Genomic DNA, 135612 nt, shown 5'->3' on the forward strand with positions numbered 1-135612 from the left:
ACCCTGGCTTCTCCCGCCCTCTCCTTGACCCCCCCCGTGTGAGGAACTCCCATCCACCTTGCGCCTATCTTCCCGCCATCATCTTTCTGACGCGGGAATAAGAAAAAGAAACCTCGTGTTCTCTATAGTTGTCCCACCCCTTGTGGCGCAGCTCCCTCTGCTGCCCCACTCCCATTCCCCATCCCCCGCCTGAGTCTCTTCTTCCCCCCCACCGGCGCCCACATTTCGCAATGTCCCCCCCCTCCCCAATTTAAATTTCTATATACATCAGCATTGTCGTTTCCCCTCCAACATCAGTCCCTCAGTTCTGATCCAGTTTCTCGTTTTTAATGAAGGTCCATGCTTCTTCCGCCGTTTCGAAGTAGTAATGCCTCTCCTGGTGCATGACCCACAGTCGCGCCGGCTGCAACATCCCGAACTTCACCTTCTTCTTGTGTAGCACCTCCTTGGCTCGATTGAAGCTCACCCTCCTTCTCTCCACCTCCGCACTCCAATCCTGATACACTCGTATCACCGCATTCTCCCATCTGCTACTTCGTACCTTCTTGGCCCATCTCAGAACCGCCTCTCTGTCATTGAAGCGATGAAACCGCCTTTGGTCTCCTCGCAGGGACCCGATGGGCCCCTTCCACTTCCAAGTGGCCCGAGGGGGCCTCAGCTCCCATTAGCGAACGTAGCATCGTGCTCGCGTAAGCCCCGCCGTCAGCTCCTTCCACTCCCTCGGGGAGACCCAGGATCCGGAGGTTCTTTCTCCGTGATCTGTTTTCTAGGACTTCAATCCTTTCGATGCACTTCTTATGGAGCGCCTCGTGCGTCTGCATTTTGACCGCCAGGCCCAGGATCTCGTCCTCGTTGTCAGTCACCTTTTGCTCCACCACACGGAGCTCTATCTCCTGGGTCTTTTGTGTCTCCTTAAGCCCCTCAATTGCTAGTAGCATCCGGGGCCAGCACCTCCTTTTTTAGCAGCTCCACACACCGTTTTAAAAATTCATCCTGGTCCGGTCCCCATGTCGCCTGGGCTCCCTCCGACGCTATCTTGCTCCTTTCTTTCTTCTGCCGCTGCCCTCGAGGATTCTTCGAGATCTGGCCACCACCGCTGATATTTTTCTTTTTCGCCATCCACCCCTACTCCGTTTACTTGCCCCCCTTCAAGAGCCCACCCGACAGACCCAACCAAAACAGTGCCCAACCCACCCTAACCACCCACACCGAATCAAAAGGAAACAAGAACAAAGAACCCCCCTCAAAATGTAACACAACAACAGCAATCCCCGACCATCCCCACACCCGACCCCCCTTCCCAACCCTCAGTTTGTGTCCAGCTTCTCGGCCTGAACAAAGGCCCACGCCTCCTCCGGGGACTCAAAATAATGGTGCCGGTCCTTGTAGGTAACCCACAGTCGCGCCAGCTGCAGCATGCCAAACTTCACTCCCTTCCTGTGCAGCACCGCCTTTGCCCAGTTGTAGCCGGCCCTCTTCTTCGCCACCTCCGCTCTCCGGTCCTGGTATATTCGAACCTCTGCGTTCTCCCACCTGCTGCTCCTCTCCTTCTTGGCCCACCTGAGTATGCACTCCTGATCAGCGAACTGATGAAACCGCACCATCACCGCCCGTGGCAGCTCGTTAGCCTTGGGCCGCCTCGCCAGCATTCTACGGGCCCCTTCCAGCTCCAGGGGCCCCTGGAAGGACCCCGCTCCCATAAGCAAGTTTAACATGGTGACCACATAGGCCCCCACGTCCGACCCCTCCAGCCCCTCCGGGCGGCCCAGAATCCGCAGATTCTTCCGCCTCGGTCGATTCTCCATCTCCTCGAACCGTTCCTGCCATTCCTTCTGGAGTGCCTCGTGCGCCTCCACCTTTACCGCTAGGCCCAAGATCTCATCCTCGTTATCTGAGATCTTTTGTCTGACCTCATGGTGTTGCTAACTTTTGCCTTAGTTTAATTGCTGTTTTATTACCTTTGCTCTTGAGTCGCCAGGTATTCATAGAAATTACAGTGCAGAAGGAGGCCATTCAGCCCATCGAGTCTGCACCGGCTCTTGGAAAGAGCACCCCACCCAAGGTCAACACCGCCACCCCATCCCCACAACCCAGTAACCCCACCCAACTCTAAGGGCAATTTTTGGACACTAAGGGCAATTTATCATGGCCAATCCACCTAACCCGCACATCTTTATGATACCGCCACGTGGTTCAAGTCCGAGTAATGATCAATAATCCAATACACCGATTAGTAAGGTTTAAATCAAAGCACATTTATTATACACAGTAATCGCTACTCATGCACAAAATTCTACGTCTAAGCTACTTCTACAACCAACAGGCCTATACTTAACTTCGGACTGGCCCACCAGGTCAGGGAAACAAATGGCCTTTTGTTCGGGTTCTGAGCCTGCGGGATTCGAAGTTGGTACAGACTGGTAGCTAGGAGCGCCTATCTCGTAGCGAGCGTTGAAGTAAGACTTACAGTTTCGACCAGCTGCTGAAGAGTGAAGAGCTGGAGAAGCGGTGGAGAAGAGAGCAACTTGAACTTGGGGCACAATTCTTATAGTCCCCAGGGGCTTCCTGCCTTTTGGGGCGGGCCCTGTACCTGGTCCCAAGTGATTGGACTTTATCCCAATCGCTTGGTTCGATTTTCTCCAATGCTGGAGCGGATCCCTGATCGATGGGCGGTCTTGAGGTGGTCGTTCATCTCATTTGTGTAGGCTTCTGCTGGCGCCGAAGAGTCTGGTTTTGCTTTGTGTGTCTAAATGTCGCTTATTGTTCCTGGGGATTGCTCATTAGTATGCAGATGGCTGTTGTTTTGTTATGCTGATGGTTGCTGGTATCGATAGTGTCTGGCCTTTCCAGAGGTAAATACACAGCCAACCCGCAGCTGCTCGTTTGTGTCTTGTTGGCTGACTTTCCCATCAGCCTTTGCCGTTCGCCATTTTGAATCGGGAGTTGGCCATTTTAAATGGCTACATCGGATCGCCACCCTCCGGGCCGTCTGGATCTCCAGCAGCTTATCAATACAAGCCTTCATCGGCTTCAGCAGGTCCACTTTGAGCTCCCTGAAGTAGCGCTGGATAACCTCCTACTGCTCCTGCGCCCACTGCATGCGTAGGGGCTTTCCAGAATGCGAGAGATCCCGGGTTCATATCCTGGACGAGCTCTGCAAAGTGCTTGACTGGTGATGGTGTAGTAGTATTGTCACTGGATGAGTAATCCTGAGACCCAGCACAATTCTCTGAGAATGCAGGTTCAAACCCCACCACGGCAGATGCTTCATTGTGGCTTGTATTTGAACTTGAATCCAATAAATCAGGGGCAGCACAGTAGTACAGCGGTTAGCACAGTTGCTTCACAGCTCCACTGTCCCAGGTTCAATTCCCGGCCTGGGTCACTGTCTGTGCGGAGTCTGCACATTCTCCTCGTGTCTGCGTGGGCTTAGTCCAGGTGCTCTGGTTTTCTCCCACAGTCCAAAGATGTGCAGGTTTGGTGGAGTGGCCATGTTAAATTGCTCTTAGTGTCCAAAAGGGTTAACTGGGGTTACTGGGTTATGGGGATAGGGTGGAGGTGTGGGCTTGAGAAGGGTGCTCTTTCCAAGGGCCAGTGCAGACTCGATGTGCCGAATGGCCTGTTCTGCGTTGTAAATTCTATGATTGTGGAAGTTGAATGGTGAACAGTTCAGTGAGAATCGGGTTAAAGGAGCGAAGGGTAAGTCTCACAGACAAGATGAGCGCTGAGAGAGCATGATGGGAAACAACAGGAAAAGAGGGGAAAGATGTGAGTTCAGAATTTGGACGAGAAAGGTCTTTGAGGCAGTTTTACTGAGTGGGTTATTGGAAGAGGAGCTGTAGAATCAGCTGATCAGATTGTTTCAATGGGTGGGGTTTTCCAGACCTTCCTGCTGGTTGGATCTTCTAGTCCCACAGCTCTCTCGTTCTGCTGTTCCGGTTCATTGGTTGTCTCATTGGGTTCGCTGTATGCTTCTGGTGTCTGTAGAAGAACTCCCGGAACCTCATTCACCTTATGAATTCCCTGGAGCGGAGAAACTACGACATCTTCGCAGCCTTCAACAAGTCATCGATGAAGACAAACATCTTGCCAAGGCCATCCCCACTACTTTCCTTCAAACAACCGCCCAACCTCAAACAGACCATTGATTGCAGCAAACTACCCAGCGTTCAGAACAGCGACCATGATACCAAACAACACTGCCATGGCAACGTCTGCAAGATCATCAACATGGGTACCACCATTACACGTGAGAACACCATCCAACCAAGTATGCGGGATATTCTTGTGCGACTCGGCCAACGTTATCTACCTCATATGCTGCAGCAAAGGATGTTCCGAGGCGTGGTGCATTGGCGAGGTCTTGCAAACGCTGTGACAACGGACATCGCGCAATAATCGCCAGGCAAGAATGTTCCCTTCCAGTCGGGGAACACTTTAGCAGTCAAGGGCATTCAGCCTCTGCTCTTCGGGTAAGCGTTCTCCAAGGCGGCCTTCAGGACTCGCGACAACGCAGAATCGCTGAGCAGAAACTGATAGCCAGGTTTCGCACACGAGTACGGCCTCAACCGGGACCCTGGATTCATGTCACATTACATGCGCTTGCAAAATCCTACCAACTGTCCTGGATTGAGACAATTCACACCTCTTTAACCTGTGATTATCCCTCTCTCCAGTCGCACCGTATTGACCTGTGAAGACTTAATTACTTGCAAAGACTCGCATTCAAAGTATGATTTTGCATCATTGAATTTTTCGACACATAGAACATGAAAATGAAATGAAAATTGCTTATTGTCACAAGTAGGCTTCAAATGAAGTTACTGTGAAAAGCCCCTAGTCGCCACATTCCAGCGCCTGTTCAGGGAGGCTGGTACGGGAATTGAACCGTGCTGCCGGCCTGCCTTGGTCTGCTTTCAAAGCCAGCGATTTAGCCCTGTGCTAAACAGACAGTGCAGAAAGAGGTCATTTGGTCCATCGAGTCTGATTCGAAATTGGCAGAAGCATTAAATGCTTCTAATTTATGATGTGGAGATGCCGGTGTTGGACTGGGGTGGTCACAGTAAGAAGTCTTACATCACCATGTTAAAGTCCAACAGGTTTGTTTAGAATCACTCGCTTTCGGAGCACCTTTCGCGCGTTAGGTGAATGTGATAATCTCTACGCTACACAAACAGCTGGCAGCACAGTACCCAATGGCCGTGTGCAACATTCAACTGTACAGTCTTGCTGCAGCTTTCAATGGTTCGGCTGGGAGGCCAGGTCACTGATTACATGAAGACAGCTGTTCCTTTAAAACAGATGTCTCAACTCATAAGGCCAGAAGATACAGAACTTATATTGAACTTTAGCATTTGTTCAGTAAATATCTAACGGAACAATGCTCTCTGTTCAATCATTAATGCATCATTCTCAACTTCCTGCAGAAAATTTCCACCAATTTTACTCAATATTTGTTTCATTATTCAATGTTGAACCTCAGTATATTTATTTGTTATATATGACTTCATTTTGAATTGAATAGCTCTCGAGTGTTCACTCTGAAATATACACCATTGAATTGCAAACCTGACTGACCAAGAAAAGAAAGTGTTTCACTGGGTAACAGAAATCCCATGAATCTTTGTTGAGATTGACAAGTCAGCTTTTAAATAAAGTGAAATATAGTTAAATGGAAGAGAATTGAGAATTATGTACTGCTGATATTTGACCCCTCTGTGTTTTGATGTGAAACATTCTGCAGCCTAAATACCGTTCATGTATAAGAAAGGAGGGGTGACAGCAAATCTGCACTGAGCCTGGATTTCCTCATCTCCCTGAGTGGCTTTTCCTGTTTCTCCATCATTAAGGCCGAATCTTTCAAAAATGTGGTTCAGTTAAATCTCTGCTATTTCCTCGAATTCAGTTACAGTATCGTTTGTGTCTGTCTATATGAGCACACGTTACCATTAGATATGCTTTGGATGGTGATTAAAATATTAATCTGCGTCTACAAAGCCATTAAATTCTTTTGTGAACTGAGCAAACTGCCAAGATCCGCACTTTGTTTTTTCATGTATGGAACGATCTGTCTGGACTGTACGCAGAACAATACTTTTCACTGTACTCGGTACACGTGACAATAAATCCAATCCAATCAAAGAGACAGTTTCTTACTCGTCTTCAGATTGAACAATGAGCCTTCTCAAAAATTATTCATTCATGGGAGGTGGGGGTCACTGGCTGGGTCAGCATTTACTGCTCATTCCAATTGCCCTTGAACTGTGTGTCTTGTGAGGCTATTTCAGAGGGCACTTACAAATCAACCACAACATTGCTGTGGATCTGGAGTCATGTATAGGCCAGGCCACATCAGGAGAGCAGATTTCTTGAAGGACATTAGTGAACCAGATGGGTTTTTTCAACAATCAAGAATGTTATCATCAGACTTTTAATTTGATACTGTTATTCAATTTCAACATGTGTCATAGGCAGATTCGATCCCAGATCCCCAGAGCATTAACCTGGGTCTCTGGATTACTCGCACAGTAACAATACCATTCCTCCAATGCCTAGCCCACATGGTCTTGGCAGAATATGTCTAGTGTTGTGTTCTATGGTCTATTCTTGCAATGACTCTACAGAATTGCTGGTGACTTAGCCAGAATGATGATTTATTAATGGACACGTGGTAAGTAAATGATCAGAATGCTATACAGACCAAGTTATCACAGAGTTAGATTCAACACTCTTGGAACTACCCTTATGTGCAACTGGCCTCGTGCACGCTTTACAACCTTCTGCTGGTAGCTGGATGTCACCTGACTGATGCCTGACACCACCTACTGGTGGGAGGTCACACTGCTGAGTACATGTAATATTAATTCCAGGCTTATCACCACATCTCGTAACGTCTCAAAATTATCGAGTAATTTATTTTTTCAAACAAATTCTGATAGCTCTGCAGTTTCTGGAAACATTTTGGTTGATCATGTTATTTTTTAAAATCAAGATCTAGTCTTTACAATATAATTACCTAATACACCAATTCACTAATGATAATCAATGTTCACTACTGAATAATCATGAATATAATCATTGTTTTTTTGCTAGGAAATCAATACATAGTTAATATAGGAAAGGTACAGAAGGTGAAATGGCTGCAGGAAGCCACATGCTTATAAAAGGGCTTCTTGACCTTGTGAATACACTATGAAAATGACAATTTAAAGACTAAATGTGATCACTCATGCGTACTTACAGCTTCCTACATTACAACAGTGAATATGTTTCAAAAGTACTCCACTGGCTTTAAAACACTTTAGGAGGTCCAGTGGTAGTGAGAGGTTTTATAGAAAGGTACATTTATTCTAATTGTTTGCAAACGAGGATATATTACACTTGGTGTCCTCACCAGAATCATTGATGACGACTGAGTCTTAATTTTGTGTAATAACCACGGCGGTGACTTCATTTTGAATACTCTGTGAACCTCCAGACACACCATAAGCACAATTATTTGTTGTAAAACACAGCGCGTTGTTGTGATTTGGAATACACAGTCTGTAAATGGTGGTCGAGCCTCATTGGACTGTCATTTGATATATTCCGAAAAAGAAAACAAAATAGTCGAACTCTAGGATTAAATGGTTCGCTGTACAAAGAGCTGGCACGGGGAAAATGGGCCAAATAGACTCCTCTGTGCTCTAGGAGCCTTATGTACATGTAAAGCGAGTGGTAACGACCTGGAACCTACTGCCTATGTGGGTAGGAGATGCAGAGATGACAGAAGGATTTCAATCGGAAATTGGACAGGCACGGAGAGAAATAAACCTGCACAGATTTGGGGACAGAACGGAGCAATGGACAGACTGGCTTCCTCCACAGGGAGCCGACACGGTCCCAAAGGGCTGAATGGCCCCATTCTCCACCCTCCAGATGCTGTGATCTCAGGAGAGAAGTTCAACTGCTCCAGTCTCTCAAACTGACTGGATGCCAATCTAGCACAATGGTTAGCACTGTTGCTTCACAGCACCAGGGTCCCAGATTTGATTCCTGGTTTGTGTCACTGTGCGGAGTCTGCACGTTCTCCCCGTGTCTGCGTGGGTTTCCTCCGGGTGCTCCGGTTTGCTACCACAAGTCCCAAAAGATGTGCTTGTTAGGTGAATTGGAGATTCTGAATTCTCCCTCAGTGTTACCGAACGGGCGCCGGAGTGCGGCGACTAGGGGATTTTCACAGCAACTTTATCGCAGTGTTAATGTAAGCCCACCTGTGACAATAATAAAGATTATTATTATTGTAAAGGTCCTCTGCACCCTCTCTAAGAACTTCACATGTTTCTTAAAGTGTGGGGCCCATATATAGGGTTCCATTCCAGAGGGATAGATTTGAAAAGCACGGAGGAAATGTCCAACTTGTTTAGAACCAAGGTTAGACTACACTGGGAGCACTGACAACATCGGTGATCTCCATTTAGAAAAAGAAAATAGAGGCACTGGATAAGGTGCAACAAAGATTCATAATAGACAGAACTGAGAGCATTTAACACCCATGATGTGGAGATGCCGACCATCAGGAGCATAGAGACACAGAGAGATCTGGGCGCGCAGGTCCACAGATACTTAAAAGTGGCAGCACAGGTGGAAATGGTGGTGAAGAAAGCACATAGCATGCTTGCTTTCATAGGACGGGGTATCGAGTATAACAGCTCGAAAATTATGTTACAATTACATAGAATGTTGGTTAGGCCACATTTGGAATACTGTGTCCCAATTCTGGTCACTGCACTACCAGAAGGACGTGGAGGCTTTGGAGAGAGTACAGAAAAGGTTTACCAGGATGTTGCCTGGTATGGAGGGTATTAGCTCTGAGGAGAGATTTAATAAACTGGGATTGTTCTCCCGAGAGAGACGGAGGCTGAGGGACGACCTGATAGAAGTTTATAAAATTATTAGGGGTATAGATAGGGTGAACAGTTGGAGGCTTTTTCCCAGGGTGGAAATGACAATTACAAGGGGGCACAAGTTCAAGGTGAGGGGGGAAAGGTTCAGTGGAGATGTGCGGGGGAAGTTTTTTTACCCAGTGAGTGGTGGTGGCCTGGAATGCGCTGCCAAGTGAGGTGGTTGAGGCAGATACGTTAGTGACCTTTAAGACTTATCTGGATGGGCACATGAACAGACGGGGTATAGAAGGATACAGGCGATTGGTCTAGATAGGACATGTGACTGGTACAGGCTTGGCGGGCCGAAGGACCTGTTCCTGTGCTGTGTTGTTATTTGTTCTATGCAGGGCCTTGGCGAGGCCGTACCTGGAATATTGTGTGCAGTTTTGGTCTCCTTATCTGAGGAAGGATGTTCTTGCTCTAGAGGGAGTGCAGAGCAGGTTTGCCGGACTGATTCCTGGGATGGTGGGGCTGACGTATGAGAGATTGAATCAGTTAGGATTGTATTCGCTGGAGTTCAGAAGAATGGGGGATCTCAGAGAAACCTATAATATTCTAACAGGACTTGACAGGGTAGATGCAGGAAAAAAAATTCCCAATGGTGGGAGTGTACAGAACCAAAGGTCGCAGTCTGAGGATACGGGGTAGACCATTTAGGACAGAGATTTCTTCAACCAGAGAGTGGTGAGTCAGTGGAATTTGTTGCTGGAGGAAATAGTTGAGACCAATACATTCTATGTTTTCAAGAAGCAGTTAGATATAGAACTGAGGGCGAAGGGGATCAAAGGATATGGAGGGGAAAGCGGGATTAAGCTATTGAGTTCAATGACAAGTATGATCATAATGAATGGCAGAGTAGGCGGGAAGGGCCAAATGGCCTCTTCCTGCTCCTATTTTCTATGTTTTTTTGTAATCCCTTCCCACACTGAGAGCAGGTGAATGGCCTCTCCCCAGTGTGAACTCGCTGATGTTTCAGCAAGGCGGGTGAATCAATGAATCCCTTTCCGCACTGAGAGAAGATGAATGGCCTCGCCCCAGTGTGAACTCGCTGGTGTTTCAGCAGGGCGGATGAAGCTCTGAATCTGTGCCCACACTGAGGGCAGGTGAATGGCTTCTCCCCAGTGTGAACTCGCTGGTGTGTCTGCAGACTGGATGACTGAGTGAATCCCTGCCCACAGTGAGAGCAGGTGAAAGGGCGCTCACCAGTGTGAACTCGCTGATGCTTCCGCAGGTTGGATAAATCATGGAATCCCTTCCCACACGGAGAGCAGGTGAATGGCTTCTCCCCAGTGTGAATTCGCTGGTGTTTCCGCAGGGCGGATGAAGAAATGAACCCCTTCCCACACTGAGAGCAGATGAACGGCCTCTCCCCAGTGTGAACTCGCTGATGTTTCTGCAGGGCGGATTAATCAATGAATCCCTGCCCACACTGAGGGCAGGTGAATGGTCTCTCCCCAGTGTGACTGCGTTGATGAATCTTCATCTCAGATGGGGATCTGTATCCCTTCCCACAGTCCCCACATTTTCACGGTTTCTCCATGTTTTGGGTCTCCTCGTCTCTCCAGATTGGACAATCAGTGGAAGCTTTGTCTACACACAGAACATGTGCACTGTCTCTCCTCACTGTGAATGGTGTGATGTTCTTTCAGCCTGTGTAACTGGTTTAAGCTCTTTCCACAGTCAGTTCACTGGAACACTTTCATTCGGGTGTGTGTTGTGTGGGTCTCGGTGCTTTTCCAATCACATGCACGTTTAAAATCTTTTGAAGCCGACAGATCGGACAAACATTTCTCCCTCTTGCCAATGATATCCAGAGCCCGATGATATTCAAATCAGAAGGAATCGAGTGAGTTTGTCACATCGAGACGTGATGTTTGAGATTTCTGTCTATAATTTCTCCTCTTCCAATATCCTTCAAAAACAATTTACAAAAGTCATCAGTTCGTACAGGATAGAAATTCAGAACAGACAATTCTATTTCAATGGGACATTATTTACTCTCTGGTTCTCGAAAAGCTGTAAATCTCCATTGTGAGAAATGAACATTTTGTGTTGTTTTTACATGTATAAACTCTGGTTCACAATTAAGATGTCAACAATGCGGCCTGATGGGAAAATTAACATGTCAAGTTCTGAGTAAGCTATAGTGAGCGAGTTGTTGTAACTCTGTACAAGGCTGACCTTCTGGGAAGAACGGGATGTACAATAACAGAAATTGCTAAGCAAGGGGGAAGATAGCAGGTGCAAGCTGGGGGCCTCATTCTTATCTTTAACTGACGGTCCAAGGATATACCAGGAGCTGACAGAAACCACTATGCAAGGGGGAGGCCAAATAAGGGATCACTGATAAGGGAACTGCCCTTTCTATAGTTTGTGGGATGTATTTCTCACGGATTGTTTCCCACGGATTGTATTTTCATGGATTGTATATAACAAAGTGATGCTGTGTGAATTCTTTGTGTCTGCTATTGCCTACTGGTGGCAGCCGCTCTTGCAAGATCGATAATAAATACTTCTTCAGAATTTGACTAAGTGTAAATTATTAAAAGGTGAGCGGTGTTTCTCACATCCATCCCACACAATCTCCCTCCATTCTCACTCTGCTGTATCTAATATTCACCCTCCCAATTCTCCTGAAGGTGCTCATTCATGTTGATTGGCAGATCCAAGTTCAGCTCACTGCTTCCTGTCCCGGACACAGAGATTAGAATAGGAGCAACAGTAGGTCATTCGGCCCACCGAGTCTGCTCAACCATTCAATGAGATCCTTGGCCGATCTACCTCAGCACCATTTTCCCACACGATCCCCATATCCCTCGATATCTTCAATATCTAGAAACCTGTCAATATTTGTCTTGAACATACCTGATGACTGAGGCTCCACATTCCTCTGGGGTAGAGAATTCCAAAGCTTCACCACATCCTCGAGTGAAGAAATCCCTCCTCATCTCAGCTTTCTCTGTATTTTCCTATCTGTTCCCCATAACCCTGAACTCCATTGTCAATAAAACATCTGTCAGACTTGTGCTTCAATATATTCAATGCCTCCCAGGTCCCTGTGGAAGAGAAATCCAAAGACTAACAACCCTCTGAGTGAAGAGATGACTGGAAATCTATAACTTAGCTACAATCTTATATTACAAGACGAGAAATAATAATACATTTACTTTATTACAAACTGTAAATAATATAGCAAATCTGAACCATGCAACAACACTCGACATATCTCTGTCCATTGTTAATTTAATTGCCCTGAAACGTCAGCCATTTCCTGGGGAACCCACTCCTTTAATTGTGAACATTAGGAAAGAGACAATCCTTTGTTGAAATAAATTTAGAGTAACCACTTATTGTTTATTGTAATGAAGGTGAAATTTAGCGTGGCCAATCCACCGACCCTGCACATCTTTGGGTTGTGGAGCTGAGACCCATGCAGACACAGGGAGAATGTGCAAACTCCACACGGACAGTGACCCAGGGCCAGGATCGAACCCAGGTCCTTGGCGCTGTGAGGCAGCAGTGCTAAGCACCATGCTTTTAGTCAGTCAAATAAATGCGTCAACCGGTTAAGGCAATGTTTTTCAAACTTTTTTTCGGAAGACCAATTTTTGTCAACCGGCCAACCTTCGCGACCCACGCCGGCCGACCTTCGCGACCCGCCATTTTCTCTTACCCTGTTTGCTGCTGACAAAATGGAGGATTCGCAATCGTGTCCAAAGCCCTTGATGTCAATGTTCAGGGGGCATGACCTGCTCTCTGCCTCCCTTTTAGAATACATCAAATTTTTTTTAAAACTCTTCTGCGTCTCTGATTGAGAAAATTTGCTGGCAACAGCCGGCTTTTTTTTTCGGGGCGGGGTGGGGGGTTATTTGATAAAGTTTAACAGGAACAAAATGCAGGGACTGAAAAAACTTCCAAATACGACCAGCAGGCACTTTGTTTTGGAATGTTTAAAAATCAGCATTAAAAACGTTGACATTCTTGGTTGAAGTTACAGCTGCGGTGAAACGTCGTTGGATCACCATGGACATCATTATCCCTGAACTTTTTGCAGCCGGCTTCTCACAATGCCGGCTGCGAACGGCCTTCAAAAAGGCTGCGACTAGATTTTTTTAAAATGCGGCCGCACTGCGCCTGCGTACCTCGCTCATCGGTGCGCCTGCGCAAAACTCTGAGCAGGCGCACCGGCGAGCGAGCACGCATGCGCAGTGCGGCTGCATTTTTAAATTGTGTTCGTGGCCATTTTGAAGGCCGCTTGCAACCGGCATTATTAAAATTCGGCTGCTGCGCATGGATTTGCGTGTACGGGAGCGCTTCAGGACGGCCGCGCATGCGCCCTGCTGCACCTGAGAAAGATGGCGGCCGCTGCTCCGGGCTGAGCGCAGCCGCAGTGAGGGTGAGTGCGGCTCCCAGAGGCTGAATGAGAGCCGCCGCGAGCGGGGACAATGGTGAGAACCCAAACCCCCCAATAAGACCCATTGGGTTTATTGTCAGTCTGCAGACAGGAGCTGGAGAACTGAACCCAGACAGAGGAGAGGGAGGGAGAAAACTGGCAGTGGAGGAAAGAAATGGTGCAGATGCTGAGATGGGTTTGCATTTCAGCCCAGGGAGGAGGGAGAGTGTGTGGGACCGGGATTGACAGCTTTGGGGGAACAAGAGAGGAAAAAATGTTCCAGAGAAACTAGAATTGTCCAGAATTTCTATCCTGGACTGACAGTGATGGCTTTTGTAAACTCCTTTTGTATATTGGAAGTGAAGGATCTCGAACCAAACATCGAGATCTGACAGAATCGCTCAATTCACTGAGAGCTCAATATCTTCAGTCTTTGAATTTGGAAGGAGAAGTGTTTGTTCTGTTTCAGCAGTGTGACTGCAAAAGCACCAAGTGTTCCAGTGAACTGACTGTGGAGAGAGTTTTAACCAGTTACACAGCCTCAAAAAAGCATCACACCATTCACGGCAGGGATAAATTAAATGGCTGTCTGTGTGTGGACAAAGCTTCAACCGGGAGGGACATAAAAACCCCTCACCATGGAGAAACTGGAAATGTGCAGACTGTGGGAAGAGATTCAGTTACCCATCACAACTGGAAGTTAATCGGCGCAGTCACACTGGAGAGAGGCTGTTCATCTGCTCCATTTGTGGGAACGGATTCACCCATTCATACAATCTTCTGACACACCAGCGAGTTCACACTGTGGAGATGCCTTCACCTGCCCTGTGTGTGGGAAGGGATTCACTCGGTCATCCCACATTGTGACTCATCAGCTTATTCACACCGATAAGAGACCGTTTATATGTCCTGATTGTGGGAAGAGCTTTAAATGTAAAAAGGATCTGCTGACACATCAACGTATTCACACTGGGGAGAGACCGTTCACCTGCTCCCTGTGTGGGAAAGGATTCATTCAGTCATCACACCTGCAGTCACATCAACTTGTTCACTCTGATAACAAACTTTTTAACTGTCCTGACTGTGAGAAGACCTTTAAAAGCAAAAAGGATTTACTAACACACCAATGTGCTCCCACTGGGGAGAGGCCATTCACTTGCTCTGTGTGTGGGAAAGGACTCAGCCGTCCATCTGCCCTACTGAACCACCAGAGAATTCACACTGGGGAGAGACCATTCACCTGCTCTGACTGTGGGAAGGATTCATTAATTCATCCAACCTTCTGTTGCACCAGCAACTTGATACAGGGGACAGACCATTCACCTGCTCTGAATGTGGGAAGGGATTCACACGTTCATACAAGCTTCTGACACATCAGCAGGTTCACAGTGAGCAGAGACTGTCCACTTGCTCAGTGTGTGGGAAGGGATTTACTTGTTCATCCAACCTATTGAATCATCAGCGAGTTCACACTGGGGAGAGGCCGTTCACCTGCTCTGTGTGTGGGAAGGGATTCAGTCAGTTATCCAACCTGTTCACACACCAGATAGTTCACAGTGGGGAGAGTCCGTTCACCTGCTCTGTGTGTGGGAAGGGATTCAGCCAGTGATCCAACCTGCTGACACGCCAGAGAGTTCACAGTGGGGAGAGGCCGTTTACCTGCTCCAGATGTGGGAAGGAATTTTCTCATTTATCTTACCTTCTGAAACACCATGGCATTCACAGTGGGGAGAGGCCATTTGCCTGTAATGTCTGTGGAAAGGGATTTACTCACTCATCCCATCTGCTAACACATCAGCGAGTTCACAGGCGACTACAAATTTTGGATTCTACCTTTATTGATGCTGTTAATCATGTTGAAATGAAATGAAAAATGAAAATCGCTTATTGTCACAAGCAGGCTTCAAATTAATTTACTGTGAAAAGTCTCTAGTCACCACATTCCAGCGCCTGTTCGGGAAGGCTGGTGCAGGAATTGAACCGTGCTGCTAGCCTGCCTTGGTCTGCTTTAAAAGCCAGCAAATTAGCCCAGTGTGCTAAACCAGCCCCATGTTCAGGAGTGAATCAGTTTCACTGTGACAATCTTAATCTGTTAATGAGGTTTAATATTCTGAATAAATGTGAAATAAATAAGCTTGGTTTGAAATGTTGCAGATTTTTGTCTTTCCCACCTGAGTGTTTAACATCACCTGTCTGGAGCTCAGAAAGGACAATCGGGGGAGGATCACACGGCAGGAACAGAACTTCAGCCTGGACACAGTCCTTCAGGGTCACACTGAGAGGGACAAACAACACTTTGGGCTTTCTCATCTCTCTTCACTGACAGCAAAGTCCCCGTGTGGGTTAACCCTGAGGTGTGTAAGAAATGTGTCCCAGCTGCTCTCTTCCATGGTTCAGAGCTCCTAGGCACAGAACAGAAGCTCCTTTACAACTGTGTTTAGAGTCAGGAAGAACAATGATGAATGCTGGAAATGTGCTGTCAAATCAGAGATTGGTGTAAAACTGTGATGTTCCTGATTGAATGTAAAGCAGCTGGTTTAAGTTTCTAGGCTGCAAATGTGGTTATGTGACAGTCACAATGAATTAATTGAATAGAAACCTACTTAAAATAGATTGTTGAAGTCTGTTAAAATAACAGCTGGAGGACTTCACGGGAGCCTGGTAACTGCCAGGACAATTAGACAACAATTTGATTCCCAAAGAAAGAATAATTGCCCAGCTAAAGAATTCCACAGATTATCTACCCTCTGAGAGAAGATATGTCTCCTCATCTCTGTCCTAAATTTGAGATCCCTTACTCTGAGATTATGCCCTCTTGTCCTAGACTCTGCCACAAGAGGAAACAAGATGATTTTTCAGGCTGTGTAACTGGTTAAAGCTCTTCCCACAGTCAGTTCACTGGAACACTCTCACTCAGGTGTGTGTGTGTCTCGGGGCTTTTCCAGTCACACTGATGTTTGAAATCCCTTCCCACAGTCAGAACAGACAAACACATTGACAGTTTGTGATATTTAGATCCTAATGATTTGAGTGACCGTCAGATCTTGATGTTATATTTGTTTTGAGTTGCCCAGCTGCCAATCCTCTCGTTCTAAAGCCTGAAAAAGAAGTTTACAAAAATGATCACTGTAAGAATAGAATAGAAATTCACAACAGATCATTCTAGCTTCTATCGAACCTTCTTTCCTCTCTTGCTTTCCCCAAGCACGTGGTCCAGTCAAAATAAAAGACCAAAATCAGCTAGAAGTCCCAACAAAAGTGTAGGGAACCTTCCTAACTGAACCAGAATATTGTTCCCACTGGTTGTGGAAGGTGTCAAGCATTCCGGTGGGTACCGCATGCTCCCTCTGCAGGGCCACTGGGAACAGACAAGACCACGGAATAGAAGTCGGCAGCCAGAGTAACCACCCACCCATTAACACTGCCAGTTACTGTGAAAAGCCCCAAGTCAGCACATTCCAGCACCCGTTTGGGTACACAGAGGGAGAATTCAGAATGTCCAATTCACCTAACAGCACGTCTTTCGGGACTTGTGGGAGGAAACTGGAGCGCCCGGAGAAAACCCACAGGGAGAATGTGCAGACTCCGCACAGACAGTGACCCAAGCTGGGAATAGAACCTGGGACCCTGGAGCTGTGAAGCAACAGTGCTACCCACTGTGCTACCATGCCACCCATCCCACCCAGCTACAATGCACTGTTTTAACCAGAGCCAAGAGTAGATTCAAGATGTCATGTTCGGCACAAGGATGCTAGATATTATAGACTGTAAGATCCACAAATTCTGTCAAGATGGCTGCAACTTAACAGGTTATTATGGACATTGAACTGTGGGCAATATCCAATTCTGTGACCAATATTTAGTTTAACGCGGACCTGAATAAGGAAACTTTGCAGCCACCTGTGAAGTTTAAATGTCTCATTGTGTCAGGATGAAACAGCATTTGAGGAAAATAAAATCTCTGGACTGTTGGTCTCCAAGTGCCGTATTGAACACAGGAAAATGAGCTTGAATTGGGACAGAGTGAGTGAGTGAGCATCGTAAACTGCGATTGTATCGGGGTGTTCTGTGTCTCAGAATGGTAACCCTCCAGTTAATTGTCAGGGATGCAGTACAATAAACCCTGAACAAAGCAAATGTGTGTGTGAGAAGCAACTGAAGCACTAGGAACCAGCTGAACCAGCAGAGCTGAATGTCTCCCAGTGCAGCCACAGTACTGAACTTATTCCAGCTTCCAAGGCCACCTGAGAACCAACCTCCTGGCTATTCATCTACAAGAAGCTTCAGAGCCTCATGAGAATTATTTGTTTCTGAAAACGCTTGACTCCAACTAAAGGATCAGCTCAACAAGAAGACAACAGACCTGCAGCGATATAAAGATTGCAGTCTACATTCCATTTTCATCATTACAGCTTCAACTTGATCTGTACCTAATTTCTGTGTATGTGCCAGTGAGTGTGAAAGAGACGAGAGACTGAGATGTTCAAACATCCGGGGAAATAGTGTGATAATAAATAACCTTTCCTTTAAAAATCACCAGTCAGTCTGCTGCTGAAATGTATTTTAAATAAAGAAAAATCACACTGAGGGTAAGGAAATATCACACAAACATCCTGATAATAGACTGGAAAGGACCACGAAATGTAATCGAACGCTGTATAACCCCCTTCAGGCTGCAGCCTCTCACACTGAATGTATCCGTGTGATCCAGAGACACCTCCAGGCCACAAACATCAACTGCAGCCTGGGCGTGGGTGAAAGATATTAAAAACCTTTGCCCATTGAATCCCCGGGCACTAGGACCCGGCTGGGAACAGAAACCTTCAGGCCCCGCCCACAAGCTGTTGCATCACCAAGATGCCAGCGCATGCGCCCTGCTTCCCCAAGATGGCGGCTGTGAACCAGGGCCTGGTCCCGGGAGAGAGCTGACCGGCGGTGATGTGACCTGAGGATCACCGCACCTCAGGCAAGGGGGCAGGTTGGGAAGGCGGTGCCTTCAGGAATAACTGGGAAGGTGATGTTTGGTCAGTTGCTGCAGTCTGTGTAGTGAAGGTGCTGTCACAGTGGTGTGAGGTGAGGAAGTACAGGATTATCACCCAGCAATGATCAATTAAGGGGAATGTAAATCCAGCTCAGGCTGCTTTCAGATTGGAAAGGGAGCTAAGGTGTGTCCTCAGAGCTGGTGAATGTTGTGGCTTTGGCAGTTTCTCTATAAGACATAGAACAACATAGAACATAGAACAATACAGCGCAGTACAGGCCCTTCGGCCCACGATGTTGCACCGAAACAAAAGCCATCTAACCTACACTATGCCATTATCATCCATATGTTTATCCAATAAACTTTTAAATGCCCTCAATGTTGGCGAGTTCACTACTGTAGCAGGTAGGGCATTCCACGGCCTCACTACTCTTTGTGTAAAGAACCTACCTCTGACCTCTGTCCTATATCTATTACCCCTCAGTTTAAAGTTATGTCCCCTCGTGCCAGCCATATCCATCCGCGGGAGAAGGCTCTCACTGTCCACCCTATCCAACCCCCTGATCATTTTGTATGCCTCTATTAAGTCTCCTCTTAACCTTCTTCTCTCCAACGAAAACAACCTCAAGTCCATCAGCCTTTCCTCATAAGATTTTCCCTCCATACCAGGCAACATCCTGGTAAATCTCCTCTGCACCCGCTCCAAAGCCTCCACGTCCTTCCTATAATGCGGTGACCAGAACTGTACGCAATACTCCAAATGCGGCCGGACCAGAGTTCTGTACAGCTGCAACATGACCTCCCGACTCCGGAACTCAATCCCTCTACCAATAAAGGCCAACACTCCATAGGCCTTCTTCACAACCCTATCAACCTGGGTGGCAACTTTCAGGGATCTATGTACATGGACACCTAGATCCCTCTGCTCAGCCACACTTTCAAGAACTTTACCATTAGCCAAATATTCCGCATTCCTGTTATTCCTTCCAAAGTGAATCACCTCACACTTCTCTACATTAAACTCCATTTGCCACCTCTCAGCCCAGCTCTGCAGCTTATCTATATCCCTCTGTAACCTGCTACATCCTTCCACACTATCGACAACACCACCGACTTTAGTATCATCTGCAAATTTACTCACCCACCCTTCTGTGCCTTCCTCTAGGTCATTGATAAAAATGACAAACAGCAACGGCCCCAGAACAGATCCTTGTGGTACTCCACTTGTGACTGTACTCCATTCTGAACATTTCCCATCAACCACCACCCTCTGTCTTCTTTCAGCTAGCCAATTTCTGATCCACATCTCTAAATCACCCTTAATCCCCAGCCTCCGTATTTTTTGCAATAGCCTACCGTGGGGAACCTTATCAAACGCTTTGCTGAAATCCATATACACCACATCAACTGCTCTACCCTCGTCTACCTGTTCAGTCACCTTCTCAAAGAACTCAATAAGGTTTGTGAGGCATGACCTACCCTTCACAAAGCCATGCTGACTATCCCTGATCATATCATTCCTATCTAGATGATTATAAATCTTGTCCCTTATAATCCCCTCCAAGACTTTACCCACTACAGACGTGAGGCTCACCGGTCTATAGTTGCCGGGGTTGTCTCTGCTCCCCTTTTTGAACAAAGGGACCACATTTGCTGTCCTCCAGTCCTCTGGTACTATTCCTGTAGCCAATGATGACATAAAAATCAAAGCCAAAGGTCCAGCAATCTCTTCCCTGGCCTCCCATAGAATCCTAGGATAAATCCCATCAGGTCCCGGGGACTTATCTATTTTCAGCCTGTCCAGAATTGCCAACACCTCTTCCCTACGTACCTCAATGCCATCTATTCTATTAGCCTGGGGCTCAGCATTCTCCTCCACAACATTATCTTTTTCCTGAGTGAATACTGACGAAAAATATTCATTTAGTATCTCGCCTATCTCTTCAGACTCCACACACAATTTCCCATCCCTGTCCTTGACTGGTCCTACTCTTTCCCTAGTCATTCGCTTATTCCTGACATACCTATAGAAAGCTTTTGGGTTTTCCTTGATCCTTCCTGCCAAATACTTCTCATGTCCCCTCCTTGCTCGTCTTAGCTCTCTCTTTAGATCCTTCCTCGCTACCTTGTAACTATCCATCGCCCCAACCGAAACTTCACACTTCATCTTCACATAGGCCTCCTTCTTCCTCTTAACAAGAGATTCCACTTCCCTGGTAAACCACGGTTCCCTCACTCGACGCCTTCCTCCCTGTCTGACCGGTACATACTTATCAAGAACACGCAGTAGCTGATCCTTGAACAAGCCCCACTTATCCAGTGTGCCCAACACTTGCAGCCTACTTCTCCACCTTATGCCCCCCAAGTCACGTCTAATGGCATCATAATTGCCCTTCCCCCAGCTATAACTCTTGCCCTGCGGTGTATACTTATCCCTTTCCATCATTAACGTAAACGTCACCGAATTGTGGTCACTGTCCCCAAAGTGCTCTCCTACCTCCAAATCCAACACCTGGCCTGGTTCATTACCCAAAACCAAATCCAACGTGGCCTCGCCTCTTGTTGGCCTGTCAACATATTGTTTCAGGAAACCCTCCTGCACACACTGTACAAAAAACGACCCATCTATTGTACTCGAACTATATCTTTTCCAGTCAATATTTGGAAAGTTAAAGTCTCCCATAATAACTACCCTGTTACTTTCGCTCATATCCAGAATCATCTTCGCCATCCTTTCCTCTACATCCCTAGAACTATTAGGAGGCCTATAAAAAACTCCCAACAGGGTGACCTCTCCTTTCCTGTTTCTAACTTCAGCCAATACTACCTCGGAAGAAGAGTCCCCATCTAGCATCCTCTCCGCCACCGTAATACTGCTCTTGACTAGCAGCGCCACACCTCCCCCTCTTTTGCCTCCTTCTCTGAGCTTACTAAAACACCTAAACCCCGGAACCTGCAACATCCATTCCTGTCCCTGCTCTATCCATGTCTCCGAAATGGCCACAACATCGAAGTCCCAGGTACCAACCCACGCTGCCAGTTCCCCTACCTTGTTTCGTATACTCCTGGCATTGAAGTAGACACACTTCAAACCACCTACCTGAACGCTGGCCCCCTCCTGCGACGTCAAATCTGTGCTCCTGACCTCTATACTCTCATTCTCCCTTACCCTAAAACTACAATCCAGGTTCCCATGCCCCTGCTGCATTAGTTTAAACCCCCCCCAAAGAGCACTAACAAATCTCCCCCCCAGGATATTTGTGCCCCTCAGGTTCAGATGTAGACCATCCTGTCTGTAGAGGTCCCACCTTCCCCAGAAAGAGCCCCAGTTATCCAAAAATCTGAAACCCTCCCGCCTGCACCATCCCTGTAGCCACGTGTTTAAATGCTCTCTCTCCCTATTCCTCATCTCACTATCACGTGGCACGGGCAACAACCCAGAGATAACAACTCTGTTTGTTCTAGTTCTGAGCTTCCATCCTAGCTCCCTGAAAGCCTGCCTGACATCCTTGTCCCCTTTCCTACCTATGTCGTTGGTGCCAATGTGGACCACGACTTGGGGCTGCTCCCCCTCCCCCCTAAGGACCCGGAAAACACGATCCGAGACATCACGTACCCTTGCACCTGGGAGGCAACATACCAAACGTGAGTCTCTCACGCTCCCACAAAATCTCCTATCTGTGCCCCTGACTATAGAGTCCCCAATTACTAATGCTCTGCTCCTCTCCCCCCTTCCCTTCTGAGCAACAGGGACAGACTCCGTGCCAGAGGCCCGTACCCCATGGCTTACCCCTGGTAAGTCGTCCCCCCCACAAGTATCCAAAGCGGTATACTTGTTTCTCAGGGGAACGACCGCAGGGGATCCCTGCACTGACTGTTTTTTCCCAGTCCCTCTTACAGTTACCCACCTATCTCCAATCTTTGGTGTAACTAATTCCCTGAAGCTGCTATCTATGACCCCTTCTGCCTCCCGAATGATCCGAAGTTCTTCCAACTCCAGCTCCAGTTCCCTAACTCGGTCTTGGAGGAGCTGGAGATGGCAGCACTTCCTGCAGGTAAAATCAGCAGGGACACTAACTGCATCCCTCACCTCAAACATCCTGCAGGAGGAACATTGTACTCCCTTCCCTGCCATTCCTCTAACTTTCTACCAAGATCTAGCTAACAACTAAATTAAATTTTTATAAAAAATAATAATAATATAATAAAAATATGGTACTTACCTCAGACCAATGGGTTTTATTATTAGGTTAGAGGAGGAGGGCGGGTGGGAGACACTACACGTGTAGTGTCTCGGGTTTCCTCTCCACCAGAATTTATTGGTGAGGGTCTTCCCAGACGTCCGCGGGTCGACTTCCTGATCCCGCCTAAAAAACTAATTTAAAGAAAAGAGAAAAAGTCTCAGCTCCTGCTGAAACTGACTCACCACTCACCAGCTGCTCTCACGCCGCCGAAATCGACTGGCCTGCCCCTGCAAAGAGAAGTGCTTTTAAAGGTTGACTTACCTCCCAGCACCCTCCTTCCGCAATGCTCCCGCTGAAACTGACTAACCAGCTGCTCTCACGCCACCGAAATCGACATAGGAGCGGAAGTAAGGCCATTCGGCCCATCGAGTCCACTCCACCATTCAATCATGGCTGATTTCAACTCCATTTACCCGCTCTCTCTCCATAGCCCTTAATTCCTTGAGAAATCAAGAATTTATCAACTTCTGTCTTAAAGACACTCAACGTCCCGGCCTCCACCGCCCTCTGTGGCAATGAATTCCACAGACCCACCACTCTCTGGCTGAAGAAATTTCTCCTCATCTCTGTTCTAAAGTGACTCCCTTTTATTCTAAGGCTGTGCCCCCGGGTCCTAGTCTCCCCTAGTCTATAAATTCATTCCCTCCCTCCCTCAACCACCTCTATCTTTAGAGTCATAGAGTTTTACATCATGGAAAGAGGCTCGTCGGCCCTTTCAGAATCTTTATTGTCACAAGTAGGCTTACATAAACACTGCCAGTTATTGTGAAAATCCCTTAGTCGCCACACTCCGGCACCTGTTCGGGTACACAGAGGGAGAATTCAGAATGTCCAATACACGAACAAGCTCGTCTTTCGGGACTTGTGGGTGGAAACCGTCGCACCCGGAGGAAACCCACGCAGACACGGGGAGAACGTGCAGACTCTGCACACACAGTGACCTAAGCTGGGAATCGAACCAGGTCCTTGCTGCTGTGAAGCAGAAGTGCTAATCACTGTGCTACCGTGCCGCCCATAAGATTATTAGATTACTAGGTCTGGATGAATTGTTTCCCAGGATGCTGTGGGAGGTGAGGGAGGCGATTGCAGGGGCTCTGACCCAAAGTTTTAATTCCTCTCTGGCCACGAGGGGAATTGCCAGGGGACTCGAGAACAGCTAATGTGGTCCCACTGTTTAAGAAGGTTGTAGAGAAAAGCCAGGGAACTGCAGACCAGTGAGTCTCACGTCACTGGTAGGGAAACTATTGGAGAAAATTCTGATGGACTCTATCTCCACTTGGAGAGGTTTGATCAGGATAGTCAGCATGACTTTGTCAGAGGGAGGTCATGCCTAACAAATTTGATTGAATTTTTTGACCATGTGACCAGGTGTGCAGATGGGGGTAGTGCAGTTGATGTAGTTTACATGGATTTCAGCAAAGCCTTTGACAAGATCCCACATGAGAGACTTGAAATTGAGCAGGTGGATTCAAAATTGACTTAGATGTAGGAGACAGAGGGTGACGACTGCTTTAGTGACTGGAAGCCAGTGACCAGTGGCATCCCACAGGGATCTGTGCTGGGTCCCCTATTATTCAGCATTGATACAAACAACATGGACGACTATGTGGGGGGTAGGATCAGTGCTTTGTGGATGACACAAAGATTAGCTGGGTAGATAACAGTGAGGATGAGTATCTTGTGTTACAGGAAGATGTTGATGGGTTGGTCAAATGGGCGGATAAGTGGCAAATGAAATTTAACCCTAAAATGTGTGAGGTGACACATTTTGGAAGGGATAACGTGACAAGGAAGTATTCAATGAACAGCGTGACACTGGGATGTTCTGAGGAACAAAGGGACCTTGATGTGTTTGTCCAAAGATCTGTGAACGTGGAAGGGCAGGTTAATAGGGTGGTGAAAATGACATATGAGACATTACTGTGAGCAGTTCTGGTCACCACATTAGAGGAAGGATATGATTGAACTGGTGGTGCAGACGAGATTCACCAGGATGTTGCCTGGGATGGAACATTTGAGTTATGAAGAGAGGTTGGATAGAACAAACAAAGAACAAATAAATGTACAGCACAGGAACAGGCCCTTCGGCCTTCCCAAGCCTGTGCTGGCCTTGCGGCCCATCTAACTTAAAACCTTCTATTCTTCCGGGGGTCCATATTACTTTATTCCCATCCTATTCATGTATTTATCGAGATGCCCCTTAAACGTCACTATTGTACCTACTTCCCCCACCACCTCCGGCAGCGAGTTCCAGGCACCCAATACCCTCTGTGTCAAAAAGCTTCCCTTGCACATCTCCTCTAAGCTTTGCCCCTCGCAACTTAAACCTCTGCTTCCTAGTAATTGACTCTTCCACCCCTGGGAAAAAGCGTCTGACTATCCACTCTTGTCTATGCCCCTCATAATTTTGTAGACATCTATCAGGTCGCCCCTCAACCTCTTGTCGCTCCAGTGAGAACAAACCGAGTTTATCCAACCCCTCCTCATGGTTAATGCCCTCCATAATAGGCAACATCCTGGTAAACCTCTCTGTACCCTCTCCAAAGCCTCCACATTCTTCTGGAAGTATGTGTGGCGACCAGAATTGAACACTATATTCCAACTGTGGCCTAATTAAGGTTCTGTGCAGCTGCTACATGACTTGGCAATTTTTATACTCAATGCCCCGGCCGATGAAGGCAAGCATGCCGTATGGCTTCTTGACTACCTTCTCCACCTGTGTTGTCACTTTCAATGACCTGTGGACCTGTACACCCAGATCTCTCTGCCTGTCAATACTCAAAAGGGTTCTGCCATTTGTTGTATATTTCCACCTGTATTAGACCTTCCAAAATGCATTACCTCACATTGTCTGGTTTAAACTTAATCTGCCATCTCTCCGCCCAAGTCTCCAACCGATCTATATCCTGCAGTATCCTCTGACAGTCCTCATCGCTATCCGCAATTCCATCAACAATTGTGTGATCCGCAAACTTACTAATCAGACTGGTTCCATTTTGCTCCAAATAAGACCATAAGACATAGGAGCGGAAGTAAGGCCATTCGGCCCATCGAGTCCACTCCACCATTCAATCATGGCTGATTTCAACTCCATTTACCCGCTCTCTCTCCATAGCCCTTAATTCCTCGAGAAATAATTTATATGTACTACAAACAGCAACGGTCCCAGCACTGATCACTGCAGAACACCACAAATCACAACCATCCATTCAGAAAAGCACCCTTCCACTGCTACCCTCTGTCTTCTATGACCGAGCCAGTCCTGTATCCATCTACCCAGCTCACCTCTGAACCTGTACAACTTCACCTTCACTCCCAGTCTGCCATGATGGACCTTGTCAAAGGCCTCACTGAAGTCCATGTAGACAACATCCACTGCCCGATCTTCATCAATCATCTTCGTCACTTCCTCGAAAAACCCGATCAAGTTAGTGACACACGACCTTCCTTTCACAAACCATGCTGCCTCTCGCTAATACATCCACTTGCTTCCAAATGGGAGCAAATCCTGTGTCGAAGAATTATCTCCAATAATTTCCCTACCACTGGCGTAAGGCTCACCGGCTTGTAATTTTCTGTATTATCCTTTCGGCTTGGGTTGTTTCCATTGGAGCGGAGAAGATTGGGGGCGGGGGAAGGGAAATCTGATGGAGGTGTACAAGATTATTAGGGGCTTGGACAGGGTGGATAGGGACCAGCTGTTCCCCTCAGTTGAAGGTCAGTCAGAAGGGGAGATGAGCTCATGGTGAAGGGAAGAAGGTTTTGGGGGGTTTCTGAGTTAAAAGCCTTTTTACCCAGAGGGTGGTGATGGTTTGGAACACACTGCCTGGGAGGGTGGTAGAAGCGGGTTGCCTCACATTTTTTAAAAAGTACCTGGATGAACACCTGGCACGTCAAAACATTCAAGGCTGTGGGCAAATGCCGGCAAATGGGATTAGGTAGGTCAGGTGCTTTTCATGTGTCGGTGGCCATTCAAACTCAATGGGCCGAAGGGCCTCTTCACTGTTGCTGATAATACAAAGTTCGGTGGCATCGCAGACAGACTAGATGATGGAATAAAATTGCAAGAAGATATTGACAGACTCGGTGAATAGGCAAATTTGTGGCAAATGGAATTCAATGTAAGCAAGTGTGAGGTTATACATTTTGGACCAAAAACGAATGGAACAGAGCACCCTCTAAATGGAAAGAGTTTCGGTACAGTGGATGTCGAAGAGACTGGGGGTGGGGGTGGGGGAGGGAGGCGGGGGGGGGGGGGGGGGGGGTCAGATGCATAGATCTGTAGTGGGAAAAATAACCCCCAGAAACTAGACTGTAGACTATTCAGTGAGAGAAATGCTTTATTAAATGAGAGAGCTCTGGGAGAAGCCCTATACCCTCAGACAGGGAGTCGCCGACTTCTCCTCGATTGTGTTTGGGACTTAGCCTTTATACACATGAGTAAACAAAGTTGACACTTGATCATATGATCATGAGTTAGTTCGTTAGGCAGAAGCGTTAGTCATTTTGCAATAAAAAACAGCAAGAAATCGAGGCCAACTTCTGCTAATTTACTTTGCAGATACTATGACAGACACTACGGTTGCAACATCAGGTTCGGGCAGTTGCCTTTTTGCTGAACATCTGCCTTCATCGTGGTTTGTGGTTGGAACTCTTTGTGTGTGAGCAGTTGAACAACGGAGAAGTGTGATAATAGCTTATAACTCAAAGGTCAGTTTGTTGTGCAAATGTCTTGTGCGTAAGTCAGCACATTTAATGTCTTTAAACAGAGTCCATTTTATATCAGGCGGCATCCATTTTGTATCTTCTGAAGTCTGTACGGAATTCTACCTCTTCAGATCCTTAAAATGCCACAAACAAGTGCAGAAATTAATCAAAAAGGCTAATGAAATGCTGGCATTTATATCTAGAGGATTGGAGATTGCACAAGTTATGCTGCAGTTATACAAAACCCTGGGAAGACCCCACTTGGGGGCTGTAAACAGTTCTGGGCACAACACCTTTGGAAGGATATTTTATGCTTGGAGGGAATACAACACAGGTTCAATCAAACAATACCCCACAATACCTGGATTACAGGGGTTAAATTACCTGGAGAGACGACACAAATTAGGCCAGTTTTCACAATAATTTAGAAGGTTAAATATCTCAAGCTATTAACAGGGAAAGACAGGGTTGATGAAGATAAACTATTTTCACTGGTTGGCGATTCTAAAACTCGGGATCATTGTCTAAAAATCAGGGCTAGACCGTTCAGGAGAGATGTTAGGAAGAAGTTCTTCACATACAGGGTGGGAGAGGTTTGGAACTCTCTCCCACAAACAGCAGGTGAAGCTGGATCAGTTGTTAACATAGATTCATAGAAGTTAGGAGCAGGAGGAGGCCTTTTGGCCCTTCAAGCCTGCTCCACCATTCATCACGATCATGGCTGATCATCCAACATAAGTTTAAATCTGAAGTAGAGTTTTGTTCAGCGAAGATATTCAGGGATATGGAGTTAGGTCACAGATCAGTCATGATCTCACTAAATGGCAGGACAGACTCGAGGGGCTGAATGGCCTACTCCTGTCCCTATGTGTATTTTTCTGATTCTGAAATTCAGACAACAGCATCATGGGGAAAGAGTCCGGATTAGAACCTGAGTTAGTCCGAGCTGCAAACCATCCCTCCAGATCCTTGCCCTTCATGGATATAATGAAGACCAAGGCAATAGTTGGATTATTGAAAGACTTGACGGAGTTGTTGGATTCCATTTTTCGGGTTGCAGGATAAAGCCTGACGGAATCCACTCCCCACAGCCTTGAGCTGCCTTTGTACATCATCAAAGCCTTGACGCTTCGTTTGAGTTGCTGCCGAAAAGTCCTGAATCCTCACTCCCTCCTGGAGCCAGACGCCACCTCACCGTAACCGTCTCCAGGACCTTCTGGCGATCTTTCAAGTTGTGGAAGTGAATGATTACAGGCCTGGGATGAAAACTATGCCTCGGCCTCAGAGACAGGATACGATGCACCCTTTCTAATTTGAAACACTCAGGCTTCATATCCAGCTGAGAAAACGTGGCAGCCGGTCCCTGAAGAACCTAACGGGAGCCTTACCCTCCACACCTTCTGACAGGCTGACCACTCGAATGTTCTTTCTCCGACCCTCGGTCCTCCAGGACCTCCGCCAGCCACTCGGCTGGTTTTCAAAGGGTTGAATTCTTGCCTCCGTCGAGAAGGCATCTTGCTGAATGTTCAGGATTCTCTCCTCCGGATCATCGAGCCTCTTCATGGCGTTTTGCAGCTGGGCCTCATGAGCTCACAGATATTGAGTCAGCACACTCCGCCTCTGGTCAGTAACACGGATAATGTCGGCAGTCATCATTTTCGCCGCCTCCCAGAGCCCCAGAGTTTGCAGGGGCGAGAGACCTCCTGAGGGTCAGGCCGCCATGTTGAAAAGGCGGCTCCATTCCCGCTGAATCCACCTGCGCTGTTTTATCGACGCATTTCTTGCCTTTTTCCTGCATAAACCGAACTGAACCCTGACGTCTTCCAGAGACATGATAACAAATATTAATTCAAGGAATAGGGAGACGAGTGGTGGGCTATCAGGATAATCGACAGATTATAGGTGAGTGGCACCATAACCTGTGGAAAACCAGCTACTCCCACACCTGTATCATTCTCTGGATTCTGGAGCTTCAGTCGTCAAGTATTTTCAAGACACAGACTGATAGGTTTCCAGATGTTGAAGATGTCGAGGGATATGAGGGATAGTGTGGGAAAACGATGCTGAGGTTGATCGGCCAATGATCCCATTGTATGGTTCAGGCTCGATGGGCCGAATGGCCGACTGCAGCTCATATTTGTTGTGATCTCCTGGACAGGAAGCTGTGAGCTTGGATCTGTCAATCAGCCTGAATCAGCACCTTCAGGAGAATAGGGAGTGTGAATATTAGATACAGCAGAGTGAGAATGGAGGGAGATTGTGTAGGATGGAGATTTACAGCTTTCGGGGAATAAGAGAGGAAATATAACGTTCCATAGGAACTAGAATTATCTGTTCTGAGTTTCTATCCTGTACTGACAGTGATGAATTTTGTAAATTGTTTTTACAGGATTTTAGACGAGGAGGAATTGCAGACAGAAATCTCAAACGTCACGTCTCGATCTGACGGTCATTTCTTTCCTTGGAACCTGAATATCATTGGGCTTTCAATCTAGAAGGAGAAATGTTTATCCAAACCGTCAGCTAAACATTTCAACCATCAGTGTGACTGGAAAAGCACCGAGACCCACACAACACACACCCGAGTGAGCGTGTTCCAGTGAACTGACTGTGGAAAGAGCTTTAACCAGTAACACAGCCTGAAAAACATCACAATATTCAGAGCGGGGAGGGACCATACCCGTGTTGTGGACAAGGCTTCAACTGATTGTCCAACCTGGAGAGACGTGAGGAGACCCAAAACATGGAGAAACCGTGGAAATGTGGGGACTGTGGGAAGGGATACTCAGTCCCATCTCAGCTGGAGATTCATCGACGCAGTCACGCTGGGGAGAGGCCATTCACCTGCTCTCAGTGTGAGAAGGGATTTACTCGGTTATCTCACCTGCGGAGACACCAGCGAGTTCACACTGGGGAGAGGCCATCCACATGCTCTCAGTGTGGGAAAGGATTTACTCAATTACCTCACCTGCAGAGACACCAGCGAGTTCACACTGGAGAGAGGCCGTTCACCTGCTCTGTGTGTGGGAAAGGATTTGCTGAAGTATCCACCCTGCGGAGACACCAGCGAGTTCACACTGGGGAGAGGCCGTTCACCTGCTCTGTGTGTGGGAAAGGATTTGCTGAAGTATCCACCCTGCGGAGACACCAGCGAGTTCACACTGGGGAGAGACCATTCACCTGTTCTCAGTGTGGGAAGGAATTTGCTGAAGTATCGACCCTGCGGAGACACCAGCGAGTTCACACTGGGGAGAGGCCGTTCACCTGCTCTCAGTGTGGGAAAGGATTTACTCAATTATCCACCCTGCGGACACACCAGCGGGTTCACACTGGGGAGAGACCGTCCACCTCTCAATGTGAGACAGGATTGTCTGTTTCATCGGACCTGCTGTGACACCAACAATTTCACAATCGATTACAGGGGTTGGATTCTGCTGTTATTGTTTCTGCTCTACACCCAGGACTGCATTTTGTTCATTCTGACAGGTGGTCAGTGGGGATGGTCGGAGGGTTTCTTTCTGCTGGACTGGCCGGTCTCACCACTTTGCCTCCAGTGGGCTGATGCTCTTTGAGCCTTGTTGCTAATACCTGGCTTCAAATTGCACAAGGATCACAGAGTGAAAGGGTGTTTGGAAGTTTGAAGATATTTAGTTGCCATTTCTGTTTGGAACCCTGCAAAGCATGCCACGTTACCATGAGGATGGGCCCGGGTGGTTACATGGTTATTTTGTTGAAATAATCTGGGTGTTCCTCACAGAAGAAAACTATCATGGTATGAGGGGCAAGTTGTCTGAGGTGGACTGGGAAACTGATTGGTACAGGGAATACCTAATATTGAAGGAATGATTACATATTTATCAGGAGGTCGGTTTGCTCAGTTGGCAGGACGACTGGTTTGTGATGCAGAGCAAGGTCAACAGTGAGGATTCAACTCCCGTACTGGCTGAGTTTATTCATGAAGGCCCCACCTTCTCAACCATGCCCCTCACCTGAGGTGTGCTGACCCTGGGTTAAATCACCACTAGTCAGCTCTCTCTCTGTCAAAGGAGAGCAGCCTCTGGTCCTCTGGGATTTTTGCAACTTTTATTTCACATATATACAACAAATATAGATTCCTTTAAGGAACAAAAATCCAACAGGAAAAGTGATGTAACCTTGGCTACCAAGAAAAGTTAAAGATTCCACGAGATCCATTCGAATTCAGCAAAGGAGGATCAAGAAACTGATGAGAGCAAACTGGCGAGAAACATAAAAACCGACTGGAAAAGCTTCGACAGGAATGTGAAATGGAAAAGATTAGCAAAGACCAATGTGGGTCCATTCCAGGCAGAGACAGGAGAGTTTAGAATGGGGAGTCAGGAAATGGCAGAGAAACTAAACAATGTGTGTCTGACTTCACAGAGGAAGATACAGAAATTGTCCCCAAAACACCAGAGAACCAAGGGACTGGCAGAGATTAGTATTGGTGAAGAAGTCGTACTGGAGAAATTAATGGGCTTGAAAGTTAATAAAACCCCAAAAGCTGATGATCTACATCCCAGAGTGTTGAACGAGGTGGCTGTAGAGATCTCTATTCCTCATTCTAAATTCTCCTGACTCTATCTGGAACGGACAAACCTTTGTCTGAGCCAAACGTTTCCTTATTACGTAGCCACAGAAACCTTTACAGTCCATTTTCATGTATTTTGCTAGTTCACTTCTATTCTATTCTCCCTTTGTTTCTGTGTCTTGGTCGAAGAACTGAAGTAAATCCTCGGGAATGAATCATTCTGGACTGGTTCTGAAACAATTAAGTTTCAACTTCCAGGACAGAGTAACTATAATCTTGGAATGTGATTTTAGGTTATGTAAAAGGGAATAATTCTATTTTGTAGTTTACTGTGTAGGTTTCAGAGTTAAAGTAGCTTCTAGTTTGTTTGTTTGTTGTACTAAAAGTCGTAAAACTTGAAGTCCCGTCGTGTGATCCTTTTAATTTGTTGACTGGGAATTTGATTTTTTATAAGAAGTTGCTGACCTTTATGGAGATCCTAATCCACAAATTTTGACTTCCTATTTGACCCTCGGGCACCTTTCTGTCTCTGTTGCTCGTGTCACTGACAGCCAGGTGATGGAGCTGAGGGCTGAATTTAGCTGAGAATAACAGGGCTGTGCCCCAGTTGGGGAACTGCCATGGGCTTCGCTAATAGAGACAGGAAGGTGCTGGAGGACTGACTGGGAACTGCACCTCCAACCAATCAGGTTTGCGGGGGGGGGGGGGCTGTGACCGGGGCTGATGGTGGTGCGACCCCCAGGGTTCAGTGCCCCTGTGTCCAAGGCGGGGAGTCACGGGGACAGGGTATAGAGGAGCCGAGGTGAAACCATTTGGGACCAGAACATTGTGAACATCCTGTTACTCTGGTTGTCTTTGACCCTCAAGTAGTTTCTGTATTTTTTTTAACCATTTTGTTTCCTCAATAAACTTTTGACAGGAAAATATTTGAATTTGTTGGACTTTTCTTGATTAAATTTGTTCACTTTCGGGAAAGTGGGTGAGAGGGGTTGACAGGCTCTTTAACTGAAGGTGAGTCCCTCTAAGGTAATTGGTAAAGGAGCCAGAGGGGTTGAGGAGATTTGATTTTTCTTTTGACACAGTGTTTGAAAATGGGTTTAAGGAATCAATTGTGATTGACTAATTTATCAAGGTTCTCTGAGGAAGTAACAAGGGATCTCAATGAAGGGGAACCTGTGGATGTGCTTTATCTGGATTTCCAGAAGGTATTTCCCATTGTGCCCCATCAAAGGTAATTACACAAAATAAGAGCTCGTGGTTTGGGGACAACATATCAGCATGGTTAGAGGATTGGTTAGCGAACAGGAAGCAGCCAGTAGGTATAAATGGGTCATTTCTGGGTGGGTAAGATGTGACAAGTGGAATGTCACCAGGATCAGTGCTGGGCTCTCAACCATTTACAATCTGTATGAATGTGTTGGATGACGGGATTGAATGTCTGGCGGCTAAATTTTCTGATGCCTCAAAGATGGGTAGGAAAGTAATTTGTGAAGTGGATTTAAGAAGTCTGCAAAGGACTGCAATAGGTTAAGTGAGTGGGCAAAAACTGACAGATGGAGCCTAACTTTGGGAAATGTGAATTGTCCACTTTGTCAGGAAGTATTAAATAAAACAATCTTATTTAAATGGAGAGAGATTGCAGAACTCTTGAGGTACAGAGGGATCGGGATGCCCGATCCCAAGTTAGTCTGCAGGTACAGCAAGTGATTAGGAAGCTCAATGGAATATTGTTGTTTATTGCAAAGGAAATCTAATATAAATTGAGGGAAGGATTTCTACCATTCTGTTACCAGCAGCACTTTGCAATTACTGGAACTCAGTAGAAATGTAAGTTAAAACTTCTCAGGTGCCAATAGGAATTGTTTTGTTTGTCTTCTATTGATTACAATTTGAAAGTCATTTAAAAGGCAATTTGTAGACAATTTGAAGCTTTTAAAGAATCACAGACATTATCTTCTTGCTTAGGGAAACAGCTCGACAATGACTTTTAAAAGTCAAAGTCTGAAAATGAAATATGAAAAAGAGAGAGAGATAATCTTCAGCTTCAAACCATTGAAACAAAAACTAACAAACTACCCACAAAAACCTACTTTAAAAAATGGCGGAACGAAAACTCTTCAGTTATACCGTTTCATATCTGTCTTAAATCATCTAATCACACCCCAATATAATCCTAATTGGTTTGGGTTAGACTCAAACACATTTGATTTGACGGCAAGCCGTCCATCTTCAATATGTAATATTACTTTAAATTGTTGCGTATCTGCATTCTTGTGTATGTTAAAGAATGTGATATGGTGCTTTATCAAAGCCAGCAAAAACTGGCTGTATGCTGGCTTGGCTATTGTAACAATGGAGACTTCATGTAATCTTTTCATGCAATGCTGGACAATGATTTGCAAAATGTAAATCAAATCTGTTTTAACCTAGTAAAGTGAATTATGCTGCTTCTCTGAAATTGTTATGTTTTGAGAAAGTTGGAATCAAATATATTTGATTTGATGTTTTATAAACTGTCCATTAAAATGGTTCAGCTTTAAGTTATGGAATGTGGTTCACGCTGTAATCACTAATGGCCCGAAATGAGAATAGAGCCTTTACTCCTGCCACCTCGTTGCCATGGAATTCAGCCCTTGTCCTTGAAGAAATGTAGTAAAATGTGTTTGTTTTATCAGACTTTGGTGTTACTTTAAAACTATGTACCTAAAAGTTGTGTTCGACAAAATGATTAAATGAATTTGCAGAATGTGTGTTTTTAATCCTTAATTTAAAACTGGGGCTTAATATTTACGTTTAAACAGCTATCTCTTACTTATATTAAGTGTATTAGAAATACCTGGCTTCTACAGTCGGCCCTTTGATAAATCGAAAGATTAAGTGAGATATATCAGAATAAGATAAAATACATCATTAATGCGATAGGATAGGTAAAAGCGCAAAGAATAACTCATTCATATTGTCATTGCAGTTTTAAACAATAGAATAGACACTTCGCATTGCAACAGGCATTTCAAAATAATTATTACAATTCTTAAAGAATAACAATTAATAAATTAATCAAATTTGATACTACTGATTCAGTATTAATAAATTAAACAATATGTTAATAATAGTCAAATAGTTGATTGATCAGTAACATTTGAACAATAGTATTTCATCTCAAATTCCTCAATTGGGGGTGCAGTTGGGTTAGTTTGAATCATTCTGATAGTTGGTCCCCTGCATTTAGCGAATAGTTCTTTGATGCACTTAGCACATTGGTATGTTATGTAAATGATGAATACAGCTACACAGGAGAATAGGATTATTCTTATTGTGGACATTCCAGTGTGTCCAAGCCACTCGCAAATTTTATCCCAGAGCGAGATAAATTGGGGTGGATCAAATTTTTTGATTTCTTTTTGGATATGTAATGCCAAATCTTTAACTTCTTTAGAGTTATCGGGAATGAAAGTGCAACATTCTGCACCAATCAGGGCGCAGGTGCCACCTTTTTCGGCTAGCACATAGTCAAGTGCCATTCAATTTTGTAATGCCATGGTTCGAATTGCTCGAATTTCGTCAAAAGTTTTATCTAGGGCAGTGGCGGTGTAATCGGCTACTTGTTGTATGATGGTTGTTATTTTATTCAATTCATTCTCCATCCTCATTTCCCAATAGAAAGGAATCATTCTAGCATAAATTGCACCTCTTAAGGTAATGGAACGTCTATTTCTTCGAGCAGCTGCTTCTGAAACATGAGGGAGATTAGTCACATGACGAATGGCGGGTACAATGTATCCTAAGTAGCAAGATCCTGACCAGGTTCTTGGGAGCCAGGAATATGCTTTATCATCACAAATAAAATAAGTTCCATTATAAGCAGAATATAAGTAAATATATTCTAAGAACCATTGCTCTTTGAATGTTTTATTATTTTTGGGGTTAGGTATGCCTGTTATCCTTGAGGACTGCAGAACTCTTTGTAAGCGATCGTTTGTACATTTATAAACAATGTTAACATCTACATAATTAGTACAAACACTATTACCCATTTGTATCCCTTTAGGGTTCTTACAGATGAGGTAAATTGATCCTTTTTGTTTAATATTAGTTGGGAGGTTAAGATGGTGAGGTTTTTTGTCAAGGTTATATTTAAGTTGGTACCATCCTGAAAAGGTATTTAGTGGATAACCTGCAGATTTCCATAAGTTAATAGATTTGGGATGTGAACCTGGTACCTTCCTTTTCCACATGAATATGCTCCAGAACATAGAACATAGAATATACAGTGCAGAAGGAGACCATTCGGCCCATCGAGTCTGCACCGACTCACTTAAGCTCTCACTTCCACCCTATCCCAATAACCCCTCCTAAGCTTTTTGGTCACTAAGCGCAATTTAGCATGGCCAATCCACCTAACCTGCTCAACGGATCACCACTGAGTGAGGGACATTTTGATAGATGTACCATTCTGCTGTTTCTGAAGCATTAAAGGGAATAGTCAGAAAGGGAATACCCTACCCTGAGTTAGTTGGGGTTGCAATGCATACCCAACAATTGGAAATATTAAAGTTTTTATCATATATCTTAGATGAGTAAAGAAATGTGTTCTTATTCAGTTCTGGTACAACGTTCACAAAGCCAATCACATAACTGAAAATGAGTATTACGGTTAACATTTTACAGATCTTAACATTGATATACTGATTGAAAATTGATATCATGATTACATAATTCAGCAATAAACAATAATAATAATTTCATGTATACAAATAAAATGATTACGCAATAACAAGTTGAGCATATGATCTAGTAATAAATGGTAAAATGATTATCAAAATTGATTATGTAATTTATTAATAAATTATTCATAATAATTCACCAATAAATGAATAATAATTAAGCTTTGTATTGGATGTGAATTATCAAGTCTTTGATATCTTCTGGATTATACACAAAAGCTTGTTGAAAGGGCTAATTTTCTTGCAAAGACAAAAAGGGTCGTATAGTGGGTGGATAAATTGGAATGATTCCATTTGCATCTCCAAATGTTTTTTATATTTGTCACTCAAATGGACTGGGAGTAAAAGTTGGATTGCTGCCAAATTTCTGTTATCAAGTCTCTTAGAACGATATGTTCTTTTGGAATATAGATTTGCTTTTAATCAGAGTTACTTTTCTGAAGTTTTAATTTGCAAGCTAATTCTAAACATTTATTTTAAAATATCAAACACAATAACTTATTGAATATATAACTGAACCAATCTCTTAGTTTTCTGTAGATGAATTCGTCGATTCTATTAAAGGAAGCACAACTAACAAGATATGTTAATTTCTTAAAATTAATAAAGCAACATTCAGAATAATGTTTTCTCATGTATACAACTTTTCTCAAGTTGACAGTTCTTGGCAACTTTTTTGCGATACATGACTTGTCCCGTATCCCTGTAGCCAGGAGGCTGGCTTTCATCATCAACCAGTCTGCGACCATGAAATCTGAAACTCGCAAAATGGCCGTCTTCAACACGAGAAAGGAATCTTCTGGAATTCTTTTTTGAAGTGAATGCAAGGGTTGGATTTGTCGTTAACGGAGGAGGAGAGACAACGATTGACGTGCCTTTGTTAGCAATTGAGGTTTCGGACTGAGGTCTGGGTAGGATCAAGTTTAAAGCTGCAAACAGTTCTGGTGGCTGTTTGGTGCTTAATTGGATCATGGCCAGCAGCATTTTGTGGTCGGTCTCAGAGTAAGATAACGGTTTGTTCTGGGGTAAAAGTGTCCTTGACAGATAGTTCATTTGGCCAGACCCCCCTTGTGGAACCTCGATCAGTGTATTCATTGTTTTCATGTCAGTAGCAGCTTGCAATAATGTAAGATTTGATTTAGTTATCACTGGTACACCTTGGGTCTTAGTTAACATCATTTCGAATTGTCCGGTTGGTGGCGCTGTTTGCTTTGGAGAGTTCAGCTGATATTTAAAAAACAGATTTGAAGTCTCTTGTGTAATTAATTTGTCTGTCAGTAATTTGTTATGACATTTCATGGTGTCCATGTCATTTTCCAAGATACATTTTTCCTCAAGTAACTGGCAATTTTGACTTTTGGTTTGCTCAATTTGATGTTGCAATTTTGCTATTTGAAAAGATAGCTGTTGAACCTTAAAGTTTTCATTTTCCATCAATGTTTTAATTTCATCATAATGCTCAAGTTTGGATTTTGCATCTCGTAATTCCTCAACAACTGCTGCTAGTTGGTCTTTAGTGGACTGGAGCGCACGATCGAATTTAGTTTTTGCAATTGTCTCGATGTTTTTGGAGCTGTGCCATTACTGCAAAAGACCATTTCATACATCTTCCACCAATTAACCGTGTGGTCTTACCCCATGCCTTCTTGATATTATCAAGGGACCACTGTCCTTTGGGGATATCATATTTTGATTCAATTTTTGTGGCAACTTCAGAGAGTCCAAATTGTCTACAAATAAAAGATCCAAGATGATCCAATATGTCGTCAATAGAGACATCCACTACAGGGCGACCTCCCGTGCACGTTGTGGGAAGTAGTTCTCTACCATTTGAAGGTTCTGAATCTATTTTAGGAGTCATGTCTGCCATAAACTCAGCCTTACACCCAATTTTTTGGTCGTCAACTCCTTTTGTGTATCTGTATACACTACCGTGACTATTTTTTCAGTCCCGTTTTATTTTAGTTTCAACGACCGGCACCTGATTGATTTAACAGAGTCTATAAAAATGTCCCTTTCAGGGGTCGAAGCACTGATTGATGCGGCTTTAAGACTTTTAATGGGTGAAAAAGATATTTCTTACCCTAGTCTAGCCATGGGTTCCGACAGTCTTCCGGGCCTCCTCCGATTATTTCCGAAGCTTTCCGAATGTCGTAATCGGAACTCCTCTGAACACCTCCCCTGCTTCCGACTACGTGAAGGATTTCTACCATTTGGTTACCAGCAGCACTTTGCGATTACTGGAACTCAGTAGAAATTTAAGTTACAACTTCTCAGGTGCCAATAGGAATTGTTTTATTTGTCTTCTATTGATTACAATTTGAAAGTCATTTAAAAGGCAATTCGTGGACTTCCGGGTGCGGCGATGACCAGCTGAGTCGCATGTTTCGGCAGCTCCCGGTGAAACGGACTTTTGGGCTCTTGATAGGAGCCCCAACGGCAATTTTAACGGCTAAAAACACTGTGCGGTAAACCAGAAGGGAATCCCCCCTGGATACGGATGAAAAAAGGAGGAGAGAGTGGCCGGATTGCAGTGGATCCTTTAGAACAGCGGCAAGGAAGGCAAGCAAAAACCAAGATGGCGTCGGAAGGTGGCAGTTTAACATGGGGCCCTGAACAACAAGAGTTCTTGAAATGCTGTGTGGAAGAGCTCAAAAAGGAAATGAAGAAAGAGCTGTTGCCCCCGATACTACAGGCGATTGAAGGGCGAAAGGAGGAACAAAAGACCCAGGAGCGGGAGCTTCGGGTCGTGAAGGCAAAGGCAGCCGAGAATGGGGACGACATACAGGGCCTGGTGGTGAAGACGGAGACGCATGAGGCACTTCAGAAACGATGTGTGGAAAGGTTGGAGGCACTGGAGAACAATGCAAGGAGGAACAACCTGAGGATTCTTGGTCTTCCTGAAGGTGCGGAGGGAGCGGACGTTGGGGCATATGTGAGCACGATGCTGCACTCGTTAATGGGAGCGGAGGCCCCGGCGGGTCCGTTGGAGGTGGAGGGAGCATACCGAGTGATGGCGCGAGGACCGAGAGCAGGAGAAATTCCCAGAGCCATAGTGGTGAGATTCCTCCGTTTTAAGGATAGAGAAATGGTCCTTAGATGGGCAAAGAAAACTCGGAGCAGTAAATGGGAGAACGCGGTGATCCGCGTTTATCAAGACTGGAGTGCGGAGGTGGCGAGAAGGAGGGCGAGCTTTAATCGGGCCAAGGCGGTGCTTCATAAAAAGAAGATAAAATTTGGAATGCTGCAACCGGCAAGACTGTGGGTCACATATCGAGGGAGGCACCACTACTTTGAGACGGCGGATGAAGCGTGGACTTTTATTGTGGAAGAAAAACTGGAATGAGCGGGTTATTAAAAAGAACGTTTGAACAAAGTGGTGGGGCGAATGTGGGGGGCGAAGAGGGGGGTTAAAAAGGGGGGAAAGAGGAGTTTTATGTACTAATCCTGTGATGTGGTAACTTTTCTCTCTTCCACAGGTGGTGATGGGGGGAGGAGGGGAGGTGGAGGAGATGGGGCGTTGGCCATTGGGGGCGGGGCCAAGGGAGAAGCGCGGGCTTGGTTCCCGCGCTATGATAATCATGGCGGGAATAGAGAAGCAGGAAGGAGGGGGCGTCGCACGGTGCGAGCCGAGGTCACGGGGAAGCCGAGGTCGGCCAGAATTTGCTGACTTCTGGGAGCAACATGGGGGGAGTAATTACGCTAGCGGGGGATCGAGCGTGGGGGGTGGGAGGGGGGAATTACTGGGTTGCTGCTGCTGGGGAGAGGGGGGAGCTGCTATGGGAGGGGATGGGCGGGGGGGGGCACCGTCTGGGGGAGATACAGCTGCGTGGGAACCTGGTGAGGAGCTGGAAAAAGGGGATGGCTAATCGACAAGGGTGGGGGTGGGGAAGCGGGTAATGTTCGAGGCCAAGACTATAGTGGCGGATAACGGGGGCAGATACGTGATGGTGAGTGGCAAACTACAGGGGGAGGCGGTGGTTTTGGTAAACGTATATGCCCCGAACTGGGATGATGCCAATTTTATGAGGCGGATGCTAGGACGCATTCCGGCCCTAGAGATGGGAAAGCTGATAATGGGGGGAGATTTTAATACGGTGTTGGAACCAGGGCTGGATAGGTCGAAGTCCAGGACTGGAAGGAGGCCGGCAGCAGCCAAGGTGCTTAAAGATTTTATGGAGCAGATGGGAGGTGTAGACCCGTGGAGATTTAGCTGACCGAGGAGTAAGGAGTTCTCGTTTTTCTCCTATGTCCATAAAGTCTACTTGCGAATAGACTTTTTTGTGCTGGGAAGGGCGTTGATCCCGAAGGTGAGGGGAACGGAGTATACGGCTATCGCCATTTCGGATCACGCTCCACACTGGGTAGACTTGGAGATAGGGGAGGAAACAGGAGGGCGCCCACCCTGGAGAATGGACATGGGACTAATGGCAGATGAGGGGGTGTGTCTAAGGGTGAGGGGGTGCATTGAAAAGTACTTGGAACTCAATGATAATGGGGAGGTCCAGGTGGGAGTGGTCTGGGAGGCGTTGAAGGCGGTGGTTAGAGGGGAGCTGATATCAATAAGGGCACATAAAGGGAAGCAGGAGAGTAAGGAACGGGAGCGGTTGCTGCAAGAACTTTTGAGGGTGGACAGACAATATGCGGAAGCACCGGAGGAGGGACTGTACAGGGAAAGGCAAAGGCTACATGTAGAATTTGACTTGCTGACTACGGGCACTGCAGAGGCACAATGGAGGAAGGCACAGGGTGTACAGTACGAATATGGGGAGAAGGCGAGCAGGTTGCTGGCACACCAATTGAGGAAAAGGGGAGCAGCGAGGGAAATAGGGGGAGTGAGGGATGAGGAAGGAGAGATGGAGCGGGGAGCAGAGAGAGTGAATGGAGTGTTCAAGACATTTTATAAAAAATTATATGAAGCTCAACCCCTGGATGGGAGGGAGAGAATAATGGGCTTCTTGGATCGGCTGGAATTTCCCAAAGTGGAAGAGCAGGAAAGGGAGCACAGATCGAGGTAGAAGAAGTGGTGAAAGGAATTAGAAGCATGCAGGCGGGAAAGGCCCCGGGACCGGATGGATTCCCAGTCGAATTCTATAGAAAATATGTGGGCTTGCTCGCCCCGGTATTGACGAGGACCTTTAATGAGGCAAAGGAAAGGGGACAACTGCCCCCTACTATGTCTGAAGCAACGATATCGCTTCTCTTAAAGAAGGAAAAGGACCCGCTACAATGCGGGTCCTATAGACCTATTTCCCTCCTAAATGTAGATGCCAAGATCCTAGCCAAGGTAATGGCAATGAGAATAGAGGAATGTGTCCCGGGGGTGGTCCACGAGGACCAAACTGGGTTTGTGCAGGGGAGACAGCTGAACACGAATATACGGAGGCTGTTAGGGGTAATGATGATGGCCCCACCAGAGGGGGAAACGGAGATAGTAGTGGCGATGGATGCCGAGAAAGCATTTGATAGAGTGGAGTAGGATTATTTGTGGGAGGTGTTGAGGAGATTTGGTTTTTGAGAGGGGTATGCTAGATGGGTGCAGCTGTTGTATAGGGCCCCGATGACGAACGTGGTCACGAATGGACGGGGATCTGCATATTTTCGGCTCCATAGAGGGACAAGGCAGGGATGCCCTCTGTCCCCATTATTGTTTGCACTGGCGATTGAGCCCCTGGCGATAGCGTTGAGGGGTTCCAAGAAGTGGAGGGGAGTACTTAGAGGAGGAGAAGAACACCGGGTATCTTTGTATGCGGACAATTTGCTACTATACGTGGCAGACCCGGCGGATGGGATGCCAGAAATAGTGCGGATACTTGGGGAGTTTGGGGATTTTTCAGGGTATAAATTGAACATGGGGAAAAGTGAGTTGTTTGTGGTGCATCCAGGGGAGCAGAGTAGAGAAATAGAGGACCTACCGTTGAGGAAGGTAACAAGGGACTTTCGTTACCTGGGGATCCAGATAGCCAAGAATTGGGGCACATTGCATAGGTTAAATTTAACGCGGTTGGTGGAACAAATGGAGGAGATGGGATATGGTATCCCTGTCACTGGCAGGGAGGGTGCAGGCGGTTAAGATAGTGGTCCTCCTGAGATTCCTCTTTGTGTTTCAGTGCCTCCCGGTGGTGATCACGAAGGCTTTTTTTTAAAGGATTGAAAAGAGCATCATGGGTTTTGTGTGGGCCGGGAAGACCCCGAGAGTGAGGAAGGGATTCTTACAGAGTAGCAGGGATAGGGGGGGGCTGGCACTACCGAGCCTAAGTGAGTATTATTGGGCTGCTAATATTTCAATGGTGAGTAAGTGGATGGGAGAGGAGGAGGGAGCGGCGTGGAAGAGATTAGAGAGGGCGTCCTGTAGGGGGACAGCCCCATTGCCGTTCTCACCGAGGAACTACACCACAAGCCCGGTGGTGGTGGCTACACTGAAGATTTGGGGACAGTGGAGACGGCATAGGGGAAAGACTGGAGCCTTGGGGGGGGGGGGGTCCCCGATAAGAAACAACCATAGGTTTGCCCCGGGGGAATGGATGGGGGATATGGAATGTGGCAAAGAGCAGGAATAACGCAACTGAAAGATCTGTTTGTGGATGGGAAGTTCGCGAGTCTGGGAGCGCTGACCGAGAAATATGGGTTGCCCCAAGGGAATGCATTCAGGTATATGCAACTGAGGGCTTTTGCGAGGCAACAGGTGAGGGAATTCCCGCAGCTCCCGACACAAGAGGTGCAGGACAGAGTGATCTCAAAGACATGGGTGGGGGGTGGTAAGGTGTCAGATATATATAGGGAAATGAGGGACGAAGGGGAGACTATGGTAGATGAACTAAAAGGGAAATGGGAAGAAGAGCTGGGGGAGGAGATCGAGGAGGGGCTGTGGGCAGATGCCCTAAGCAGGGTAAACTCGTCGTCCTCGTGTGCCAGGCTAAGCCTGATTCAGTTTAAGGTATTACACAGGGCGCATATGACTGGAGCACGGCTCAGTAAATTTTTTGGGGTGGAGGATAGGTGTGCGAGGTGCTCGAGAAGCCCAGCGAATCATACCCATATGTTTTGGTCATGCCCGGCACTACAGGGGTTTTGGATGGGGGTGACAAAGGTGCTTTCAAAAGTAGTGGGGGTCCGGGTCGAACCAAGCTGGGGGTTGGCTATATTTGGGGTTGCACAAGAGCCGGGAGTGCAGGAGGCGAGAGAGGCCGATGTTTTGGCCTTTGCGTCCCTAGTAGCCCGGCGCAGGATATTGTTAATGTGGAAAGAAGCCAAGCCCCCGGGGGTGGAGACCTGGATAAATGACATGGCAGGGTTTATAAAGCTAGAGCGGATTAAGTTCGTTCTAAGGGGGTCGGCTCAAGGGTTCACCAGGCGGTGGCAACCGTTCGTCGAATACCTCGCAGAAAGATAGATGGAATGGAAAAAAGAAGGCAGCAGCAGCAGCCCAGGATCGGAGGGGGGGGGGGGGGGGGAGGAGGAACCAGAAGGACTCTCAGGGTTGTTAATATATACTGTATAATATGTATAGGTCGTTGCTACAGATAATTATATATTGGACTGTGAAATTATATTTTTGGAGAGTGTTACTTGTGATAAGGCAGTTGCCAATTAGGGTTAGTTTTCATTTTTGTTATTTATTATTTATTCATTTTTTTTGTTTTGTTTATAAAATAGGTCATTGTTATTTGTGTTGTTATAATATTGTGTAAAGGATGCACAATGTACTGTGTTGGTTGACCAAAAATTTTCAATAAAATATTTATTTGTTTAAAAAAGGCAATTCGTAGACAATTTGAAGCTTTCAAAGAATCACAGACATTATCTTCTTGCTTAGGCAAACAGCTCGACAATAACTTTTAAAAAGTCAAAGTCTGAAAATGAAATATGAAAAAGAGAGAGCTAATCTTCAGCTTCAAACCATTGAAACTAACAAACTACCCACAAAATCCTACCCTAACCTACCTACAAAACTAATCTACAACTAAACCCAATCCCAACTAAAACTCAATGAGGCGAGCCAAAACTTCTGCAGTTATACTCTTTCATATCTGTCTTAAGTCATCTAATCACACCCCAATATAATCCTAATTGGTTTGGGTTATACTCAAACACATTTGATTTGACGGCAAGCCGTCCATCTTCAGTATGTAATATTACTTCAGTTTGTTGCGTATCTGCATATTTGTGTATGTTACACTGATTCAAAGTTGAAAACTGTTATGTTTTGTAAATGTTGACTGGGGCTTAATATTTACGCTTAAACAGCTATCTTTTACCTATATTAGGTGCATTAGAAATACCTGGCTTCGACAGTGATCTGGAAAGCAGCAGACACTTCATGATATTCCAAGGGAAGTGGGGTCTGGTTGTGTAGATAAGTTCATAAGATATAGGAGCAGAATTAGGCCATTTGGCCAGTCGAGTCTGCTCCACCATTCGATAATGGCTGATCTCATCCTGGCCGTAACTCCACCGTCCTTCCCATTCTCCATAACCCTTCAACTCATTACCTATTAAAAATCTGTCTTATCTCCTCTTTAAATTTACTCACTGTCCCAGCATCCACCGCAGTCTGGGGCAGTGAATTCCACAGATTCAGCCCTTTGGGAGAAATAGTTTCTCCTTAACTCAGTTTGAAATTTGCTACCTCTTATCCTCTTGTTCTCGAATGCCCCACAAGAGGAAACATTCACTCCACGTCTACTTTATCCATACCTTTTATCATCTTGTGTAGCTAAATTTGATTTCAGGTTTTACACAGCACACAGGCAGCCTGAGGCTTCACCCTGGATGGAGAATCTCTGAAAGGTTCCATTGAAATCACTCAATGGGACTCAGAGAACCAACATTGTCTGCTTGGAGAGGAATGTTGGTGTTACAGCTGCTGAGAAACAACACACAGATACCCAAACCCAGAGATCCAAACACGCTTCCTCTCTCCCTTTCTTACACACACACACACAAATAGACATGACCACACAGGCACACACAGAGACAAGTCCTGTCCTATCATATGGCCAATGCAAACAAATATGTTTGAGAAATTCAAGTAAACATTATCCTCCAGGGACTGTGAGCAGTTTTGATGACCCATTTCCACCCCTTTCTCTGAATCTTGACTATATATTGAACAACATCTGGAACAGCAGCAATGACAAAACATTACCATTGAGCAGTCTCTTGCCAGCCTGGGTGAAGAGCCCTGGTGGGAGATAGTGTAAATTACAGAACAACATCCCTGGGTAATCACAGTCTCTTCTTCGTTCTTGGAATAATTGAAGATGCAAATTCCCCTCACATTGATGGTCCAGTTGATGAAGAGAATTCTAAGATAGGTTTCAAGGAGAAAGAATCAAAACAACATTATATTCTGTCATCTGAGACCATTTTCATTATTGTCCGAATGGCCGAGGATATGTGTTACACCATACCCAGCAGATACCATAGACGTTGTTAATATATTTAATATTATTTCATGGGATGTAGGCATCGCTGACAAGACCAGCATTTATTGCCCATCCTGAATTGTACTTGAACTGAGTGTCTTGTTCAGTGACATCAAAGGGCAGTTTAGAGTCAGCCACATTGCTTCTCATCTGGAGACACTTCGCATCTGGAGTCACATGGAGGCCAGACCAGGCAAGGATGGCAGATTTCCTTCCCTAAAGTACTGAGTGTACCAGATGCATTTTTGGAAAAAAATGTCATGACTACCTTTCAATTCCTGATTTTATCACTTTAATTTAAATTCTATTGTCTGCTGGAGAGGGATTTGAATCCATTTCCTCCATACTCAGCCTGAGCTTCTGGATCACTCATCCAGTGACGTTACCACTGCACCAACATCTCCCCTAAACTATTTGTTAAGCAATTCCTGATGTTCATGTGCTGCTGCGCTTTTATTCCCATGAATTCTATTTTTAGATCTGTAATGGACTTGCTGCCATCTTGAACAAAACTGTTTTCACCACCCTGGCTCCGCTGTACAGTGCCTTGGTGAGGCCACACTTGGGAGTATTGTGTGCAGTTTTGGTCTCCTTCTCTGAGGAAGGATGTTCTTGCTCTCAAGGGAGTGCAGCGAAGGTTTACCAGACTGATTTTAGGGATGGCCGGACTGTCATACGAGGAGAGATTGACTAGGTTGGGATTGTTCTCGCTGGAGTTCAGCAGAATGAGGGGGGATCTCATAGAGACTTATAAAATTCTAACAGGACTAGACCGAGCAGAATCAGGGAAGATGTCACCAATGATAGGTGTGTCCAGAACCAGGGGTCACAGCCTGAGGATTCAGGATAAACCATTTCAGACAGAGATAAGGAGACACTACTTCACACAAAGAGTGGTGAGTCTGTGGAAATGTTACCACAGGAAGTAGTTGATGCTAAAACTTTGAATATATTCAAGAGGCGGCTGAATATAGCACTTGGGCAGAATGGGATCAAAGGCTATGGGGAGAAAGCAGGATTAGTCTATTGAGTTGAATCAGCCATGATTGTGATGAATGGCGGAGCAGGCTCGAAGGGCCAAAAGGCCTCCTCCTGCTCCTATCTTCTATGTATCTATGTAATAGTCTTTGTGACATCATAGCACCAGGACTGGATGACATCATCAGAGTCCATTGTTTGTGAATAAACCACATCAGTAACAACAGGAAATCTTCATCAACCTGAGCACAGTATCTGGGCTGACACTCCAGTGTGACATTGAGGGACTGCTGCACGGTGAGACATTGTGTTCTTCAGATGGAGCTTGTGAAGATTCTCGCCACAATCTTCCAAACCTCCTGATGTAGTCGTGCTGCTGGAGGACTGACATTATAAATGTTACATCCCTGATCAAAAACACAATTACAGCCAATTTGCTTAACATCAGTGGTGGGGAAAAGATGAAGAAAAATGTTCATGACAAAATCAACTGACACTTGGAAAAGTATGGATTCTTACCTCCAGCATTTTCTGTTTATCATTCTGAAAGCCTCCGTGGATCTAAATGTTAGGAGAGACATTCTGAAAGGATTGGGAAGCTGCGATTTGTCAATGAGAGTCACCAAATGTATGAGAACTGAAGGTACTCATGTATAAGGGTAAGAGTAGTCCTCGGGTGAAGGTGCTAAATTGGGAAAAGGCGAATTACTACAATATGAGACAGGAACTGAAGGATTTAGACTGGGAGTGGCTGTTTGAGGGTAAATCAACACATACATATATGAAAATCCTTCTGTTTCTTCTATCCATTATTTTCTTAGATTCAGATGGAGTGTGGGAATATAAGACCATAAGAAATAGGAACATATACATAATAATTAGTATTATCTGACATGTGGGACTCTTCCAAACATCAGTTGATCAGAATTCAGGACCGGCATGTTCCTGTGAGGATGAAGGATAAGTATGGCATGTTTCGGCAACATGGGATTACGAAGGGTATTGCGAGCCTAGTCAAAAAGAAAAAGGAAGCATTCATAAGGCCTGGAAAGGTGAGAACAGATGAAGCCCTTGAAGAATATAATGAAAGTAGGAAGGAACTTGAGCAAGGGGGCTGAAAGGGGTTATGAAACTTTCTTCGAAAACAGGATTAAAGAGAATCCCAAAGTATTTTCTACGTATATTAAGAGCAAGAGGGAAAGGGTTGTCCCACTCAAGGACAGAGGAGGGAATCTATACTTGGAGCCAGAGGAAATAACCAAGGTGCTGATGAGTACTTTGCATCAGGATTCACCAAAGGGAAGGCCTTGGTGGATGATGAGCCTTGGGGAGACTGTCTAGATAGTCTGGGTCATGTCGATATCAAAAAGGAGGTGTTGGCATCTTAAAAAGCATTAAGGTAGATAAGTTCCCAAGTTCTGATGGGATCTACCCCAGAATACTGAGGAAGGCAAGGGAGAAAATTGCTGGGGCCTGGACAGAAATATTTGTATCCTCATTGGGTACAGGTGAGGTCCCAGACGACTGGAGAAAAGTCAATGTTGTCCCATTGTTTAAGAAGGCTAGCAAGGATAGTCCAAGAAATTATAGGCTGGTGAGCCTTATGTCAGTGGAGGGAACTTATTGGAGAAGATTCTTAGGGACAGGATTTACTTACATTTGGAAACAAATGGACTTATTAATGGTAGGCTGCATGGTTTTATCAAGGGGGAGGCTGTGTCTCATTAACTTGATCGAGTTTTTTGAGGAAGTGACGGAGATGATTGAAGGAAGGAAGGGCAGTGGATGTTATCTATAGAGACTTCAGCAAGGCCTTTGACAAGTTCCCTCTTTTTTTTTATATAAGTATTTTATTGAAAATTTTTGGTCAACCAACACAGTACATTGTGCATCCTTTACACAATATTATAACAACACAAATAACAATGACCTATTTTATAAACAAAACCAAAAAAATGAATAAATAATAAATAACAAAAATGAAAACTAACCCTAATTGGCAACTGCCTTATCACAAGTAACACTCTCCAAAAATATAATTTAACAGTCCAATATATAATTATCTGTAACAACGACCTATACATATTATACAGTATGTATTAACAACCCTGAGAGTCCTTCTGGTTCCTCCTCCTCCCCCCCCCTCCGATCCTGGGCTGCTGCTGCTGCTGCCTTTTTTCCATTCCATCTATCTTTCTGCGAGGTATTCGACGAACGGTTGCCACCGCCTAGTGAACCCTTGAGCCGACCCCCTTAGAACGAACTTAATCCGCTCTAGCTTTATAAACCCTGCCATGTCATTTATCCAGGTCTCCACCCCCGGGGGCTTGGCTTCTTTCCACATTAACAATATCCTGCGCCGGGCTACTAGGGAGGCAAAGGCCAAAACATCGGCCTCTCTCGCCTCCTGCACTCCCGGCTCTTGTGCAACCCCAAATATAGCCAACCCCCAGCTTGGTTCGACCCGGACCCCCACTACTTTTGAAAGCACCTTTGTCACCCCCATCCAAAACCCCTGTAGTGCCGGGCATGACCAAAACATATGGGTATGATTCGCTGGGCTTCTAGAGCACCTCGCACACCTATCCTCCACCCCAAAAAATTTACTGAGCCGTGCTCCAGTCATATGCGCCCTGTGTAATACCTTAAACTGAATCAGGCTTAGCCTGGCACACGAGGACGACGAGTTTACCCTGCTTAGGGCATCTGCCCACAGCCCCTCCTCGATCTCCTCCCCCAGCTCTTCTTCCCATTTCCCTTTTAGTTCATCTACCATAGTCTCCCCTTCATCCCTCATTTCCCTATATATATCTGACACCTTACCATCCCCCACCCATGTCTTTGAGATCACTCTGTCCTGCACCTCTTGTGTCGGGAGCTGCGGGAATTCCCTCACCTGTTGCCTCGCAAAAGCCCTCAGTTGCATATACCTGAATGCATTCCCTTGGGGCAACCCATATTTCTCAGTCAGCGCTCCCAGACTCGCGAACTTCCCATCCACAAACAGATCTTTCAGTTGCGTTATTCCTGCTCTTTGCCACATTCCATATCCCCCATCCATTCCCCCCGGGGCAAACCTATGGTTGTTTCTTATCGGGGACCCCCCCAAGGCTCCAGTCTTTCCCCTATGCCGTCTCCACTGTCCCCATATGTTCAGTGTAGCCACCACCACCGGGCTTGTGGTGTAGTTCCTCGGTGAGAACGGCAATGGGGCTGTCACCATAGCCTGTAGGCTAGTCCCCCTACAGGACGCCCTCTCTAATCTCTTCCACGCCGCTCCCTCCTCTCCCATCCACTTACTCACCGTTGAAATATTAGCGGCCCAATAATACTCACTTAGGCTCGGTAGTGCCAGCCCTCCCCTATCCCTGCTACGCTGTAAGAATCCCTTCCTCACTCTCGGGGTCTTCCCGGCCCACACAAAACCCATGATGCTCTTTTCAATCTTTTTTAAAAAAGCCTTCGTGATCACCACCGGGAGACACTGAAACACAAAGAGGAATCTCGGGAGGACCACCATCTTAACCGCCTGCACCCTCCCTGCCAGTGACAGTGATACCATATCCCATCTCTTGAAATCCTCCTCCATTTGTTCCACCAACCGCGTTAAATTTAACCGATGCAATGTGCCCCAATTCTTGGATATCTGGATCCCCAGGTAACGAAAGTCCCTTGTTACCTTCCTCAACGGTAGGTCCTCTATTTCTCTACTCTGCTCCCCTGGATGCACCACAAACAACTCACTTTTCCCCATGTTCAATTTATACCCTGAAAAATCCCCAAACTCCCCAAGTATCCGCATTATTTCTGGCATCCCCTCCGCCGGGTCTGCCACGTATCGTAGCAAATCGTCCGCATACAAAGATACCCGGTGTTCTTCTCCTCCTCTAAGTACTCCCCTCCACTTCTTGGAACCCCTCAACGCTATCGCCAGGGGCTCAATCGCCAGTGCAAACAATAATGGGGACAGAGGGCATCCCTGCCTTGTCCCTCGATGGAGCCGAAAATATGCAGATCCCCGTCCATTCGTGACCACGCTCGCCATCGGGGCCCTATACAACAGCTGCACCCATCTAACATACCCCTCTCCAAAACCAAATCTCCTCAACACCTCCCACAAATAATCCCACTCCACTCTATCAAATGCTTTCTCGGCATCCATCGCCACTACTATCTCCGTTTCCCCCTCTGGTGGGGCCATCATCATTACCCCGAACAGCCTCCGTATATTCGTGTTCAGCTGTCTCCCCTTCACAAACCCAGTTTGGTCCTCGTGGACCACCCCCGGGACACATTCCTCTATTCTCATTGCCATTACCTTGGCCAGGATCTTGGCATCTACATTTAGGAGGGAAATAGGTCTATAGGACCCGCATTGTAGCGGGTCCTTTTCCTTCTTTAAGAGAAGCGATATCGTTGCTTCAGACATAGTCGGGGGCAGTTGTCCCCTTTCCTTTGCCGCATTAAAGGTCCTCGTCAATACCGGGACGAGCAAGTCCACATATTTTCTATAGAATTCGACTGGGAATCCATCCGGTCCCGGGGCCTTTCCCGCCTGCATGCTCCTAATTCCTTCCACCACTTCTCCCTCGATCTGTGCTCCCAGTCCCACCCTTTCCTGCTCTTCCACCTTGGGAAATTCCAGCCGATCCAAGAAGCCCATCATTCTCTCCCTCCCATCCGGGGGTTGAGCTTCATATAATTTTTTATAAAATGTCTTGAACACTCCATTCACTCTCTCCGCTCCCCGCTCCATCTCTCCTTCCTCATCCCTCACACCCTATTTCCCTCGCTGCTCCCCTTTTCCTCAATTGGTGTGCCAGCAACCTGCTCGCCTTCTCCCCATATTCGTACTGTACACCCTGTGCCTTCCTCCATTGTGCCTCTGCAGTGCCCGTAGTCAGCAAGTCAAATTCTACATGTAGCCTTTGAATTTCCCTGTACAGTCCCTCCTCCGGTGCTTCCACATATTGTCTGTCCACCCTCAAAAGTTCTTGCAGCAACCGCTCCCGTTCCTTACTCTCCTGCTTCCCTTTATGTGCCCTTATTGATATCAGCTCCTCTAACCACCGCCTTCAACGCCTCCCAGACCACTCCCACCTGGACCTCCCCATTATCATTGAGTTCCAAGTACTTTTCAATGCACCCCCTCACCCTTAGACACCCCCCCTCATCTGCCATTAGTCCCATGTCCATTCTCCAGGGTGGGCGCCCTCCTGTTTCCTCCCCTATCTCCAAGTCGACCCAGTGTGGAGCGTGATCCGAAATGGCTATAGCCGTATACTCCGTTCCCCTCACCTTCGGGATCAACGCCCTTCCCAGCACAAAAAAGTCTATTCGCGAGTAGACTTTATGGACATAGGAGAAAAACGAGAACTCCTTACTCCTAGGTCTGCTAAATCTCCACGGGTCTACACCTTCCATCTGCTCCATAAAATCTTTAAGTACCTTGGCTGCTGCCGGCCTCCTTCCAGTCCTGGACTTCGACCTATCCAGCCCTGGTTCCAACACCGTATTAAAATCTCCCCCCATTATCAGCTTTCCCATCTCTAGGTCCGGAATGCGTCCTAGCATCCGCCTCATAAAATTGGCATCATCCCAGTTCGGGGCATATACGTTTACCAAAACCACCGTCTCCCCCTGTAGTTTGCCACTCACCATCACGTATCTGCCCCCGTTATCCGCCACTATAGTCTTTGCCTCGAACATTACCCGCTTCCCCACTAATATAGCCACCCCCCTGTTTTTCGCATCTAGCCCCGAATGGAACACCTGCCCCACCCATCCTTTGCGTAGCCTAACCTGGTCTATCAGTTTCAGTTGCGTTTCCTGTAACATAACCACATCTGCCTTAAGTTTCTTAAGGTGTGCGAGTACCCGTGCCCTCTTTATCGGCCCGTTCAGCCCTCTCACGTTCCACGTGATCAGCCGGGTTGGGGGGCTTCCTACCCCCCCCCTTGCCGATTAGCCATCCCCTTTTTCCAGCTCCTCACCAGGTTCCCACGCAGCTCTATCTCCCCCAGGCAGTGCCCCCCCGCCCATCCCCTCCCATACCACCTCCGCCCTCTCCCCAGCAGCAGCAACCCAGTAATTCCCCCCTCCCCCCGCTAGATCCCCCGCTAGCGTAATTACTCCCCCCATGTTGCTCCCAGAAGTCAGCAAACTCTGGCCGACCTCGGCTTCCCCCCGTGACCTCGGCTCGCACCGTGCGACGCCCCCTCCTTCCTGCTTCTCTATTCCCGCCATGATTATCATAGCGCGGGAACCAAGCCCGCGCCTCTCCCTTGGCCCCGCCCCCAATGGCCAACGCCCCATCTCCTCCACCTCCCCTCCTCCCCCCATCACCACCTGTGGAAGAGAGAAAAGTTACATCACAGGATTAGTACATAAAACTCCTCTTTCCCCCCTTTTTAACCCCCCTCTTCGCCCCACCACTTTGTTCAAACGTTCTTTTTAATAACCCGCTCATTCCAGTTTTTCTTCCACAATAAAAGTCCACGCTTCATCCGCCGTCTCAAAGTAGTGGTGCCTCCCTCGATATGTGACCCACAGTCTTGACGGTTGCAGCATTCCAAATTTTATCTTCTTTTTATGAAGCACCGCCTTGGCCCGATTAAAGCTCGCCCTCCTTCTCGCCACCTCCGCACTCCAGTCTTGATAAACGCGGATCACCGCGTTCTCCCACTTACTGCTCCGAGTTTTCTTTGCCCATCTAAGGACCATTTCTCTATCCTTAAAACGGAGGAATCTCACCACTATGGCTCTGGGAATTTCTCCTGCTCTCGGTCCTCGCGCCATCACTCGGTATGCTCCCTCCACCTCCAACGGACCCGCCGGGGCCTCCGCTCCCATTAACGAGTGCAGCACCGTGCTCACATATGCCCCGACGTCCACTCCCTCCGCACCTTCAGGAAGACCAAGAATCCTCAGGTTGTTCCTCCTTGCGTTGTTCTCCAGTGCCTCCAACCTTTCCACACATCGTTTCTGATGTGCCTCATGCGTCTCCGTCTTCACCACCAGGCCCTGTATGTCGTCCTCATTCTCGGCTGCCTTTGCCTTCACGACGCAAAGCTCCCTATCCTGGGTCTTTTGTTCCTCCTTTAGCCCTTCGATCGCCTGTAGAATCGGGGCCAACAGCTCTTTCTTCATTTCCTTTTTGAGTTCTTCCACACAGCATTTCAAGAACTCTTGTTGTTCAGGGCCCCATGTTAAACTGCCACCTTCCGACGCCATCTTGGTTTTTGCTTGCCTTCCTTGCCGCTGTTCTAAAGGATCCACTGCAATCCGGCCACTTTGTCCTCCTTTTTTCATCCGTATCCAGGGAGAATTCCCTTCTGGTTTACCGCACAGTGTTTTTAGCCGTCAAAATTGCCGTTGGGGCTCCTATCAAGAGCCCAAAAGTCCGTTTCACCGGGAGCTGCCGAAACGTGCGACTCAGCTGGTCATCGCCACACCCGGAAGCCCGACAAGTTCCCTCTTGACAGACTGGTACAAAAGGTGAAGTCACATGTGATCAGGCATGAGCTGGCAAGATGGATACAGAACTGGCTCAGTCATGGGTGCTTTTCCGAATGGAAGGATGTGACCAGTGATGTTTAGCAGGGTTCAGTGATGAGACCTTTGCTGCTCATGGTATATATAAACGAATTGAAGGAAAATATAGGTCTGGTTTGAAAATTTGCAGACGACACAAAGATTAATGGAGTTGCGGATAGTGAAGAGGATTGTCATAGGATACAGTACAATATAGATCGGTTGGAGACTTGGATGGAGTGAAAAAATGCGAAGTAAGGCATTTTGGAAGGTTGAATACAGGTGGGAATTATACAGTAAAATGCTGAGGAGTATTGACAGGCAGAGAGATCTGTGTATCCAGGTCCACAGATCACTGAAAGTGGCAACGCAGGTGGATAAGTTAGTCAAGAAGGCATACAGCATGCTTGCCTTCATTGGTCGGACCATTGAGTATAAAAATTGGCAAGTCATGCTGCAGCTGTACAGAATCCTAGTTCGGCCACATTTGGAATATTGTGTGCAACTCTGGTCGCCACACTACCCGAAGGGTGTGGATGTTTTGGATGGGGTACAGATTTGGTTTACCAGGACATGGCCTGGTCTGGACGATATTAGCTATGAGGAGAGCTTGGATAAACTCAGATTGTTTTCACTGGAATGACGGAGGTTGAGAGACAACCTGATCGAGGTTTACAAAATTATGAGGGGCATAGACAGAGTGGAGAGTCAGAAGCTTTTTCCCAGGGTGGAAAGGTCAATAACTAGGCAACTAGGTTCAAGGTGAAAAGTGTAGAGGAGATGTGTGAGGCACGTTTTGTACACAAGAGGTTGGTGAGTGCCTGGAACTCGCTGCCGGGGCAGGTGGTGGAAGCAGGGGCGATAGCAACGTTTCAGAGGCATCTTCGCAAATACATGACTAAGATGGGAATAGAGGGATACGGACCCAGGAAGTGTAGAAGATTGTAGTTTAGTCGGGCAGCCTGATCGGCGCAGGCTCGGAGGGCCGAAGGGCCTGTTCCTGTGCTGTTCTTTGAAAGAATCGATAGTTGGAAAGGAAATGAGGTCCAGAAATGGAACAATCGGTGAGAGGACATCAATTAATCACCTCTTATCCTGGAGAAATCAAGGACTTGACACTCTTGTGTGTTTGAAACAACACTGATTTATTTAACAGGCATCAAGACATTAAACTCCAGCTAAGTTACAGAGATTATTAACATCAGAATGAAGATGGCTGAGAGAATCCTGATTGAGGTGTTCAAGATCCTGAGGGGTATAAACAGGGTTAGCAGTGAGAAACTGTTCCCTCTGAAGAGAAGATCAATAACGAGAGGACTCCGATTTACATTAATTGGGTGGACTGGATTCAACTGATCTCTCCACACATCTTCTCGACTGAGTAATACTACACTCCGTATGCTTCACCCGGTGACTGTGTCTATGTATTTATATTGTCCATTTATCGTATGTCCTAGGTTTTTTCATGTATGGAACAATCTGTCTGGACTGTACACAGAACAATAATTTCCACTGTACCCAGCACACATGACAATAAATCAAATCCTAAAAGGAGTAGAAGTGATGCGAGGAAAAGATTTTTCACCCAGGGGGTGGTTGGTGCCTGGAACAAACTTCCTGAGACGGTGGAGGAAGTGGGTTTGATCGAGGTATTCCAAAGGGAATTGGATTGTTCGCTGAAAAGAATGAATGTGCCAGGTTATGGGATAAGGCAGTAGAGTGGCACTCTGCAGAATGTTCTTTCAGTGAGCCAGCACAGACTCAATGGGCCGAATGGCCTCCTTCTTTACTGTAAAGATGATAGAATGAGTTCCTGAATTATGGGGAAAGATCACAGAGAGCAGTTCATACTAGGACACTGCAGGCCCAAGAATACAGCTGTAGATCCAGAATATTAAACCCAAGTCCAGTTACAGGGATGATCAACATCAGCGGAAACAAACCCCAACTCAGAATGAATGTGGCTCAGTCCTGGATGTGGTTAACAGCAATAACAGCAGAATCTACTCCCTGCAGTTACTCGTGAAGTCGCTGGTGTGTCACCAGGTGGGATGAGGTAGTGAATCCCTTCCCACACTCTGAGCAGGTGAATGGCCTCTCCCCAGTGTGAAGTCGCTGGTGAGCTTTAAGGCTGGATGAATGCCTGAAGCTCTTTCCACAGTCAGTACAGCTGAACGGCCTCTCCTCAGTGTGAACCCGCTGGTGTGTCACTAGATTGGATGAATTGATGAATTGCTTCCCACACACGGAGCAAGTGAACGGCCTCTCCCCGGTGTGAACTCGCCTGTGTAATGCTAGGTTATACATCTGAATGAATGCCTTCCCACACACGGAGCAGGTGTAGGGTCTCTCCCCAGTGTGAACTCGCTGGTGCAATGTCAGGCAGGATGATTGAGTAAATTCCTTCCAACATACAGGGCAGGTGAAGGGTCTCTCCCCTGTGTGGACACGTCGGTGAGTTTCCAACTTAGATGGGCAAGTGAATGCCTTCCCACAATCCCCACATATCCATGGTTTCTCCATGTCATCATGTCTCTCCATGTTGGATGATCAGTTTAAGCCTCGTCCTCACACAGAACACGTGTACAGTTTCTCCACTGTGAATGGTGTGATGTGTTTTCAGGCTGTGTAACTGGTTGAAGCTCTTTCCACAGTCAGTTCACTGGAACACTCTCACTTGGGGGGTGTCTCAGTGCTTTTCCAGTCACACTGATGTTTGAAATATTTTCCCACAGACACACATTTCTCCTTCCACATTCAAAGGCCGATGATATTCAGATCCTAATGAATCGAGTGACTGTCAGATTTTGACGTGATGTTTGGTTTGAGTTTCCCGTCTGAAAATCCTCCCCTTCTTGTCGCCTGCAGATAGAATTTACAAAGGTCATCACTGTCAGTCCAGGAAAGAAATTCAGAACAGACAATTCTAGTTTCTCTGGAACATTTTTTTCCTCTCTTGTTCCCACAAAGCTGTAAATCCCCGTCCGACACACTCTCCCTCCTCCCTCAGCTGAAATCTAAATATTGTGTTACATTGCTTTCTGTATCCTGACAACCAATTTGAACAAATCTCTCCAGAACCTCATTCCTCTCTTTCTTTGGAATCTCCTCTAGCCCCACAACCCTCTAAGGTATCTGCACTGCTCTAATTCTGGCTTCTTGTGCATTCCCCTTTTAATCTCTCCATCATTTGTAAGCAGGCCTTTGGTTCCCTCGGTTCCAAGCTCTGACATTCTCTCCCTAACGTCTCCTTCTGTCTACCTCACTTTCCACTGTTAAGACACTTGTGTATTGCTGGAAAAAGAGACATGCTGTGGAAGATTTTCATTGTGCATTCATCAGGACAGATTTGTCAAACTTTGTTTTATAATTTTTCTGTGAAGTATATTGGGATGGTTTATAAGTTGTTGTTGACTGTAACCCTGACCTCCTGGTTTACAAAACCCATTGATTTCACAAAACTCATTCTCTGATGTATTTTGTCCCCTGGGTCATTCATCCGGGTTTGCCCCCTACAAACATGGTGGCCGCTCATGCGTCGTATTCCTCTTTGCCCCTATAGAGATGGCGGCCACACATGCGCCCTGGAGCTCACTGTCCTCTCTCAAGATGGCGGATGTTAACTCGGGCCTGACAATCTTAGGAAGGCCCGAGGATTTTGCCTCAGAAATTGAGGGTTTTCTGGCCAATACCGGGTGTTTATAAAAACTCGCAACCCATCCGCCATCCAATAACATTTATGTTATTACTTCGGTCTTTGTAAAAAATCTCCATTTTAAACCCGCTCGCTCGAGATCCTTACCGTCTGTCGCTAGGAACTGCGCATGCTCCAGCTGACAAACCAGGGAGCTGACAATGATTGTGGAGGGTTTGCGGATCCTCTCCGGTCCGGCCACCTGACGCTGACTCCGCTTCTCCGGGACAGAAACCCGTCTCTCTGCCCAGGACCATCAGTGGCACTGCGCGTGCGCACTGGACTCATTTACAGCCGCCGCACTGCGCATGCCCCAGCTTGTAATGCCCGGATGATTGACGGCAGCTCCCAGCCAATAGGAAGAGGGGGCGGGACTGGAGAACAGAGGCAACCCCCTGGGTGGGGAGCAAACATTTCAACATTTGCTCCCGAAATCTGGCAGCATAATGCAGCAAGGCCGAAACAATTCAAGCGCTCATTTAAAGAATAACTGGACAGCCAGGGAGTGTCACCATTCGAACAGTAAGAAGTCTTATAACACCAGGTTAAAGTCCAACAGGTTTGTTTCGAATCACTAGCTTTCGGAGTGCAGCTCCTTCCTCGGGTGAATGAAGAGGTCTGTTCCAGAAACATTTATATAGACAAAGTCCTGTCTGCGTGGATACTCCCCGTGGGCGTGGGTCTCTCCCCCACAACCCAAGGATGTGCTGGGTAGGTGAATTGACCATCTAAATTGCCCCATAATTGGAAAAAAGAATTGGCTAACCAAATTTATTTAAAGAAAAGAAGAAAATGGAATCACACAGCACAGAAAAGGCCCTTCTGCCCATTGCATATTCATCGGACAAAAACAACCATCCATTCTAATCCCATTTTTTGTTTTCTCTCATATACCGTTATTTGTTTAAAGGTGAAGAAGGGGCATTTAAAGAATGAGACACAAAAACTGTCGCTCTGTTCAATATGAAACGACACTCATTGTTTGTCTTCAGCAAAAAGGTCGCTGCTGCCCAAGCCATGGAATCATAGAATCATAGAATTTACAGCGCACAAGGAGGCCATTCGGCCCAACGAGTCTGTACCGGGCCTTCGAAAGAGCACCCTACTGAAACCCACACCTCCACCCTATCCCTGTTACCCCACCAAAACTGAACCTTTTTTGGACACAAAGGACAATTTAGCTCAGTGAATCCACCTAACCAGCACATCTTTGGACTGTGGGAGGAAACCGGAGCACCCAGAGGAAACCCATGCAGACACGGGGAGAATGTGCAGACTCCACACCGACAGTGTGCTGTGAAGCAACTGTGCTAACCACTGTACTACCTGTTGCCCGATGGAGCAGGACTAGGAAACCCTATCCCAAGATTGGTTCAAAATTAGTTAGAAGGAAATGATGAACTGAGAATGTAAATTACAGGGGCGCTGGCAATAATCTCCCGTTCTTTCCTGGAGCTGCTGGCCGACTGGAGAATTGCAAAGTTTATGTACTTAGAACATATGAACTAGGAGCAGGGGTAGGCCATCTGGCCCCTCGAGCCTGCTCCACCATTCAATGAGATCATGGCTGATGTTTTGTGGACTCAGCTCCACTTTCCGGCCCGAACACCATAACCCTTAATCCCTTTATTCTTCAAAAAACGATCTATCTTTATCTTAAAAACATTTAATGAAGGAGCCTCCACTGCTTCACTGGGCAAGGAATTCCATAGATTCACAACCCTTTGGGTGAAGAAGTTCCTCCTAAACTCAGTCCTAAATGTACTTCCCCTTATTTTGAGGCTATGCCCCCTAGTTCTGCTTTCACCCGCCAGTGGAAACAACCTGCCCGCATCTATCCTATCCCCTTCATAATTTTATATGTTTCTATAAGATCCCGCCTCATCCTTCTAAATTCCAACGAGTACAGTCCCAGTCTACTCAACCTCTCCTCGTAATCGAACCCCTTCAGCTCTGGGATTAACCTAGTGAATCTCCTCTGCACACCCTCCAGCGCCAGTACGTCCTTTCTCAGGTAAGGAGACCAAGACTGAACACAATACTCCAGGTGTGGCCTTACTATCACCTTATACAATTGCAGCATAACCTCCTGAGTCTTAAACTCCATCCCTCTAGCAATGAAGGACAAAATTCCATTTACCTTCTTAATCACCTGTTGCACCTGTAAACCAACTTTTTGCGACTACATAAGGCTTTGGTCAGGGAAATTAGGGATGGGCAATGAATGCTGGCCCAGCCAGCAATACCCACACGCTGTGAAAGGATAAAATAAACACAGTTACCAGGGCGAGGGGTGGAGATGGTGCCCAGAGAATGGAGTTTGTATCGGGGACTGAAGACAATGGCTTTGCTGTTTCCAATGTTTAATTGGAGGAAATCTCTGTTCACCCAGTTCTAAATGTCAGACAAGTCTGGTTGATGTGTGAATTGGAGGTGATGGTTTTCAAATACACCTGTAACCTTGGGAAAGTTGAGGGTTTGAGATTTTGTCAAAAGTTATTGTTCAGGTTGTAGTTATATAAAATCTGTCTCTTTCACCTCCTGCCTCTCCACCTCTATTTCTCCCCTTCTACTCCCAAAATGTCTCGAGGTTTGTGTCGGCCCAGACGAGGTGGCAGGCTCCCTTCCCTGAAAGACATTGGGGTTTTATGACAATTCAGCAGTTTTCTTGGTCACTTTTTCCCAATCCAAGGCCCACAAATGACCAGATTCATTCAGCTCAATTTCACAAGCTGCCTTGTGTTTTTGTGCATTCTCTCTCACTCCGTATTTTCTGTTTTAAATCCGTTTCACAGGGTATAAGAAGGGGAGGATTTGCCTCCGGAAACTTCAGGAGCTGATGGAATCGCCCAATTTATTGGAACCGGAATACATTTTGAACATGGAAGGAAAAAGCACCATTCTCAGTGGGGACAAACCGTGCGTGTGTTGTGTGTGTGGACGAGGATTTAGACAATCAGCTGTCTGTCGAGACATAAGCGGAGTCACACTGGGGAAAAACCATGGAAATGCGGGGACTGTGGGAAAGGATACAATTACCCCTATGAACTGTAAATTCATGAACGCAATCACACTGGGGTGAGGCCGTTCACCTGTTGTGTGTGTGGGAAAGGATTCCCTCAGTCATACATCATACAGATACACCAGCGACTTCACACTGAGGAAAAGCTGTTCACCTGCTCTGAGTGTGGGAAAGGTTTCAGTCAATCATTCCACCTCATGATACATCAGCGGGACTGGGGTCAGGTGATCATCTCAACTCATTTTGCACCAGCGACTTCACACTGAGGAGAGACCTTTTAAATGTCCAGAAGTGCTATAAACATTCCAGATGAAAAATCAATGTGTTCACACAGATGAGAGACCATTCAGTTGCTCTCATTGTAGAACTGGGTTCAGGCGATCATCTCACCTCACCGTACATCAGAGAGTTCACACTGGAGAGAGGCCGTTCACCTGCTCCGAGTGTGGGAAGAGATTCACTCAGAAATCCAACCTGCTGACACATCAGCGACTTCACAAGTGACTGCTGGGCTTGAATTTTGCTGTTAGTTACATACAGACTGTAAACATGTTAATTGGCGTCTGTTTCTGTTAATAAATTTCATCGCAGTTATTGGTGGCAATATTCTGGGTAAAAGTCAAATGAAGTTAAACACATGCTGACAAATCTTTTTAATATCTTTTATACAACTTAGTTCCTTCTGAAATGCTCTCCCTCTCCCCTGTCTCTATTCTCACCACCAACAACAAGTGTGATGAGCTGATGGAGCTTATTTATCACTAAGAGTGAGACAATCTGATCAGTTATCTCTGCTGTTTTCCTCCCACCAGCTCACAGGGCCAAACTGTCTCTCTAATTCCCCTTGCCTGAGCCCTGAACTCTCATATTTCTCTAGTTTCTCTCCTAACCTCTATCCATCTCAGAGCTTACCTTATCCACGAGACCTGCCTTCTGCTCCCTTGACACTATTCTCGCTAAACTCGGATCATCCAACTTCTCCACACAACTGCTTTGTTCACAGTTCTCTCTCTTGTTTCATTCAGTTCGTCTCGCCATTAAATCCACTGTCACCACCCATCCTAAAAAGCCCCACCGTGATTGCAAACTACTGCCCAACTCCAACCTCCCTTTCTTCTCCAAAGTCCTTGTACTTGATGTTCCCCAAGGATCTATCCTCAGCCCCTCCTATTTCCCCATCTACACGCTGCCACTAGGTGACATCATTCAAAAGCACCGTGTTAGTTTTCACATGTATTTAGTACAGGGCTAAATCGCTGGCTTTGAAAACAGACCAAGGCAGGCCAGCAGCACGGTTCAATTCCCGTACCAACCTCCCCGAACAGGCGCCGGAATGTGGCGACTAGGGACTTTTCACAGTAACTTCATTTGAAGCCTACTTGTGACAATAAGCGATTTTCATTTCATTTTCATTTCATACACTAACAACACCCAGCTCTACCTCACCACCATCCCTCTCCATTCCTCACTGTCACTAAATTATCAAACTGCTTATCCCACATCCAATACTGGATGAGCAGAAATTTCCTCCAATTAAAAATTGGGAAGATCAAAGCCATTGTCTTCAGTCATCATTAGAAATTCCGTTCCCTAACTCTCGAGTCCATCCCTCTCCCTGGGAACTGTCTGGGGCTGAACCGCACTCTGCACAATCTCCGTGTCAGATCTGACCCCAAGATGAGTTTCTGACCACATATCCAGACCATTACTGATACCAGATATTTCAATCTCCAAACTCTAGCCTGTCTTCACCCCCATCCCGACTCATATGCTGCTGAAACCCTCATCCATGCCTGTGTCACCTTTAGACCTGATTCCAATACATTCCTGACCAGCCTCTCCCATTCACCCCACTCCCACACGGAAACGTGAGATTATTCTAATCTCTGCTGCCCTTGTACTTTCTCACACCCAAGTCCTATTCACTGTCCTCCATTGGCTCCTGGTCAAGTAATGCCTTGATTTTAAAATATGAATTATTGTTTTCAAGTTCCTGCACAGTCCTGTCCCTCCCTGTCTCTACAATCTCCAGTCGCACAATCCTCTGAGATATCGTCACTCTTCTCAATCTGGCTTCTTTGTCATCCCTGATTTTAATCACTCCACCATTGGTGGTGGGGCTGAGGAATAAAACCAAAACTTCTCCAGCTCCCTCTCCTGATGAAAAATTCCTGTTATTATCTCCTCTCCAATCGAGGTTTTGGCTATCTACCCAAATATCGCCCTATGTGACTCAATGTCAATGTATTCTTTACGAACCTCCTCTGACACACCTTGAAACATTTTTTTACATTAATTGAGTTATATAGATACAAATGGTTACTGTTTCACAACGGCCATTTTGCTCAAAATAAGATTCCACAAACAGCAATCAGACTGATTACTGTGGCGCTTCGAGAACCCAGGAGGAAGGGAGTATTCCTTTTTCTCATGTTTATAGGGTGTATTCAAGAACCAACTTTTTTGTGCTGAGCTGGACAGTCTTGGTCAGGGTGGAGGGGCAGAGTACGCGGGGGATGGTAAACCCGGACCACACGCCCCATTGGTTGGAGATACAGCTGAGATCGGGATGGGAGCAGAGGCCGGGGTGGCGGCTCGATTCGGGTTTGTTGGCAGATAGAGGATTTTGTGATAAAGTGCAGACTGTGATTGAAGATGATGTAGAATTGAACCAAAACAGGGAGATTTGGTGGGTGGCCACATTTTGGGATGCACTGAAAGCGGTGGTCCGAGGGGAGATTATCTTGTTCAAGGCACATGCGGACAGGGAAAGGAGGGAGGAGGATGAGCGGCTAATGAAGGAGATAGTTGAGGTAGATCGAGAGTACGCGAGGGTGCCCACCATGGAGGGATTGGCGAGGAGGAAAAGGTTGCAGGGGCAATTTGATAGATTGATGATGGGGAGGGCGGTAGGACAGCTGCTTACGGCAAGGGGGGTCCAGTACGAATATGGGGAGAAGGCGAGTCGAATGTTGGCGCATCAGCTATGGAGGCAGGCCGCATCCAGGGAAATGTTGGGGATAGTGACTGAGGCAAGGGATGTGGTGTCGGAACTGGGGAAGATAAATGAGGGTTTTATGATTATTATAAGGAGCTCTACAGGGTGGACATGGGTGGGTGAAGGGGGGGGGGTGTTTTTTAGACAGACTGGAATTTTCAGTTCGAGGAAGAGAAGAGGCGGTGCTGGAGGAGCCCTTGGGGCTGAGGAAGGTATTGGACAGTATAAGGGGTATGAAGTTGGGGAAGGCCCCAGAGCCCGACGGTTACCCAGCGGACTTTTATAAGGAGTTGACAATGGACCTGGTGCCACATCTCTTGGGGCGTTTAATGAACCGTGGAGAAGGGGGAGCTTCAGGAGACGATGACGCAGGAAACAATCACATTGATACCACTGAAGGGGAAAGACCCGTTGGAATGTGGGCCCATATCGCTGTTAAATACAGCCGTGAAAATGCTGGCTAAGCTGGTGGAGGGAAGGTTGGGCCCCGGGGGTGGTTGTGGAGGATCAAACAGGCTTTGTAAAGGGCAGGCATCTTTCTAGTAATATAAGGAGGCTGGTAAACGTGATCATGACCCCGTCGAGAGCTTGGGTACCAGAGGTAATGGTGCCCATGAATGCGGAAAAGGCTTTTGACCAGGTGGAGCGATGGTACCTGTTTGAGGTCCTGGGAAGGTTCGGGATTAAGCCTGTTATACATGGTACCGGTGGCGGACCAACGATATGGGTTTGCGAAACTTTGAACTGCACAGGGGACAAGGCAGGGGTGCCCATTGACACCGCTTCTATTTGCACTAGCTATAGAGCCTCTGTCAATGGCTCTTTGGGGGTCGACAGAATGCCAAGGGGTTATGAGGGGACATAGGCAGCATCCATAAGACCATAAGAAATAGGAGCGGAAGTAAGGCCATTCGGCCCATCGAGTCCACTCCACCATTCAATCATGGCTGATTTCAACTCCATTTACCCGCTCTCTCTCCATAGCCCTTAATTCCTCGAGAAATCAAGAATTTATTAACTTCTGTCTTAAAGACACTCAACGTCCCGGCCTCCACCGCCCTCTGTGGCAATGAATTCCACAGACCCACCACTCTCTGGCTGAAGAAATGTCTCCTTATCTCTGTTCTAAAGTGACTCCCTTTTATTCTAAGGCTGTGCCCCCGGGTCCTAGTCTCCCCTGCTAATGGAAACAACTTCCCTACATCCACCCTATCTAAGCCATTCATTATCTTAATCATTATCTGGTGTCGCTATACATGGACAACCTGCTATTGCATGCAACGGACCCGCTGGAGAGCATGGAGAGGATTATGGGCCTGTTGGGGAGGTTTGGGGTGTTCTCGGGATAAAAGTTAAATGTAGGGAAAAGCAAAGTGTTCCTGGTGAACAAGCTGGGTCGGCGAGCCAACCTAGGTGGCCAGAGACAAGTAGGGATTCAAGTAGCGAGGCAATGGGCGAAGCTACATAAATGGAATTTAACAAAACTGGTGGAGGAGGTCAGTGAGCATCTGAAGAGGTGGGACACGCTGCATTTGACTCTGGCAGGGAGGGTCAAAGTGGTGAAGATGAACATTTTGCTGAGGTTCCTATACATATTCCAGAAACTTCCGATATTTGTATCGAAGGTCTTCTTTCAAAAACTGGATATCATTATTTCAGATTTTGTATGGGCAGGGAAGGTGCCAAGGGTAAGAGGACCGTTTTACAGAGATAGAGGCAGAAGGGAGGCTTGGTGTTGCCAAACCCGCTGTATTGTTACTGGGCGGCGAATGTGGAGAAGGTGAGGTGGTGGTGGGAAGGAGGGAAGGCAGAATGGGTTAGGGTGGAGGAAGAATCCTGTAGGGAGTCCAGCTTGAGGGATATGGCGGCATTGCCAATGGCACCAAGGAAATACATGGAGAGCCTGGTGGAGCAGTCCACAGTAAAGGTGTGGAAGCAGCTGAGGAGGCATTTCAGGATAGAAGGGATGTCGGTGTTGGCGCCGCTGTGCAAAAACCACGGTTTCAAGCCAGGGGTGAATAGACGGCATGTATATGAAGTGGAGAGAAGCTTAAGATGAGGGATTTGTACCTGGTTTGCCAGTATAGAGGAACCGAAGGAGAGGGTAGGGCTCCCAAGAGGATGAGAGTTTAGAAAACTGCAGGTAAGAGATTCTGCACAAAAGGTTTGGAAAACGTTACCCAGGTTACTGAGGTCCATCTTGTTGGAGCGACTGCTGCTCCGGACGTATAAGGGAGGACAGGATCGGGAACATATACAGGTGGATGGGAGAGCAGGGAGGTGAGTAGGTGGTGAAGATTAAGGAGATGTGGGAGGGGAAATTCGGAGGAGAGATAAACTGTGGAGTATGGAGTGAGGCACTATGAAGGGTTAATACGACCTCCTCATGTGAAAGGGTGAGCCTGATACAGTTCAAGGTGGTACCTAGGGTATATATGACTCGGACAAGAATGAGTGGATTCTTCCAGGAGTTGGAACACGAGTGTGAGAAATGTGGGTCAGGACCCAGCGAACCACGCACAAATGTTCTGAGGCTGCGAAGGCCGGAGAGATTCTAGGCAGGAGTGTTTGTGGTGCTAACAAGGATAGTGGGGGAGGAGGTTGAGCCAGACCCTTCAATCGTGATATTTGGGATATTAGAGAAGCCGGAGCTGATAGAGGGATGGAAGACCAATGTTGTGGCCTTCGCCTCTCTGATTGCCCGGTGAAGAATTTAATTGGAGTGGTGGTCAGCAATGCCAGTGGGTGTAGCAGCCTGGCTGGGTGACTTATATGAGTTACGTTGGTTGGAAAAGATCAAATAGGACTTCCGGTTGCGGCGATGACCAGCTAAGCCGCACGTTTCGGCGGCTCCAGCTCGAACGGACCTTCGGGCTCTTTTAAGAGCCCCAACGGGGAATTTTTTCGGGACGAAACCCGGTGTGGGGTGAGACAACAGGGAGTCCCCCCAACGAAAAAGAAAAATATCGGCGGCGGCGGCCAGATCGCGAAGAATCCTCGAGGACAGGGGCAGAAGGAAAAAGGAGCAAGATGGCGGCGGAGAGAGCCCAGGCGACATGGGGGCCGGACCAAGACGAATTTTTGAGACGGTGTGTGGAGCTGCTTAAGAAGGAGGTGCTGGCCCCGATGCTACAAGCAATTGAGGGGCTTAAGGAGGCACAAAAGACCCAGGAGATGGAGCTCCGCGTGGTGGAGCAGATGGTGACGGACAATGAAGACGAGATCCTGGGCCTGGCGGTCAAAACACAGACGCACGAGGCGCTCCACAAAAAGTGCATTGAAAGGATTGAAGTCCTAGAAAACAGATCATGGAGAAAGAACCTTCGGATCCTGGGTCTCCCCGAGGGAGTGGAAGGAGCGGACGGCGGGGCTTACGTGAGCACGATGCTACGCTCGCTAATGGGAGCCGAGGCCCCCTCGGGCCCTTGGAAGTGGAAGGGGCTCATCGGGTCCCTGCGAGGAGACCAAAGGCGGGAAAACCACCTAGGGCGACGATCGTGCGATTTCATCGCTTCAATGACAGAGAGGTGGTTCTGAGATGGGCCAAAAAGGTACGGAGTAGTAGATGGGAGAATGCGGTGGTACGGGTGTACCAGGATTGGAGTGCGGAGGTGGCGAGAAGGAGGCCGAGTTTTAATCGAGCCAAGGAGGTGCTACACAAGAAGAAGGTGAAGTTCGGGATCCTGCAGCCGGCGCGACTGTGGGTCACGCACCAGGAGAGGCATCACTACTTCGAAACGGCGGAAGAAGCATGGACCTTCATTAAAAACGAGAAACTGGATCAGAACTGAGGGACTGATGTTAGAGGGGAAATGACAATGCCGATGTATATAGAGATGTAAATTGGGGAGGGGGGGACACTAAGAAATGTGGGCGCCGGTGGGGGGGAAGAAGAGACATAGGCGGGGATGGGGAATGGGAGTGGGGCGGCAGAGGGAGCTGCGCCACAAGGGGCGGGACAACTATAGAGAACACGGGGCTTACTGTTTTTGTTCCCGCGCCAGAAAGATGATGGCAGGGAGATAGGCGCAAGGTAGATGGGAGTTCCCCACACGGGGGGGGGGGGGGGGGGCGTCAAGGAGAGAGCGGGAGAAGCCGGGGTCAGTTGAAGTCAGCTGACTTTCGGAAGCAATATGGGGGGAGTAATCATGCTAGATGGGGATCTAGCGGGGGGGGGGAGGGGGGGAGGATAACTGGGTTGCTGCTGCAGAAATCAAAGAGGAACTGGTAAAAGAAAGGGTGGTCGGGGCTGGAATGCGCCGCCTGGGGAACGGGTGGGTGCGCGGAACCTGGACGTGGGACTGGCCTAGAGAGGGTGATGGCTAGTCGACACGGGAAGGGGGCAGGTAGCCCCCCAGTTCGGCTGATCACGTGGAACGTGAGAGGCCTAAATGGGCCGATTAAGAGGGCCCGAGTGTTCGCGCACTTAAAAGGACTGAAGGCAGACGTGGCCATGCTTCAGGAGACGCACCTGAAGGTGGCGGACCAGGTTAGGTTAAGGAAAGGATGGGTGGGACAGGTGTTCCACTCTGGGCTGGATGCAAAGAACAGAGGGGTGGCCATACTGGTGGGGAAACGGGTGTCATTCGAAGCTAGGAACATTGTAGCAGACAGCGGAGGCAGATATGTGATGGTGAGTGGCAGACGGGAGGGAATGGAGGTCGTGTTAGTTAACGTATATGCCCCGAATTGGGATGGTGCGGGATTTATGAAGCGGATGCTGGGACGCATCCCAGACCTGGAGGTAGGAAACCTGATAATGGGGGGGGACTTCAACACCGTGTTGGACCCAGGGTTAGATAGATCTAGATCTAGGACCGGAAGAAGGCCGGCAGTGGCCAAGGTGCTTAGGGGGTTTATGGACCAAATGGGGGGAGTGGATCCGTGGCAATTTGTTAGGCCGAAGGCCAAAGAGTTCTCCTTCTTCTCCCATGTTCACAAGGTGTATTCCCGGATAGATTTCTTTGTTTTGGGAAGGTCACTGATCTCGAGGGTGGAAGGAACTGAGTATTCAGCCATAGCTGTTTCAGATCATGCCCCACACTGGGTGGACCTGGAACTAGGAGAGGAGAGGGAGCAGCGTTCACTCTGGCGACTGGATGTGGGATTACTGGCGGATGAGGGAGTCTGCGGAAGGGTGCGGGGATGTATCGAAAGATACCTGGAGGCCAATGACGACGGGGAGGTCCGAGTGGGAGTAGTATGGGAAGCACTAAAGGCGGTGGTCAGAGGAGAGCTGATCTCCATCAGGGCCCACAAGGGGAAAATAGAGGCCAAGGAAACGGAAAGACTACTGGGGGAGATTTTGAGGGTAGATAAAGAATACGCGGAGGCCCCGGAGGAAGGACTATACAGGGAGAGGCGACGACTCCAGGCGGAGTTCGACCTGTTGACCACAAGGAGGGCGGAGGCACAGTGGAGGAAGGCACAGGGGATGAGATATGAATATGGGGAAAAGGCGAGTCGCCTGTTGGCCCATCAGCTGTGAAAGAGGACAATGGCAAGGGAGATAGGGGGAATTAGGGATGAAAAGGGAGCTACGGTGCGGAGAGCAGGGAAGATAAACGAGGTGTTTAAGACCTTTTACGTGAGACTTTATAGGTCCCAACCCCCGGAGGGAAAAGAGGAGATGCGGCAGTTTTTGGACCAATTAAGGTTCCCGAGGGTGGAGGAGCAGGAGGTGGAAGGCCTGGGGACGTCGATTGGGGTGGACGAGGTTACCAAGGGGCTGGGGAACATGCAGGCAGGGAAGGCCCCGGGACCAGATGGGTTCCCCGTGGAATTTTATAGAAAATATGTGGACTTGTTGGCCCCGCTGCTGGTAAGGACCTTTAACGAGGCCAGAGAAGGGGGGACCCTACCCCCGACAATGTCGGAGGCGACGATATCGCTAATCCTGAAGTGGGATAAAGATCCGCTGCAGTGCGGGTCCTATAGGCCTATCTCACTGCTAAATGTGGACGCCAAGTTGCTAGCAAAGGTGCTGGCAACGAGGATAGAGGATTGTGTCCCGGGGGTGGTGCACGAAGACCAGACAGGGTTCGTAAAGGGGAGACAACTAAATGTCAACGTGCGACGGCTATTAGGGGTGATAATGATGCCCCCAGTAGAGGGGGAGGCAGAGATAGTGGCGGCAATGGATGCAGAGAAGGCATTTGATAGGGTGGAGTGGGAGTATCTATGGGAGGTGCTGAGGAGGTTCAGGTTCGGGGACGGGTTTGTCAGCTGGGTTAAACTCCTCTATGGGGCCCCAACGGCAAGTGTGGTCACAGGTCGGCAAAGGTCGGAGTATTTTCGACTATACAGGCGAACAAGACAGGGATGCCCGTTGTCCCCATTACTGTTCGCGTTGGCAATTGAACCACTGGCCATAGCGCTGAGAGACTCCAGAAAATGGAGAGGGGTGATTAGAGGGGGATAGGAACACCGAATGTCACTCTACCGGATGACTTACTGCTGTATGTGATGGACCCAGTGGGGGGGATGATAGAGGTCATGCAGATATTGAGGGAGTTTGGAGATTTCTCGGGATATAGGCTTAACATGGGAAAGAGTGAGCTTTTTGTGATACACCCTGGGGACCAGAGTAGAGGGATAGATGGCCTACCGCTAAGGAGAGTGGAAAGATACTTCCGATACCTGGGGATTCAGATAGCCAGGAGCTGGGGAACCTTACACAGACTTAATCTGACACGACTGGTGGAACAAATGGAAGAGGATTTCAAAAGGTGGGACATGCAGCCGCTGTCACTGGCGGGCAGAGTGCAGGCAATTAAGATGATGGTCCTCCCGAGGTTCCTATTTGTGTTCCAATGTCTCCCTATACTGATCACTAAGGCCTTTTTTTTAAAAATAGATAGGAGCATCACGAGCTTCGTGTGGGCAGGGAAGGTCCCGAGGGTAAGGAGGGGGTTCCTACAACGTAGTAGAGACAGAGGGGGACTGGCGTTGCCGAATTTGGGCGACTACTACTGGGCCGCCAATGTGGCGATGATTCGTAAATGGATGATAGAGGGAGAGGGAGCGGCGTGGAAAAGATTGGAGATGAAGTCCTGAAAAGGGACGAGCTTAAAAGCGCTGGTGACGGCGCCACTACCGCTCTCACCAAAAGAATTTACCACGAACCCAGTGGTGGCGGCAACATTAAGTATCTGGGGGCAATGGAGGTGACAGAGGGGTGTGCTGGGAGCCTCGGTGTGGTCCCCGATCAGGAACAACCATAGGTTTGCCCCAGGGAGGCTGGATGGAGGATTCCAGAGCTGGCACCGGGTAGGAATCAGGAGAGTGGGAGATTTATTTATACACGGGACGTTTGCGAGCTTGGGAGCGCTTGAGGAAAAGTATAAGCTGCCCCGGGGAAATTTCTTTAAATATATGCAGGTGAGAGCGTTCACGAAACAACTGGTGAGGGAATTTCCGCTGCTCCCGACACAAGGGATCCAGGACAGGGTGCATTCGGGGGTGTGGGTCGGGGAGGGCAAAGTGTCAGAGATATACCGGGAGATGAGAGAAGAGGGGGAGGAGTTGGTGGGCGAACTGAAGGGAAAATGGGAAGAAGAGCTCGGGGAGGAGATTGAGGAGGGTTTGTGGGCTGATGCCCTAAGTAGGGTAAATTCCTCTTCCTCGTGTGCCAGGCTTAGTCTGATCCAATTTAAGGTGCTGCATAGAGCACACATAACGGGAGCAAGGTTGAGCGGGTTCTTCGGAGTGGAGGACAAGTGTGGGAGGTGCGGGGGATGCCCGGCAAACCACACACATATGTTTTGGTTGTGTCCGGCACTGGAGGGGTATTGGAGGGGAGTGACGGGAGTGATCTCGAAGGTGGTGAAGGTCCGGGTCAAACCAGGCTGGGGGCTAGCTTTATTTGGAGTTGCGGATGAGCCGGGAGTGCAGGAGGCGAAAGAGGCCGATGTCGTGGCCTTTGCATCCCTTGTAGCCCGGCGTAGGATTTTACTCATGTGGAAGGAAGCGAAACCCCCCGGACTGGAGGCCTGGATAAACGATATGGCGGGGTTCATAAAACTGGAGCAGATGAAGTTTGCGCTGAGAGGATCGGCTCAAGGGTTCACCAGGCGGTGGCAACCGTTCCTCGACTACCTAGTGGAACGTTAGAGGGAAGATAGATGACCAGCAGCAGCAACCCGGGGGGGGGTGCAAATTGTTTGGGTTTTTGGAGGGGGAGAGGGGGCGGGGGGGAGTATTACTTTGTGTTATTTAGTTAGTTTACCATGTTAGTTACACAATGTTATATTGCTTTTATCATGTTACTTGTATTTGTATTTCTTTGATTTGTAAGGGAAAAAATTGTGTTTGAAAACTTTAATAAAATATATTTTTTTTTAAAAAGGAAAAGATCAAATATGAATTACGGGGTTCAGTGGAGGGTTTTGTTGCAAGGTGGGGGATGTTCGTGGCCGTGTTTGAGGAGTTGTTCATCGCGAGGCAGCGAGGATGAAAAAGGGGAAAAATTTGTACATAGTGTATAGTTGTCTGATGGAGAGTTCACTTCCTGCATTGTTAATGTTTCATAATCTTTTATATAAGTTTGGAATTAAATACATTAAAATAAAATCACACTGATTAATCCAGTCTTTTTGGTCGTATTTGAAACATGGATTTTGATCCCACTGCACCAGGGGAACATCTTGTGGACCGTATGTGGGGTTAGCCCATTGAATCCCTAGAGGGCAGAAGGAGGACATTCAGCCCAATGAAAGAGCACCAGTGACTTCCGGGTGCGGCGATGACCAGCTAAGTCGCATGTTTCGGCAGCTCCCGGTGGAACGGACTTTTGGGCTCTTAATAGGAGCCCCAACTGCAATTTTAACGGCTAAAAACGCTGTGCGGTAAACCAGAAGGGAATTCCCCCTGGATACGGATGGAAAAAGGAGGGGAAAGTAGCCGGATTCCAGTGGATCCCTTAGAGCAGCGGCAAGGAAGGCAAGCAAAAACCAAGATGGCGTCGGAAGGTGGCAGTTTAACATGGGGCCCTGAACAACAAGAGTTCTTGAAAAGAACTCAAAAAGGAAATGAAGAAAGAGCTGTTGGCCCCGATATTACAGGCGATCGAAGGGCGAAAGGATGAGCAAAAGACCCAGGAACGGGAGCTTCGGGTCGTGAAGGCAAAGGCTGCCGAGAATGAGGACGACATACAGGGCCTGGTGGTGAAGACGGAGATGCACGAGGCACACCATAAACGATGTGTGGAAAGACTGGAGGTGCTGGAGAACAACGCGAGGAGGAATAACTCAAGGATTCTTGGTCTTCCTGTAGGTGCGGAGGGAGCGGACGTCGGGGCATATGTGAGCACGATGCTGCACTCGTTAATGGGAGCGGAGGCGCCGGCGAGCCCGCTGGAGGTGGAGGGAGCATACCGAGTGATGGCTCGAGGACCGAGAGCAGGAGAAATTCCTAGAGCCATAGTGGTGAGATTCCTCCGTTTTAAGGACAGAGAGATGGTCCTTAGATGGGCAAAGAAAACTCGGAGCAGTAAGTGGGAGAACGCGGTGATCCGCGTATACCAAGACTGGAGTGCGGAGGTGGCGAGAAGAAGGGCGAGCTTTAATCGGGCCAAGGCGGTGCTTCACAAAAAGAAGATAAAATTTGGGATGCTGCAACCGGCAAGACTGTGGGTCACATACCAAGGGAGGCACCACTACTTTGAGACGGCGGAGGAGGCGTGGACTTTTATCGTGGAAGAAAAATTGGAATGATCGGGTTATTAAAAAGAACGTTTGAAACAAAGTGGTGGGGCGAGTATGGGGGCGAAGAGGGGGGTAAAAAGGGGGAAAGAGGAGTTTTATGTTATTAATCCTGCGATATGGTAACTTTTCTCTCTTCCACAGGTGGTGGTGGGGGGAGGAAAGGAGGTGGAGGAGATGGGGCGTTGGCCATTGGGGGCGGGGCCAAGGGGGAAGCGCGGGCTTGGTTCCCGCGCTATGATAATCATGGCTGGAATAGGGAAGCTTGAAGGAGGGGGCGTCGCATGCTGCGAGCCGAGGTCACGGGGGGAAGCCGAGGGCGGCCAGAGTTTGCTGACTTCTGGGAGCAACATGGGGGGTGTAACTACGCTAGTGGGGGATCTAGCGGTCGGGGGGGGAGGGGGGAATTATTGGGTTGCTGCTGCCGGGGAGAGGGGGGAGCTGGTATGGGGTGGGGTGGGTGGGGGGGCACCGCCTGGGGGGGACACAGCTGCGTGGGAACCGGGGGAGGAGCTGGAAAAAGGGGATGGCTAATCGACAAGGGGGGGGGGGGTAAAAAGCCCCCCAACCCGGCTGATCACGTGGAATGTGAGAGGGCTGAACAGGCCGATAAAAAGGGCAAGGGTACTCGCACACCTTAAGAAACTTAAGGCAGACGTGGTTATGTTACAGGAGACGCACTTGAAACTGATAGACCAGGTTAGACTACGCAAAGGATGGGTGGGGCAGGTGTTTCATTCGGGGCTAGATGCGAAAAACAGGGGGGTGGCAATATTAGTGGGGAAGCGGGTAATGTTTGAGGCAAAGACTATAGTGGCGGATAGTGGGGGCAGATACGTGATGGTGAGTGGCAAATTACAGGGGGAGACGGTGGTTTTGGTCAACGTATATGCCCCGAACTGGGATGATGCCAATTTTATGAGGCGTATGCTAGGACGCATCCCGGACATAGAGGTGGGAAAGTTGGTAATGGGGGGAGATTTCAATACGGTGTTGGAACCAGGGCTGGACAGGTCGAGGTCCAGGACTGGAAGGAGGCCGGCAGCAGCCAAGGTGCTGAAAGATTTTATGGAGCAGATGGGAGGAGTAGACCCGTGGAGATTTAGCAGACCTAGGAGTAAGGAGTTTTCGTTTTTCTCCTATGTCCACAAAGTCTCTTCGCGAATAGACTTTTTCGTTTTGGGAAGGGCGTTGATCCCGAAGGTGAGGGGAACGGAGTATACGGCTATAGCCATTTCGGATCACGCTCCACACTGGGTAGACTTGGAGATGGGGGAGGAAACAGAAGGGCGCCCACCCTGGAGAATGGACATGGGACTAATGGCAGATGAGGGGGTGTGTCTAAGGGTGAGGGGGTGCATTGAAAAGTACTTGGAACTCAATGATAATGGGGAGGTCCAGGTGGGAGTGGTCTGGGAGGCGCTGAAGGCAGTGGTTAGAGGGGAGCTGATATCAATAAAGGCACATAAAGGGAAGCAGGAGAGTAGGGAACGGGAGTGGTTGCTGCAAGAACTTCTGAGGCTGGACAGGCAATATGCGGAGGCACCGGAGGAGGGACTGTACAGGGAGAGGCAAAGGCTACACGTAGAATTTGACTTGCTGACAACGGGCACTGCAGAGGCACAGTGGAGGAAGGCACAGCGTGTACAGTACGAATATGGGGAGAAGGCGAGCAGGTTACTGGCCCACCAATTGAGGAAAAGGGGAGCAGCGAGGGAAATAGGGGGAGTGAGGGATGAGGAAGGAGAGATGGAGCGGGGAGCGGAGAGAGTGAATGGAGTGTTCAAGGCATTTTATAAAAGATTATACGAAGCTCAACCCCCGGACGGGAGGGAGAGAATGATGGGCTTTCTGGACCAGCTGGAATTTCCTAAGGTGGAGGAGCAGGAGAGGGTGGGACTGGGAGCACAGATCGAAATAGAGGAAGTAGTGAAAGGAATCAGGAGCATGCAGGCAGGGAAGGCTCCGGGACCGGATGGATTTCCAGTTGAATTTTATAGGAAATATGTGGACTTGCTCGCCCCGCTACTGATGAGGACCTTTAATGAGGCAAAGGAAAGGGGACAGCTGCCCCCGACTGTGTCTGAGGCAACGATATCGCTTCTCCTAAAGAAGGAAAAGGACCCGCTGCAATGCGGGTCCTATAGACCTATTTCCCTCCTAAATGTAGACGCTAAGATTCTGGCCAAGGTAATGGCAATGAGGATAGAGGACTGTGTCCCGGGGGTGGTCCACGAGGACCAAACTGGGTTTGTGAAGGGGAGACAGCTGAATACGAATATACGGAGGCTGCTAGGGGTAATGATGATGCCCCCACCAGAGGGGGAAGCGGAGATAGTGGTGGCGATGGATGCCGAGAAAGCATTTGATAGAGTGGAGTGGGATTATTTGTGGGCGGTGCTGAGGAGATTTGGTTTTGGAGATGAGTATGTTAGATGGGTACAGCTGTTGTATAGGGCCCCGATGGCGAGTGTGGTCACGAATGGATGGGAATCTGCATACTTTCGGCTCCATAGAGGGACAAGGCAGGGATGCCATCTGTCCCCATTATTGTTTGCACTGGCGATTGAGCCCCTGGCAATAGCATTGAGGGGTTCCAGGAAGTGGAGGGGAGTACTCAGAGGAGGAGAAGAACACCGGGTATCTCTGTATGCGGATGATTTGTTGTTATATGTAGTGGACCCGGCGGAGGGGATGCCAGAGATAATGCGGACACTTCGGGAGTTTGGCGAATTTTCGGGATATAAACTGAACATGGGGAAAAGTGAGTTGTTTGTGGTGCATCCAGGGGAGCAGAGCAGAGAAATAGAGGATTTACCGTTGAGGAAGGTAACGAGGGACTTTCGTTACTTGGGGATCCAGATAGCCAAGAATTGGGGTACATTGCAGAGGTTAAATTTAACGCGGTTGGTGGAACAAATGGAGGAGGACTTCAAGAGATGGGACATGGTGTCCCTGTCATTGGCAGGGAGGGTGCAGGCGGTTAAAATGGTAGTCCTCCCGAGATTCCTCTTTGTGTTTCAGTGCCTCCCGGTGGTGATCACGAAGGCTTTTTTCAAAAGGACTGAAAAGAGTATCATGAGTTTGTGTTGTCCGGGAAGACCCCGAGAGTGAGGAAAGGATTTTTACAGCGTAGTAGGGATAGGGGGGGGGGGGCTGGCACTACCGAGCCTAAGTGAGTACTACTGGGCCGCCAATATCTCAATGGTGAGTAAGTGGATGGGAGAAGAGGAGGGTGCGGCGTGGAAGAGACTGGAGAGGGCGTTCTGTAGGGGGACTAGCGTACAAGCTATGGTGACGGCCCCATTGCCGTTCTCACCGATGAAATACACCACAAGCCCGGTGGTGGTGGCTACTTTGAAAATCTGGGGACAGTGGAGACGGCATAGGGGAAAGACGGGAGCCTTGGTGGGGTCCCCGATAAGAAATAATCATAGGTTTTTCCCGGGGAGAATGGATGGGGGATTTGGAATATGGCAAAGAGCAGGAGTTACACAATTGAAAGATCTGTTTGTGGATGAGAAGTTTGCAAGTCTGGGAGCGCTGACTGAGAAATATGGGTTGCCCCAAGGGAATGCATTCCGGTATATGCAACTAAGGGCTTTTGCGAGGCAACAGGTGAGGGAATTCCCGCAGCTCCCGACGCAGGAGGTGCAGGACAGAGTGATCTCAAAGACATGGGTGGGGGACGGTAAGGTGTCAGATATATATAGGGAAATGAGGGACGAGGGGGAGATTATGGTAGATGAGCTGAAAGGGAAATGGGAAGAAGAGCTGGGGGAGGAGATTGAGGAGGGGCTGTGGGCGGATGCTCTAAGTAGGGTAAACTCATCGTCCTCGTGTGCCAGGCTAAGCCTGATACAATTTAAGGTGTTACACAGGGTGCATATGACTGGAGCACGGCTCAGTAAATTTTTTGGGGTGGAAGATAGGTGTGCGAGATGCTCGAGAAGCCCAGCAAATCACACCCACATGTTCTGGTCATGTCCGGCACTACAGGGGTTTTGGGTGGGGGTGACAAAGGTGCTTTCGAAAGTAGTGGGGGTCCGGGTCGAACCAAGCTGGGGGTTGGCTATATTTGGGGTTGCAGAAGAGCCGGGAGTGCAGGAGGCGAGAGAGGCTGATGTTTTGGCCTTTGCGTCCCTAGTAGCCCGGCGCAGGATACTGTTGATGTGGAGGGAAGCCAAGCCCCCGGGGGTGGAGACCTGGATAAATGACATGGCAGGGTTTATAAAGCTGGAACGGATTAAGTTCGTCCTAAGGGGATCGGCTCAAGGGTTCACCAGGCGGTGGCAACCGTTCGTCGAATACCTCACAGAAAGATAGAGGGAATGGAAAAGAAGAAGGCAGCAGCAGCAGCCGGGGGTGGGGGGGGGGGGGGGGGGTTGGGGGGGGGGGGGACCAGAAGGACTCTCAGGTCCGTTAATATATATGTATAATATGTATAGGTTGTTGCTATAGTTAATTGTATATTGGACTGTCAAATCATATTTTTGGAGAGTGTTTATCTGAGACAAGGCAGTTGCCATTTAGAGTTAGTTTTCGTTTTTTGTTAGATATTATTTATTTTTTGTTTATAAAACTGGCCTTTGTTATTTATACTGTTATATTACTGTGTAAAGGATACACAATGTACTGTGATGGTTGGCCAAAAATTTTCAATAAAATATATTTTTTTAAAAAAGAAAGAGCACCAGTCCTAGGGCTACTTCCCTGCCCTATCTCTGTAACCCCACCTAACCTGCACATCTTTGGACTGTGGGAAGAAACTCGAGCACTTGGAGGAAACCCACGCAGACACGTGGAGAACGTGCAATCTCCACACAGACAATCATCCAAGGCAGCTTTGACAAAGAGTCATGCAGGCTCAAAACATTAGCTCTCTCTCCATAGATGGTGTCCGTTCTGCTGAAATTGTCCAGTATTTTCTGTTTTGGTTTCAGATTCCAGCATCTACAGTAATTTGCGTTTATCTACAACTTTATATCACTTTACAAAAAGGAACAAAAGTTCTTGTGTTCCTTTAGCATCCTCCGACATATCAAAGTGATCAGTCAATTATGGATTTTGGAAGGAAGAATTAGGAGAGGCAGTATAAAGTAAATAGAAACATAGAATCCCTACGTACAGAAGGCTAATCGAGTTCACACCAACCACCTGAAAGTGCACCCAATCTACCCATTCCCCCACCTTATCCCCGCAACCCCACCTAACGTACACACTAAGGGGTTTTATCATGGCCAATCCACCTAACCTGCACATCTTTGGACCGTGTGAACGAACCGATGCCCAGAGGAAACACATGCAGACATGGGGAGAACATACAAACTCCATACAGTCACCCACAGCAGGAATTGAACCTCCATACAGTCACCCACGGCAGGAATTGAACCCATGTCCCTGGCACTGTGAGGCAGCTGTGCAAACATAACCATTGTGCCGTGTGCAAATGGTACCCATTTAAAGAAGGTGTAGCAATAGAATATCCTGGGCATTACTCTCCTCCCAAGATAAGTGCACTCTAGACTGAACATTATTCCACCCCTTTGTTCCCACAAACTGGATAATTAATCCATCCCAGGGGGTGAGATACATAAAGCTGAGCATTCCAGTACCAAAGAGAAACACCCCTTGATAGAGTTCTGTTTTGTAGACATCTCTCTATTCATTCTACTTCCTGGACTTGCACTCAACATATTTCGTAGACTACATGCTGCAGAGACAATGGACCAGTGAGTGGTTGGGGTCGACACTAAACCCTGTAGTAGGTGGATTGATAAAGTGGATAAACAACATAATGGGCTACAAAGCGAAGCCGAACAGTATCTCTGGCAGCAGCGCACCCCCCCCCCCCCCCCCGACAAACTCAATGCATTCTATGCTCGGTTCGAGCAGGTAACCAACAATCCGCTGGCGAGTGCCCCAGCAGCCCATAATTCACCCATACCCACCATCACAGCTTCCGAAGTCAGATTAGCCTTCCTGAAAGTGAACCCTCGGAAGGCGACGGGCCCAGACGGGATCCCTGGCCGTGCACTCAGAGCCTGCATGGACCAGCTGGCAGAGGTATTCACGGGCATCTTTAACCTGTCCCTACTCCACTCCGAGGTCCCCACCTGCTTCAAGAAGACCACCATCATACCGGTACCAAAGAAGAACCAGGCAACGTGCCTCAATGACTACCGACCAGTGGCCCTGACCTCAGTCATAATGAAGTGCTTCGAGACGTTGATCATGAAACGCATCACCTCCATACTCCCAGAACGCCTTGATCCACTGCAATTCGCATACCGCTGCAACCGGTCCACATCAGACACCATTTCCTTGGCCCTACACTCATCCCTAGAGCATCTCGAAAACAAGGACTCCTACATTAGACTCCTATTTATTGACTACAGCTCCGCCTTCAACACCATAATCCCAGCCAAGCTCATATCAAAGCTCCAAAACCTAGGACTTGGCTCCCCACTCTGCAACTGGATCCTCGATTTTCTGACCAACAGACCAATCAGTAAGAATGAACAACAACACCTCCTCCACAATAGTCCTCAACACCGGCGCCCCGCAAGGCTGCGTACTTAGCCCCCTACTCTACTCCCTGTACACACACGACTGCGTGGCAAAACTTGGTTCCAACTCCATCTACAAGTTTGCTGACGATACGACCATAGTGGGCCGGATCTCGAATAACGATGAGTCCGAATACAGGAGGGAGATAGAGAACCTAGTGGAGTGGTATAGCGACAACAATCTCTCCCTCAATGCCAGCAAAACTAAAGAGCTGGTAATTGACTTCAGGAAGCAAACTATTGTACACTAACACAAACCTGCCTCCCATCCATTGACTCCATCTACACCTCCCGCTGCCTGGGGAAAGCGGGCAGTATAATCAAAAATCCCTCCCATCCGGCTTACTCACTCTTCCAACTTCTTCCATCGGGCAGGAGATACAGAAGTCTGAGAACACGCACGAGCAGACTCAAAAACAGCTTCTTCCCCACTGTCACCAGACTCCTAAATGACCCTCTTATGGACTGATTTCATTAACACTACATCCTGTATGCTTCATCCGATGCCAGTGCTTTTGTAGTTACATTGTATATGTTGTGTTGCCCTATTATGTATTTTCTTTTATTCCCTTTTCTTCCCATGTACTTAATGATCTGTTGAGCTGCTCGCAGAAAAATACTTTTCACTGTACCTCGGTATACGTGACAATAAACAAATTCAATTTCTTGGTCCCATGGATGATGCATTGGCAATAGCTTTTTCACCCCTTTCCACCTTGAAAAATATATTTCTACCAATTGATTAAAGACGCAAAGAAACTCTTCGATGATAGGAACAAAAAAACGAGACCTCCTAACACTATCTCTTAACGACAGCCCTTCACTGGATTCCGAAAACATAGCGAGAAGACACTTCGCGATTATATCAATGATTGGAATGAGTAACTGAAAAGTGGGAGCCATCGTACATTTCTGTATATTGTATTTTTCCTGAAGGCGATTCGCAGTTAAATGGCGGTCTATTTACCCTGCGATGCCCGCGGCTCAGAAAGTCCCCTATCAATGATTACTGGCGTCAGGTGCGCCGGCGCAGTATCAACCGGTGGTCTGGGCATGCGCGGTGGCAGTGGCTGCGACGGACTAAGGCGGAAGAGATGGTTCCGGGAGGCGGTAAAGAGATTGTGGGGGTCGGGGGAAGGGGAACCGGGAGGGGGCTGGAAATGTCGATAAACGCCGGTGTAGGCCTAAAGCCTCGAGTGAGATTCCGACAGGCACCGTGTTAACCCCGCGGTGACAGACCAGGTTGACAGCCGCCCTGACCCAGGGTAATCGGCGCCATCTTGATAGAAGCAAAGTGACGGCGCATGTGCGGCCGTCTTTGTGACGGAACAGGAAGTGGAGGCTTCAGGGTCCCAGTGACCAGGAGAAAATCATTCCGGACACTGGACCAGCTCGTCTCTCCCATCCAATAATTTAAATATTTTAACATATTTTTCGGTTGATATTTTTGAAATACTCTAGTACTGTCCACTGAAAATCCTGTATCACAGTGGCAGTCGAGTAAAACGCAGTAAATTTCAGGATCTGCCTGTCCATCAAGAACCACTTAAGACGGGCAGCAGGGGGGCGCAGCCTGATGTTGAAACACTGCAACTCTCATTCTTTATTTTTTTCCTGAAAAAATGGGTTCGTAACAATGTAATTAAGCGGCAGGCGCATCCTTGCTCCAGCCTTGCAATCGGCCAAAATGCAGCAGTCACCCGCCGACAAAGAAACCGCTGGCGCCTCCTGATTGAACAGGCAAGCCATCAAAACGAGAGGCTGAGAATAAAACCCCGAAGGTTAATTAAGGTGTTTTTATGCAAATTCCCGTGCCATACTCTGCAAATTTAGATTTGCGAAAAGAAAATTACTCAAAACAAATTTTTGCTCAAACAGCGTCGAAACGATAGGGTTTTACGTCAGAAAGACTGGCATTAAAGGGACATGAATTCTTTGCCCTGCAGGGGATTTGCAGGGACCCGGAGCAGATCGCGCAGCTGTTGTTGCAGATGCTGCGCATGCGCATGGTGGCAGCCTCCAGTGGTCGCGCCGTGCTCCATGGTGGACTCAGACCACGGAGCTGGACGCGAAAAAGAAACCCCTCGATCGGCCACCCACCCAACATTCAACTCCTGCACAAGCATTTACCGGATCCCTATAAGCCCCCCTCCCCCCCGATTGGCCCGTCCGCGGCCGCCACGCTAGCATCCCGACCGGCTGGAGCACATTAGTTCCATGCCGTCGGGACTTCGGCCGGTCGGGGGCAGAGTGGGCCTCTGGCAAGGCCCCAGGCGGGGCCCGCAGAATCGGTGAACCGGCGCCAGTCCCAATTTCTTGTGGGAACATGGATTCTCCGCCCCTGCACCAGCCGCGATTTCAGTGTCAGGGTGCGGAGAATCCAGCCCATTGTCTTTTTCCGGAGGGTGTGGAACTTACTGCCACAGGGACTAGTTGAGGAAAACAACATAAATGCACTTAACAAGTTGCAGACACAAGAGAGAAAGGAATAGAAAGACCTGCTGAGAGAAGCTATAGACTCATTGGGAATATAGACACAGACACTGGGCACAATTACCTGTTTCTGTATATTGAGCATCATTCTATTTAATCTCCTTTTACAGGGTATTAGAATGCAGACAGCAAACTCAAGAGTTGAGAGCCTTTTGATTTGTCAGGACCCGAATATCATCAACCCCTCAATGTGGAAGGAGAAATGTTTGTCTGTTCTATCTGTGGGAAAAGATTTCAAACATCAGTGTGACTGAAAAGCACCGAGACCCACACACATCAAGTGAGAGTGTTCCAGTGAACTGACTGTGGAGCCTGAACCAGTTACACAATCTGGAAAAACATCACACCATTCACAGCACGTACAAGTGTTTTGTGTGTGGATGAGGTCCAACCTGGAGAGACACAAGGACATCGGCACCATGGAGAAACGGTGGAAATGTGGAGACTGTGGGAAGGGGTTCAAATCTCCATCCCTGCTGGAAGCTCATCAACGCAGTCACACTGGGGAGAGACCGTTCATCTGCTCTGTATGTGGAAAGGGATTTACTCAGTCAACACACCTTATGAAACATCAACTTGTACACAGTAATAAGAGATCTTTTAAATGTTCTGACTGTGAGAAGAGCTTCAAAAGTGAAATTGATCTGCTGAGACACCAGCGAGTTCACACCGGGGAGAGGCCATTCATCTGCTCGGAGTGTGGGAAGGGATTCACTCAGTCAGCCAACCTGCTCATACACCAACAAGTTCATACTGGGGAGAGGCCATTCCCTTGCTCTGTGTGTGGGGAGAGATTTAATCATTTATCTAACCTGCAGAGACACCAGAGAGTTCACACTGGAGAGAGGTTGTTCACCTGCTCCGAGTGTGGGAAGAGATTCCTTCATTTATGGAACCTTGCTGCACATCAACTTGTGCACAGTGATCAGAGACCTTTTAAATGTTCTGACTGTGAGAAGAGCTATAAAACAACATCTGATCTGCTGAAACACCAACGCTCTCACACTGGGGAGAGGCCGTTCATCTGCTCTGTGTGTGGGAAGAGATTCACTCAGTCATCCAATCTGCTGAGACACCAGAGACTTCATGAGTGACTGCAGGGATTGGATTCTGCTGTTATTGCTGCTGTGATCACACCCGGGACTGAAGCACATTCCCTCTGACAGCTGGAGTTTGTTTCTGCTGATAATCCCTGAAACTGGTTGGGGTTTAATGTTTTGATATTTGTCAAATGAATTAATGTTGTTTCAGACACACACTTTGTTGATCCTTAATTTCTCCAGGAAAAGAGGCAACTAATTGATGTTGTTACACACTACTCCATTTTTGGGACTTTCCTCCTTTCTAACTCTAGATTATTTCATTTTCATACCTTATTGCTCCCTTAGAGAAGTCCCAGCTCCCCATATCTTTCAGAGTCTTTCTCCTCTCTTAGATCCAGGGAAGGTATTGGTAGGAATTCCGGGATACCTCAACATAAATCCCAGTCATTTTAAGCTACAGGACAGCGTATATCCCACAGCATCTCTTTCACCTTCGATGTCTGAATGGAACATCAAGCTTGTAAACCCAATTTAAATCCACTCAGCAAATGTGTTTAACGGGAGCCTGGAATGGAGCCATAAATAGGAGATTCAGGGGTTTATGCCCTCTCCATCATTCACCCCATTCTCACGTTGACAAATATGGACAGATCAGAGTGAGACAGCATGGACTTGTTAAAGATTAAATCATGTCTAACTAACCATGTTGTATTTTGGAGAAGGTCACTAATATGGTAGGTGAGGGAATGTCTATGAATGTTATCATAGTGACTTCCAAAAGTCATTCAATAAAGTTCCACAAAAGAGACATTAGCAAAATGGAAGTAATGCAATCTATTCCTTAGAGAGTTGGTTAGTAGATACTGGACAACAACCTCCTCTTCATAAACACGTGATCCTGACTGAGGCACAGCTTAGTCCAGAGAGATCCATGGGTGGACACAGTCTGTGTTGTCATTTTAATAGCAATCTTACCTTCGAAAAACAACCAGCTCCCAGGAGTGAAATATGAAACCAGTGGCAAAATCCTCAAAGAAAAGGAGCTGGGATTCTGCATGAGGAATTTCAGAGCCTTTAAGGACTTTGTGGCTGAAATTGGCATCATTCCTGCTGAATGGACTGTCTGGGAAATACAGGAGATCTATCTTTGTTATATCTGCTATTTAACGTGTAAGTTATAGTTAATGTTGACTGAATTTGAATTCATATCGAGTTTGTTTATTTTGGTTTGATTGTGAAAGTAAAATGTACAAAATGTGAAATCTTGTTCATTGGTTTTCTTGGTGTCATTCGGCAAATGTGGTTCTTTTTGTTCTTTGATCGCCACAGGGATTGTAAGATGGTGGATTCATTAAGTTTGATCTTTGAGAATTCCTTACATTCTAGAACAGTTCCCAAGGAACCGAAGTTCACAAACATAACCTCACTTCTCAAAAAAAGGAGGACAGCATGGTAGTACAGTGGTTAGCACAGTTGCTTCACAGCTCCAGGGTCCCAGGTTCGATTCCCGGCTTGGGTAACTGTCTCTGCAGCCTCTGCACGTTCTCCCCATGTCTGCGTGGGTTTCCTCCGAGTCCTCCGGTTTCCTCCCACAGTCCAAAGATGTGCAGGTTAGGTGGATTGGCCATGATAAATTGCCCTTACTGTCCAAAAAAAAAAGGTTAGGTGGGGTTACGGGGATAGAGTGGAGGTGTGGGCTTAAGTAGGGTGCTCTTTCCAAGAGCTGGTGCAGACTCGGTGGGCTGAATGGCCTCCTTCTGCACTGTCGATTCTATGAAGATAAAATGGGTCCAGTTTTCTCCCACCATCCAAAGATGTACAGATTAGGTGGATTGGCTATGCTAAATTGTCCCTTTGTGTCCAAAAAAAGGTTAGGTGGGGTTACTGGGTTACACGGATAGGGCGGTGGCATGGACTTAAGTAGGGTGCTCTTTCTGAGGGCGGTGCAGGCTTGATGGGCCAAATGGCCACCTGCACTGTAAATTCTATGATTCAGTCGGACTTTAGCTCTCAATCTGATCCAATGGGTCTGTCTGGGGGTATTTCCCTGTTATAGTCCCTGGTATAGAAGAGTACAGCACAGAACAGGCCCTCAATGTTGTGCTGAGCATTGTCCGAAACACTCCCTGTCATTCTGTTGTGCTCCATGTGCCTATCCAATAACCGCTTGAAAATTCCTAAAGTGTCCGACTCCACTATCACAGCAGGCAGTCCATTCCACACCCTGACCACTCTCTGAGTAAAGAACCTACCTCGGACATCCCTCCTATATCTCCCACCCTGAATCTTATAGTTATGCCCCCTTGTAACAGCTACATCCACCCGAGGAAATAGTCTCTGAACATCCACTCTATCTATCCCCCTCATCATCTTATAAACCTCGATTCAGTCGCCTCTCATTCACCTCCACTCCAAAAAGAAAAGCCCTAGCTCCCTCAACCTTTCCTCATAATACCTATCCTGCAGAACAGGCAGCATCCTGGTAAATCTCCTTTGCACCCTTTCCAATGCTTCCACATCCTTCCCATAATGAGGTGACCAGAACTGCACACAATACTCCAAATGTGGTCTCACCAGGGTCGTGTATAGTTGCAGCATAACCCCACGGCTCTTAAACTCAAGCCCCCTGTTAATAAACACGAACACACGAGAAGCCTTCTTCACGGCTCTATCCACTTGAGTGGCAACCTTCAGACATCTGTGGACGTGAACGCCTTACTGAAATCCAGGTATACAACATCAACTGCTCTACCTTCATCTATCCACTTAGTTACCTCCTCAAAGAATTCAATCAACTTTGTGAAGCAAGATCTACCCTTCACGAATCCGTGTTGACTATCCCGCATTAAGCTGCATCTTTCCAAATGGTCATAAATCCTATCCTTCAGGGCCTTTCAATTATCTTCCCGACCACTGAACTAAGACTAACTGGCCTATAATTACCAGGGTCATTCCTGTTCAAGAAAGGGAATAGAGGGACAACATTCGCCACTCTCCAGTCCTCTGGCACTATCCGTGTGGACAGCGAGGACCCAAAGATCAAAGCCAAAGGCTCTACATTCTCATCCCTTGCATCCCAAAGAATCCTTGGGTATATCCCATCCGGCCCAGGGGACTTATCGACACTCAGGTTTTTCAAAATTGCTAATACATCCTTCCTCAGAACATCTACTTCCTCCAGCCTACCCGCCTGAATCACACACTCATCCTCAAAAACATGGCCCCTCTCCTTTGTGAACACTGAAGAAAGTATTCATTCAACGCCTCTCCTATTTCTTCTGACTCCATGCACAAGTTCCCACTACTGTCCTTGACCGGCCCTACCCTCACCCGGGTCATTCTTTTATTTCTCACATAAGAGTAAAAAGCCGTGGGCATTTCCTTGATCCGACCCGCCAAGGACTTCTCAAGACCCCTCCTAGCTCTCCTAAGCCCTTTTTTCAGCTCATTCCTTGCTACCTTGTAACCCTCAAGCGACCCTACTGAACCTTGTTTTCTTATCTTTGCATACTCTTCCTTTTTCCTCTTGACAAGACATTCAACCTCTTTTGTGAACCATGGTTCCCTCACACGGCCATTTCATCCCTGCCGGACAGGGACATGCCTATCAAGGACACGCAGTATTTGTTCCTTGAACAAGCTCCACTTTTCATTTGTGCCTTTCCCTGACAGTTTCTGTTCCCATCTTATGCTCCCTAATTCTTGCCTAATCGCATCATAATTACTCCTCCCCCAATTATAAACCTTGCCCTGCCGTATGGCCGTATCCCTCTCCATTGCAATAGTGAAAGACATTGAATTGTGGTCACTATCTCCAAAGTGCTCTGCCACAAACAAATCTAACACTTGGCCCGGTTCATTACCCAATACCAAATCCAATGTGCCCCCCTCCCCTCTTGTTGGCCTATCCACATATTTTGTCAGGAAACCCTCCTGCACACACTGAACAAAAACTGCCCCATCCGAACTGTTCGACCTATCGAGGCTCCAATCAATATTTGGAAAGTTAAAGTCACCCATGTTAACTACCCTGAGACCTCCACACCTATCCATAATCTGTTTTGCAATTTCTTCCTCCACATCACTATTACTATTTGGGGGCCTATAGAAAACTCCTAACAATGTGACCGCTCCTTTCATATTTCTAACTTCAGGCCTATATTACCTCAGTAGGCAGATCCCCTTCAAACTGCCTTTCTGCAGCCATTAAACTATCCTTGATTAACAATGCTACTCCTCCACCTCTTTTACCACCTTCCCTACTCTTACTGAAACATATATACCCCGGAACTTCCATCAACCATTCCTGTCCCTGTTCTAACCATGTCTCCGTAACGGCCACAACATTGTAGTCCCAAGTACCAATCCACGCTCCAAGTTCACCCACCTTATTCTGGATGCTCCTGGCATTGAAGTAGACACACTTCAACCCACCTTTCTGTCTGCCGGTACACTCCTGCGACCTTGATACCCTCCTCAGTACCTCACTACTCTCAACACTGGCTTCTGGACTACAGCTCGTTTTCCCAGCCCCCGGACAAATTAGTTTAACCCCCCCCCCTCCCCTCGAAGAGCCGTAGCAAATTTCCCTCCCAGGATATTGGTGCCCCTCTGGTTCAGGTGCAAACCGTCCTGTTTGTACAGGTCCCACCTTCCCCAGAATGTGCTTCAATTATCCACGTAACTGAAACCCTTCCTCCTACACCATCCCTGCAGCCACATGTTTATCTGCGCTCTCCCTGTTCCTCACCTCACTAGCACGTGGCACCGGCAACAAACCAGAGATGACAACATGGTTTGTCCTGGCTCTCAGCTTCTACCCTAGCTCCCTAAATACCTGTTTTAAATCCCCGCCCCTTCTCTTACATCGTGGTACCGATGTGTACCACTACTTGTGACTGCTCCCCCTCCCCTTTAAGGATTCTGAAAACACGGTCCAAGACGTCACGGACCCTGGCACCCGGGAGGCAACATACCATCCGTGAGTCTCTTGCGCTGCCACAGAACCGTCTATCTGTCCCTCTATCGAGTCCCCAATAACTATTGCTCTCCCTCCTTCCCTTCTGAGCCACAGGGACGGACTTAGTGCTGGAGATCCGTTCACCGTGGCTTACTCCTGGTAGGTCGTCCCCCTCAACAGTATCCAAAATGGTATACTTGTTACTGAGGGGAACGACCACAGAGGATCCCTGCACTGACTGCTTCCTCCCAGACCCTCTCACTGTCACCCATCTATCTTGATTCTTCTGAGTGACCAGTATGTTTGGGTATTTTAGGGAGCAGGTAGAACTTCCTTAGTTCTACCTGTTGTTTTTGGTTGATGTGTCTGGAGTATTTGAGTTCTTCCAGTCCGTCTCCAATTCTCCTTCCTGTCTCAGGTGTCTGGGCCTAGGTAGCTTGGTGCTGTGATTCATGTTATTTAGTTGTCTGTCCGTCTCCAACACGTATTGTTGTCTCTCGATAATGACTGTGCTGCTACCCTTGCTTCTGGTCTTATGAACATATCCGTGTTGGATCCAAGTTACCGGATTGTCTGTCTTTCTCTCCGGGTAAGATTCTGTTTGTCTCTTGTATTTCACTGTGACAGGCCTGATTGAAGGGATTCAAACATGGAAGTTCTGGGAAAGCTGGGCAAGGATTTGGGAGGTGACATGTTCAAAGAGTTTGGAGAGGAGAGGGAGGTTGAAGATGGGGCAGTAATTTGTAAGGATGGCAGGGTCAAGGGTTTGTTTTATTGAGGAGGGGGAGATGATGGTAGATTTGAAGGACAGAGGAACAGTAGCTGAAGAGAGAGAAATGTTGACAATATCCACGGACACAGGGTAGTTGGCGGATCAGTAGCTCAGTGGGAATAGGGTTCCTGGAGCAGGAGCTGGGTCTCGTGGGCAAGATGAGTTCTGAAAGGGCATGAGGGGAGATTGGAGAGAAGCTCGAGAAAGATGTGGGTTCAGGGCTTGGGAAAGGATGAAATTGAAAATCGCTTACTGTCACAAGTAGGCTTCAATGAAGTTATTGTGAAAAGCCCCTAAGTCGCCACATTCCGGTGCCTGTCCGGGGAGGCTGGTACGGGAATTAACCGTGCTGCTGGCCTGCCTTGGTCTGCTTTCAAAGCCAGCGATTTAGCTGTGTGCTAAACCAGCCCCTTTTAGAGACAGTTTGGTCCGATGGGCTCGTGGGAGGGAGGGAAACAGCAGAGGCAGCTGATCGGATTTACTCAATCTCAGTCACAAAGAAGCTCCACGAGCTCCTCACACTTCTTGTTGGCGGTGAGGATGGAAGAGACGGGAGAGCGAGAGTACTTCAAAAGGAATTAACTTGTTTAGCACAGGGCTACATCGCTGGCTTTGAAACCAGACCAAGGCAGGCCAGCAGCACGGTTCAATTCCCGTATCAGCCTCCCCGAACAGGTACCGGAATGTGGCGACCAGGGCCTTTTCACAGTAACTTCATTTGAAGCCTACTTGTGACAATAAGCGATTTTCATTTCACTTGTGTCAGAGATATTAAAAACTTTCAACACTGCACATTTAACACAAATCTAATTTATTTGACTATTAACCAGAATATTAGCCCCTGTAAATGGGCTGGAATTGTTATCAGCAGAAGGAGACCATATGGTTCAGTCCTGAATGTGAGTAACAGCAAAATCCAATCATTGTAGTTATTTGTGAACTTGGTGGTGTCTCAGCAGGTGGGATGAAGTGGTGAATCCCTTCCCACACTTGGTGCAGATGAATGGTCTCTCCTCAGTATGAATTCGCTGATGACTCTGCAGGAGGGATGACTTAGTGAATCCTTTCCCACACTGGGAGCAGGTGAATGGTCTCTCTTCAGTGTGAACTCGCTGGTGCCTCCGCAGATTGGATGACTCAGTGAATCCCTTCCCACACTTGGTGCAGACGAACGGTCTCTCCCCAGTGTGAATTCGCTGGTGACTCTGTAGGTTAGATGACCGAGTGAATCCCTTCCCACACTTGGAGCAGGTGAATGGCTTCTCCCCAGTGTGAATTCGCTGATGTACAGTGAGGTCAGATGAGTGTCTGAACCCAGTCCCACAGTGAGAGCATCTGAACGGTCTCTCGTCAGTGTGAACACGTTGATGGCGAATCAGATCCCCAGAAATTGTATAGCACTTCCCGCAGTCTGGACATTGAAACGGTCTCTCCCCAGTGTGAACTCGCTGGTGCTTCTGCAGGGTCCATAACTGAATAAATCCCTTCCCACACTTGGAGCAAGTGAACGGCCTCTCCCCAGTGTGAACTCGCTGGTGTCTCAGCAGGTTGGATACCTGACTGAATCCCTTCCCACATTGGGAGCAGGTGAATGGTCTCTCCCCAGTGTGAACTGGCTGGTGTTTCTGCAGGGCCGCTAACTGAATAAATCCCTTCCCACACTTGGAGCAGGTGAATGGTCTCTCACCAGTGTGACTGCGTCGATGATTTTCCAGCTTGGATGGGGAAGTGAATCCTTTCCCACAGTCCGCACATTTCCACGGTTTCTCCTCAGTGTGACTGCATTTGTGGCTTGTGAGGCCTGATGATCGACTGAATCCTCGTCCACACACACAACACGTGTACGGTTTCTCCCCACTGTGAACGATGCTTTTTCCTTCCATGTTCACAATCCACTGATATTCAAGATGTGATAAATTGAGGACTCTGTCAGATCCTGATGTGATGCTTGGTTTGAGTTTCCGGACTTTGAATCCTCCACTTCGAACACCCTGTGAAACTGATTGAAAACAGAAAATAGGGAGTGAGAGAGAACCCACAAAAACACAAAGGCAGGTTGTGAAATTGAGCTGAATGAATCTGGTAATTTGTGGGGCCGGCACTGGGAAAAAGTGACCATGAAAACTGCTGGATTGTCACAAAACCCCAATTGACCTCTTAGGGAGGAGAGAGAAGAGGTGAAGAGGGATTTTGTATGTCTACAAGACAGATTAAGAGAGTGGTTGGCAAAGCAAATTCGATCTTGAGCCTCATAAACAGTAATATTGATACCGCAAAAGGGAAGCTAGGCTTCTGGTGGCACGGTGGTTAGCACGGCTTCCTTACATCGCCAGGGACCTGTATTCGATTCCGGCCTTGGGTGAATCTGTGTGTGGAGTTTGCATTTTCTCCCCATGTCTGCGTGGGTTTCCTCCGGGTGTTCTGGTTTCCTCCCACAGTCTAAAGATGTGCAGGTTAGGTGGACTGGCCATGCGAAACTGCCCCTAAATGTCCAAAGCTTAGTTGGGATTACTGGGACAGGGTGGAGGCGTGGGCTTAAGCTTAAGTAGGGTGCTCTTACCAAGAACCGGTGCAGATTCGATGGGCCGAATGGCCTCCCTCTGCACTGTGAATTCTATAATACTGCACAGTAGGAATTCTATGAATCTTTATAAAGGTCTGGTCACCATGCTTCAGGAAGGATGTGAAGGTTCTTGAGAAGTTGCAGAGGTGATTTACCAGAATGGTTCCGGCAAAGGAGCTTGATGTGAGATTTGATTCAGGCACACAAGATTATGCCAGGTTTCCATCAGGTGGACAAATAAACTCTATTTTCATTCACTGATCGTACAAGCAGTCGGGACACAGGTTTAATGTTTTGGTAAAGCCTGCATTGAACAATACAAGATCCTGAGGGGTCTTGACAGGGTGGATGTGGAGAGGATGTTTCCTCTTGTGGGAGAATCTGGAACAAGGGGGTCACTGTTGCAAAGTGAAGGTTCACCCATTTAAGATGGAGATGAGAATTTTTTATTCTCGAGGGTTGTAAGACTTTGGAACTCGCATCTTCAAAAGGCAGTGGAAGCAATACTCGAGGGGCCTGTTCCTAGTTTGTATGCAAAAGGTACAGGAGATAATGAGATGTGTGTTTTTACACAGCGAGCGGTAATGGCCTGAACTTGCTGCCCATGAGGGAGTTTGAAAATTGACAATGAATAATTTGATTTCAAAAGGTAATTAGATAGACATTTTTAAAATAAATTTAAAGTACCCAATTCTTTTTTTTCCCCAATTAAGGGACAATTTAGAGTGGCCAATCCACCTACCCTTCACATCTTGGGTTGTGGGGGGTCAGACCCTCACAGACACGGGGAGAATGTGCAAACTCCACAGGGATGGTGACCCGGGGCTGGGATCGAACCCGGGACCTCAGCACCGAGGCAGCAGTGCTAACCACTGTGCCACTATACAGCCCATGGAAATTGGATAGACCTGTGAGGATACAGGGAGAGAGCAGGAGAATGGGACCAACTGGATTGCTCCAGAGAACTATCATGGACTCAATGGGCCGAATGCCCTTTTCTGTGCCATTATGTCCCGGACTCTTTTGTGTAATCTAGTTTTGTAATTTAACCCCGGGGGTTCAGATATCACTCAGATAAATCTGTGCTGCACTCCCTCCGAGGCCATTCTATCCTTCCTCAGGTTTGTTGCCCAGAACTGAACACATTCGGGACACTCAGTATAAATAACTTCCCTCAGACAATGAGAGTGCTGAAGGTTCAATGTTTCACATTCGGCTCTGGGGGCCGGCACTTGGGATTCTAAACACTGACCTCTCACCTGACACCTCACAATGCCCGTGCAATGATTGACAGCTGCACCGAACCAATAGGGGGCGGGTCCGGAGGACCGGTCTGGAGTGACTGGTCCTCCAACGAATCAGCCTGAATGAGGAGGCGGGACTGGGCTAAGTGAAGCATGCGCAGTGTGATTAATGGCGACGCAGAAAAACGTTCGTTCTCGGATCCACAATCCGTAAAGGTGGAAATGGAGGGAAAGATGAATCAGGCGGGTCGTTAGACACGCTTCGTGAACACGCTATTTACACCGAAAATCCGGAAAAATAACCTACCGGTGCCTGGGAATCTGAGCGGAGGCCGCAGCTTTGTTACAGACGAGACTGTGCGGCCGCCATCTTTATTTGGTACTGGCAGCGGTGCGCATGTGCACCCACCATCTTTATTGGGGCACGAGCAGCAGAGCGCAGGCTCGGTCGCCATCATTGTTGGGGGCAACATTTTTGAAACGTTTCCTCATGACAGAATGTCCTGCAAACTGCTTCACTCTGAGTTACAAATTCCTATTTATGGGGCAGAATATATGTCCAGGGCAGTGACAATAATTCGAATTTATATGGTGACTTGAACAGAATAAAACTTTTAAGACTTTCAGAGAAACGTTACAAAGTAACAATTGACACTGAGCCACATGAGGAGATATTAGATTTTAAGGAGAATCTTAACGGAGGAAAGTGAGTCAGAGAGTTTTAAGGAGGAATTTCCAGAAATTGAGGCCTGGGCAACTCAGCAATGGTGGAAGGATTAAAATCATAGAACATAGAACATAGAACAATACAGCGCAGTACAGGCCCTTCGGCCCACGATGTTGCACCGAAACAAAAGCCATCTAACCTACACTATGCCATTATCATCCATATGTTTATCCAATAAACTTTTAAATGCCCTCAATGTTGGCGAGTTCACTACTGTAGCAGGTAGGGCATTCCACGGCCTCACTACTCTTTGCGTAAAGAACCTACCTCTGACCTCTGTCCTATATCTATTACCCCTCAGTTTAAAGCTATGTCCCCTCGTGCCAGCCATATCCATCCGCGGGAGAAGGCTCTCACTGTCCACCCTATCCAACCCCCTGATCAGGAATGCTCAAGTGGCTGGAATTAAATGAGTGCAGCGATCTCAAAGGGGTGTGTGTGGAGGAGATTACAGTGATCAGGATGATCATTACCATGGAGTAAAAGAAGAATGAGAAATTTAAACTTTTTGTGCCTTTTAAAAGGAAGCATTTGCAGATCAGTGGGCACAGGGGCTGGTGTGAGTAAGCACATGGGTAGCAGAGTTTGGGATGGGATGGAGGGGGTTGTTTAATGTTGGAATTCGGCTGCGAGTGCGTTGGAATAATTTGTTTGAGAGGTAAGAGAAGAATGGATGATGGTTCCTGCAGCAGGTGAACAGAGACTAATGTGGAGTCGAGCTGTGTTACTGAAGTGGAAATCGGCAATCTTGGTGATGACGTGAATCTGTGGTCAAGAGCTCATCTGGGGGTGAAATATTTAACCATGGTTGTGAACAGTCAGCTTCAGCCTCAGACATTGGACAGGGATGGAATTGGTGACACGGGAGTGGAGTTTGTAGAGGGGACAGGAAGGGAACGTTTTTCTTCTTCTCGATATTTAAATGGAGGAATGTTCTGGTCATCCAGCATTGGATGTCAGACAAATTCAGACAGTGTGTGTCTTGGAAAGGAACTTGCGGGTGGTGATGTTCACATACATCTGCTGTCCTGCTCCATCCAGGTGGTGGAGGTTAAGGGTTTAGGAGATTCTATCAAATTGTGATTCATTTGTTGGTCCATTGCTTCCTGTTACCCTCACTCCGTTCTCACTCTCTCTCCCTTTTCCTCATTCTTTTTGATTCTCTCTATCTCTCCCACTCCTCACTCTCTCTCTCGTTCTGTTTCTCACATAGAATTCTCTAGCCCATAGGGTGTGGAAGATAATAATAATCATTACTGTCACAAGTAGGCTTACATTAACACTGCAATGAAGTTACTGTGACCATCATTGAATATATTTAAGGCTGAGATGGTGAGATTGTTGGTCTCTCAGGAAGTCAAAGGACAGAGAGCTAACGGGAAAGTGGAATTGAGGATTGAGATCAGCCACAATTGTGTTCAATGACAGAGCAGATACGATGGGCCGAATGGTCTACTTCTGCTCCTATTTCTTGTGTTCGTGCAGAGGCCCAAATCTTGTGTGGGCTCAGGCCGGGCGGCAGGTTCCCTTCCCTAAATGACATTAACAAACCAGTTCACTTTTCACAAAAGATTCAACAGTTTTCATGGTCACTTTTCCCCAGTGTCGGCCCCACAAGTTACCAGATTCATTCAGCTCAATTTCACAACCTGCCTTTGTGTTTTTAATGGGTTCTCTCTCACTCCCTTTTTCTTTGTTTTAAATCAGTTTGACAGACTGTTACAAGGGAAAGATTTGCAGTCAGGAAACTCAAACTAAACATCACATCATGATCTGCGGATCGCCCAATTTTTCGTAACCTGAATATCGGTGAATTTTGAACATGGAAGGAAAAAGCGCCGTTCACAGTGAGGAGAAACCATGGGAATGTGAGGAGGGATTCTGATCCACATCTCAACTGGAAACTCATCATCCCAGACACTCTGGGGAGAGGTCATTCACTTGCTTTGATTGTGGGAAGAGATTCTCTCGATCATCCGGCCTGCTGCAACACCAGCGAGTGCACACCGGGGAGAAACCATTCAACTGCTCCGTGTGTGGGAAGGGATTCGCTCAATCGTCCAACCTGCTGAGACACCAGTGGGTTCACACTGGGAAGAGACCATTCACCTGCTCAGAGTGTGGGAAAGGATTCGCTCGGTCATCTGACTTGATGACGCACCAGCAAGTTCACACGGACAAGAGACCATTTAAATGTCCAGACTGTGTGAATGGAACCGTAGCGAGGGGGGACTGGCATTGCCGAATCTGATCAACTATTACTGGGCGGCTAACATAGCCATGATAAGGAAATGGATGGTGGGTACGGGGTCTATTTGGGAGCGGGTGGAGGCGGCTTCGTGCAGGGGTACCAGCCTGGCAGCCCTGGCCACGGCTCCCCTATCGCTTTCGCCGGCCAGGTACTCCACCAGCCCGGTAGTGGGTGCGGATATGGGGACAGTGGAGGAAACATGTAGGAGAGGTGGGTGCGTCTGTCTGGGCTCCAATATGTGATAACCATCGATTTACCCCCCCAGGAACATGGTTGGTGGGTTTCGAACATGGCGGCGTGCGGGGGTGGGGAGGGTGGGCGATATGTTCTTGGAGGGGAGATCTGCGAGTTTGAGGGGCTTGGAGGAGAAATTTGGGCTGGTAAGGGGAAATGACCTCAGGTACTTACAAGTGCAGGACTTTGTACGCAGACAGGTCCCATCCTTCCCACGCCTCCCGGCAATAGGGATCCAGGACAGAATAGTCTCCAGAGGAGAAGGAGGAGAGGGTAGAGTCTCGGATATTTACAAGGTGCTCATGAAGAGGGAAGAATCCCAGATGGAGGAACAGAAACTCAAATTGGAGGAGGAACTCGGTGGGGAGATGGAGGATGAGGTATGGGCGGAAGCTCTGAGTAGGGTAAACTCAACCGCAACATGTGCCAGGCACAGCCCGGTTCAGTTTAAGGTCGTTCACTGGGCCCAAATGACGGTGGCTCGGATGAGCAAATTCTTTGGGGTAGAGGACAAGTGTGCTAGATGCGTGGGAGGACCAGCGAACCACGTTCACATGTTTTGGGCATGGCCTAAGCTTAGGGGGTACTGGGAGGGATTTGCGGGGGTCATGTCCCGGGTACTGAAAACAAGGGTGGTGATGAGTCCAGAGGTGGCAATTTCCGGGGTTTCGGAAGACCCTGGAGCCCAGGAGGAGACAGAGGCTGACGTTCTGGCCTTTGCTTCCCTAATAGCCCGGCAACGAATACTGCTGGCATGGAGGGACTCAAAACCCCCGAAAACCGAAACCGAACTATGGCTTTCGGACATGTCAAGTTTTCTGGGTCTGGAAAAAAATCAAGTTCGTCTTGAGGGGATCTGTATTGGGGTTCGCCCGAAGGTGGCAACCATTCATCGACTTCTTTGCGGGAGAGTGAGCGTCAGCAGGTGGGGGGGGGGGGGAGATTAGAGTTGAGTAGGAGGAATAAATAGGCGGGTAGTGTTTATGGAGAGGATAGTTTATGTGCATTATGGTTCGGTTGAAGTGTTGGTTTTCTGTTGATGTTTACATATTTCTGTAATCTGTAACTGTTTACAATACCAAAAAATACCTCAATATAATTGTTTGTTTAAAAAAAATGTCCAGAATGTGAGAAGTGCTATAAATGTTCCTGGGACTTGATACTCCATCAACGAGTTCACACCAACGAGCGACCGTTCAGATGCCCTCACTGTGGGACTGGGTTCAAGCAGTCATCTCAACTCAGTGAACACCAGTGCACTCACACTGGGGAGATGCCGTGAGTGTGGGAAGGGATTCACTCAGTTATCCACTCTGCTGAATCACCAGAGTGTTCACAATGAGAAGAGACTATTTAAATGCCAGACTGCAGGAAGTGCTACAAAAGTTCCCAGGAACTGCTCCACCATCAACGTGTTCACACTGATGAGAAACCTTTTAAATGCCCAGACTGTGAGAAGTGCTTCAAAAGTTCCGGGGAATTGAAAATCACTTATTGTCACAAGTCGGCTTCAAATGAAGTTACTGTGAAAAGCCCCTAGTCGCCACATTCCGGTGCCTCTTCGGGGAGGCTGGTACGGGAATTGAACTGTGCTGCTGGCCTGCCTTGGTCTGCTTTAAAAGCTAGCGATTTAGCCCTGTGCTAAACCAGCCCCGCTATTGATGCGCCATCAACGTATTCACAGTGACAAGAAACCATTCAGGTCCTCTTACTGTGGGACTGGGTTCAAGACATCATCTGACCTCACTGTTCACCAGCGAATTCACACTGGGGAGAGACCGTTCACCTGCTCCCAGTGTGGGAAGACATTCACTCAGTCATCCAGCCTGCTGACACATCAGCGAATTCACACAAGGGAGGGGCCATTCACCTGCTCCCAGTGTGGGAAGAGATTCACAGTCATCCAACCTGATGAGACACAAGCAAATTCACAAGTAATTACAGTGAGTGCACAGTCTGATCAGCTGCTCTGCTGCTTCCCTCCCTTCCACTAGCTCCACTGAGCCAAACTGTCTCTAAAAATCCCCCTCGCCTGAGTGTGAACTCGGATCTATCTCCAGTTTCTCTCCTATTTCCTGTCATGTTCTGTTCAATCTCATCTTGATTACGAGACCTGCCTTCTGCTCCCTTGACCTCTTCTCACTAAACCGCTGACCATCCAACTTCCCCACATTAACTGATATTGTTAACAGTTCTCTCTTTCTGGTTTTGCCCCTCTCACTTTTAAATGCACCATCCTCACCCTTCCTGAGAAAACAACCCTTGACCCCAACTTCCTTGTACCACTCCCCATCACCAACGTCCCTTTCCTCTCCAACATGGAGTTCCCCAAGGATCTATCCTTGGCCCCTCCTATTTCTCATCGACATGATGGCACTAGAATCCGTAGAATCCATACACTTTCCGTTGGTGATTTGGCCAACGTGCAGGCGCTTTGCCGGCCTGTTTGACTTGAACCGACTGAGCATGCGTGGCTCTGACATGTACTCGGTATATTTAAAGGGCCACTGTCCCTCTGCTGTTGCAATTTAAACGGTCAGATGTTGCGAGAGACCTCATTTGAACACATAAGGGAGAACAGGTTTTGTGGCTTCAAAAATGATGTAAAGTTAGAAAATTATCCACCCTGAACTTCTGCATTTTTTTCTTTGCAGGAATTACTAAACAAGGCGTGGATTTGCAGGCGGGAAGCTCTGCCTCCCAGGCACCACATCAATCTAATCGAGTCACTTGATTAATCAGGACTCAGTAACATTGGCCATATGAAAGGGGAGAGCAGCATTCACAGCGCAGACAGTCTGTACACGTCTTCAGCGTGTGGACCTGGATTTAACCATTCGACCAATATGGGAAAGCACAAGTGTGACCGAAAAAGGGAAGGTCTGTCTGGACAACGTGGGGGTGCCGGGAAGGGATTCAGTTGTTATCCCTCTGATCAGAATATTTATCGATACAGTCCTACCGGGACAAGGCCATTCACCTGCCCACATTGTGACAAGAGATTCACTCGATTTTCAAATATGTTGCGACACCAGCAGGTTCACACTGGGGAGAAACCCTTCAATTGCTCCCAATGTGGAAAGCGATTCACTCAGTCATCCCACTTGCTGACACATCAACGAGTCCACACTGGAGAGAGACCATTCACCTGCTCAGTGTGTGAAAAGAGATTCACAGAGTCATCAGCCCTGCTGAGACACCAGCAAGTTCACACTGGAGAGAGGCCATTCCCCTGCTCTGTGTGTGGGAAGGAATTTGCTGAGTCATCAATCCTGCTGAGACACCAGTGCGTTCACACTGGGGAGAGGCCATTCCCCTGCTCTGTGTGTGGGAGGGGGTTCACCCAATCATCCAACCTTGTGAGACACCAGCGAGTTCACAAGTAACTGCAATGTTCCAATTCTACAGTTATTGCTGCTGTTAATCAGATTCAGGAGGGAAGCTTGTTCATTATGAAACAGGGGAGTGTTTATGCTGTTGGTGATAGCCACAGTAACCGGGTTGCAGTTGGAAGACTTTGCATTTATAATAATAATCTTTATTGTCACACGTAGGCTTACATTTACACTGCAATGAAGTTACTATGAAAATCCCCTAGTCGCCACATTCCAGCGCCTGTTTGGGTACACGGAGGGAGAATTCAGAATGTCCAAATTACCTGACAGCATGTCTTTCTGGATTTGTGGGAGGAAACCAGAGCACCCGGAGGAAAACAACGCAGACACAGGGAGAACTCTGCACTGACAGTGCCCTAAGCAGGGAATCGAACCTGGGACTCTGGCGCTGTGAAGCAACAGTGCTAACCACTGTGCTACCGTGCCGCACATGGTATTATAGTGCCTTTGTAATATATAGTGCCTTCCACAACTTCGGATGTCTCTGTACAATAAGCTTCCAAAAACAGCAATGCGATAATGACCAGAGATTCTTTAGTGAGATTGGTTGAGAGTAAACTAGTCCGAGAGCAGTGAGAACTCCCCTGCGTCCTCCTAACAGTGCTTGGAGATTTTCTTTAAGAATATTACTACAGAATAGATAAGGGAAACCAATGGATGTGGTGCATTTGGATCTTCAGAAGACTTCTGATAAACTCCCACGGAGGAGGTTAGTAAACATAAGAGTGAGGGGGGGGGGGGGGGGGGAGTATAATGGCACGGATTGAGGATTCACAGAAAACAGAGAGTAGGAATAAATGGGTCATTTTCAGGTTGGCAGACTGAATAGTGAGGTATGACAAGGATCAGTACTCAGGCTCCAGCTATTCACAATCTATATCAATGATTTGGGTGGGGATATTTCCATGTTTGCTGATGACTCAAAACTCGGTGAGAATGCGTGTTGTGAGGAGGATGAAAAGAGGATTCAAGATGATTTAGACAGGCTAATGAATGGGCAAGAACATGGCAGATGGATGATAATATAGAAAACATTTGAAGTTATCCTCTTTGGTAGGAGGAACGGTGATGTAGAATATTTCTTAAATGGTGAGAGATTGGGAAGTGCCGATATCCAGAGGGATCTGGGTATCCTTGTTCACGAGTCACCAAAATCAGGCGTAGCAAGTGATCAGGAAGGCAAATGGTATGTTGAACTTCATTGCAAGAGGATCTGAGTATGTGTTGGAATTTATCATCAGGTTAGCAAGACATTACTAAAACCAAAATGGTTCAGTACATAAAAGCCTGGGACTTCTGACCTGGTCTAGCTTTCAGCAGAGGAACCAGATTAGAACAATGTGCTGATTACACTCACAGCTCTTTCTAATCTGTCCTCCTTTGAGTATCCAATAATCTCATGGTCTTAGTATGCAGTGATTTATGTAATACAAAGAACAAAGAAAAGTACAGCACAGGAACAGGCCCCTCGACGCTCCAAGCCTGCGCCGACCATGCTGCCCGACTAACATAAAATCTTCTACACTTCCGGGGTCCGTATCCCTCTATTCCCATCCTATTCATGTATTTGTCAAATGCCCCTTAAACGTCACTATTGTCCCTGCTTCCAACACCTCCTCCGGCAGCGAGTTCCAGTCACCCAGTACCCCTCTGTGTAAAAAACTTGCCTTGTACATCTCCTCTAAACCTTGCCCCTCGTACCTTAAACCCTAGTCGCCCCCTAGTAATTGACCCTCTACCCTGGGAAAAAGCCTCTGACTATCCACTCTGTCTATGCCCCTCATAATTTTGTCGACCTCTATCAGGTCGCCCCTCAACCTCCGATGTTTGATGGGGCAGGGCAAAGGGAATTTTACCCTTATCAAAACTGTGCATTACCTACTCTCTGGCACTGTTTGATGTGTCATGTAGTGGGAGTTTTCCTTTGTACCTAGCCTGGGCGGTACATGTCCTGTGAGTTTATGATGGGATGATTTAGAGAGAACTTTGTTCTGTACCTTAGAAAACGTAGAGGGAGACTTGTACTGTTTCTGACAAGCGTTGTACCTGCCCCAAGTAACTTCCATTTCAGAAGAGGTGCATTAAATTTACCCAGAAGGCAGAGGTGAAATGAAATGAATGAAAATGAAAATCGCTTATTGTCACAAGTAGGCTTCAAATGAAGTTACTGTGAAAAGCCCCTAGTGGGCCACCTTCTTGAACCTCTTCAGTCCATGTGGTGTAGGTCTACCCACAACACTTTAGGAAGGATATTGATGCAGCAACAGTGAAGGAACGGCGATATGTTTCCAAGTAAGGTTGGCGTGGCTTGGAGGGGAACTTCCAGGAGGTGATGTTCCATACATCCCTTGTCCTTCTAGATGAAGTGGTTGAGTATGGGAAGAGATTCACTCAGTAACCTATCTGCTTCATGGGTAAGAACTTTGCTGATAATGGATCCACTGCTTTTCAGAAATCCTGGACTTAATTTCAAATTGTACCAGATTGTTTCCCCCTAACAGGTTCAATATACATTGTGGTTTTGCACTTTTTGCGGTGTTCCGTAAAATTATTGAAAAACATTGAACAAATACATTTTTTTAAAAAACTGAACTGATTCACTAATGTCCTTGAGAGAAGGAAATCTGCCGTCCTTACTCAGTCTGACCGACATGTGACTCTAGACCCACAGCAATATAGTAGACTCTTAACTGTCTCGTCCAGGGCAATTAGGGATGGGCAATAAATATGAACGAATTTTTTCAAAATCAGTCCATTGAGCCTGCTCCATCATTGGATATGGTCACTTTACTGCCGCCCCCATAAGAGACTTTTGGCCTCTCTTCCAATTGCCTGCCTGTGTCTGGGAGACTCTGGGAACGTAGCGTGTGGTGTCCACCAGAACAGTTGACACCTTGCACAATCGGTGGGTTCCTCAGAGTACAGAGTGTCTCACAGACATTGGTAATAACATTCTGGTTTAGCCAGGAAGATTCGCTTGCTCTTGTTGGGACTTTGTTTCTGATTTTGGTTTATTTTATTATGATTGAACAACACATTTGGGAAAACAAGAAAAGAATGAATGTTGCATAGAAACTAGAATTGTCTGTTGTAAATTTCTCTCCTGCACTGACAGCAATGACTTGTGTAAACTCTGTTTATAGGATGTTAGGAGATGATTTGTGGATGGGGAACTCAAACCAAGCATCACATTAAGATCTGATCATCACTTGATTTCACTCGGAGCTGAATATCATCAAGCTTTGAATGTCAAAAGATAAATATTTATCTGTTTTGTCTGCGGGAAATGATTTCAAACATCAGTGTGACTGGAAAAGCACCGAGACATATACACACCCAAGTGAGAGTGTTCCAGTAGACCTTTAAGCAGTTACACAGCCTGAACAAACATCACACCATTCACAGCGGGGAGAAACCAGACATATATTCTGTGTGTGGACGAGGCTTCAACTGATCATCCAACCTGGAGAGACACAAATTCATTCGCACTACAAAGTAACCGTGGAAATGTGGGGTCTGTGGGAAGGGATTTCTTTGACTCAATTCCTCCCTCCTGCCTGTTCGCCAGAACCCTTGATTCTCTGAGAGACCAAAATTCAGTCTATTTCTGTCTTTAATATGTTCGACAATGGAAACAGAACATTTAAATTTATAGGACTAAAGCTGGCCAGTTGGCCCATCATATCTGTATCAGCCCACCCCCACTTTCTAGCTCTTGATCTGTAACCTTGTAGGTTACAACATGTCAAATTCCTCACTTTAATGATTTGTTTTACGGTCACTCTCTACTGCGTAACCGCTAAATAATCACAAGAAAGTGAATTGTGAATCACAATGGTGGGGTTTTTACCCAGCATTCCCCACAGTGGCGAATGTCCCCTATCTACACCACTGGAGACCAGTGTACAGGTGCCGTGTCGCCCAGTATTTGGAGCATGCGCTGTGTCAGTCTTGACCATGGATAGGTGTTTATTTGTCACATCTACAGCTGGTCGAAGGAGTGATGGAGCAGGCGGCTGGATGGGGAGGATTTGAAAACAGAGAGAGAGAGAGGGAAAAAAAACCCTGGGATGCTTGGAGAAACCACCTTAACAATTGCTCATTTAATCTCCACACAGTCACTTCTGGAACAAGGTTAACGTTGGTTATTCCGTCTGATCCGTCAGGGTGATCCAGATTTATAGAGAATTAGTTTGGTTCAATAGATCATTGGTTTGCTTCAAAATCATAAGTGTGGCAGGTTCCGAATTGTGATGATGCTACAAATATAACAAGTAATTAGGATTCATCACATAGTTATAGACAGCCATTAAATAAAAGTATAAAGTAATAAAAATATTACACATTATGATCATTTCATCAGACAAATAATTACAATAGGTTACAAAAAGCAGGACTCCTTGACCAGCAGAATAGAAATGATTCTCTGCAATCTGCATTTTGTATTAAATCCACAGATCATATGTTGTCAGCATGAGTTCATTAAATTCTCAATCATTTACATACTGTCTGTGAGCTTTAAAAAGTAGGTCATTGCACTGCCTTGTAGTCTATTTGTTCAATATCTTATTTGTGGAATAGAGTCCTTTCTCCTGAATTCCAATCCACATTTATATTTATGTGGCTGTGACAAGAGATCATAGATTTAAGTGTTTTCCAGTGAAGTCTAATAGAAAGTTTTCCAACTTGCTGGGAACACATATTCAGACGATTGATTGTGAAACGTTTCAACAGGATTCATGAATGAAGTGAATTATCAAACATGATTCTATCTCTATTTGTACAAATTTGTTAAAGGGATGCAGGAAAATATATCCAACACTTTATCTGTATTTCAGCCCAGTGGGGAGGGAGAGTGTGTGGGACGGGGATCTGCAGCTGTAGTGGAATAAGAGGAAAAAATGGTCCCTAGAAACGAGAATTATCTGTTCTGCATTTCTATCCTCTACTTCCAGTGATGACTTTGGACTTTTTACAGAGCATGAGAAAGTGAGGATTTGCAGATGAGGATTTGCAGATGAGGAAAGCAAACATCATGTCAAGATCTAGCAGAGTCATTCGATTCATCAGGACTTGAATATCATTGGTCTTTGAATGTCGAAGGAGAAATGTTTGTCTGTTCTGCCTGTGAGAAAAGATTCCAAACATCAGTGTGACTGGAAAAACACTGAGACACACACATAGCCGAGTGAGAGTGTTCCAGTAAACTGACTGAAAACATCAGTGTGACTGGAAAAGCAACGAGACCCACACAACACACACCCGAGTGAGAGAGTACCAGTGAACTGACTGTGGAAAGAGCTTTAACCAAATACACAGCCTGAAGAAACATCACACCATTTACAGTGAGGCGAAACCGTTCACATGTTCTGTGTCCGATCAAGATTGCAACTGATCATCCAACCTGGAGACACAAGGACACCTGCATCATGGAGAAACCTTGGAACTGTGGGAAGGGATTCAGTTACCCTTCCCAGCTGGAGAGCCATCGGCGCAGTCACACTGGGGAGAGACCGTTCACCTGCTCCATGTGTGGAAAGGAATTTGCAAAGTCATCCAGCCTGGGGTCACACCAGCTTGTTCACACTGACAAGAGACCATTCAGTTGCTCTCATTGTGAGAAGAAATTTAGACAATCATCTCACCTTATTCAACACCAGCGAATTCATACTGGGGAAAGGATATTCACCTGCTCAGTGTGTGGGAAACAATTCATTCAATCATCCAATCTCCAGACACACCAACGCACTCACAGTGGGGAGAAACCATTCACCTGCCCAGAGTGTGGGAAGGGATTCAATTGATCATCCAACCTGCTGAGACACCAGCGGGTTCATGTGTGACTGCAGGAGTTGGATGTTGTTGTTAATCACATCCTTTGTTTATTTCTGCTCAAGTTAATAACCCCTATAACTGGGCTGGAGTTTGATGTTCTCCACAGGACAGGTGATGTGCTGGGACTGCAGTATGTGGGTGTTTTTGGAGAACGTTACAATCCTGGGCAATCATATCTGCGGAGTGTCTGCAACTTGCAGAACCTGGGCTCAGGGGTATTGAGCTGGAGTCTGAGTTGCTGACATTGTGGGGCATTAAGGAGAGGGAAAGTCACCTGGACACTTCCCCAAGGCTCAGTAGAAATTTGCAGAGGGTGGGGGACTCAATTTTCTGCATCAATCGACAGTTTGAAATGTGTGGGGGTAAGTGAGGAACGATCAGTGAGCTGCAGCTGTCTGATAGCGCAGTGTATTACTGCAGGCTGAGAGACTCAGTGACAGGAACCAGAGGGAACCTCATATAAAACACTGTTGCAGTGGGACATGAGCTCTGAAGAGAGAAGTCAGATTTCATGCACTGCCCTTATATTTTTCTGCTCTATTTGATATACCACTGATAGAGGATAACAAGAACAAATCTTACCCTTTTTATGTCCCCAGTGGAAGGTTAATCAGAACCTACCCTGTCACCAAGCTGAATCTAATTCATGACAGTGAATAAAATATGGGCAGCACGGTAGCACAGTGTCATAGTTTATGTCATAGAATTTACAGTGCAGAAGGAGGCCATTCGGCCCATCGAGTCTGCACCGACTCTTGGAAAGAGCACCCTACCCAAGCCCACACCTACACCCTATCCCCATAACCCAGTAACGCCACCCAACACTAAGGGCAATTTTGGACACCAAGGGCAATTTAGCATGGCCAATCCACCTAACCTGCACATCTTTGGACTGTGGGAGGAAACCGGAGCACCCGGAGGAAACCCACGCACACACAGGGAGAACGTGCAAACTCCGCACAGGCAGTGACCCAAGCCAGGAATTGAACCTGGGACCGTGGAGCTGTGAAGCAATTGTGCTAACCACTATGCTACCGTGCTGCCTGCAGTGGTCAGCACTGTTGCTTCACAGCACCAGGGACCCGGGTTCGATTCCAGGCTTGGTCACTGTCTGTGCGGAATCTGCATGTTCTCCCCATGGGTTTCCTCCGGGTGCTCCGGTTTCCTCCCACAAGTTCCGAAAGACGTGCTTACTAGGTGATTTAGACATTCGGAATTCTGCCTCAGTGTACCTGAACAGGCACCAGAGTGTGATGACAAGGGGCTTTACACAGTAAATTCATCGCAGTGTTAATGTAAGCCTACTTGTAACATTAATAAAGATTATTATTAAACAGGACATCTTCATCTACATTCAACACCTGTTCTTTGAGATGATTTATTTCAAATCAATTAAAGATCAAACTGTCTCTCGGATCAATGAGATCGCTGTCATTATTTCATTGCAATTAATTGGTTACATCAGTGATATTGTGATTCTAATCAACCTTTACAGCAACATTGCTGTTGACCAATGTGTGCAAATTGTCCTCCCATCAGTTCCAGCACCTGCAGGAATCCACAATATTTCATTGCAACTTGGCTGCAAGGTTTAGCCCTGAGCCTGGTGGTAGCTTCACTCATGATACCCAGTTACATGTGAGATAGAAATGGGCCGGGAATAGAAGTAAAATATTGCGGATGCTAGAAATCTGAAATAAAAACAAAATGCTGGATAAACTCAGCAAGTCTCGCATCACTTGTGAAGAAACCGTTGACATTTGGGTGCTCGACGTGCCCCTAACAAAGATGGGGGAAACGTCAGCGATGTCTGCATTTCGCCGAGGACGTCCGGACAGCAGCGCATGCGCATTGCAGCGGGTGTGGTTTGTTGACGGAAGCGCGCGGATTATTCCCCGGATCAGATTTGAGGAGGGACGGTCAACGGTCGCCGGCGTTGCTATGGCTGCGGGGGCGGCGCTCGCCAACCGCGCGCGCTGGCAGAAGTGGACCCTCGAGCTCAACCCGAGCGGCAGCCGCAGGTGCAGAGGCCGCGCTGGAGCCTGGGGCTCGAGTAGGAGGCGCAGGCCGGGCCAGCCTGCTCTCTCGCAGGGAGGGCACCGCACACTGACCCGGGGATGTGGGCATCAACCTAAAACTTTCCACCCCACGGTTTCCCAGGGCCCTTCCGCCCCTTGGCAGAAACAGCTTCTCCGGCCCCACTTGGCTTCTTTTCCCGGGGTCACGACCCTGCGACGCCATCTTGGTTTCAGCCCCCCACCTGAGTGTTGGCTGGAGGAACGATTGCTCGTTTCTGGGGCCGGGTGCTGCAGTGGGTCTCTCTCGACATTCAACATCGTTCACTTTCAAACTAAAATTTATTGCCTCCGGTGACTCGGTGCAATCGCCTTTTAATGGAGGACTGGACAAGGGGATTGGCACCCTGATTGTCAGTTGACTTCAATGCACTTTGTGGCTGTCCAATCCCATGGCAGTTTGGTGGATGCAGTGTGCCCTAGGCTTGCTCATGGTTTAGTTCATGCTGGCAGTATTGCCACCACAGTAGGGTCCCTGATGGAGAGACTCCCTCTTTTAAGAGGGTCCTGAAGGGTTTGCTGAGGTGACCTAATTTGTGTTCTCTGTTCTTCACAGGAGCCGTGATAAACAGTATGGCCAGGGCGACTTCATGTGCCCAGTCGCATATTCAGACAAACAGCTTCCAGACATCCGCGTCCAAGAAACAGACCGGATCCTGGTTGAGAAAGTAAGTTGGATTTGAATGTGTCCTCGGTGTCCAGCTGGCCAGGCTTGGTTTGTCAACAGTGGTAAACTGGGTTGGTGAACCGCTGCACCCCATGTACTAAAGGGACCTTTTGTGGTGTTAACCATCATCCTTATTTCCAGGCCTGGGTGTAAGGTCAGTACGTGACCACCCCCAACCTGGCTCCCTTTACTGATGCCCTGCTTGCTTTCTGTTTTCAGCTCTGCTGGGACATCGCCTTGGGCCCACTGAAGCAGCTGCCCATGAATCTGTTCATTATGTACACGGCCGGCAACAACATCTCCATCTTCCCTATCATGATGGTTTGCATGATGGCCTGGAGACCCATACACGCACTGATGTCCATGTCACCAAGTGAGTATTGTATTGATTCTGCAGCTGAGAAACCGCTCTGAACTGGCATCATTTGAATGGAACTTAGAACAGAGTGCTGAGAGCTGGGTGAATAAGGGAGTTCGGGAAGGATGGGAAAGAGGAGCTCTTTTACTTTCCAGCTTTCTCAGCCTTCAAGAAGTGGTCTTACTCTGCTACAGGTGAAGAAGTTAGTTTGTTGGTGAGTAACTGCCAAGTGACATGGGGTTATTCTATTTCCATGGCTCAAAATACTATAGCAACTGGTTCTAAAGTTGATAAAATATATAAAAACAAAAGTAAAACATATTAGGGGTGGCACAGTAGGTTTCTACCTTCAATGTACAGATATCCCTCTGGGGGAGAGATGGGTTAATTGAGAGTGTACACCAGTCAGTGTACATATATCTCCCTGAGATTTCTCTTGGTGTCCAACAATCCATTGATCTCAGCCTGGAATAATGTAGAGAAGTGTGAGGTGATTCACTTTGGAAGGAATAACAGGAATGCGGAATATTTGGCTAATGGTAAAGTTCTTGAAAGTGTGGCTGAGCAGAGGGATCTAGGTGTCCATGTACATAGATCCCTGAAAGTTGCCACCCAGGTTGATAGGGTTGTGAAGAAGGCCTATGGAGTGTTGGCCTTTATTGGTAGAGGGATTGAGTTCCGGAGTCGGGAGGTCATGTTGCAGCTGTACAGAACTCTGGTCCGGCCGCATTTGGAGTATTGCGTACAGTTCTGGTCACCGCATTATAGGAAGGACGTGGAGGCTTTGGAGCGGGTGCAGAGGAGATTTACCAGGATGTTGCCTGGTATGGAGGGAAAATCTTATGAGGAAAGGCTGACGGACTTGAGGTTGTTTTCGTTGGAGAGAAGAAGGTTAAGAGGAGACTTAATAGAGGCATACAAAATGATCAGGGGGTTGGATAGGGTGGACAGTGAGAGCCTTCTCCCGCGGATGGATATGGCTGGCACGAGGGGACATAACTTTAAACTGAGGGGTAATAGATATAGGACAGAGGTCAGAGGTAGGTTCTTTACGCAAAGAGTAGTGAGGCCGTGGAATGCCCTACCTGCTACAGTAGTGAACTCGCCAACATTGAGGGCATTTAAAAGTTTATTGGATAAACATATGGATGATAATGGCATAGTGTAGGTTAGATGGCTTTTGTTTCGGTGCAACATCGTGGGCCGAAGGGCCTGTACTGCGCTGTATTGTTCTATGTTCTATGTTCTATAATCCGTGATTGAACATCCACAACTCTCTGGGTTAGAGACAACTCGTGGGGTGAGGAAATTCCTCTTCAGCTCAGTCCGAACTAGCTGCCCCCCTGAGGCTATGTCTCTGTGTTCTGGATTCTGCAGCCAGAGGAAACCGTGTCTCCGCATCTCCCTGTCAAATCCTCTTTACAATTATATCTGTTTCAATCAGATCAACTCTCAGTCTCGTAAACCCAAGAGAGTAAAAGGCCCATTCTTCCCAATCTCTCCTCGTTGGACAATCCTGTCATCCCAGGAACCAATCTGGTGAGTCTTTGTTACCCTCCCTCCTTGGCAATTCTGTAGCTAAGGAGACCCAAACTGCATAAGTTGTTCCTGCTGTGTTTTTACCAAAACTCTGTACAATTGCAGAAAGATTTCCTCACTCAAACTCCAGTGAATCATAGAAACTCTACAGTGCAGAAGGAGGCCATTTGGCCCATCGAGTCTGCACCAACCATTTGAAAGGCCACTATACAGAGACTCAATTCCCTCCCTAACCCTGTAACCCCACCTGACCTTTGGACACTTGAGGGGCAATTTATCTTGGCCAATCCACCGAACCTGTACTGTGGGAGGAAACCAGAGAACCTGGAGGAAACTCAGGCAGACACGGGGCGAACGTGCAGATTCAGCACGGACAGTCACCCAAAGCTGTAATCAAACCCCAGTTCTGGCGCCATCCCTTGGTGAAGGCTAACGGAACATCTGCCTTCCTAATTTCTTGCTGTATCTCCATGCTGTCTGTTTGTGATTTGAGTACAAGGATCCCCCAATTCACTGTGAACATTTCAGTCTCTCCCCTGTTCCTGATCTTTCTGTTTTTCCATTCTCACTCCCAGTCTTTAAGGTCCTGGGGAATTCGACTCAGCACTGGCTGCAGCGTCTGCTCTACTTCATCGGCAACCTGCTGGGGTTGGCCCTAGCCGTCTACAAGTGCCAGGTGATGGGGCTGCTGCCCACACACTCCTCCGACTGGCTGGCATTCCTCCAGCCGCCCCAGGTAAGATCTGAACTCGGAACGTGAGGGGGAGCCAGGAAAATAGGAAGAGGAGGAGACCGGTCAGCGCTCTGGAGCCTGAGCAACGGGCCCAACATTCCCTGGAGTTTAGATGCTCCGATTGAAAGGTGTGAAATTCTGAGGAGACTCCATAAGGTTGATGCGGAGAGGCTAATTCCCGGAGAGTCAGGGACACGGGGCCACAGTCTTGATAAGGGGCGGCCATTTTGGACTGAGATGAGGGAGAATTTCTTCACCCAGAGGGTTTGTGAATCTTTGGCATTCTCTATCCCAGGGAATGCTGGATGTTCTGTTATTGAGTGTGTTCAAGGCTGAGGTGGAGATATCTTTGGGAATTGAGGGGTGGGGAAGAGTGGAGTTGAGGTCGATGATCAGCCGTGATCTTGTTGAATAGTGGAGCAGGCTCGCCAGGAACTATTCCCACTCCTATTCCTGACGTTCCTCTCTTTTCACAGAGAGTGGAGTACACGGGCGGGGGGCTGGTCCTGTGATGGTCCCACTCTCCTCCCATCGCTCGGAGAGACAACGCCCGAGGATGATCGACACTGGACTGAATCTGTTTCCGCCTGGTTAACGTCTGACCAGGCTGGCTCCAGGTAACTTGCCCTCCCATCGGTCGGAGAGACAACGCTCGAGGGTGATAACACTGGACTTAATCTGCTTCCGCCTGGTTAACATCGGACCAGGCAGGCTCCAGGTAACCTGCTCTCCCATCGCACCCCCCCCCCCCCCCCCCCCACACACACACACACACAAAGAGACAGACAGCTGGCCCGTGTACACATGACCACAGGAATGGCCGGAGATGTTGGCAGCAACGACTGTGCATTTTGTCACTGGGTATTTATTCATTGATTCTTCAACTCCCTTTGCTGAGCCACAAATGAAGGATGTGTTGCGGCTGACGATGGGACGGGAGGCTCCTGAATCAGTCATTCCCAGATGATCCCGGTGGCTCTTGCTCTCCATCCCTGTCCACCCCCTCAAGTGAATGTAAAATATAAACAGCAACAGCAGGATGGGGAGGGAAGTTCTCTCCGGTGTCCCTCAAACCCCCACTGAAATTAGGTTCCTGACCGTGTGTTGCATAACACTTTGTGGGATCTTACTGTGCATGTGGTAGTCGCCGTCTCCTCCCACAGAACGGCAGGGGCTACACTGCGGGAGTGACCCGTCAAAGGAAGAGATCGTCTTCCTCCTGTGCCTTTTCAGACTGGCCCAGACCTTTCAATCAACACGCCAGCTTTTTGTATCTGAAACACGTTCACTGTTTTCACGTGGGAAACTCGGCAGGGCCTGCACAGCAAGATCCCACAAACACTCCGATTACCACCAGATACCACGTCAGGCTGTTTGAAGGATAATATTGCCGCTCGGACACCAGGCTGGGAAAGGAGTGGGCTGGGTAGGTGCTGCCTTCCTTCTCTCCATCGCATTGGCCTCAGGATCTTGTACATCCACCTGAGGGGGCACAATGTGACAGGGACCCTGGTTTTATGTTCCACAGTACTGACAACAGGAGGCATGTTATTGAATATTTAGTGCTTGTGTATCTGTGAGCAGGCACACATACATACGTGCGTGTCTATGTGCCTGTGTGGGTGTGTGTGTGTGCGCAGTGCATGCCAGTGCACCTCTGCATGTTGCGTGTGTGCGAGGGTGGCTAGGCGCGTGTGGGCGGATGCCTACGGATGAGTACGTGTGCCAATGGATGTGTGTCTGGTCTTTCAACTGCCCTTCCCAGGTTCCAGAAAAGATTTGCTCCAAAGTCAGTCTGGACATTGTACATGAATGTGTTCCACTCTGATACTCTGCACTGTCTCTGAGCTACCGTGCTGCCCAGAGTGTTCCACTCTGATACTCTTCACTGTCACTGAGCTACCGTGCTGCCCAGAGTGTTCCACTCTGATACTCTTCACTGTCACTGAGCTTCCCCGTTAACCTCCTCTGGTGTGTGAAGTGGCTGCAGCATCTCCAGGGGTTTCTGTCAGTCTGGACATTGTACCTGAATGTGTTGTACTCTGCACTGTCACTGAGCTTCCCCATTAACCTCCTCTGGTGTGTGAAGTGACTGCACCATCTCCAGGAGTTTCTGACAGGTCTCGACAATCTGCTTTCACTTCATTTAATGTTTGTGTTTGAATTGTTCCTCTTCTGTTGCTGGGGTCCTAATGGTCAGGGCACACCCCTGACCCCTCCCAACTCTGAGACTGTGCCCGATACAGGAGTGGACTGAGGAGGCTGGAGGCGAATCGGTAACCTCGAGGTGAGTGAAGAAATATTCAGTCAGTCCGAGTTTGGCTCTGCTGTAAAGAAGCTGCAATGTCTTTTCAATTATCCTGTAACTGTGGAAATAAAGAATCTTGGCAAAACTGGGCCTCTGTGAAATGACAGCAAAGGAAAACGAGTCTCAGATTTCACTGACTCCACCAGCTCAAAGCTCTCCTGCTCCTTAATATGTTTCATTTTTAACTCTGCAACAGCCTCGCCTCCTCTGTCCCAGACTTCATGCTGCTGTCTCAGTAAATGGAATGACTGAGTGATCCACACTCAGCTGGTGAACGCTCTCTGTCTCGCTCTCTCCCTGTTGTGCTGGTACCCATGAATTTCAGGCTGATAACTGAATTCCTATCTACAGTCAACAAGAACTTGATATTTATTGCACCTTCAATACAGTAAAAATCATTTACCATTGGAGCTGCTTTCACCAGATATTCTCGTGTTCCAGATCACCAGAATTCACTGAGTAAAATCATCTCTACTCATGTTCACCCTGGCTGTTATGACAAATATTTTAAAGCTGTCTTCTGTTGTTACCAACCACCCTGCCAATGGAAACAACTTCTCTCTATGTTGATGAAAACGCCTCAAATATTTCAGTCTCTCTTTCCTTCACCTTCTCTGATACTGGGAGAACAATCCCGGCTTTGCAGGTCTCTTCACAGAACAGAAACCTCTCATCACTGATACTATTCTAGCAAGGCTTCCCTGTACCGTCTCCAATTCCTTGCTATCTTTCCTAAGCTGCGGTAACACAATATTTCAGATGTGGATTAGCCAATGGTTTAGAAAGTTTCAGTGTAATGTTTTTTTTCCACTCTCTTCCTCCAATAAACCAAAGACCCAATTAGGATGTTTTGACCAAGCTGATCGACCAGAAGGCCTTTGACAAGGTGCCGCATAGGAGACGATTAAATAAGTTTTTAAAAATAAATTTAGAGTACCCAATTATTTTTATTTTCCAATTAAGGAGCAATTTAGTGTGGCCAATCCACCTAACCTGCACATCTTTGGGTTGTGGGGTGAAACCCACGCAGACATGGGGAGAATGTGCAAACTCCACACGGACTGTGACCCAGGGCCGGGATTCAAATCCAGGTCCTCCGCGCCACAGTCCCAGTGCCATCTACTGTGCCACATGCCGCCCTACTTTTAAATAAGTTAAGGGTAAGATCCTGGCGTGGACAGAGGATTGGCTGACTGGCAGAAGGCAGAGAGTGGGGATAAAGGGTCAGTATGGCAGCCAGTGACTCGTGGTGTCCCTCAGGGGTCGGTGCTGGGACCACAACTTTTCAGAATATACATGAATGATCTGAAGGCACTGTTGCTAAGTTTGCAGATGATACAAAGATCTGCAGAGGGACAGGTAGTATTGAGGAAGCAGGTGGGCTGCAGAAGGACTTGGACAGGCTAGGAGAATGGGTAAAGAAGTGGCAGGTGGAATACAATGTGGAAAAATGTGAGGTTATGCACATTGGAAGGAGGAATGGAATCATAGACTATTTACTGAATGGGGAAGTGCTTAGGAAATCAGAAGCACAAAGGGTCTTGGGAGTCCTTGTTCAAGATTTTCTTAAGGTGAATGTGCAGGTTCAGTCGGCAGTTAGGAAGGCAAATGCAATGTTAGCATTCATGTCGAGAGGGTGAGAATACATGAGCAGGGATATACTTCTGAGGCTATATAAGGCCCTGATCAGACCCCATTTGGAGTATTGTGAGCAGTTTTGGGCCCCGTATCGAAGGAAGGATGTGCTGGCCTTGGAGAGGGTCCAGAGGCGGTTCACAAGAGTGATCCCAGGAATGAACAGCTTGTTGTATAAGGAGCGATTGAGGACTCTGGGTCTGTACTCGTTGGAGTTTAGAAGGATATGGGGGGATCTTATTGAAACTTATGGGATACTGTGAGGCCTGGATAGAGTGGATGTGGAGAGGATGTTTCCACTTGTAGGAAAAACTAGAACCAGAGAACACAATCTCAGACGAAAGGGACTATCCTTTAACACAGGAGATGAGGAATTTCTTCAGCCAGAGGGTGGTGAATCTCTGGAACTCTTTGCTGCAGAAGGCTGTGGAGGCCAAATCACTGCGTGTCTTTGAGACAGCGATAGATAGGTTTTTAATCAATTAGGGGATCAGGGGTTATCGCGAGATTGCAGGAGAATGGGGATATCAAAATATTAGCCATGATTGAATGGCAGAGCAGACTCGATGGGCCGAGTGGCCTAATTCTGCTCATGTGTCTTATGGTCTTATGGACCTGTCCTGTTGCATTGAAATATTTGTTTATATTCACTCCCGGGTCACTCTACCTGCATTCTGTTTAAAATTGTACTGTTTAGTTTACTTTGCCTCTCTTCATTCTTCCTTCCAATTACATCCTTTTTTGAAAAATGTTTTGAAATATTGTTTAAAAATAAATTTAGAGTACCCAATTCATTTTTTCCAATTAAGGGAAATTTAGCCTGGCCAATCCACCTACCCTGCATATCTTTGGGTTGTGAGGGTGAAACCCACACAAACACGGGGAGAATGTGCAAACTCCACACGGACAGTGACCCAGAGCCGGGACCGAACCTGGGACCTCGGTGCCGTGAGGCAGCAGCACTAACCACTGCACCACCATGCTGACTCATTCCAAATACATCCTTGATTTGAATCACTTTGGGATGTTGTGAGCTTGTAAAAGATGCAAAATGAACACCAGTATTTTCTATCACATTTACAGCTGACTTAAGTTGGAGATTTTGCTCTGGAACGTTTAAATGAGAGACAGTCAAAGTTTAACTATTTTACTGCAGAAAGAGTTGGTTATAAATACAAGGTTCTTTAGTGCAGCCTTGGCAAACTGAGTGTAACCCCGAGAGTCTGGTGAGTGGGGGAATTCGGTGAAGGAAGTGTTTGCTCCCTTTTTTACCTTTTTCGCCCTGTACAAATTGGTTCTTACTGGGAAATCATTTGCTATTTGTTGAGTATTTGGTAAGTTGTTCAGGTCTACTCTATTCCTAAGGTTCAGCAGGGAATCAGTGAATTCAGAGGAATGATCCCAGACAGCAGTTCTTAAAGGTTCACTGCAGCCCTGGCAGCTCCATTCTCATCTCAGGAGAGCTCAGCAACTGCAGACACTGTTTACACCGGAGTTCTCCTGGTGCAGCGGGAGCAACATTTTGCTTGAACACCACCAAAACAACCTGATTAATCAGATCACTCGTCAGATGCTGGTTGTGGAATCTCACAGCCAGCACTGGGTGGGGAAGTGAGCAGCACCTGACGTGAGAGAGCACACGGGCAGTAGAGATGTGGACGCTGACGTGTTCTGGTCGGGGGAAGTGTGGACTGAATGTGAGGTTGACCGGGAATTTTAATAGGGGAATGGATGTGGGTTTCAGCAGCAGCCGAGCTGGGGTGGGGTGGAGACAGGCGACATTATGGATTTTGAAATATCTGGTATGAGTGATGGTGTGAATATGTGGTCGGAATCTCATCTTAGCGCGGTGGCACAGTGGTTAGCACTGCTGCCTCGTAGCACCAGAACCTGGATTCAATTCCGGCCTTGGGAGACTGTCTGTGTGGCGTTTACACATCCTTTCTGTGTCTGCGCGGGCTTCCTCCTGGTGCTCTGGTTTCCTCCCACAGTCCACAAACGTGCAGGTTAGGTGGATTGGCCATGCTAAATGACCCCTTAGGTCCAAAGGATGTGCAGGTTAGATGGTTTCGCAGATAGGGCGGGGCAGTGGGCATAGGTAGGGTGCTCTTTTCGAGGGTCAGTGTAGACTTGAAGGGCCAAATGGCCTCCTTCTGCACTGCAGAGATTCTATGATTGTGCAGAGTGTGGTTCAGCCTCAGACAGTTCCCAGGAAGAGGGATGGACTCGGGAGTTAGAGAACGGAATTTCTTTAAAAAAAAAAAATTTAGAGGACCCAATTCATTTTTTCCAATTAAGGGGCAATTTAGCCTGGCCAATACACCTACCCTGCACATCTTTGGTTTGTGGGGGTGAAACCCAGGCAGACACGGGGAGAATGTGCAAACTCCACACGGACAGTGACCCAGAGCCGGGATCGAACCTGGGACCTCGGCGTCGTGAGGCAGCAATGCCAACCATTCTGCCACCGTGCTGCCCTGAGAACGGAATTTCTAATGGTGACCGAACACAATGGCTTTGGTCTTCCCAATTTTTAATTGGAGGAAATTTCTGCTCATCCAGTACTGGATCATAGATCATAGAATTTACAGTGCAGAAGGAGGCCATTCGGCCCATCGAGTCTGCACCGGCTCTTGGAAAGAGCACCCTACCCAAGGTCCACGCTTCCACCCTATCCCCATAACCTAGTAACCTCACCCAACACTAAGGGCAATTTTGGACACTAAGGGCAATTTATCATGGCCAATCCACCGAACCTGCACATCTTTGGACTGTGGGAGGAAACCGGAGCACCCGGAGGAAACCCACGCACACACGGGGAGGATGTGCAGACTCCGCACAGACAGTGACCCAAGACGGAATCGAACCTAGGACCCTGGAGCTGTGAATTAATTGTGCTAACCACTATGCTACCGTGCTGCCCTAAGTGGGCAGCACGATGTGGGATAAGCAGTTTGGTAATTTAGTAACAGTGGAGCAATGGAGAGGGATGGTAGTGAGATAGAGCTGGGTGTTGTCAGTGTCCATGTGAAAACTAACACGCTGCTTTGAGATAATGTCACCTTGTGGCAGCTTGTAGATGAGAAATAGGAGGGGCCAAGGATAGATCCTTGGGGGACACAGAGCACAAGGACTTGGAGAGGAAAGTGATACGAGATGGACGGTACTTTGCAACGACAATGGGAAAAGTTTTTCTTTTTTAAGAGGATAGGTGATGATGGTGGATTTAAAGGTGAGGGTGACGGTACCAAGAGAGAGAGAGAAATGTTAATATCAGCTAACACGGAGAAGCTAACATGGTCAGGATGTGTGAATGGGGTCTAAGGAGCGGAAGGCAGATCTCTGACAAGATCAGCTCTGAGGAAGATTGAAGATAGGAGTGAAAGTGGAGAAAGATGCAGGTTCAGGGCTCAGACTTAGAGAAATGGTTTGGTCTGGTGGGTTAGTGGGAGGGAGGGAAGCAGCAGAGGCAGCTGATCAGATTGTCTCAATCTCAGTGACAAAGAAGCTCCATCAGCTCCTCACACTTCTTGTTGGAGGTGAGGTGAGGATGGAGGAGACTGGGGAACCCTTCAAAGCGAATTAATCTGTTAGAGATTATTTTAAAAATTACCACCCTGTGTTTAACATAAAAGCTGGTTTATTTGACTTTTATGTGAAATGTTAACCATTATAACTGGAGTTTATTAACACCAGCAGAAACAGACCCAATGAATATGGTTCATTCCCGGATACAAGTAACAGAACAATTCAATCACAGTCACTTGTGAAGTTGCTGGTGTAGCAGCAGGTTGGCTGACTGTGTGAATCCCTTCCCACACCCAGGGCAGGTGAACGGTCTTTCCCCAGTGTGAATGCGCCGATGTGTTACCAGGTGCGATGATTGAGTGAATCCTTTGCCACACTCTGAGCAGGTGAACGGCCTCTCTCCACTGTGGATGCGCTGATGTTCCAGCAGGGTGGATAACCGAGTAAATCCCTTCCCACACTCAGAGCAGTTGAAGGGTCTCTCCCCAGTGTGAACTCGCTGATGTACAATCAGATCAGATGATCGCCTAAACCCAGTCCCACAGTGAGAGCATCTGAACGGCCTCTCCCCAGTGTGAACACGTTGATGAAACATCAGTTCCCAGGAACTTGTATAGCCTTTCTCACAGTCCTGACATTTAAATGGTCTCTCCCCGGTGTGAATTCGCTGGTGTGTCCGCAGGTGGGAGGAGTGAGCAAATCCTTTCCCACACGTGGAGCAGATGAATGGCCTCTCCCCAGTGTGAATTCGCTGGTGGACAGTGAGGACAGATAATGTCTTGAAACCAGTCTCGCAGTGAGAGCACTTGAACGGTCTCTCGTCACTGTGAACACATAGATGACCAGTCAGTTCCCGGGAACTTTTATGACACTTCCCACAGACTGGACATTGAAAAGGTCTCTCGTCTGTGTGAACTTGTCGGTGTTGCAGCAGAGAGGATGAACAAGTGAATCCCTTCCCACACTCAGAGCAGGTGAACGGTCTCTCCCCACTGTGACTGCGCTGATGATTCCCCAACTCAGATGGGTAATTAAAGCCCTTCCCACAGTCTCCGCATTTCCAAGGCTTCTCACTGTGGTGACGGTAGTTATGTTTTGTCAGACCAGATGACGGACTAAAGTCTTGTCCATACACAGAACATGTGTCCGGTTTCTTTTCACTGTGAACGGCGCATTTTCCTTCCATGTTTCAAATATGGTAGTACACAGGTTACAATAAACTGGTTTCAGTTTCCCGACTGCAAATCCTCCCCTTCTAATATCCTGTGAAATTGATTTAAAACAGAAAAGATGGAGTGAGAGAGAAGCAATAAAAACACAATGGTAGGTTGTGAAATTGAGCTGAATGAATCTGGACATTTGTGGGGCTGGCACTTCGAAAAAGTGACCATGAATTAACTGGTTCATATGTCCTTCAAGGAAGGGAACCTGCCACTTGGTCTGGACCTACACAATTATCTGGTCTCGCTGGGAGAAGAGAGCCGCCAGCCACTATCTTCACCCCTTCTCCTCTGAACTGCCAGAGTCCGAACCAGACTAAATATTTCACCTTAAACTTGAGCTTTCAACCAGATATCAACATCATCACCATTATTGACTATTTCCACTTCAATAACATCACCCAATTAAGGATGGCAGATTTACACAGTGAATGTCAATGATTTGGAACTCAATCATTATGCTAAAAGGGCGATTACATTCAGGTGCTGATTAATCAAATAATGTGGCCAGATTTTGATGTGAAACTTGGTTCAAGTTTTGTGTCTGCAAATCCTCTTCTAATACGCTCTAAATGGAGGTTTACAAAAACCATCACTGTCAGTCCAGAAACTAAACGCAAAAGAGCCAAACATTTCTCTTGATTTGAGTTTGCTGTATCTAAATCCTCCCCTTCTAACCCCCAGTAAAGGGGTTTCTAAAATCTATCACAGCAGTCCAGGAGAGAAATTCACAACACCCCCACCTCCAGCGTCCTGAACAAAGAAGATGTGGAGATGCTTGGATTGGGGTGAGCTCGGTAAGATGTCTTACACAAGGTTAAAGTCCAACAGGTTTGTTTCAAATCACTAGCTTTCGGAGCACGGTTCCTTCCTCAGGTGAATGAAGAGGTAGGTTCCAGAATCATATCATAGAATTTACAGTGCAGAAGGCGGCCATTCGGCCCATCAAGTCTGCACCGGCTCTTGGAAAGAGCACCCTACCCAAACACACACCACTCTATCCCCATAACCCAGTAACCCCACCCAACACTAAGGGCAATTTTGGACACGAAGGGCAATTTACCATGGCCAATCCACCTAACCTGCACAACTTTGGACTGTGGGAGGAAACCAGAGCACCCGGAGGAAACCCACGCAGACATGGGGAGTATGTGCAGACTCAGCACAGACAGTGACCCAAGCCGGAATCGAACCTGGGACCCTGGAGCTGTGAAGCAATTGTGCTATCCACAATGCTACCGTGCTGCCATATATATATATATATACCTCTTCATTCACCTGAGGAAGGAGCAGCGCTCCGAAAGTAAGTGATTTGAAACAAACCTGTTGGACTTTAACCTGGTGTCAGACTTCTTACTGTGCTCACCCCAGTCCAACGCCGGCATCTCCACATCATCAGCAGCTGGTAAGGATGTGGAAACGTACAGGGAGCCATGCAGTCGGCGGATAGACGGGTAAAATTTATAAATGTCTGGTGAAGGCTTCAAACCTCGAATACGAACCTGCAGATCCCGCGTTTGCTGCTCCGAGTCTTTCTCCCGGGACCAAGCCCTGGGTAACATCCGCCATCTTGGTTCAGCGTGGAGCAGAGCGCATGCGCTAGCGTCTTGGTGGCGGAACATCAAGGTTTCTGTTCCCAGCCGGGTCCTAGTGCCGGGCTAACAGGGCGTTCGCAACTGGTTTTTAACCCACACCCAGGCTGCAGCTGATGTTTGCAGCCTGGAGGACTAGAGGCTGCAGCCCTGTCTCGCTGCCTGAACGGGTTATACAACTTTTGGTTACACTTCAGCCCCAGCCCCAGGCTCGGGTGGGGACGTTGAATGAGTCAGGAGATTTACTCATTGTTACCGGCAGGATTTGTGTGGTTCTTTCCAGCCCATTATCAGGATGTTTGTGTGATATTTTCTTACCCTCAGAGTGATTTGTCTTAATTTAAGAAACATTTCAGCAGCAGGCTTACTGGTGATTTTTAAAAGGAAAGAAGGTTATTTACTATCATACTGTTTCCCCGGATGTTTGAACATCTCAGTCTCGTATCTTTCACACTCACTGACACACACAGAAGTTAGGTACCGATCAAGTTGAAGCTGTTATTATGGAAATTGAATGTGTAGGAAGACTGGGTATCGCTGTAGGCCTGTTGTATGTTGAGCTGTTCCTTTAGTAGTTGGAGTGAAGCATTTTTAGAAACCAATAATTTCTGGGTGGCACAGTAGTACAGTTGCTTCACAGCGGCAGGGTCCCAGGTTTGATTCCCGCTTGGGTCACTGTATATGCGGAGTCTGCATGTCCTCCCCGTGTCTGCATGGGTTTCCTCCGGGTGCTTCGGTTTCCTCCCATGTCCCAAGATGTGCACGTTAGGTGGATTGGCCATGATAAATTGCCCTTAGTGTACAAAAAGGTGAGGTGAGTTTATGGGGATAGGGTGGAGGTGTGGGCTTAGGTAAGGGGTTCTTTCCAAGAGGCAGACTTGATGGGCCAAATGGCCTCCTTCTGCACTGTAAATTCGATGATTCTGGGTCTCAATTGTCTCAAGTTTGCACAGGTAATAAGATTCTGCAAATCCGGGCAGTATGATGGGGGTCACACGTAATGTGACATGAACCCGAAGTCCTGGTTGAGGCCTTCCTCGTGCGTGCGGAACTTGGCTACCTGATTCTGCGTTCTCGTGTGTCTTGAAGGCCGCCTTGGAGAACGCTTACCTGAAGATCAGACGCTGAATGTTCTTGACTGCTGAAGTGTTCCCCGACTGGAAGGGAACATTCCTGCCTGGCGATTGTCGCACGATGTCCGTTCATCCGTTGTCGTAGCGTCTGCAAGGTCTCACCAATGTACCACGTTTCGAGACGTCCTTTCCTGCAGCGTATCAGGTAGACAACATTGGCTGAGTCACATGAGTATGTACTGTGTACCTGGTGGGTGGTGTTCTCGCGTGTAATGGTGATATCCATGTCGATGTTCCGGCATGAATTGCAGACGTTGCCGTGGTAGGGTTGAGTGGTGTTGCTGTTCTGAAGGTTTTTTGCTGCGAACAATGGTCTGTTTGAGGTGAGGCGGTTGTTTGAAGGCAAGTAGTGGGGGTGTGGGGATGGCCTTGGCGTGATATTCGTCGTCATCGTTGACATGTTGAACGCTTCAAAGAAGATGTAGTTTCTCCACTCCAGGGAAGTACTGAATGACGAAGGGTATTCGTTGGTTGTGTCCTGTGATTGTTTTCTGAGCAGGTCGGTGCGGCTTTTCACTCTGGCGCGTTGATCGACAACGCAGAATCGCCGATCAGAAACTGGTAATCCTTTCTAGTCTAGTCAGAAAGCATGAAGTCATTTTGTGGCTCATTTCTTTAACCTTTACCCAGGTGTCTGGTTTACATATGGGATCCTCCCCAGCTGATCAAGTTTATCTTGATTCAGGTTTTGTGCTGGACATGTCCTTGGCAGAGATAACAGGCTGACACTGTCCTGTGTTTGTCAACATAATTGACTTCTCACAACTGATTTCTTTTTTTAAAAAGTATTTTTATTAAGGTTTTGCAGAATTTTTCATAATAAAACAACAGAAGCAATAATAACAAAACAAACTAGTGTGACTATTAACATAGTGTAAAAAGAGAATATAGAATAACAATTAAATAGACATTACCCCACGCGACCCAGTCTTCCCACACCATCCCAATGAAGCACTCACCCCCCCCCCACCCCCACCCCCCACCCCCACCCCCCCCTACGGATTGCTGCTACTGCTAACATTTTAATTTTCCCCGAGAAAGTCGACGAATGGCTGCCACCTCCGAGAGAACCCTAGCGAAGACCCTCTTAAGGCTAACTTTATTTTCTCGAGGCTGAGAAACCCAGACGTCATTAACCCAAGTCTCTACACTCGGGGCTTCGAGTCCCTCCACATTAATAAAATCCGTCTCTGGGCTACTAGGGAGGCAAAGGCCAAGATGTCGGCCTCTTTCGTCCCCTGAACTCCCGTGTCTTCTGACACTCCAAAGATGACTATCTCTGCACTCGGCACCACCCGTGTGTTAAGCACCTTGGACATTGCCCTTGCGAACCCTTGCCAGAACTCTCTAAGCTCCGGGCATGCCCAAAACATGTGGACATGTTTTGCAGGGTTGCCTTGCACCACATACAACTGTCTTCTACCCCAAAAACCTTGCTCATTCTCACTGCTGTCATGTGTGCCCAGTGGACCACCTTAAATTGAATTAGACTGAGTCTGGCACATGAGGAGGAATTAACCCTGCCCAGGACCTCTGCCCACAGACCCGCTTCCAACCCCTCACCCAGCTCCTCCCACTTGCCCTTGAGCTCCTCCACCGGGGTTTCCTCCGCCTCCTGTAGTTCCTGGTAGATATCCGACACCTTCCCCTTCCCCACCCAGGTGCCGGAGACCACCCTGTCCTGTATCCTCAGTGGCGGCAGCGTCGGAAAGGCCACTACCTATTTTTTCAGGAAGGCTCATAGTTGCAGATATTTAAAGGCGTTTCCTGGCGGCAGATTAAATTTGTCCTCTAGCGCCTTCAAACTGGGAAAGCTTCCGTCTATGAACAGATCTCCCATCCTTCTGATGCCTGCCCTCTGCTAGCTCTGGAACCCACCATCCATCCTACCCGGGACAAACCTGTGGTTGTTGAATATCGGGGTCCAAACCAACGATCCCTCCACCTTCCTCCTCCATTGTCCCCAAATCCGCAGTGTCGCCACCACCACCGGACTTGTGGAGTAACGGGTCGGTGAGAACGGCGAAGGAGCTGGTATCAAAGCTCCCAGACTAGTACCTTTACATGATGCCGCCTCCAGCTCCTCCCCATCACCCACTTCCTAATCATAGCTATATTGGCCGCTCGCAACTGATTTCTGACTAACCCAGCTATTTCTAAGCTGTGATCTTGTTTTCCTAATTTCTTGATTATAAAGTGTAGATCAGTGTTCTTCAAACTTTTTTTTCCGGGGACCCATTTTTACCAACCGGCTGACCTGAGCCACCCACCATTTTCTCTTCCTTTGTTTGCTGCTGACAAAAATTTTTGGGTCCATTTGGCCCTCGGACACGCTCCTCCAATGGAACCTGTTGGATGAAGGTGAAGCCTTCCGGTGTCGGAAAGTATGGAGTCTCCATCTGTTCAAAGTTCTTCATTTTTTTCCTGCAAAATTTTATCAAATAAAACCCTCCTGAAGTTGTACAAAAAAGAATAAAATAAATGAAAAAAATAAAAATTAAATAAATAAAATAATGAATAAAATGAATAAACCCTCCCCCCCCCGAACTTGTAAATCAAAAAGCTGCGACCATTTAAAAAAAAAAGCTGCCGCACTGCGCATGCGCGCCCGATCACCGGAGCACATTCGAACAGTTTTGCGCATACGCACCGATTATCTGGCACGCATGCGCAATGCGGCCGCATTTTTTTTTACATGTATGCGGGCATTTTGAAGGCCGTTTGCAGACGGCGTTAATAACAGCGACCCTCTCGACACCCGCCCGCGACCCACCCGGTCATGGTAATACTGACACTGTCAATGACTTTTATAAGGTAAAAGAGGACATTGATTTGCAGATGGGAAACTCAAACCAGACATCACTTCAATTCATCAAGATCTGAATATCATCGGTCTTTGAATGTGGAAGGAGAAATGTTTGTTGGTTCTGTCAGTGGGAAACAATTTCAAACATCAGTGTGACTGGAAAAGCAGAGATCCACACACCTGAGTGAGAGTGTTAAAGTGAACTGACTGTGAAAATAGCTTTCACCAGTTACACAGCCTGAAAAAACATCACACCATTCACAGCGGAGAGAAACCGTACATGTGTTCTGTGTGTGGACAAAGCTTCAACTGATCATCCAACCTGGAGAGACACAAGGACATGAACACCATTCTACGGAAAAACTGTGGAAATGTGGGGACTGTGGGAAGGGATTCAAATACCCATCCCTGCTGGAAATGCATCGACGCAGTCACACTGGAGAGAGGCCATTCACCTGCTCCAAGTGTGGGAAGCGATTCCTTCAGTCATCGCACCTGCTGACCCACCAGCAAGTTCACATTGATGAGAAGCTGTTTAACCAGTCAGACTGTGATAAGAACTCTAAAAGCTCCGAGGATCTGGTCAAGCAGCAGGTTGTTCGCACTGAGGGGCAGTTCAGCTGCTCCCACTGTGGGAAGCTGTTTAAACGATCACAGACACTCATTGAACATGACCGCACTCACACTGGGAAGAGACCGTTCACCTGCTCTGTGTGTGGGAAGGGATTCACTCAGTCTTCCAGCCTCCAGAAACACCAGCGAGTCCACACTGGGGAGAGGCCATTCATCTGCTCCTTAGTTCATTTATTTATATGAAAAGGATTCATTTATTTAACCAGCCTCAGATCACATAAACTTGTTCACTCGGATAAGAAATCTTTCAAATGCTCTGAATGTGGGAAGAGCTTTAAATCCACAAATGTTCTGCTGAGACACCAGCGAGTTCACACTGGGGAGAGGCCGTTCACCTGCTCTGACTGGGAAGGGATTCTCTCACTCATCCCAACTGGCGATGCACCAGCGAATTCATACTGGAGAGAAATCGTTCACCTGCTCAAAGTGTGGGAAGGGATTCAGTCTCTCATCCAACATGCTGACACACCAGCGCACTCACACTGTGGATAAACCATTCATCTGCTCCGAATGTTGGATGCTGGAATCTATCAAGGAAGAAATAGCGAGGCATCTGGATGGAAATTGTCCCATTGGCCAGCCGCAGCATGGGTCATAAAGGGCAGGTCGTGCCTAACTAATTTAGTTGAATTTTTTGAGGACATTACCAGTGCGGTAGATAATGGGGAGCCAATGGATGTGGTATATCTGGATTTCCAGAAAGCCTTTGACAAGGTGCCACACAAAAGGTTGCTGCATAAGATAAAGATGCATGGCATTAAGGGGACAGTAGTAGCATGGATAGAGGATTGGTTAATTAATAGAAAGGAAAGAGTGGAGATTAATGGATGTTTCTCTGGTTGGCAATCAGTAGCTAGTGGTGTCCCTCAGGGATCAGTGTTGGGCCCACAACTGTTCACAATTTACATAGATGATTTGGAGTTGGGGACCAAGGGCAATGTGTCCAAGTTTGCAGACGACACTAAGATAAGTGGTAAAGCAAAAAATGCAGAGGATTCTGGAAGTCTGCAGAGGGATTTGGATAGGCTAAGTGAATGGGCTAGGGTCTGGCAGATGGAATACAATGTTGACAAATGTGAGGTTATCCATTTTGGTAAGAATAACAGCAAAAGGGATTATTATTTAAATGATAAAATATTAAAACACGCTGCTGTGCAGAGAGTCCTGGGTGTGCTAGTGCATGAGTCGCAAAAAGTTGGTTTACAGGTGCAACAGGTGATTAAGAAGGCAAATGGACATTGGGAGCGGGAGAGGAGGGTGTGCCACATAATGGGAGGAGTCGAAGGGGAGGCGGGAGTGGCCGGTGTCAGCAGGAGTCAGCTGACTTGCAGAAGTGCAATGGGGGGAGTAAACCAGCTAGGATGGGTCCTAGCCGGGGGGGGGGGGGGGGGGGGGGGGAAATTGAGTTGCTGCTGCTAAGATCAAGGAGGAGCTGGAGCGAGTGGGGTGGGTTGAGACTGGGGTATGCCGCTGTGGGGAACGGGAGGGGTGTGGGGTGCGGGCGCGTGGCTGGCCGAGGAGGGGTCATGGCTAGTCGGCGGGGGAGGGGGGGCGGGTGGCCCCCTGATCCGGCTGATAACCTGGAATGTAAGGATGTAAGGGGACTGAATGGGCCGGTTAAGCGGGCCCGCGTGTTCGCGCACCTGAAGGGGCTCAAGGCGGATGTGGTTATGCTCCAGGAGACACACCTGAAGGTGGGAGACCAGGTAAGACTGAGGAAAGGGTGGGTAGGTCAGGTGTTTCACTCGGGGCTAGATGCCAAAAATCGAGGGGTGGCGATCTTGGTGGGAAAGAAGGTGTTATTCGAGGCGTCGAGCATTGTGGCAGATAATGGCGGTAGGTACATAATGGTAAGTGGTAAGTTGCAGGGAGAGAGGGTGGTACTGGTCAATGTGTATGTTCCGAACTGGGACAATGCGGGTTTTATGCGGCGTATGTTGGGTCGGATCCCAGCCTTGGAAGTGGGAGGCCTGATAATGGGGGGAGACTTTAACACGGTGTTGGATCCGGCACTGGATCGCTCCAGGTCTAGGACGGGTAGGAAGCCGGCGGTGGCTAGAATGTTGAGGGGATTTATGGACCAAATGGGAGGGGTGGACCCTTGGAGATTTGCAAGGCCGGGGGCTAGGGAATTTTAATTCTTCTCACATGTCCATAAGGCTTATTCTCGAATCGACTTTTTCATTTTGAGTAGGGCGCTGATAGCGAGAGTAGAGGATACCGAGTATTCGGCAATAGCCATTTCGGACCACGCCCCGCATTGGGTGGACTTGGAGATGGGGAGGAGAGGGACCAGCGCCTGCTGTGGCGCTTGGAGGTGGGGATGTTGGCGGACGAGGAGGTGAGCGAGCGGGTCCGAGGAAGTATAGAGAGGTACTTGGAGACCAACGACAACGGGGAGGTCCGAGTGGGTATGGTATGGGAGGCACTGAAGGCGGTGGTGAGGGGAGAGCTGATCTCCATCAGGGCCCACAAGGAGCGAGGGAGCGGGGGGAGAAGGAGAGGCTGGTGGGGAGATGGTGAGGGTAGACAGGAGGTATGCGGAAGAACCTGAGGAAGGATTGTTGAGGAAGAGGCGCAGCCTCCAGGCCGAATTCGACCTGGTGACCACCAGGAAGGCGGAGGTGCAGTGGAGGAAGGCCCAGGGGGCGGTCTACGAGTATGGGGAAAAGGCAAGCCGGGTGCTGGTGCATCAGCTTCGGAAGCGGGACGCAGCTAGGGAGATCGGGGGAGTTAAGGACAGGGGAGGGAGCGTGGTGCGGAGTGGGGTTGGCATCAATGTGGTCTTCAGGGACTTCTACGAGGAATTGTACCGATCCGAACCCCCACGGGAGGAGGGAGGGATGGGCCGTTTCCTGGACCAATTGAGGTTTCCAAAGGTGGAAGAGGGACTGGTGGCGGGACTGGGGGCCCCGATTGGGCTGGAGGAGCTGATCAAAGGGATAGGAAGCATGCAGGCGGGGAAGGCACCGGGGCCGGACGGTTTCCCGGTCGAGTTCTATAAAAAATATATGGGCCTGTTGGGCCCGCTGTTAGTTAGGACCTTCAATGAGGCAAGGGAGGGGGGGGCTTTACCCCCGATGATGTCCCGGGCACTGATCTCCTTGATCCTGAAGCGGGACAAGTATCCCCTGCAATGTGGGTCTTACAGACTGATTTCCTTGCTAAATGTAGATGCCAAGGTGCTGGCGAAGGTCTTAGCCACGAGGATTGAGGATTGTGTGCCGCAGATCATCCATGAAGACCAGACGGGGTTTGTGAAGGGGAGACAGTTGAACGCGAATGTGTGGAGGCTTTTGAACGTTATCATGATGCCGGCGAGGGAGGGGGAGGCGGAGATAGTGGTGGCGATGGACGCTGAGAAAGCCTTTGATAGGGTAGAGTGGGGGTACCTGTGGGAGGTGCTGAAGAGGTTTGGGGAGGGGTTTGTCAGGTGGGTTAGGCTGTTGTATGAGGTCCCGATGGCGAGTGTGGCCACAAATAGGAGGAGGTCCGAGTACTTTCGGTTGCACCGAGGGACGAGACCCTGTCCCCCCTGCTCTTCACACTGGCGATTGAACCCCTGGCTATGGCACTGAGAGAGTCGAGGAACTGGAGGGGGTTGGTGCGGGGTGGGGAGGAGCATAGGGTGTCGCTTTATGCGGACGACCTGCTGCTGTATGTGACGGACCCGGTGGGAGGAATGCCAGAGGTAATGAGGATCCTTAGGGAATTCGGGGACTTTTCGGGGTACAAGCTCAATATGGGGAAGAGCGAGCTGTTTGCACTTCAGCTAGGGGACCAGGAGAGGGGTATTGGCGAGCTCCCACTAAAAAGGGCGGAGAGGAGTTTCAGATATTTGGGGGTCCAGGTGGCCAGGAGCTGGGGGGCCCTGCATAGGCTTAACTTTACAAGGTTAGGGGAGCAAATGGAGGAGGAGTTCAAGAGGTGGGACGTGTTGCCACTGTCCCTGGCAGGTAGGGTGCAGTCAGTCAAAATGACGGTGCTCCCAAGGTTTTTGTTCCTGTTCCAGTGCCTCCCCGTGTTTATCCCGAAGGCTTTTTTCAGGCAGGTTAACAGGAGTATAATGGGGTTTGTGTGGGCGCGAGGGACTCCGAGGGTGAGAAGGGTGTTCCTGGAGCGGAGTAGAGATAGGGGGGGTGCTGGCGCTGCCCAACCTCTGTGGGTACTACTGGGCCACCAATGCGACAATGGTGCGCAAGTGGGTGATGGAGGGGGAGCGGGCTGCATGGAAGAGGCTGGAGACGGCGTCCTGTGTGGGTACGAGTCTGGGGGCGCTGGCAACGGCACCGCTGCTGCTCCCTCCACGGAGGTATACCACGAGCCCGGTGGTGGTGGCAGCCCTCAAAATTTGGGGGCAGTGGAGGCGGCATAGGGGGGAAGTTAGGGCCTCGGCGTGGACCCCATTACGGGGGAACCACCGGTTCGCCCCAGGAAGAACAGGTGGAGGGCTTTCGGGGTGGCACAGGGCAGGCATACGAAAGTTGGGGGACCTGTTTGTGGACGGGACGTTCGTGAGCTTGGGTGAGCTGGAGGAGAAGTACGGGCTCCCCCCAGGGAACACCTTCAGGTAGTACTTACAGGTAAGGGCGTTCGCCAGACGGCAGGTGGTGGAATTCTCACGGCTACTGCCACACAGGGTGCTCTCGGGGGGGGGGGGGGGGAAGATCTCGGAAACTTACCAGGTGATGGAGGAGGAGGCCTCGTTGGTGGAGTTGAAAGGTAAGTGGGAGGAGGAGTTGGGAGAGGAGATTGAAGAGGGGACGTGGGCAGATGCCCTAGGGAGGGTGAACTCTTCCTCTTCATGCGCGAGGCTCAGCCTCATACAGTTTAAGGTGCTGCACAGGGCACACATGACCGGGACAAGGATGAGCAGGTTCTTTGGGGGTGAGGACAGGTGTGTTAGGTGCTCAGGGAGCCCAGCAAATCACACCCATATGTTCTGGGCATGCCCAGCGCTGGAGTAATTTTGGAAGGGCGTAGCGAGGACGGTGTCGAGGGTGGTAGGATCCAGTGTCAAACCGGGCTGGGGGCTCGCAATATTTGGGGTGGCAGAGGAGGCGGGAGTGCAGGAGGCGAAAGAGGCCGGAATTCTGGCCTTTGCGTCCTTGGTATCCCGGCGAAGGATTTTCCTTCAGTGGAAAGATGCGAGGCCCCCAAGCGTCGAATCCTGGATCAGCGATATGGCAGGGTTCATTAAATAGGAGAGGGTGAAATTCGCCTTGAGAGGGTCGGTACAGGGGTTCTTTAGGCGGTGGCAACCGTTCTTAGACTTTCTGGCAGAACGATAGACATTGGTCAATGGCAGCAGCAGCTCGGGGGGTTTACTTTATTTTTGTTTATGTTATTTACACTGGAAGGGTCTGAGGGGGTGTATACACCTGTTGTGTTAAGTCGGGGTGTTAATGCTAATTTATTATTTAGGTACGGGGGGGGGGGAGAGGGGTTTGGGGGGTTGCTTTTTTGAGATTGTGTTTTGTACTTAACCCTGTTGGGTTCTTTTTTTCTTTCTCATTTTGTTATTGATATTTTATGAAAACCTTTAATAAAAATTATTTTTTTTAAAAAGAAGGCAAATGGAATTTTGTCCTTCATTGCTAGAGGGATGGAGTTTAAGACTAGGGAGGTTATGCTGCAATTGTATAAGGTGTTAGTGAGGCCACACCTGGAGTATTGTGTTCAGTTTTGGTCTCCTTGAGAAAGGACGTACTGGCACTGGAGGGTGTGCAGGGGAGATTCACTTGGTTAATCCCAGAGCTGAAGGGGTTGGATTACGAGGAGAGGTTGAGCAGACTGGGACTGTACTTGTTGGAATTTAGAAGGATGAGGGGGGATCTTATGGAAACATATAAAATTATGAAGGGAATAGATGGGATAGATGCAGGCAGGTTGTCTCCACTGGCGGGTGAAAGCAGAACTAGGGGGCATAGCCTCAAAATAAGGGAAAGTAGATTTAGGACTGAGTTTTGGAGGAACTTCTTCACCCAAAAGGTTGTGAATCTATGGAATTCCTTGCCCAGTGAAACAGTAGAGGCTCCTTCATTAAATGTTTTAAAGATAAAGATTGATAGTTTTTTGAAGAATAAAGGGATTAAGGGTTATGGTGTTCGGGCCGGAAAGTGGATCTGAGTCCACAAAAGATCAGCCATGATCTCATTGAATGGTGGAGCAGGCTCGAGGGGCCAGATGGCCTACTCCTGCTCCTAGTTCTTATGTTCTTATGAATGTGGGAAGGGATTCGTTTGTACAGCCTACTTACTGAGTCACCAGTGGGTTCACACTGGGGAGAGACCATTCTCCTGCTCTGACTGTGGGAAGGGATTCACTCGCTCATTTCACCTGCTGGTTCACCAGCGAGTTCACACTGGGGATAAACCATTCACCTGCTCAAAGTGTGGGAAGGGATTCACTCAGTCATCCCACTTGCTGACACACCAGCAAGTTCACACTGGGGATAAAATATTCACCTGCTCCGAATGTGGGAATGGATTCACTTGTACATCTGATTTACTGACACACCAACGGATTCACACTGGAGAGAGGCCGTTCACCTGCTCCGTGTGTGGAAAGCGATTCATTCAGTCATCGCACCTTCTGACCCACCAGCAAGTTCACATTGATGAGAAGCTGTTTAACCAGTCAGACTGTGATAAGAACTCTAAAAGCTCCGAGGATCTGGCCAAGCAGCAGGTTGTTCGCACTGAGGGGCAGTTCAGCTGCTCTCATTGTGGGAAACTGTTTAAACGATCACAGACACTCATTGAACATCAACGTACTCACTGGGGAGAGACCATTCACCTGCTCTGTGTGTGGGAAGGGATCCACTCAGTCTTCCAGTCTCCAGAAACACCAGCGTGTTCACACCGGGGAGAAACCATTTACCTGCTCAAAGTGTGGGAAGGGATTCACTCAGTCATCCCACTTGCTGAAACACCAGCAAGTTCACGGGATAAATCGTTCATCTGCTCCGAATGTGGGAATGGATTCACTTGTACATCGGATTTACTGACACACCAGTGGATTCACACTGGGGAGAGGCCGTTCACCTGCTCGGAGTGTGGGAAAAGATTCACTCGCTCATTCCACCTGCTGAGACACCAACGCAGCCACACCGAGGAGAGACCATTCACTTTCTCTCGGTGTGGGAAGGGAATCACTCAGACAGCCCATCTTCTGACACAGCAGCAAGTTGACAAGTGTCCGCAGGGGTTGGATTCTGCAGTTATTGCTGCTGTTAATCTCATCCCGGAGTGAACCTTCTTCATTCTGACAGTTGGAGTTTATTTCTGATAATAATCCCTGTAACTGGGCTGGGGTTTAAACCTCTGGATAAATGTCAGATGAACTAATATTGTTCCAGACACACAGTCGAGACCTTCATTTCTTCAGGATAAGAGGAGATTAATTCATGTCCTGATACAGACTGCTGCATTTTGGGAACTTTTCTCCTTTATAACTCTAGATTATTTCAGTTGTGACACCTTGAGTTACTCCATGGACTAGTCCCAGCTCTCCATTGCTCCCAGAGTCTCTCTCTCAGCCTTGGGATCCAGGGAAGTTAACAGTAACATACCAGGGATCACTGAACACAAAACAGTAATTTGCACTGATGTGCTTGTCTCCCCAATCATTGATGATGTTGTTGTTTGTGGAATCTCCTGCTCCTCTGACTTGTTTAATTATTCACCACCATCCACGACTGAATGTAGCAGAGCAGCACAACGGCATCGTGTTTAGCACTGCTGCCTCACAGCGCCAGGCATCAGGATTGATTCTGACCTTGGGCGGCTGTCAGTGTGGAGTTTGCACATTCTCCCCGTGTGTGCATGGGTTTCCTCCGGGTGCTCCAGTTTCCTCCCACAGTTCAAAGATGTGCAGCTTAGGTAAATTGCTCCTCGGTGGGGTTAGGGGATAGGGTGGGATTTGGGCTTAGATGGGGTGCTGTTTCAGTGCAGACTCGATGGGATGAATGGCCTCCGATACTGGAGGGATTCTATGACTGCAGCTTTGATCTGATCTATTGTTTTTGTGATCGCTTACCCCTGTCTAGAGCCTGCTGTTTCCGCTGTTTATCATGGATTCTGTTTTAGGAATACCTGCTGCTGCTCCTGACATGTTCTCCTCCACTCCATGTTGAACCAGGGTTGGTCCCTTGGCTTGATGGTAATGGTAGAGTGAGGGATATGCCGGCCTATGAGGTTACAGGTTGTGATTGAGTTTTAGGCTGCTGATGGCCCACAGCGCCTCATGGAATCCCAGTTTTTAGCGAAATGTGTTCTGAAGCGACCCCACTTAGCACAGTGATAGTGTCACACAGGACAATGGAGGGTATCCTCAGTGTGAAGATGGGACTTTGTCTCATAAGGTCACAAGAATATTGTTTTTTCTATTCTTCCTGCCAAAGTGGACAAGTGAAATCCATCCCATGGCCCGAGGCCAGGACAAAGTTACACTTTAACGGTTTAATTACAGAGCAACTGCTGCGATTCCCATAAAGGTTGGATGAGCTAAGGTCTGGAACCGTTAGCTCCCCAGCCATTGGTTGACTCCCAGTGGGTCAGAATGGAGGAGAGTTTGGGTCGGGGGTCGGTATTGAAGGTGCTAGCAACAACACCGCTCCTGACGGCCCCGGGGAACTACTCAGGGAGTCGGGTAGTAATAGGTTTGTTGAGAATTTGGAGGAAGTTTCGCCAGCATTTCAGGTTGGGGGCAGGGTCAAGGGAAGTGCCGATTCGGGGGAAACATAGATTTGAGCCAGGCAAGAGGGATGGAAATTTTCGGAGATGGGAGGAGAAAGGAATTAGGACATTAAAACATTTGTTTCTTGGGTGTCGGTTTCCAGGATTGAAGGAGCTGGGAGCGAAATATGGGCTGGGGGTGGCGCAAACCACGTTCATATGTTTTGGTCCTGTCCAAAGCTGGAGGATTACTGGAAGGAGGTTTTTCGGGTAATCTCTAAAGTGGTGCACGTGAATCTGGACCCGGGCCCTCGGGAGGCCATATTCGGGGTGTCGGACCAGCCGGGGTTGGAAAGATATCATAGCCTTTGCCTCATTGATAGCCTGAAGGCAGATACTGTTAGAGTGGAGACCAACCTCTCCACCCTGTGCCTTGGCGTGGCGGGGGGACCTGCTGGAATTCTTGACTCTTGAGAAGGTCAAATTTGAACAGAGGGGAAGGATGGAGGGGTTTGACAATTCATGGGCGCTTTCATTATGCACTTTCGAGAATTGGATTACATCGAACATTAGGGGGGGCTGCTGGGAGGGTTGGTGGACTGTATGTGATAATGGTGACTATGGGTGATTCCTGATTCCTTTTTGTCATTTGTTTATGTTTACATGTGGGCTAATGTTTGGGGGTTTGGTGGGAGGATGGGTTTGCTGTTGTTGATCTGGGGATTGACATTACATTCATTACTGATTA

General features: G+C 47.8%; 3 protein-coding genes and 4 long non-coding RNA genes across 10 annotated transcripts; 3 read left to right on the top strand and 4 right to left on the bottom strand.

The window, feature by feature from the left end:
* Nucleotides 1-6636: 6636 nt before the first annotated feature.
* LOC140419598 (uncharacterized) lies at nt 6637-13051 on the bottom strand. The gene is made up of 3 exons (XR_011945889.1): nt 12595-13051; nt 11787-11977; nt 6637-10833 (listed from the first exon to the last, which is right to left on the bottom strand). It is a non-coding gene; the product is annotated as an uncharacterized lncRNA (long non-coding RNA).
* Nucleotides 13052-18187: 5136 nt separating this feature from the next.
* Nucleotides 18188-61768, top strand: LOC140419600 (uncharacterized). Of its 2 annotated transcripts, none has more exons than XR_011945892.1 (3): nt 18188-18387; nt 27101-27249; nt 60948-61768. It is a non-coding gene; the product is annotated as an uncharacterized lncRNA (long non-coding RNA). The 2 variants fall into 2 exon arrangements; XR_011945891.1 differs by lacking the exon at nt 60948-61768 and adding an exon at nt 33761-34541 and having other exon boundaries at nt 18189-18387.
* Nucleotides 55580-58420, bottom strand: LOC140419599 (uncharacterized). Its single transcript, XR_011945890.1, has 2 exons — nt 58261-58420; nt 55580-57320 (listed from the first exon to the last, which is right to left on the bottom strand). It is a non-coding gene; the product is annotated as an uncharacterized lncRNA (long non-coding RNA).
* Nucleotides 61769-81500: 19732 nt separating the features above from the next.
* On the top strand, nt 81501-85240 carry LOC140419601 (uncharacterized). Its single transcript, XR_011945893.1, has 2 exons — nt 81501-81552; nt 83046-85240. It is a non-coding gene; the product is annotated as an uncharacterized lncRNA (long non-coding RNA).
* Nucleotides 85241-90504: 5264 nt separating this feature from the next.
* On the bottom strand, nt 90505-93900 carry LOC140419607 (uncharacterized). The gene is made up of 2 exons (XM_072503532.1): nt 93825-93900; nt 90505-91709 (listed from the first exon to the last, which is right to left on the bottom strand). The coding sequence occupies exon 2, from the start codon at nt 91591-91593 to the stop codon at nt 90640-90642; it is 954 nt and encodes a 317-aa protein (XP_072359633.1). The 5' UTR covers nt 91594-91709; nt 93825-93900; the 3' UTR covers nt 90505-90639.
* A 10308-nt stretch (nt 93901-104208) lies between these two features.
* LOC140419606 (uncharacterized) lies at nt 104209-121628 on the bottom strand. Of its 3 annotated transcripts, none has more exons than XR_011945895.1 (2): nt 121525-121628; nt 104209-105249 (listed from the first exon to the last, which is right to left on the bottom strand). XR_011945895.1 is itself a non-coding variant. In XM_072503529.1 (2 exons), the coding sequence occupies exon 2, from the start codon at nt 119986-119988 to the stop codon at nt 119035-119037; it is 954 nt and encodes a 317-aa protein (XP_072359630.1). In that variant the 5' UTR covers nt 119989-120065; nt 121525-121614; the 3' UTR covers nt 118897-119034. The 3 variants fall into 3 exon arrangements, 2 of the variants coding, with proteins under 2 accessions (XP_072359630.1, XP_072359631.1); XM_072503529.1 differs by lacking the exon at nt 104209-105249 and adding an exon at nt 118897-120065 and having other exon boundaries at nt 121525-121614; XM_072503530.1 differs by lacking the exon at nt 104209-105249 and adding an exon at nt 118897-120065 and having other exon boundaries at nt 121512-121587.
* On the top strand, nt 107851-113724 carry LOC140419602 (ER membrane protein complex subunit 4-like). The gene is made up of 5 exons (XM_072503520.1): nt 107851-107980; nt 108591-108702; nt 108921-109074; nt 111174-111334; nt 111808-113724. The coding sequence occupies exons 1-5, from the start codon at nt 107901-107903 to the stop codon at nt 111841-111843; spliced, it is 543 nt and encodes a 180-aa protein (XP_072359621.1). The 5' UTR covers nt 107851-107900; the 3' UTR covers nt 111844-113724.
* Nucleotides 121629-135612: the final 13984 nt, after the last annotated feature.

This window comes from Scyliorhinus torazame, chromosome 5 (genome assembly GCF_047496885.1).
Source record: "Scyliorhinus torazame isolate Kashiwa2021f chromosome 5, sScyTor2.1, whole genome shotgun sequence".
NCBI classification, from domain to species: domain Eukaryota; kingdom Metazoa; phylum Chordata; class Chondrichthyes; order Carcharhiniformes; family Scyliorhinidae; genus Scyliorhinus; species Scyliorhinus torazame.

Bases quoted from the DNA above. Each gene is read 5' to 3' on its own strand.
- LOC140419607 (XM_072503532.1), bottom strand. From the start codon at position 91,593: ATGGAAGGAAAAAGCATCGTTCACAGTGGGGAGAAACCGTACACGTGT.
- LOC140419602 (XM_072503520.1), top strand. From the start codon at position 107,901: ATGGCTGCGGGGGCGGCGCTCGCCAACCGCGCGCGCTGGCAGAAGTGG. The intron at 109,075-111,173 runs GTGAGTATTGTA...TCTCACTCCCAG, and splicing joins ACTGATGTCCATGTCACCAA to TCTTTAAGGTCCTGGGGAAT. The intron at 111,335-111,807 runs GTAAGATCTGAA...CTCTTTTCACAG, and splicing joins CATTCCTCCAGCCGCCCCAG to AGAGTGGAGTACACGGGCGG.
- LOC140419606 (XM_072503529.1), bottom strand. From the start codon at position 119,988: ATGGAAGGAAAATGCGCCGTTCACAGTGAAAAGAAACCGGACACATGT.